This window comes from Chenopodium album, chromosome 11 (genome assembly GCF_948465745.1).
Source record: "Chenopodium album chromosome 11, dcCheAlbu1.1, whole genome shotgun sequence".
Lineage (NCBI taxonomy): Eukaryota > Viridiplantae > Streptophyta > Magnoliopsida > Caryophyllales > Amaranthaceae > Chenopodium > Chenopodium album.
This window is the reverse complement of record NC_137844.1, coordinates 56470407-56592834: the sequence shown is the minus strand read 5'-3', so window position 1 is coordinate 56592834 and position 122428 is coordinate 56470407. Positions and strand designations below refer to the sequence as shown.

Below are 122428 nucleotides of genomic sequence, written 5' to 3'. Positions count from 1 at the left end.
TGTAATTTTCATAAAAAATTTAATACGCAATTAACGATATTTAATGATAAGTAAATGATAATCAAAAGTTCGGATCTAGTCTGATCTGAATCATTTTTATCTGGTCTGATCTGATCTGAATTTATTATGGAATAACCAATATGTATATGAAATAAGTTGAAGAGAACAAGTCCTAACTCAAATTTTCGCCCAATCAAAAAGTCCCAACAATTGTAGATTTGGAATAATTTTCAAGGGGGTTTAGTCAACTAAAATTAACTTACTCCCTCCGTTGACACACTTTGGCTTTTTAAATATTTATCTGCTAACTATTGTTATTAAGTCGTAATATTTTTATTTTGTGCTATTATGTTACCTATTAATAAAAGGGTATAGATTTTGTTACGTACTGTTAATATATACTAGTTAAATCTTTTATTAGGCTTTAACAAAAATTAAAATCCAATTATTATAATATACTGTGTAATTTTTATTTATTAGCACAAAGCATATGTCAATTAAATTTCATATGGGTATTTAAAATACAACATATTTATGTTTTACGAGTACATGTTAATAGTTGTTACTGACTTTCATATGGGTATTTTTTATTTTTTGAAGAGAAAAAACAATAAATGATTTTTTTTTTTTTTTTTTTTTTTTAATGAGAAAATATATTACTTCGTAGATGAACTTTCTTACTAGTTTAAAAGTTCATGTATAGTTTGCACCAAAAAATTTAATAGTTTTACAGATAGTACTCTACCTATGAATTACCCATGACCTAAAGCCTTAAAGCACAACTTTCTACAAGTAAGAAGTAAGCAGAGATCAGAATAAAAAAAAACAACTAAGCAGAGAACTCTTTTTCTGGATCAGCATGACCTAATTACATGATCCATTATGACATCATTAACACCTTTCACCACATCACACCAATTACTGTGTAGTTAAACAATGTTGTTAGTCATACGAAGTATTAATTATTGTTATTGTTAATCATGTTACTTGTTCAAGTTGTGTTTTTCTTTATCTCCTTAAACAGCAAATAAAGATAAAAGGAACATAGACCAAGAGTCCAAGACCATGTGAGGCATCCACAAGACCACAAGCAAATATAATACTCATATAATTCACACATTGTTGTTCACGAGTTGTACTAATCTAAAAAGATGCCACAATTTCTACTCCGTATTTGTATTATTTTTGTATTCATGCTATCCCTTAATGATTATCCGTAGTCTTATAGTCCAATTTACACTTTATTTAAATTCGGCAAAAGTAGTACACACGGAAAGAGAAAGAGATAGCAAATGGGTATGCATACCAACAAAAAAGTACGGGACAAATTCATAGAAACACTTCAAAATGGCATATGTAGCTATCTTTTAGGGTCGGAAGAAGTAATAATTAAGACTTAAAGAATTAGTTTTAAAACAAAAACTCATTAAATTAATTGTAGTCTCTCATAAGTACATAAAATCAGACAAAGTCGAAACAGCAGAAAGGTGGAAGTATCCAAAAAAAAAGTTGTGGGGAAGAAAGAATTTAGGTAATGATTATACAAAGGTTGCGAGTCATGTGTGAACGTGCAGTTTAGTCATATGAAAATGACAAACTTTCACGCTAATACAAACATAGGATTACAGGAATAATTAATATTTTGACAGCATCACTTACACTGAACCCTACAAAAGAAAGTTTGTTGATGTATGCTGGAAAATATTCTTGGCAAGTTGTTAAGGCTCCAAATCAAATATATTACAAAGGCCAAAGTACCGCCAATATGAACACATTCTCGACTAAATTACTCGGGTTCCGAAAAGACCTTGGTGCAGTCAAAGTCTTCCACACGGCTCATAAGATAGCAAAAGACCAAAGTAAGAATCCTAGGAAGCATCTTCTTTGGTAGGAACTTCAGTTTGGAAATGAAAGCAGTCTTCGTGATTGAGCCGGTGGCGCTAATCCAGGAATATCTCGGATGTCTTTGTTGTGTGGGTTTATAATCTGAAAACAATTTATGTATGCAATGTAAGTTCACATGTTTAAACTTTTAAGTTGGAAATATGTATGAAGATGATACAAAGACTTGGCTCTTGCAAGTAACAACTAACAAAGATATCCCTGAACTGAAGGCAATGATGCAGATGGAAAACCAGTAAGATTAAAAAGTACATAACCTTAGAATGGATAATAGGAAGTTTCTTTTTAATAAGGCTATTGAATGTGGGTGCGTGAGGTGGTCATCTATGCCCCGGTTCACATGAAAGCTACTGCCCCGGTTCTGGTATCTGCAACCACAAGATTGCAAACTGCTGCCACCATAATTTTTTCCAAACTACCATTATCCCCTACTAAGTCCCAACATCTCTCTCTCTCTCTCTCTGACTCTAAGCTCGGTAATTTGGGGAAACTATTATTTTTAAAGGGTGAAGTAACCAAAAGTAATTAGTAACAGCCCCCTACGCAACATGATTCATTCTTATGCACAACTACATTAAATAAATCAGAGCTAGTACTATATACAAGTTGATTGCCAATTTAATTCAGTTAAAGGAATCATCAAACCTCAACAATCACATAATAAATTCAAAATGGGGGAGGTAACAACTCTTAACAACAAAGACATTTTTGTCCCCAAACTTAAGCCATAATTAAGCTCAAAGTCAAATTGATGATAGCTAAAAGCAAACTAACAAAAGCAAACAGCAAAGTTTGAAAACGCTAATAAAGATCCAGATAACAGGGAAAGCAATTTAAGGTTTCTTTCATTCAGATCAAAGTCAGAGGGGACATAGCATGTAAAGATTTGTGCTGAGGAAGAGGTAAAGGAGCACGATAACCTACATTGCTTGGGTAGGCCAGCAAGAGACTAGCTACTTTTGTCACTATATAGTACGGAACCATGATAAGGCCAGTGCTAAGTAGGGTTTTCGGCGCATATGAATATCAATTAAAAGTCTATTGGAGTACTAATTAAACTCCTTACAGAACCATACAGAAGTGGGTGGGGTAATTCAATTGATGACGAGACAAAGGCTGTCAGACCGCTTGAGCTTAATTTTCTCATTATTGGTTGACCACATCGGCACATTCTCTGAATTTGAACTGGGGTTCTGGGAAGACTGAAGATTATTATATTCTCTCTTTCAAAAACTGTTACGGCCTATTCCTTGCATTCTCTATTTTGAAATACTTCCGAATATGATAATTTAGAAATTTGACAAGTAAAACCAGAAGCTGTTTCTGGTTTCCATATTCTTGTTTACACTTGAAAAATAACATGGGCAAACATTGAAACATGGGAAAACGATGGAAAGAAAATTTGCAGTTAAGATCCTATGCTACGTAGTTAAAAATCTAAAAATCAGTTGTAATTTAAGTTTTCTTTCTAAAGAACTTCACTCCAAGTAACAACTCCCAGAGTCTAATCATTTTTTTTTGGGAATAAAGACGAAATCACCAACATAATTAACATTATATAGGATAAAAGTAGCCAACCTTCGCAATGATGATGGCTATGACTCCAAGCACTATGAGGAAAAGCAAGGCCATGATACATTTATCAGTAGCAACCTGTAGAAAGTTGGAAGGGTAAGTAGCCATAACGCATCCAACATAATCAGTCAAAGATATAAGATGAGTGTTGAAGAGACCTGTCGACCGATTTCCTTGACTAGCTTCGAAGCTTTCTTGATCGAGAAATTTATGGAGTCCAGTTCATTAACAATCCTACTCATTTGCTCAGTCTGCACACTCCCAGAGGTTATTGCATTATATTTCATGCATGAAATTCCTCATAAAGAATTTCAAAAGAAATGGATAGAAGTTAAAGCTCCATTTCAACCCCAATAGAAACTTCAACTATGTTACATACCTGGGCTTTAAGAGCTTCTGCAGTTTCTGTTCCTACATTAATTGTCTCGTGAACAATCTGCCTCAAACAAATGAAAATATTAATTATTGCATATGATTAATTAGAATAGTTGACAATGTTAGAGTATGGAATCCCGTGTATGATATGTATATTGCACTGACAATGCAGAGTGACAGATGAAAGACATGATGATAGACGAGCATCATTTTCACATTAAACTCCACTATATTAAAGTTATTAACAGGACCTTCTGGATGTACACTATACATGTTAATTTTATAAAGTTTTAGAATCATTTTCAGAACACACAAAGTTTCTCCGATTCCTTTAAAAGCAAACTGTAAGAATTCACATTTTGAGCTGCATTATTATTCAGATCAGGTAGAAGTTTCTCAAATTCCTCATGGATATGCCCATAAGAGTGTGATAAGACAAAACAGTTTGGTTCTAAATATGAGATTAAAATGCAAAAAGTTAATCACCAAACCTTTTTTCCTCTATCAATGGCTTGATCAGTTTCATCCATCATTGTGTTTCCACGATCCATCAGCTGCTCATTTGTCATAGCTGCATAATGTACAACCAAGGTTACAAATGTATAAATGATACATGTACTTACAAAAAATTTATAGAACGAACAATCAAGAGAAAGGTAAACACAAAAAAGAAATTGCCTCGAAAGAGAAGAACTAAAAATTATGGAGTCAAAGGTTTACTTTTGTCCATGATCAGTTATTAAGTGTGAAGATATGCACGTGTTGAATGTTTTTAATCAAAATGATTGACAAATTTCTTACTGACATCAAATAAATGAAAAAATGGAGGATATTGTTTTGCACAAGCTAAATATAAACTCATAGTTATTAGACTCAAAAGTTGATGTATTTCGCATATAAGATATAAATACATGAAAAGGACGTAGTCCAATGCCTGTTGGATTCATTAAGCTCTAACTCATAACTCTTGATAGTAGAACAATGGTGAGAAGTTGAGAATAACAAAGGAAGCCACAGTGGCACAGCCCACCAGAAGCCAAATGCCAATAACAGTAGTTAAAGATTACAGCATTTGCTTACTGGATGCTAACAAAACATTTTCTTCTCCTACCCCTTCGCTAGGCCCATCAAATAGTTCAACTCGTTTATTTTCAAGATTGGAAGCATATCTGTTCACAAATTTAAATCCAAGTCAGTTATTGAAAGGCTGAATGCACAGAGATTTAACAGCATCTGAACAAGTACAAAAGTGCAGGAAACACCATGACATTGTAAGAATCCTAAAATATGAATTCAAAAATAGAATAATAAGAAAAATAGAATTGAAAGCAAGGTGTTTGCCAAGAACAGGTATATGAGATTTCAATAACCCTCACAAAAAGGGAAACAGAAAAGATATGGAATGTTACAGATGCAAATAAATTAAATAGAAATACTTAACATGTTGCTCATTTTATAATAAGCATTTGGTCTTGGCCTAATTAATAAGCATTGCTGCACAAAGCTACACCCAAGAATTTTTTTTATATTTTTTTTTCACTCATGCTTTCCAATACAAGAAAAGCGGAAATTCAAACTCCAAACAAAAACATAAGGATTATGGGCATCATGTCTGTAAATAATTAATCAATTAAATTAACAACCTACACATAAAAATAAAATAAAAAGTTCCCTCCATTATATCAGTCCACGAAGCAATAAATTCTAGCATTACAGAGCATATCTTCAAAAGAAAAGATAACTTATCAGATAATTCCACTTTATTGCTTTGTGCTTCCAGTAATTCCACTTTGATACCCTAAGCCTTTGAAGTTAATTTCACTATGGTGTCCTTTAGTTTGGTAATTCCACTTTGATGCCCTTTGGTTTGGTAATTCCACTTTGATGCTCATTTTTGTAACTTCTTTAGCCTTATTTATTTGTAGGGGAAAAAAATTGCTATTTATCAGTCTCATCATTGAAAAATTCTTGAGATGGTTTATGTTTATTTTGTTTTTGACAAGGATGACTCAGTATTTAGGCAATTTTCCCATGTCTAAAAAAATAGCGGAGGTAATTGTTTATTGAAAAGTAAAAAATGTGATGAGAGAAATAATAATAGTAACACTAAATTTAAAAAGTAGTAGTGAATATATAGGTGTGGAGACCATGAAATGAGAGATATGTAACAATAAAATGTAGAGGTTTTCCAAATAAGGAAATGTAACACTTCAAAAAACAGGAGGAGTAGGAACAAAATTTGATTTTATTAATTTACGGAAAAGGAAAAACAAAAAGGTAATATGTATAGATACCATGAAATAAGAGAGAATGAAAGATATAATAATAAAATGTAGAAGCTTGCCAAAAAAGGAAGTGCAACACTTATAACACTTAAAAAAAAACAGAAGGAGTATGAACATTTATGGAGTATTAACTATAGAGAGAGAGAGAGAGAGAGAGAGAGAGAGAGAGAAGGTGTGCGAAGTTTGTTAAATAGAAGATAATAATTCCTGTTAAAAAATAAAATAAATACTTGTATATTTTTAAGAACATGTTCTTAATGAAGAGGCTAGTAAAAAATATCAATATACAAGAATAACTAACAAGGTTAACCAGATGTACAAAAACATAAATAAATAAAATAACGACAATGTAAGTTTTAAAGCACCAAAGTTAATAATTTATAAATAATAATGATAAAAAGAAGGGCTTTTTTTTCCTTACTTGATACTTTTTTTTTACTTCCTTATAATGAAATAAGACTAAAGAAAATGATTTTTGTTCCAAAAATGAACATTAATATAGTTTCAGGTCATCAAAGTGAAGAAAAGTATAAAAGTGGAATTATCAAACCTCACGGCCTAGTGAAACAAAATTTAAAAGTTCAAAGCACCGAAGTGGAATTAGAGAATCTATAGGGCACCAATGTAGAAATTTTCCTCAATGGACATGATAAGTAGGCAATTCAACAACTTACAAAGGTAGTACTTATACATCACTTGATATGAATTAATTGATACTTATCGGGCTTCAACTTAGAAATGAAATTTCAATAACCATGTTCAAAAAAATTTAGTATCTAAGTAAGAATCAACCATGGCTTTGACGGTAATTTGATCCTACTATTAGAATTTCCCCTTCCTTTAGATTGACATGTTATGTTAATGGATACACTAACACATGGGGATGAGATGTTAACAGCCAATGTACTTTCAGATTTTAACATTCATTTCTATTTATGTTATGATTCTTATAAGATAATTTCGAGAAGAAAAAAATGGTCCAATCACTCTCAGCAATCTGCATTCACACTTCTTCATGTAATAATGTAATTAGTGTCAGGTGGCAATAACTTAGGATGAGAAAGTAGGGGACTGGTTCAAAAATTCAAGATGGCAACACTATTCATATTTTATTAAGGTAACCTATGATCATATTATTAGTCAAATCAGCTCTCTTTTCACATGTTAATGCAACGCTGTTATCAACTAAAACAAGCATATAAAAATGAGTGCGAGAAAGGACACACATTAAGGTATTTTATATTTAAATTTATATTTCTGATAGTTATGTGAAGAACGGTCATAATAACGTAAAATAATTCGACTTACTGCTTTTTCAAAGCAACATATGAATTCAGCTCCTTGATCTGCAAAAAACCATCAAAAACATAATCAGTGCTTAAGGAGTGAAGATCACCAAATAGGGAGGAAAAGTAAAAACAAACCTTAAGCATCGAAACAATGTTTAGGGTTAGTACTTCATCACAACAATGCACATTTATACCCCTTCCCCATTCACAACTTAATAGTGGATTTCCCTAATTAAACACTATTTTTATTCCTTCACCTGTTATCTAACCAAATATAAACATCAATTCTTGAAACTACTTTATTTTAGAACATCTAACTATCTAAGACCAAAACACCTATGCTTTAACATTAAAGAAACATAAGTAAAGATGTCTAACCATAGACTGTTTTCTCTCATTCAATGTCTTGCTGGTGTTTGGATCATTCCTGCTTTCCAAATTCTTCACCTCTCTATCAAACTCTTTAATAAGCCTGAGAAAATAATAAATCAGCTTCAGTTGAGCAAGAAGGACTAAGAGGAGGCAAAGCCCATAAGACTCATTCTTAAGCATTGGCAAATCATTACCATCAGCTAAACTTCCTTTAAGAAAGACAGGCTACAGACTAACACAGAAAGCACATTTATTCTTAATGAATGCAAGATTCAGCCAAGTTCACCATCAGGCTCATTAAGCAGTTATCCTCCTCACAATTCACCCTGAATTATCCACAACACTAATGATCTAGATGCTAGCTGCTGGAGAGTTGTGAAAGCAACTACGGAGTATACGTATTTGTGCTCATCATGCATAACAATCTCATAAAACCAAACTGCTAATGCCATCTGTTGATGATAAAACTGTAAGTTTTTTGTATGAGCCAACAACACCATCAGGTTCGACAAACCAATGGTGAAAAGAAGGTTACATTCTAAGAATAGTTCATGGAATGCATGCTATTCTTACTAGATGAAAGAAATATGGATTGCCCATATGGAAAAGAAACTTCAGACAACTACCTTTTACACTCTCGCATCTTATCCGTGAGCTCTTCCAGTTGCCTGCTCTGTCTACTGGAATCCTTGATCTTCTCCAACTTTTGAAACCCATTTCTGTTTCAAAGATATAATCAAACAAAAAGTTGACACAGCTGTTCATTGCTAACTACATCTATAACTCTATATAATCAACATAATTTCATTGAAACTGAATAGATGAAAGACAACCACAAACATAGGACATGCGTAAATAGATCAGCAAATGAACATGCAGCCAGTTAATTAATTCAATCAATCAATCAATCAATCAATCAATCAAAGCCTTAATCCCAAAAGTGGGGTCGGCTAACATGAACCAAATTTGATTATTCCGTGTAGTCATCAACATAAATCTTTCTCCTCCATCCCTTACGATCCAAAACTTCATCCTCACGTAAATCCATGCACTTCATATCCTTCCTCACTCCTTCCAACCAAGTCATCTTTGGTCTCCCTCTTCCTCGTTTAATCCCTCCATGGTCCCACTCTTCCACTCTTCGCACCGGTGCACCCTCGGGTCTCCGTCTTACATGTCCAAACCAACGCAGACGATTTTCCCTTAATTTATCTACAATGCCAAATTAAGGGAAAATCGTCTGCGTTGGTTTCTAATATTTTAACGCAGTCATACCAAGTTATAGTATAAGCAAGAACATTCCCTAATATGCATTTGAAAAGTTGCTGCGAGTAGAATTCTCAGGAAAGGAAGAACTAAAAGGGTTTCAGTCCAAAAGTTGTATACCAGCCCATATGCAACATATCAGCAGAAACATGTTGATTTGCAGCTTGCAACACTACCATCCCCAAGTTGCAAATGACCAATACACATCAGTTTTTAAAGTCAAGGCGAAAAGAGACACGTGTAGGCTGATAAGTCCAATATGATTAGTACACGAATCATGCCACATTAACCACAACTCTTGATGCAACAATAGAATTAAATATGCTTGAACTGTGCATCATCATTACTGCAATCGATCCAAGATTTTAAATTATTCGTTAATTCCATATTACCTTAATTGATTAATTCCACTTGAATGATTAAAGCACTCGCACGGGTGTCTTACGAGCAGTAAAGAAAACAAACAGACTAGATTTTGTTACTTGGAAAAGCAGTTCACTTCATTTGAAATCACTTTCCTAGTAAAAATTGTCACTACCACTCTCCCCTCTCCCTCTCACCCAATAAAAAGCGAAAGCTGGTAAGGCTCAATTCATCAAGTTTTCAAGAATATTCGCCACTTGGATATCAAAAAGCTTTCATCCTTGAAAAGTCAAGTAATTCATCCTAAACAGTTGGCAACCATGTGCTCCATCAAAACTAATTATAAGGTAGAGTAATTAACTCCAATCGAAAAATGGCGAAAATTCATCCCTATTCAGCATTTTTAGCAATACTTTTTTTCCAGAAACTAACCAACACTACACAAATTTGTCTGCATAAGCTTATTATAGTATGTACAATACACATCAAATCATCAGGCAATTGCAACTCGTAAGCAACAAAAACGAAGCACCAATCAAATCTCCAACACTCATATTAGATGAATCAAAAGACTGCTTAGAACAATTCACAATGCATAAACTTATCAAATTAGATTATTTAAAACAAAACATAATCTAACTTCGAAACATTGAGGAAAAAAATGACATAAATCTTACGATAATGCACGAAATATATCATTGATTTGTCCGTCAATCTCGCCGAGCTCCTCGCTAATCGCCGACAACGACGACATTGTCAAATTCCTCAAAATGTCAACTCGTTTCTCCTCTTTCTCTCTCTTACTCCGTTGTTTGTCGAGTCAAATGACAAACAAATGTTCAATAAAAATGCAGATTATCTCGCCATTGTCGATCAAAACAAAATTGGAGCAACGATGAATGTCAAATTTCAAAAATTTGAAGCGGCAATTGTAAGCTAATTGAATCTGGTTGTGCAGGTAAAATTGAATTTTGGTAGACCAAAAATTGGGGGAAATTTAGGATCAAAACAATGTAGGATTTGGAAGATCGAAATCTAGGGTTTTGAAGATCTAATCGTTGCGTTGTAATAATAATTTAAGGACAGAGAATTTGAAAATGGAGAAGGTGTTTTTCTCTCTCCTGTTTATCTATGTTGTTTTGTGCTGGTCTAATTTCCATTGATTTTTAAGAAGCTATTTTCTGTAATTTGTTTTTGAGCTGGTCCCTGTTGATATCGGATATCAACGTTTTTTGTTGATATAGTGGCAAAGTTGAAAATAAAAGCACTACTTTATGAAAAATACTCATTTAATATATAAACTGATGATGTGGACTCCGTTTTTTGAATTTGTTGTACCAATTCCATTTTGAGGCTACGTTAACAGCAAAATTAACGTCGTTGCTTCCTATGTGTCTGCAACTCTGGGTAAGAGGAGAGAGAAAACAAAACTTAGAGAGGGATCTAGTGGATCTGGAAAGTTTGGTCGTCTATCATCAAAAATTTTGCTCTTTAATCGTCCCTTCTCCAGCTCAAATCTAAGGTGTGTTTTTTTTTAAAGCTCAAATCTAAGTTTCTGATACCCATAATTTTGATGTAAGTTGTCCATGGGTTTAATCGAGTATTTACTGCAATTTTGTTACAAATATGGTACATAATTAAATCTTGCCGTATTTGATAGCACCCAAACGAGGTGTCCGAATTGGGTTCCTTACTCCCCTTCAGTACAATCTATTCGAATAACGCTGCCGGAATTTTGGTAGCACCATTGTTGGAGAAAGTTGTCACTAATAAGAATTGTTTATTCAATCAAAGAATGAAAAATTCAATCAAAGAATGAAAAATTGGAGAGATTAACAAGGGGTTTGGATAAAAAAATTGGAGAAACCTAGAAATTTGAGCAACATTAAATGATGATAAATACTGAAAAGATGACATTGGATTCTTGATCATCATCTGTCTAACGCATCAATGAGAGGGTTGTCGTCTACCATTTTTGATTTTTTTGGGAATCAAACAGATCGATAAAAAGGGGAAGGAGATAATGTGAATGAAGAGAAAAAGATGAAGATCATATAGTGGAAATTCACTCCATTTCAAGAGAGAGAAAAGTCATCTGAGAATAGAGACAGAGTGACGAATGAAAGTGGGATGAATGGTTGAAGATGAACCCAGAATTGGGTTTGAGATGAAGGGTTGAATTGACGCAGTTACACCTTATTGTTAACGTCCAAATCTTTGAAAACGGGGTATGGGCTACGGGAGTTGTTAAGTTACATGTGAGAGTACCAATTTGCCCTTCATTTAACAGAGGAAAAGACCACACCACCCTTATATCAACAAGTTTCGTTGATATTGGATATCAACTTGTATTTTCTCTTTGTTTTTAATTCCGTAAAAAATTTATTTTTTTAATTTATTTTGTTGGAGCGGGAATTGGGCCGATTAATCCGCTGTAGAGTGCTGCAGCAACTGTAGTGAGTAGTGACTATTGTCTAAGCCATTAGTCCATTACTATTAGATCACTCTCCCATTAAGCCATTACCCAACTTAAATATGGAGCGCTAGCTAAGGCCCGTTCTTTACCGGTAAATTGAGCTAAAGTGAACTGAAATGATCTGCATTGAATCATTTATGACTCGTTTAATATATACTACCTTTATTCTTTTATGTTCTACTCACTATTTATTGAGTCAAACTACAAAAAAATTTGTTCGCCTATTGCTACTTATGTATAAATGAAAAATTAACATGTGTGATCATATTAGAATTATTTCACTATGTAATTTCTATATATCTTCTTTTTCATAATTTAACTTAGTATGTAACTAGGTTAAGTCCCGTGCCATGCACAGTCATAATTAAATTTTACAACAAATAAACAATAAATAATGGTGTTAATTTAACGATAATTTATCCAAAAAAATTATTTGTAACAAAATAACTTGAATTTTAATTAGTTTATACCAATACTAAATACGTAAAAGTTATTGAATTGGATTGTATAAATAAATAAATATAGTAATAGAAACTTAGAAGCTATAAGGTTTTATATAAGAAAATTAAAATATTAGCTTAGGTTAGTACCCATATACGAACTCATATACATTTGTCCTTAAATTGTTGACACACTTTGATCGACATAATATGAAAATTTAGTTGAGTTCATTTTACTTTAGGATAATTAGTATTCAATAATCAACTTTTTAAGTATATCTTTAGTGAGCAGTAGGGGTTTTTATTTTTTAAATAATCACATAAATGTTTAGAATAATTAAATAATTTTCCAATATATGTTGTGTACAAAGTATACTATAACAAACTTATTTTGTTCTTATAAATGTTACGTAAAATTTTAAGATTAATACAAAGTATGCTACCAAAATGATTTTTCTTTTTTTAATTAAAATAAATTTTATTATCAAATGATAAAAGTTGGAGAAAAAAAATTGATATTGATAATATTATAACAATTTTGGAAAAGAATATATTCCAATACATTATTTTTAATCAATTTTAGTATTTTTGTAACTAAAAGTTTCCTAGTACATAGAATATATGTAAAAAAATTTAATTAAATATAATTGGATTAAATTAAATATGTTGTCAAAAAACTAAAAAGGAAAGGAAAAAAAAAAAAGGAGGGAAAATTTTTAACCAGGAAATGACAAGTGTCATTCCTGGTTTTGCCTTTAATATAGGTTTATTGATTGATTGATTATTGATTGATCGATTGATGATTTATTGATTAAAGATTAGTTGGTTAAACATACGCATTGGAAACCGCACAAAATGTAATTTTACGTCATTATACTCATTAGGGTTGTAAGTCTTAAACTCTTAACTTCGAGTTATTATTGTGGAGAAAATTAGCAAGAGTGATGATAAAGTTAATACGAGTATGTAAGATTATATATTTTAAGAATTTAAGACAAGTAATTTAATGCTTCTCGCAATATTAATGGTTAAAATAAATTGACGTTGATGATGGAGAAGAGAGGACATAGGTAGTACGGAGTACTAGTTACTTAAACCCTATAGAAGAGGCTCATGTTGCATCTACACTTTAAGTTCAAAGAGTTTTTCATGTGAGAGGACGTGGTAAAGTGTATATTCCCTTCGTCTCATAATACAAAGTAGTTTTCCTTTTTTGGGTAAACCAAAATACAATGTTTGTTTGTATTTAAAGCTAAGGTTATATTTTTTTGATATTATTATCCTCTTTTTTCTTTTTTTTTCCCTTTTTTTTTTTTTTTCCTTTTTAACATAAATTTCCAACACTTTCATTCTCTCTCTAGCTCTTCAATTTTTCTTTCTATTTATCTCTCTCTAACCTCACATGCACATATAGGTACTAGAGCATCGATAATGGAGGGTTCTTAGGTGGTACTTAAGGAGAGAGAAACTATAAGAACTAGTTTTTAGGTAAGAAATGAGAGTTTCTTATTTAGCAATTGTGCTTGGGGGTTCTAAAATAAGCAATGGATCTTAAAAATATGAATCACTGCTGACGACTAGGCTCAAAACGACATTTGCTACTAACGAAATGTGTGCGTTTTGCATGGCTTGTATTTTGTAAGTAAAAGCTAGCTTTGGCAGAGGTTAAGATATAGTATTAAGAACTGTTGCATTTCTTAGGTTACATAGAGGATGAATCTTAATTGGAATTCTTGATGCTGTGGAATAAGAGAGAGAATAAGAACTACATTTTAAGAACTAGTGCATTATTAATGCTCTTATAATCACTAGTTTTAAGGATTCTACAATATTTTTAATTTTCGTAAAAAAAAATCCCAAATATGTTTTGTACTGTGAGACGGAGGGAGTACTTCGGCCTTTTCACATTTACTGAACTGCGCTGAACTGAAGTGAACTGAGCTGAAATGAATATTTTATGAGAGAAGGAAATTAGGAACTGAACTGAACTGAAATTAAGTTGAAGTGAACAGGTCCTTCGTATGAGTAAATTAATTAAGTTTTTTATTGGGTTTGTCTTTTAATTACACAGATTAGGTCACATTTGTTTACAAGCTTTACATGAATGATGTATATATAGAAACGTTAGGCATGTGAATAAGCATATTAAATAAATCTAATCACACTACACGACATGGTTATTAAACTAAAAAAATCAAATGTTTTTTCAGGGGCTAATAAATTCAACTTAATCAACTATGATGTACTTGTACTTCTTAAGAATCTTTTGGCTTTACTTCTACTTCAGGTAAATCACGCTCATATAGTCATATGTACAGATGTACTTGGACCTTGGTAAGTTGTTAGTATTACTCGTTAGATCAAACATGGCATTATAATTTGGCATTATGCAACAAATAAAAATACGAGTACAAGTGTATAACCAAACAAGTGAAATACTCGTAAAGTCATACGGAGTACTCCGTAATAAAAGTATCATGTACAGTTATGTCCTTTCCCATCCTCATCCAAACTTATCTGGGTAATGTTAACGAATAAAATTTCCTAAAAAGAAAAAAATATTAGGCTCCTTATTAAGGAATACTTATTACTACTTTAGTTATGTACTGCGCTATGTTCTTAATTAGTAGTTGTTACTACTTAGGGCCTGTTCATGTTTACTGAATTGAGCTGAACTGAACTGAATTGAGCTGAAATGAATATTTTATGTGAGAGAGAAATTAAGAGCTGAACTGAACTGATTGGAACTGAACTGAACTGAACTGATTGGAACTGAACTGAACTGAACTGAAATTAAGTAAATGTGAATAGGCCCTTAGTTTTGTTAAATTCAAATTAAATCATATCTTTTCAGTTCTGTTTAATTGTTGTCAAATATCTTTAATAATTATTTTGTAAAATTATGAATTTTATATAGGAAAAATTGACAAGAATAATCCCAATTTTGCCTCATTCGCCCAAAATAATCCAAACTTTGGATTATTTTTTAATAATCCAAACTTTGATATTGATTTGCTTTTAATGGTCCTAACATGTTATTCAACTTGTTATAATAAGTTATATGACACGTGTCAGCATATGGTTGGTAAAAAAAAAATTAAAAATTAAAAATTAAAAAAATTCAGATTTTTTTTAAAAATAAATTAATTAATTAACTTAAAAACACCCCTACCAGCGCCCCAATTAGTAAACCACTTTATGACATGCCACCGTCCAGCCAGCCATCCAGGCCGCCACCCAGCCTATGCCACCGTCCAGCGGCCCAGTCCGCCTCCACCCTCGTTGATCTCCTTCCCGCGACCGCCACGCTACCAACTTTCTCGACACCCCCTTTTCTACCTCGAATCCATTTCGCCAAGACGCCAACCATAGAACCCGGCCCATTCGAAACCCTTACTGACTACATCGGCCCTAACTGCGAAGAGTACAAACCCTCACCCTGCCCGCAAGTCGCGTCCCTAAGCTACCCAAAACTCCACCCTTTTTCCGATTTCGTTGTTGCAAAAGGGTTTTGCAACTTGCGAGTGGGGATTAATTGGTTGCAAAATGCGGTTGCGAGGAAATGGAGGGTTGGGGTTGCGGTGGGGAAGGGGACGCAGATAGGAAGAATCTAGGGGAAGGCCAGGTTGGGGCGGACGCTGGCGGTGGTTTTTCTTAAAATTATTTTTTAAATAGTTAGTTAATTGTTAATTTTTTTTAAGGGAGTTAATTGTTAATTTATACTAATGATCTGCCTTAAAAAAATTAGTACTAATAACATATTTTGACCAATCATGTTGTGACATGTGTAAATTACATTTTTTTTAAAAAAAAAAAATTACATTCCTAGCAGGTTACTGGTTACTGGTCACTTAGGACCGTTGAAAGTAAATTCATATCAAAGTTCGGATTATTAAAAAATAATTCAAGTTGGAATTATTTTTAGCGGATGAGACAAAGTTAGGATTATTCTTGTCAATTTTTCTTTTATATATGTGAAAAAAAATACACGTTCAAACAAATTTAATAAGATCATACTCCGTACCTTATAATGTTTTTTTTTTTTAATTATGCAAAAGCGAGGAAAAACCCCAATAACAAATCAAGCAAAAATTGAACAACCAAGCGTGATGTGGTACCCAAGGATGTCCTTCAAAAGAAGATTATTTATTCGATTGGAGATACATCAAAATAAACAACATTCTCTTTTAAGAACGACAGCCCCCAAATTAGCCAAACAATTGACTATCTTATTAGTTATTACCCTCCCTAAAACAATGAACAAAACGAAAATTACAACCAAAACACCACCAATTACTATAACTCCGTAAGAAATATGAAAGCACTATGACCTGATGGTCTTGATTTCATAGCGCTTCAAGGCAAGCCTTGTCCATTTGCAACTCTAGCTTTGTGGCTCTCAACTCCCAAAGCCATTGCTGTCTAATGTACTCTTTCGAAGCTAAAAAGCTCATCTTTATACATTAACGTATAATTAAGATCACAATTTAAGCAAATCAAACAATCTTAGTCTCATATTATAAAAATTTAGACCAAATCATATCATATAAACACTTTAAAAAACTTACTCCCTCCGTATTTTAATAAATATTACACTTCTTTTTTTTGACAAAAAACTATATTAAAATATTATATTTTTATCCTCTCATAGTACCCATCCAAATCCACTACTATTTTTTTTATTACTTCCTCCGTTTTCTTTTACTTGCAACACAGCCTTGTGGCACGTGTTTTGAGGTCGGGTTTATGTAATGTAAACGGACAAATTTTTTATTATAATTTTTACAAATGATACTTAACCCTATTCTAATTTTCGTGTAAAAATTATATTGATAAAATCGCTTGTTTACCATCACTAATCATCTCCTAAAACTCCGTGCTTAAAAGGTGTGTTGCAAGTAAAAGAAAACAGTGGAAGTATATCTTTTCTCTCACATTCATTACTTTTCAATAAATTATTAACTTCACTATCTTTTAATTTTTTTAATAATCCAACTATCCCACTTTCCTCTTATTTTATTTAAATTAATTAAATTGTCTAAAATATTATATATCGGTCAAATTGTAACACATAAAAAAAAAAAAAACCGAGGAAGTATTCCAAAACATGCTCTTTCAAAATGGAACATGAAGCCTTAGTTAAACTACGTATTGCAAGTGAAATTAATCTAAGATGGTATAAGTGGTCAAAGGTCATATCAAAGTAGTAATCATTGAAGACATTGGCTGACATAGGTAGTACAGTAATAGGTTGGCTACGATCTACAGACTACAGCTGTATAATATAGGCGTATAGCACCAGAGTTGCAAAATCAGAGCAAGTAGCATATTTACGAGGTCAATCAGAATCACAATAGTATACGAGTAAATTATTACACAATAAAACAACATTAAAACCTATGGAATTTTAAAGCTACTATCGTGTCACTCTTTAATCTTTATCCTCCATGTCTAAAGGTGTACTCTTTACGCAACGATTTTACACTAATGAACTAGTCAGTATTTATTTGTGTCAAGCTCTTCTAAATTTCTAATCAACCTTTATATTCGTTTAAAATAAAGACATATACAATGATACAAGTACTACTTTATGTATATTAGTTTGTTTATTATAAATTTTTTTTAATAAGTTAAGATGAAAGATCCTAATGAATCGACACGTATTACAGGTTTAACCAGCCCATCTCCACAGGTTGACGCTTGAGAGTAGAAGGGGGAGATGCTTTTTTGTTGTATGGTACGAAATAATGTATATGTATGTATTAGTACCCTATACTATCTTAAAGTACTTAAATTTTCTAAAAGAAAGGAGTATTAATGACATTACTCTCTTGATGATATGATGATCATAAACATTAAAATAAAATCAAAGTACTTAAGGTTGACTTATTCGGTATTTTTTTTAAATTAGTAAAAAACAAATGTGTAAAAAAATAATTGAAACAAATACTATAAAAAGGACAAATGTAACCCGTGAAGGGAGTGTATAAAATAAATCATTAGTAAGTAATACCATAGTCCTTATTTTTGGACTTTTCACATGTGTTCTTATTGAAATTGATTCGAATACATTCAAAATTTAATTTCTCAATTATCATAACAATTATTTTGTAAAAACACAATTGAGTTTTATATTACTCTCACATAAAGAAATGAACACTACGTACTACCTCTATTTCATATTATTTGCAATGATTTGACATAAAGTAGAGAAATAAAATATCTAATAGTTACAAATAATATGAAACGGAGGTAATATATAAATAATACTATATACAAGTATATTTTACTTGGCTATACAAAATTTAATCAAACAATGGTCAATGCTACGAGTCTACGACGACACTTTCTTTAATTCAAAAAATTCGTCACTATATGAAAAAATATGTGCATAGTTGGGACGACAACTGCAAACTCCTTGCAAAGTATGTTCCATTATATTAGTCCATCAGTCTATTACATTGTTCCAAATACAAATCCTACTTGTGTATTCGTACCACTTGCTCATATTACAAAGAGAAAATTGCAAGTGTCTATAGTCCATAGCTCTCTACATGAGTCTTTGATACATGTATAAAACAATACTCCGTATAATTATGAAAATCATTCTTAGCTCATAATCATAAGGTTGACAAACAATCAAAAGTTTAAACCATATTGAAGTCTCCTACTATCTAGTCAGTTCTCTTTTTATGACGGAGTAATCATTAGAAGTTATCCAATAAAAGGATATTCCGTATTAAAAATATAATACTCTATAAAATTTGAGGCAATTTTCTTCATAAAACATTAAAAGCAAACACTTTTCCTAAATACAATACCTAAATAATTATGAATGTCTTTGGTTACAAATGACATGGTCATATAAATAGTTTAATTTTTAAGATTAAATGCAACTAAATTAAATAAGAGTGACCTAACATTTCCAAGTTACAAATGACATGGGCATATAATGATTTAGTGTATTCTTGTATGTAAGCATCCAATTGTATCTCCTCATCATGTGAAAAATTTCCATAATTGTTGAAGCTTTGAATTAATCTCCATATCCAGATGTTCAAAGTTGCCAAAAACCCAAAAAAAGCAATGCAGCATTATTGGTAGTGTGAGTAGAAGGGGAAAAAGCATTAAGTATCGCCAACTACCAAGCAAGGTCACAATCTTCCATGTCTTCGGTGGGAATGACACGAATATCATTTCTTGTAATAACTCTATTTTTTTTAAGCTTTAAATGTTCTCTTATTTAAAAACTTTTAATGGTGATCTATTAATTCACCCATTAAATTTCAAAATCGGGACAATATGATCGAGTAGATCAGAAAAAAGCATCAAACATTGTCAGCTAGGTAGCAAGGTCACAATCTTACATGCCCTTGTGGGAATGACACGAATATCATTCCTTGTTATAACTCCATCTTTTCTACATTAATGTTATCCTATTTAAAAATATTACATAGTCTCCTAATCACCTCTTGAATTTCTAAATTGGGAGGTTACCAATTAATGAAGTATGTAATGTGACCTAATGTCTAAATGATGCTAATAACAACAGTAAATTATAGAGTAAAACATAAAGTAATTAATTTTAAAGCTTTGGTGACTTGAAAATTATGATAGATGTTTGTATGTAGAATTGCATAAACGTAGAGAATTCAGTACAGTAGTTGGAAACTTGGAACATTAAAATTTACAGAAGAATAAGATCAAAGGAAGTATTAAACTACTCTGTATTATTTTTACTTCTATAATATTTTATCATAGTCACATATAATATTTTACTTCGTGTTAGGAGATATAGAGAGTACAATTTATATTCAACCTTATGACAACTAAATTCAATACTCCCTCTGTCCCTTTATTTTTGCTCCATTGTTATTTTTTTTCAGGTCAAAATTTGTAAATTTTGACCGTAAATTACCATTAATCTGTAAAAGATAATATAAAAGTGATCAACTATGACCCGGTCTGCAAGCTCAGCCTGATCTGCCCAAAAAACGGGCGGGTTTAGGCAAGCCAAACTACACAATTTTAGTTAAAAAAAACCCGATCCGGCCTGGAAAAAACCCGCTTTGACCCGATAAGCCCGACACTTTTTAACGGGTTTAGGAAAATTGGGCATGAGTTTTCTTAGTAATGCCTGGCCCGGCCCGAATTTTGATCACCTCTAAGAAATATATTCATTAGTGATCTTGTTAGATTCGACTCGTTGTATATTTTTTTAATATCACGTTTTTATAATTTTTACGTGCATGAAAATAAAGATATATGTGTTCTAAAATATGTGTTAAAGACTGTAAAAAGTTAAACAGGGCAAAGAAAAATAAAGACAGAGGAAGTACTCAATAGTCAATACTAATAGAGTTATAGTACTCGTACTATCTATATCGTGCCATTAAGAACACCATAGTGTCAATACTCTCAACATCTCCAAGTAGCAAAGATCAAAAGAGTTTCCGGAATAAAATCAAGAAGCAGTTCTAAATCAAGAAACAGCGAACACTTTGTCATTACTATGATTAATAATGTCAGCAAAAACGTAAGGCTTCTGACCCCTGCGCTACAGTAAAAAATACAGTAGTTGTAGCCTAGTACATCAGAATTGCAGAGTTTTTACACAAACACAGCAACAAAAATAAAAACACAATAAATAAAAATTGAGTAATATTATATGTAGTTCTAAGGGCTGTATATAACCATTAAATACATTATTGGAAATTGTATAAATTAGGAATTTATGACAAAAACACGCGTAAATCGGTGTAATTAGTGTTTATATTTTTATGATTTCTTAAGTTTTTACGATTTTCAAGTGTAAATTTAATGCTTATATGTAACCCTAAGGACTATGTATAACATTTTCCTTAAATATTTAAAAGCAAAAAACAAAATACTAAGAACACACCAGAAATGAATGTGTCATTGTTGGTTAGGGCTGGCAAACGGATCAGGTCGGGTCGGGTTCGTGTTCGGGTCACTTGTTTTCGGGTCAGCTACCCCCCAACCCGAACCTGATCCATTTAACTTTTCGGGTTGTAAACCCCAACCTGAACCTGATATTTTCAGGTTCGGGTCAACCCGAAATTGACCTTATTTGACCTGATTTTTTATTTGGGTTAAAATCAGGTTTCTTTGACCTGAAATTGACCCGACCCAAACCTGAAATATTCAGGTTCGGGTTAACCCAAAATTGACCTGAATAACTTTTTTTTATTTCAAACACAAGTTGTTCAGAGTTCAGACCTTCAGAGTTAAGCGTTTAATTCAAACCAAAATTATTCAAACCAAAATTAAATAGCGTAGTCTAACAAAGTAACAATCATAATTAACGATTACAAACCATGTTTTTTTTATAACACGAATTACAGTTCTCAAACAATAATAAAAGATGCAATAAGATTTTTATTTAGATTAAGATCGAGCGTTGTTGTGCCTGTCATCCTTGTTCACCACCTCAAGCTTCAAAATTGATCACACAACATTTCCAATTGAACATGGGTGGCTACTTCTTGCTGCCAAACCTATAAACCAAAACAACAACAATATAATTAAAACATGCATAAAATCAGACTAGATCTAATTAGTAAGCTAAGATCTAAATTAAAACATGCATGCTCATGAAAACATAAATAGACAACAAATATTAGCAAGATCCACCATAACATAAACAACATTTAACAATAAAAATTAGCATTACCATTCGAAATTAGCAAAAACAACCGTATAATAACATAAACAACAACATTTAACATCAGAAATTAGTAATAACATTCGAAAATTAGCATATAAAAAACCAAAATAAACGAAAGAAGGTAAATATAAAATTAACAACAGAAAAACTCGAAAACAAACAAAAATAGCATGTAAAAAACGAAGAAAAAACAGAATATAAATTATGAAGCAAGATACCTTGATTGTTGAAGGAGAGGAATTGAAGAACGCGTCTCGTAGAGGAGTGAAGGAGTCAAGCCGTGAAGGAGATGATGAAGTACTCTCAACAATGACGTATGGATTTAGGGGTTTTGAGGAGAGAGAAAATTAAAGAGAGAGAAGCTCAGAAGCAAGGGGAAAACGACAGAAGAAATGAGGGCAAAATACATGATTTTAGGGTTTTGATTTTATATAAAGAACTAAAGAAGCCATAAAGAAGCCTCTTTATGAATTTGGGCTGGGCTGAAAGCTTTATACGATTTTTTTTTTCTGTTTTTTTTTAAAACTTTAAAAAGTTCGGGTTATTTCGGGTTAAGTGGGTCGTTTTCGGGTTGAGATTTTCAACCTTAACCTAACCCATTTAATTTCGGGTTCGGGTTCGTGTCGACCCATTTAAGTTTTCGGGTCGAAAATCTCAACCCTAACCCGCTTTTTTTCAGGTCGGGTTCGGGTCGGGTTTTCGGGTCGGGTCAGTTTTTGCCAGCCCTATTGCTGGTGTGCCTTTTAGTATATAATTATTGAATTATTGATTTTATTATGGAATTAATGGGTTTAATTTTTATGGAAAATGTTATACATATCCCTTAGACCCTTAGGGCTACATATAAGCATTAAATTTACACTTGAAAATCGTAAAAAGTTAAGAAATCATAAAAATATAAACACTAATTACACTGATTTACGCGTATTTTTGTCATGAATTCCTACTTTTATACAATTTCCAAGAGTGTATTTAATGCTTATATATAGCCCTTAGGGTTACATATAACATTACCTAATATTTAATAAGAAAATTTTATTTAAGAAAGTTATTTAAATAAAAAAGTTTCTTTTCGTCAAGAAAATAAACAAGCAATAATATTCACCTTTCTTATGTTATTACGCAATTAGGTAAAGAGTAATAAGAAAATAAATAATCTTTTTATAGAAGATGTAATTTTGATGGAATATAATTTATTCTACAAAGATATTAACTTTTAATTTTGTATGCCATAAATTAATTTTTTTTTAAAAAAAGATATGACGTAATTAAAATAACCGTACATGGTACGGGATCTAACGTAGTAAAATAAAATAAAGAACCCCAAATTTCTATTTCCTTAAATGAACAAATGTTCTTCCTTTTCTTACACGTTCTTTGGCGCCTTTTTTCCGTTTTATTGCAACAAACAAAACACACTTTTATTCTCTCTCCTCCTCCTTCCATGAAGTATCTACCTTTTTTTTAAAAAAAAAATAAAATTAATTCCAATATTTATTTGTGAGTATTTATCTTCAAACGTTACATTTTCCATTATACTTTAGAAGATTTAATTTATCTTCATTTTCTTCCCTAGTTTTGACCTCCCCTGTTGTCAATCATTTGAACTCCAAATTCTTAAACCATGGAGCCTGTTGGACGAAGAACAAGGCTTCAAAGGTCAATAAACATGGAGAAAATAAGAAAAGAGAACAAACAGAGAAGAATAGCTGCTAGAAGAAGATTTGAAGAAGCGAAAGCTAAACAATCTGGTTTAAATTACGAATCTAATGGCAGTGACAATGATAATGAAAGTGGTGGAATTGAAGAAGCCGTAGCAATCGATGAATCCGAGTTCTTGAAAGGAATTCAGCTTCTCGGATGCGGGAACAGAATCTGTTACAACGGTGACACTACAGCAATGAACACGGGGTTAGGTGAAAGGGATAAAGGGATAATTGTAAATTATGAAAATGGTGGAGAAAGTGACGATTCGGTTCAGATAATTGGGGAATATTGGAACCGAATTGGGGTTTATGATGATGAGTCTTCTGATTATGATAATGGTAATTCATTAGTCGAGGCGAATGAGGGAGATGATACAGGTGTTAATGGTAAAGTGGTCCCAAACTCAAACTTTTGCAAAAAAGCAATTACAAATGCAACCAGATAGCCATTTACTTGTTTTGATTTAGTTTTCAATACTTGTCCTGCTTTCTTCTTCAAAACAAAAGCCTGAAAGTCTGCTATTGAATCACATAACCAATCCATCACATAACCAATCCAGTTGTAAGTCTTTATGAAACGTACATCTTCCAAAGACTTGATAATGTTAAAATTTGGGGACTTGTCACCAATTGGAGCCAAAAAGTTAGATATAGCAAACATAACAAAGAGTCTCTTGAATTCATAACCTCCCTCTCTATATTTCTCAAACAATGTTTGATAAGTAAGAAAATTGACATATGTCTTCTTCTTCTTCTTAGTTTGAACTGCTCTTTGAAAACCTTTTTCAGATTCATCACCAGTTTTCCTCTTTTTTTTCTTGTTACTTCCAGAGTAATTTCCTTTTTCCGATTCATCTTCTACATCCAAACACAAAAACTTCCTCCACTCTAACTTCAAATTGTCATCAGGATTAAATCCTTTCTTGTTTTTTGAAATCTCTTTCACTGCTAGATCAGTATAAGGAATACCCAAAACATCAGCAATATCAGAACTATCAATATGAATAGCATGTTCCTTTTTATCAACTATCACATTTCTTGCCTTGGGATTATAATGAGTTACTAAATAACCGTACAACTGATGACTAATATTATCCTTCAAATTCATATGAAGCAATCCACCAAAACCAATGTCTGTTACATCCTTCTTTTGCTTATCACTTAAATCTTCCAAAATTTGACAAAGATGATTGAGACCAGATTTATTACCAAGCTCTAAGTCTGAAATATCATCTTCAGTAAGAGAACTGAAAAATTGAAAAGTAAAAAATGACATTAAAATTGAGAGCTATATAAAACATTCTTATTCATGATAATAATTATGTTATTCCTGAAATTAATAATCTTATTTGTCAGCATAAATATCTTTTTCCTGACAAAAATAAACTCATTTCTGACCAAAATAATCTTATTCCTGATGAAAAAATTATTATTCCTAACTAATGTAATGTGTCACGTATATATCTTATTACTGATAAAAGTAATCTTATTTCGGATTGAATAAATATTATTCCTTACTGATATAATTTAAATACTGATAAAAAGAAGTTAATTTCTGACCAAAAAAACCTAAATCCTGGAAAACATAAACTGTTATCAAAATAAAATAATCAAATTCAAGACAAGCTAATTGGCATATGTATGATTTATCACAGAAGAATAAGCTAATTTCTGATAGAAAAATTACAATTCCTGATAAACTAATTGTAAATCCTGTTATTATCAAATTACAATATAATAATCAGATATGGTATGTTTCCAAAGAAAAAAGATTCTATATAAAACCACAAGTACAAAATTTCACACCTAACAGGTCGACTTCGTTTAAAACCAGGTTTAGGACCACGCTTCTTCAATGGAGGTTCTGAATCGACCCTACAGAACGAAATAATAACTTATAAAAATTGATTTTTAAAAAAATAGTACAACCTAAAAATAACCGAAATATAATAAACCTTTAAGCCATTGCAACTGTCTTCTGCTGTTTTCGTGCTTGTTTACTTCGTTTAACATAAACTTTTAAAGGAGAAGAATCTTTAATCGACGGAATGTCAGCCATTAATAGAGTCGAAAATGACGAAAGTTAGGGTTTATATAAAAGAAGTAAAAATTAAATACATGCAAATAAAATTAAAGATGGATAATGAAGTAGTGATGCGAATAATTCGGAAATGTGAAGTTAAGCTGATAGTTAATTCGGAGTGTAACCGATGAAAATGGAGTGAGAATGCAGAAAACGTGGGTGAGAAGAAGAAGGAGAAAGGCGGGACGTTGGGTTTGGGTTTTTTTTTTTTTTTTAAAAAAACCATAGTTATTTAAAGATCGGGCCGTGCGCGGGCTAAACTTTAAAGAAACGGGCCGAGCGCGGGCCGCGTGAGTCCGTTCTACACAATATTTTTCGTTTTGCATTTTTATACATGCCATACTTTAACTTTTACACAACTCCATATATATTATTTAATTTACTTTGATTACTCCATAGCTTTGATGATATATATTTTTCAAGTATTGTAAGTGAAAAAAATAAAAAAACCAAGAAACTATATTTTTCAATAAGTATAACTCATTTGCTTTAAGAATACAAACAATTTTCTTACCACCAACTTTTATATGTGGCTGTGTGGCCAACCATATTGGAGTTACTTTATTAGTATTATTTCGTGTTACAAGAATTATTTTATCCGTGTTAAAGGATTTCCTAGATCAGTGTTACAATGATTATTTTGTCCATATTATAGAGCTACATGGTCATGCTATAAAAATTTACTCCGTCAATAAAAACACACTATTTATTCTCTCAATTTTGTGAATTGTGTCACTTAAAAGTTAAAAGTCATGTATCAAGTAAAAAATAATTAAAAAAAAAAAATAATACAAGTACGAGTTAAAAAAAAAAGCCTCCTTGAAATATGGCGGACTTTTGCATGCATAATTGGCGCGAATTCTTACTACTTCTGGATCCCATTGCAACATCACATCCTTCTCTCTGAACTCACCTACCTGCATTTATTTATCTCTCTCCTCAATTCCATCACCTTTTTTTTTTTTTTTTTTTATTTATTATTATTTTTTTTTTAAACTCTTACGTAGTACAATTCTTCCTTCTTTGTAAGTATAAAATTTAATTCCTCTGTTTCTAGAAATTTTCCATTTTTCCAAGAAAAAAAATGGAGAATTTACCAGTAGGGAAGAGAACAAGGAGTCAAAGAGCAAAAATGTTAATGGAGCAAAATAAAAGGGCGCGCTTGGCTGCTAAAAGGGAGTGGAAGAAGAAAAAAGATGGAATTTTTGAGGGTATAATTGGAATTAAAGATGAAAATTTGATGGAGGGTAGTGAAGCCATGGTGATTGATGAAGAAGAATTTTTAAAAGGGGTTCATAAATTTAATGAATCAGGGAAGAATTCACAAATTCAGGACTTGGGTTGTGTTAAAAAAGAAGTTTTTGATGATGATGATGATGATCATGGAAAAGGGGTTATGATGATGTATGATGTGAATGATGGTGAAAGTGATGATTCTTTGCAAATTTTGGGAGAAAGATGGAATCCTCTTGGATTGGATCACTTAGATGAAGATGATGATGATGAGGATGTGCATGATGATGGATGTCATCCTTTGGATTTGAAAATTAGCGATGATGTTAATGATGATGGTGAAATGAAGGGAGATGAAGTTGAGGAAGGTGGGAATTGTGAGGAAAAAGATGATGATGTGGTTTATGATTTTGAGGGTTTATCAAGTGAAGAAGATGATGTTGAAATGGACAAAGATTTTGTTGGGAAGGAAGATGAATCTTCTAGTTCTTCTGATGAGTATTCAAGCTCAGAGTGTTCTGTTATAGAAGTTGATGAAAATGATGTTCTTGTTCATTATGATGATGATGATGATGATGATGATGATGATGATGGGGTTGATGAATTGAGTGATGATGATGATGATGACAAAAGAAAAGATAGAAATTGTGATAGTGAGTTTAAAAAGAGTGTGTCAATTGAAAAGGAGGAAGAGGAAGTTGGGAAGATGTTGGGTCAAGTGAGTGGTGAAAAGAGGAAGAGAGGGAGGCCCCGGAAGAACAACAACACGGCCGAGGCCGAGGCTGAGGCTGAATATCCACCAATGAACAAAAAGGGAAAGAACACGGCCGAGGTTGAATATCAACCAATGAACAAGAATGTTAAGAATAGGGGCGAGTTGGAATCTCCATCTATTAAGAATAGAGTTAAGAAGTCTACTAAAGATAATGAGCTTCAGATTAGTATCTTGAATTCGATTTTAGAGGGGAGAGATAAAGGAATAGATGAGAATTTGGCTGATACAAGTGATTTTTATCTTCCATTGAAGTTCAAATTTGGTGTTGAGAAGTTGGTTGTGCATGAAAAATCAGAAGATGAGTTAGAAATTGAAAGTTTGTTCAATGATCTTGATTATTCTGTTCGAGCTTGCAATATTGGTGCTGATAAATCTACAGTGGTAAGGTTTTTTTTTTAATTATTTATGTCTTTAATTTCATATTTAGCCATTTTTAAAGTTTAGAAATGATCATATTCATTAAAACTATACATTTTATGAGATGAATACTTTAAATTCTGGTTGGTTGTGCAACTTGTGCTTGTATTTTTTTTATTGTTAACATGTTTTGATTGCTGTAGAATTTTGAACAGTGATGGCTTTGTTGCTTTGATGAACTAGGATATTTTTTTGTTAAATTTTTAAATGTGATTTTTGATTAGTTGTGGAAATATGATTTAGTGTTGCAAATAAAGGAATTTGTTTGATGGGAATATAGCTTTGTTGCTCAAATGTGGTGTTTTTTGAGCACTTGGTTTTTCTGTGAATTTCAAGAGCTTAGTGCTGTGGTAAAGAGGTTGAGCATTCTATTCTGCTGTATTGCTACATGTTGTATCAGATTCACTCAAAAGTAGTTTGTATTTGGATTGCAGAAGGGAAAGTTTTAGGTGCCTTATCACTGTTTTATACTTGTAGCTGTTGTATGCATAAGGAAGCTAGGCTCTTTCCTTTCGCCTTCCTCATTTTGTATTAGGTAAGCTTACCGTGTTCAAAAGTTTGGACATTATCTCAAGGGATGGAGGTGGACAGGGAAATGAGGCGGTTTTCATGTTGTGAATGAGATTTAAATTTGTCTAAGCTTGAATATTATCAGAACTTTCTGTTGTTCATACGATATTGGTTAAGCTTAAGCATCTCGTGTGTGCTTGACTTTCTTTTTTCGATCACTATCAAGCTTTAGGTCAATTTGGTAATAGCTGCTTCCATTTGCACTGCATATGAGTGTATTTTCACATGTCTTAAACACAAAGTCCACAACCTGTCCTGCAGTACAACAATGATGTTGACAGTGAAGATGTTCCTTCCCATGATGCCATTTCGCAAGAGGAGCTTTGCGCTAAAGGGAAGCATTATCTCATCCACGATGATGAAATTGGAGTGATTTGCAAATTCTGCTCGTATGTACACTTGGAGATAAAACATGTTATGCCAGATTTTGTAAGTTTGGCATATATTCAAGCTCTTATTATTAGATTGCTGTTGATAATGTACAGTTTTCTCTTACATTTCCATTAAAAAATGTTTATGATGTCGAATATTTTGGTTTTGTATGTGAAGAACAAGGATCCATTTGGAAGGGGGAACAGAAGAGACTATGGACGGTTCATGTATGATAATAGCATGGCCTATGATGGGTTTCAGTTTCAGGATTCTAGCTATGATGGTCATGGTGATCATTTTAGCGCCTCTGATGATATTCAAGGCACAGTGTGGGACCTCGTCCCTGGGGTTAAGAGGAATTTGTACCCTCACCAGCGCGATGGGTTTGAGTTCATCTGGAAGAACATTGCTGGAGGGATAAAGATTGATGAACTTGTCGAACCTACTGCTGCATCTGGTTTGGGTGGGTGTATCATATGCCATGCTCCTGGGACTGGAAAGACCCGTCTAGCTGTCGTTTTTGTTCAGTCTTTCATGAAGCAATACCAAACGGCAAACCCTCTTATCATTGCGCCTAGTGTCATGCTCCGAGCTTGGGAAGAAGAGTTTGCAAGATGGAAAGTTGATATCCCCTTTTTCAATTTAAATGAGAACGAGTTGTCTGGGAAAGAGGACCCTGAAATCCTCACATACGCCAGGGATATCAAAAATGACAAGACAATTCGATTTATTAAGCTTTCAACTTGGGCCTTAGGGAAGGGCGTTCTGGGTGTTAGCTACACGCTCTTTGGAAAACTTGCTGGTGTGGAGGGCACTAATAAGGAGGTTAGGGAAATTCTTCTTACAAAACCTGGTATTCTAGTGCTGGATGAAGGGCATATTCCTAGGAATGAGAAAAGTAACATATGGAATGTACTGTCTCAGATATCCACAAAGAGACGGGTGATCTTATCTGGAACCCCATTTCAGAACAACTTTGAGGAACTTCATAACACAATTGCCTTGGTCAGAGAAGAGATTGGAACTCCGATTCTATCAGCATATTATGAACAAGATGATAGAAGAATCGAAGAGTTGAAGAAAAGGATCACACCTTTTGTGCATGTCCACAACGGGGAGATTTTAAGAGAGAGACTTAAGGGGCTATTCCATTCACTGATCATGCTAAAACCCTCTAATCTTCAGAAGAGGTGTTTTCAACACTTGTCTGGGAAGAAATTAAACAGATTTTTATATGATAATTTGGTCTCAATAACTTCCGTTCACCCTTCAATCTTTTGTGATGAGAATGTCAAGACACCTAATTTTGTCAATGATGCACTCATGGATCTTTTAAAGAAGCACAAAACAGACCTAGATGCTGGGGTAAAAACCCGGTTCCTTGTTGAGCTCATCAAGCTGAGCAAGGGAGAGAAAGTGCTTGTGTTTGGCCAGTATATACCTCCCTTGAACTTCATAGCAGATTTGCTAAAAGCTACTTTTGGTTGGAACATGGGGAGTGAGTTGCTTTATATGCATGGGAAGCAAGACATGAAGGAGAGACAATCTATGATACGGCTTTTTAATGATCCTGGAAGTGAAGCTCGGGTTCTTCTGGCTTCAATAAAGGCATGTGGTGAAGGGATACATCTTGTGGGTGCCTCGAGGGTAGTTTTACTTGATGTTGTCTGGAATCCCTCTGTGGAAAGGCAAGCAATAAGCAGAGCTTATAGGCTTGGCCAAGAAAAAGATGTATTTGTTTATCACTTGATCACCTCAGAGACTCGGGAAGAAGATAAGTATCAGCGGCAGGCAACAAAGGAGCGTTTATCAGAGCTAATGTTTTCTTCAGAGGAAAGCATGGAGAAAGTGAATACAAGGTCGAGGATTTCAGAAGACCGTGTGCTGGAAGAAATGATCCTTCATGAAAAGACGAAGTCCATGTTTGCGAAAGTTATATACCAGCCAAAAGCTGATAATCTGATCGAAAGCTTTAGTATGGACTCCTGAACTTGTAGCATGGTTCAGGTGGTAGTTAGTCACTTAGATATCAGTAAGATAATATAGGATTCTGACTTTCCTGACTTCCAGGTACTTTGGTGTTTGATTGTATTTTGTGTTTTTGTCCAATGCCTGGGTTTCCAGAACTGAGCCTGAACAAGTGTAAGTGTGCAAATCAGGACTTTCTAACAGCACTTCTCTGCAAATCCACAAAATTGAAACTGTTACTCCCTTCGTCCTCAAAACTTCGACCATTTTGGCCTAATTTTAGTTTCAAAATGGTTGACCCATTTGCATTAAAATACCACCAATTTACAACAATATTTGTGCAAAATCAGCTACCCCATATGAAATTTTGTTTTTTCATGTATTTTTAATACTTTATCTCTCTAGTTTTTTACAAACTTCATGTAAATTAATCTTTCCAATATGTTTTTATTTCTTTTTATTTAAGTTTCTTAATAACCGCAAAATCAACCTAAAATGGTCAAAGTTCTGGGGACGGAGGGAGTATTAGATACCTGTTACATACATAATTCTACTAAGCAGGCCGTGAATTCTGAAGAGAGGTAATCTTGTTTCTGCTTCACATAGAAGCACCTAAACGAAGATTATCCCTCTCGGGATGACACTTTTTATCCATCATTTAACCACATTTACGGGATAAAAAGGATGTGTTGGGGTAACACTATCAGCATAAGGCTATTGTTCAGGATTTACCCCATATCTGAATATTTTGGGTTAAATATGCATAACAGTGGTTTATACTGATATTTTTCATTAACCTTATGTGGGACTGTTGGGTACTCTATGTGTAATTAATTTAACCCTACAGCACTTGCCGAATACAAGGAGTCGATTGCTTCATATGATTGGGAGAGGAGCCGTCAACAAGAAGGCAATCCATGATGAGGCCTTTTCTTTTATCATCCTTAAAAGAGGCTCAGGTCACTAAAAGGCATATTGTAAAGGATCTCTCCTCAAGATTAGTCTGGCTTAATGATAATACATTATTTACCAGCTAAAAGTTGATAATTTGATTGAAAGCCTTGATTTTTCCTGTAATAAACTAGAGAATGAATATACAAGTAAAGCTTATATGCTACTCCGCACGAAGTATATTTTTAATGCTGAATCAGACATAAACAAGACTTGATGCTGGAATAGATTGAATAGACAGGCAAATTTTTTACATGTTGAAGCAGGCTATATGGATAAATGATATATAGCTGCTGTTCCCGTACAATGATCATACACCAACTATCTAGTAAAAGCTACAACTACTACAAAAATGATGGCCTAGCCTTCAGCACCTTCGGTACCATTTCCAGAACATCACTAATATTCAGCTATGTACATTTTGGTTTACGAACTACAAAGATTGAGATTTGACCTTTTTGATCATCTACATCTGCTTTACTGATTGTAGTACAAAGCAGTTCTCATTCTCCTTTCTAGTAGGGAGGCAAAGTATGAAAATCAAACAGCATTTGATAAGCAATGATATCAATTCGGGAATTGAATTCTGATCCTCCAGAAATTTTTAAGTGCTGGTCTGTTGTTTTTTAATGAGGATTTAATCAGACACATTGAAGCGATGTTTTACTGTCTTTTTCTTTATGCATCCTTGTTTGAACAGCTTTAACAGCAGCCACTCGAGCTGCATTAGCTGCTCTATTAGCAGCTGCTACAACTTTGTTCACCCTGCTATCTACTGATTTCACCTTATATGCTCTCTCAGATGCTTGCCTTGCTTTCTGCATACAGAATAATTGCAGAAAATTCAGATACTGATGGTTACATTTTCCTAAGCTCATCTCCTCATATTAAGACTATGGCCCAATATTACTAAAAACCTTACATTATAGTTATTTTTTGTAGTTCTTAATTAATCAATCTTTATTAGTGGGAAAGTCGAATCACATACCATTCATTAATCTCGGACATACTAATAATCAAAAAAAGCAACTACTATACCCAGACGAAGGGAGTATAATTAGACTGCAGTAGCACTTGTCTGTGCTCAACCATGCATTGACACCAAGACTAAAAATTCAACAATATTTTCATATACTGGAGAAGTAGAGCGTTCTTTACCTGGATAGCAGTAGAAACTTTGCAAGGGTAAGCTGAAAAGGGGGAATCAGGCAGTTGAGTTTGACAGCTAGCCTTGACAAGAAGCCCATTTTGCCAGTAACCAGATTGAGCTTCCCAATTTCTGAAAGTGTAAACACCTAGCCCATGCCTTCTGCCCTCATGCCAGGACCCCTCATATTGGTGTCCATTGCCAAATTTGTAAACTCCAAAACCATGCATCTTATCAGCAAAGTATTCACCAGCGTATAAATCTCCATTTCTGCAAAATGAGTATGAATATCATGAGCTTAGCCTTTTGCTGGGATTAGAAAGCAACACTAAATCATTGAAGTTCACAACCTCTGAGGTTTGTACAATGATATCTTTTCTGACAGATAACAATCTAGCAAATTCCAAATTCCATGCTACACAAACTATTTAATTTTAGAACAATACTGAATAGTGTATCATTTGATCCATTGAGTCTAATTTACAAACAGGTAGTACACGTAGAAGTCATTCAGTGAGTTGAATGTAGCATAACATATAAGTTTCAATGTCTTAATTGTCTACTACAACATCTTTTGGTAACCACACCAAAACACGATGAAAACAACCCATGATATGTTTCTACTGTCAACTCCATATATACAGCCAAACCAAGGAAATTCTCCCTTACTTGCTAGTTAGCTAAAGACCAATAAAGAAAGTAGTTATAGGATTACTAAAGAAGAAACACTTTTCTTAGAAGGCTCATACAACAACTAGCTTGTCTTAAAAATTATAGATTATGAATAGAGTAGCTTATTCAGAAAATAAGCAACAGAGAAGTTGCTAACAACTACCCTTAGATTCTAAAAATCTGCTTCACCAACCAAATCATCCAGACAACGAAAGTAGTTAAAACATAAATTAGACAAACTTGTCTTATATTGATTCTTCATTTCAACCTAAAATACTCAGCCCCAATGTTACAACACCTGACACAATGCACATTAACATCAAACACTTCCTTTTCAAAAAAGAAAAAAAAAAAAGTGCATAAACCTCATCAATACACTCAAGCCTGAAGCCTCAATACGACAACACCTCAAAGAGGCTTCTACCACTACCCATGGCAAGGTAGGATGCATTGGATACTCGGCTATGCGTGACCTTACTTGTATAATAACCGATAAACTTCCTACATTGACCCACACAATGCATGTATGCTACTTTACAATAAGCAAGAATATGATAAGCTAATTGATTTACTCTATTATAGTCCAATCCAAAACCAAATAATAGTACACCAATAATGGACATAAACACCAACAAACAACAATGTAACACATGAAACTTCAAACAATACAAAAAATAACACAAAACATTAAGCAACATAATAACTCTAAAACCAAACATAATACAAGTAATAAAGCTAAATTCAACCAAAAAATTACCTATATTGGTAAAAACCAAATCCATGCTTAACACCCCACTTGAATTCACCAACATACTTACTACCATCTTGAGAAGAATAAATCCCACAACCATGAGATTGACCATTAGACCATTCACCTTGATAAACATCCCCTGTAAAAAACCTATAAATCCCAATTCCATGCCTTAATCCATTCCTATATTGACCCCTATATCTACTCCCTTTTGCCCATGTTTCAACTCCATAACCATCATACTTCCCATCTACCCAATCACCCTCAAATTTCCCACACAAATAATAGTGGTAGACCCCACTTCCTGAACACTTACCCTTATGAAATTCACCCTCATAAACATCTCCATTGCTAAAACCCTTAACACTAAATCCTGAATTTAGGGTTTTTTCCCATTTGGAGTTTGACCCAATTGTCCAAACAACTGGATTTGAGGAATTTAGGGTTTGATTTTTTACAGAAAGTTGGAATTGGGGGGTAAAAATTCTGGGTTGTGGGATGTGGGGTAGAGCTAAGGCTAGAACAAGAACAGCAAAAAAAGCAAATACCCAGATGAAATCGATTGAGTTAGAGATGAGAATGTAGAGAGAAGAGAGAGAAAGTAGGATAATAAGAAGATACAAAATTAGGGTTCTTTGGATATTGTTGGTTGTATGGCTTAATCTTTGATAAAGATGAAAGGCCAAATCTTTTGGGAATGTTATTGAATCCATTAAAGAGCTCTTTAGTGTTCTTTGATTGGTTGATTGTAAAGTAGTGGAAGTTTTGCTCATCATCTAAGTCACAAATTTGGGATTTTTCTGCTCATTTTTTGGGAATTTGATTTGTTGGATTTGAAGGAAATGAAAAATGGTGGTATTATTATTAATTTATTTTGGGAAATTGTTGGATTTTAGGTTAGTTGATGGATTTAGTTATCTGTTGGTGGTTTTGCAAAGCAAAGTCAAGTTGCTCAACTCTCTTATATGAAAAGGTGATGGGATGGGATGGTTGAGCTTATGGGTATGCAAGTGGGTCCATAATTTGAGGGAGACATCATATCTATATTTTAATCCCAAAATTAGAATTTTAATCTTAATTTATTTTATCTTGGTTATAATCATAATCTTATTCCATATTTTAATACAATAATATTTTGTTTTAGAATTGATAAATTATAAAAGGGTCAATGTCTTAATGAGTTTGTATGTGTTGGCAAATAGAAATGATGTGATTTGGATATGTTCAATTATTGTTAATTAAAGTATGATGTGTATTATATGTTTTGAAGAATCTCAAATAGAGTGTTGATAGTATATTACAGGTGCAATTATTGACATAAATATTATACTAAGAATCGTAAGAAGTGTTGAAATTTGAAAACTACTATAATATATTGTACTTCTTATATTTTATCCTATAATTAAGGCCAAACATATTTTATAATTGATATCTTTATTTCTCTTATAAGCCAGTATTATGCATAAAGAAACTTGAAGAAGAATGATTCATTAAACATATCTCTCCAACCCAAACAACATAGATGGATTGAACTTTGGTTCACATTGATCTGGTACAACTGATTTAGTCAATATAGTACCAAGGTGATAACCACAATTAGTTGACAAAGTTACATCAACTTTATTCAAATTGTCATATGACTAATGGGGATGCAAATTTTGATACGGTGAATTGAAAATGCCAAGTTGGTGGCCGATTATTAAACTCATTTCGTCCCATTTTTATTGTTTCATTATACTCCTTACTCCATAGTAAAATTCACTTAATTTTATGCATTTTTTATTTTAGAAAAGACCAATATTTGTATATAGGATTGTAGACCAAAGGGTCATTCGCGATCATGTCCCTTCATAAATTATTTTAACTAATTAGTTATTATTTAACTTAAATATCCTTATTTTGCTTATAAAAAATATTGGGATATAATAATTAGATTTGAGAGACAGGTTAAATGCTTAATTTCAACACTTTTGATGTTTTAAGCCAAGATCATCCACTGATTGCTGATTAATGGGAGTACGCCGTATGTCCTTGCCATTTGCCCTACATTAAAAAAAAATAAAAAAAATATAAAATTAGTCAATTCAAAAGAACATTGAAAGCTAAAAGGCAAAGCCTCCATATTTCATAATATCCACGTCAAGAAAAAGGGTAGTGGATAGGATAGGATGAAGCGAATTCTAATGTTTTCATTTTTGCTCTTATCTTTTGCCTTGTTGGCCCCTACGCCATGCTTCGCATGTTTTATATATCTCCGTATGCATGAATGTATGATTTGAGCCATACGTTTGAGATTTTGAATAGCAAGTTCTTATTTGAAAATTTCCAAGGACTATTTTAGTCAATTCATTGTGACGTGAGGCAAGTAAATGATTGTGTTGGTCCTTATAGATAGATCACTTTCGCCAAAGGTATATCAGTCATACTTCGTATTAAGTAGAGTATTTAACTGATTATGCATGTTAAGGTTGGAAATAAAAATTAAATAAAAGAAATATATGTATTATTACACATGATTTAATATAATATGTTTTTTTTTTTTGGTTGAAATAAAATCTATATAATTATTAAAACTCAAGGGATTAACATGTTAACGACATGTGTCATACTTTGTCATCATAAAATTTATGACATAGCGCCACATGGATGATAAAATGACAACGCATTAATATTTGGATTAGACTTGAACCATTCCATCTTTTGAAATTCCCAACTTTTCATTACCATTATTATTCCACAATTAATGTCACTTTATTGCTAAATTAACATTCATATATGAATTGTAACTTTTCATTAAGGATAGATTCTAAAATTTTTTAAACATTATATACAATTCCCTACTTAATTGTAAAACAAATACTACTGCATTTCTCTTTTTATCCCCAATTAATTTACTATTTTTATTTTATTATTTAAACTTAAGGTATTTGTTACAAAATATTATTTAAACTCAAGGTAATTTTTTCATTTTGTATTTAAATATAACCCGGGGCATTGTCCGAGTCCCAAACTAGTTATTTTACTAAAATGTAATTATTTTTGCTGACATGTAATTATTTTTGTTGATTCTCTAATTTATTTTTTCCTTAAAGTTATTGTTTTTTATTGAAATGAAATTATTTTTAATGAGCTAAACTAATATTTACTAAACTGAAAACTAAAATTATTTTACTGAATATTATATTTTTTTAAGGTGAAGTGAACAAGACCTAATTCTACTTTGGGAAAAGAATTGATGATAGTTTGATAGTATCATAGGTAGTGTAGTTGACTATTGATCACTACTTTGGGCTTTTCCTACTAAGAGTCTGTTCACATTTACTGAGCTGAACTGAACTAAACTAAACTGAATAAAGCTAAAATGAATATTTTACGAGAGAAGGAAATTAGGAGATAAACTGAACTGATTAGCTGAACTAAAATTAAGCTAAAGTGAACAAGCCCTAATAACCCTCATTTCCTCAAACCTCTAAATTAGCTCTACTTTGTGAATAACTCTATTCTCAATGATGGATGTAAAACTGGTGTCAAAATAAAAATAAAAATGATGAAGCAAAACTAACAAAAAAAAATGTTGAAATTTTAAAGTTATAAAACTACCAATACTATCATTGAAAATTTAAGCGACATTGTTGGAATAAAAGGATTAGTTAAGTAAGCACGTCATGTCTCATGTGGAACACATTCATAAAACTCACTTTGCCATTCTGGAATTAGCAAGGGAAGCTTTATGAATTGCAGGAACTAAGTTGTGGGCTCGTGGCAATAGTTTCTGCAATACTTCGTAGTTCCTATTTTAAAAAAGAAGCGATCCTCAATTCTTGTCAAGTTCGATATCCTCCATCGTTGTCTACGAGTAGCAATTTTACCATGCATGGTTTAGCAAGAAACTATATCAACAAGCAGAGGCTTCTCGGTGCATCAATCATAAAAAAAGCCACCCCAGAGACGACGTATCTTGTATAGAAGTACACTGAAAAATCATATGTTTGAACGGTTAATCTGCGGTATACTCTGGTTAAAAATTCTTGTATTTCAGCTAAACATTATGCATTCTTTTACTCTGAAAAAACAAGAATAATGATGAACCAAGAGTACAGATTATAAAATACACAAAAAATTTTACTATCAAGGGAAACTCAGAGGGAGCCAGAATTTCATACTGCGAAAATCAAGGGGGAAAAAAAAAAAACACTACATATTAATTGGAAGACTTCAGGAGAACAGTACAAAGCTTACAAACGCTCTTCAATAGGAAGCTAAAATTGTAAATAGTAATGACAGGTTAAGTGCAGTATTTAAACTGCTATTTTTTGGGGGATGGTACATTTACGGCAAATATAGCATTTAACCCAGAAGTAACAATTTCCTAGTAGCTTCAGAGATTTTTGATCTTGCATCTCCTTGAAATTCAACATCCAGCAGCGTATCCTCCCGTGGTATACAGAGGTCATGAGCTGCAAATTTGCCTTAGCCTGGAGAAACTTCCTACTGTCATGGCTTGTGAAGCTTGAAACCGAACACCCTTTGAGTATAGCTCTGACTAGGTTTTTGAGGCTTAAGATGTGGGTATGTCATCAAAAAGAGGTGAGGAAAGGTCGTTCCAAAATATGCTCCATCAACATCTACAACCCGTTAATGAAAACGTATAGAAGGATGAACTCATGTGCAAATAATTTGTAGATTACTCAAACCACTACAGAGGCACATTTGAATCGCGCAACAATTTGAAAAAAAAAAACCTTCAGAGAAGTTGAAGCAATGAGCTAGAATGATCACAATTTTCCATGGCAAAGGAGAAAAATGATGCAACAATCAATTCAATCTCATTTTCATATACAATCACATCAACACCTAAAACATATTTATCCTTATAGCTAATTAAATTCTACATGCAAAAAGGGCCAAAAACAGCATTAATAGATGCACATCCACACCCAACAACGGTAAAGCCAAAAAGCAGGCAGGCAAAGCACATAAGAGTTAAATACTACTAAATGAAAGCAAACAAGCAAGAGCAAAGAATGCCCAATAAAGTAAAGGATACTGCCTTGATACTTGGATCGAGGGTAGTAAATATCTTCACATTTAGGACAGTAGATTTTTACGGTGCTTGATCGAGCAAGATCTGATTGTCCAACTGGAAGGCAAGGTTGTCCACAGCAATAAACCCTTGGACATCTCCCGAAGTCATAATTTTTGTATTTCTCAAGCTGTATGCCCACAGAACACCCTGTTAGTATTATAGCATCCTAGGTATGACATGATGTAACTGGGAAACAATTCTCACCATTGCAGTAATCCCTTTGCTTGTCAATATGTATCGAGCATGGATTAAACCATATAGCATTTCTGCTGCAGATTCAACCAATTCATTCTGTTCTTCAGTAAACATATCACCTGTATAACAAAAACATACATTCCTTGTAAGAACAAACATTAAACTCGGACAGCACCATTACTATATCTGCAACCTGTACACAACGCACAAAAATTATGGCAGTAATTCAGTAAATTTATATTCACCACCAACAGATCCCAGTTACAAGTTGTTCAATGACAGAAATAAGTGCTTGCTGATAGCTAGTAAGTAGTTATGTACTCCCTCTGTCCCTACTTGTTTGTCCCGTTTTCTTATATAGTAACAAGTGCCTACCATTTACCCAATTGGCACACTCAAAAAAGTGTAAAAGACAAAGATACCCATCAACTTGCAAAATTTTGGTTCAAGCCCTTATATAGTAACAAGTGCCTACCATTTACCCAATTGGCATACTCAAAAAAAGTGTAAAGACAAAGATACCCATCTACTTGCAAAATTTTGGTTCAAGCCCTAATAAAGCACATTTTGCCAATGGAGCAAACAAATAGAGACAGAGAGAGTGAAGTGTAAGATTCCCTTACAACACCATTCACAATGAATGCTTGCACCCATAGAATTTGTCAATAAAAAAAAGACACAAGTGCTTGCTCGTTCCGTCGAATATGTACAGAGTAATGTTCCAGTACAGTACCAAATACCATGAATGCTTGCACATAAAAAGCTTGTTCATTAGTCAAGAGAGAAAAACTCAATTGAGCAAGAGAAAACATTCTTCACTTGACCCAAAAGATATCAGGAAATGGGGCAAACAAAGGGAAGAGGCTTCTTATGTTGAACTATATGGATCACCAAACACTCACTCAAATTAATAAAGAGCACTAGTATAATTCACAGGTCTGAAGTTACATATACAAGCAATACTAATTTATTGTTGGCTAAGCATGTAGACTCAGCATAAGCCCTATAGTCCTTAAAATAACTCGGTGGTCAGTATTACTAAGACAAATATTTATTATCTCTAAACAAGTAATTAATGCACAGTGTAAAACTTAGAGCTCACCATGTGAAGATTCCACATCAAGTATCAGATCTAGAGCATAGTCATAGTATGGAACTTGACTGCTTAACCCACACAAGTTAAAATCATCTTGGATGTAATCATCATCAACTTCACAAAAAAACTCATTTCCTCGCAAGTTGCAAAACCATGAGATCCAAGAAGTGTCGTCGCCATCAGACCCACTAACATCAGACTCTTCACTATCTGTTTCAGATTCGTCTGCAAGTCAAGAGGTAAAAACATCAAGAGGGCAAACCCAAAAATAAAAGGGGAAAGTCAGAAAACAAAGACAAGGTAAAAAACAGCCAAAAAAAAATGTTAATTGTGCATTTAGCGTTTCTACCATAGTCAAATTAACACTTCATATTTGTGTCAGTGAGATGTTGAAAATGGAGAAAAAATAGAGTTTGAGAAGCCTGATTCAAAATCAAACTAACGCAAATATAAAGACCTTCCAATATTGTTAAAATTCTTCCTTCCGTAAGGAAATAGTAGTCACGTAGTTTCTACCCTTCAAAATTAGTATGACATTCTTTTACAGTGTCTTATGTAATTGTTGAATTTATACTATCATCACCCCACACAAATTTAAGCAAACCTTTACTATATTAAAAAAGGTGAAAGATTGTTTCTGAACATCTTAACCACTATTTCCTAAAATATTATGTGAATATTAATTTTTGAAATAAGGGAGTATTCCTAAAAGTGAAAAGGAAAAACCACTAACACCACTTTATCATTATGAGCAATTAGTTTTGCAACTACAAATGACAAAACAATCCACCTGTAAAATACTTGCACATAAACTGAAGCTAAATGAATCAGCTAACCAGACCCACATCATCGATAAATATTACAGTGTTTGTCAGAAAAGTTTTACCAGATACAAGATAACTCAAATTACTGCATTGAAGTGCTCATTCCTTCCACCTCAAACATTAGTCCAAACTCTCATGTATCCAAATTCCATGGCCAATCAAAGGACCTACCTAATACTCTGATTAGCCTGATAAAATATGAAACTAATTCAATGTTAGATCAAGAACATATAAATATAGCCTGTCTTAACCCCAAATCCACACCTCTACAAGTCCATATAATGGAGGGGAAACAGTCTAGTAAAGCTCAGATAGTGATTAAACCCCAACATAGGTTTATCTGGAATATGTACCTACAAATCAGTCATTTAGTCCAATACACACATGTTATTACGCTAAATAGTCTAGGAAAGCTATACAAGACCATATCTCTCAAGTCCCTACTTTGGAGGTGAAATAGTCTAGGAAAAAAGTCAAAAGACTAAAATCAATATCAAAGACAGCCCAAAATTTTATGAATACAATATAAGGAATTTCTTGTTCAAAGGCGAGTCGCATCCTCATCCTCACGAAACACTATTTCCTTTGCCTCATGCAGCTTCTTAGTGCTTATCACATAACAACCTTTCCTTTTTCCTGTGGCTCCAAAACTCGCAAAGAAGCCAGGAATGCTGTTTTATACTTATCATCCAAACTATTTCCAAAGACCCTAATAATTTTTGTGTCCTCTCCTTTCATTTCATTGAGTACTATGGAGGAGTTCCTTTAGCACCTCCTTGTACCAAATTTGAAGCACCCTCTATTTAATACCTCATATAAACCATTTTATTCAAACCCCTTTGACAAGGCACACAATAGTCAACTTTATCCCTTCGATTAAATATCTGCAATTCGATAAAAAAAAAAAAAAAAAAAAAAAAACACTTTCCCTCATTTCATGTAAAATAAATAAATTCATGAGCTTAATACATGATGCAGGACAATCTAATATAGAAACATGTCACTCAAAATAATCTTAATGAATCCTTTCCAAACAAAAAAGTGACCCAACCCGAAATACTCGACCGCAAATCAGATCAAAGTAGATTCATTCAACTCAAAATACACCACCATATACCCAAAAACACTAAACACCATTAATCAAAATTCTCAAAACACATCAAAATGCAGCATTTCTTCCTATAAAAACCACACTAAAACAACAAAATCAGCTGAAAACAATCACAAAAACACAACATTCCAAAAATAGAAAAAACCAGAAATCCAGGAGAGAGAAAGCTGAACATACCATCGGAGCAACGATTCTTAGAGAGAGGAACAGCGCGAGAATCTCTCTGATCAGACGGCTGTTTACCACCACCACCAGTAGCACTGATAATCGACTGTGCCGACAATCTATCCTTATCTTTACCATTCAATCCTTTCGAAGTTGAAGGCGACGATCTCTCCAAATGTTTATCCAACGCATCATTGATCCTTTTCCGATCCACCGCACCCATCTCCGCCTTCGATCCTCGATCCTTATACATCTCTTTCTCTCTCCTCCCAAAACTTCTTCACACAAACTTCAATCAATCAATCACTCACTTACTCAATCAATCACAGTTTATTTGAAGAATCGGGTATCTACAAGCAGCAGTTCTTCAAGCTGAACCCTAAATAAACGAAAAATTTAAAAAAGCTAGTGATACACACAGAAAATGGTGGAATGAACATAGAAATTGGAACCCTAGAATAGAGAAATTGGGGGATTTGAAAATAGGGTTGTTGGTGAAATGCGAAACGAATCGAAAGAGAGTGAATCGGCGAGAAGAAGAGGAGAGAGAAAGGGGGGAGAAATTAGGGTTTAGGAGAGAGAAAGGAGAATGGGGAGCTTAGCCATCTCTCTCTCCTCTGTTTCGCTTCTCTCGTGTTCAATTTTTTTTTTTTTTTTTTCGTTTTTTTGGGGGGGGGAAGATATTTTATTTTCGTTCTTCTACTTTGATTTGCCTGTTTCGTTTGGGCGTTTGTTAGATGGTTTCTTTTTGGGTGGATTCAAATATGAAAGGGGGGATGCTAGAAAGTAGAAACTCCTCAGTCCTCATAGTGGCTTGAAATCGTGGTTCTAAACGTTTGTTTTGCGCAATGAGCACATATTTGAAAAGTATGGACCCACAACCTCGTTTTATAGGTCGGAAATACCGTTAATATTGATTTGGCTAACATAAAATTTACGATAGATATATAAGATAGTGAAGTATCGTTAGTGCTTATTTGACTAACATAAAATTTACGCTAGGTATATAGAACGGTGAAATAGAAATACTAAGTATTGAGAAAAGAAATATCAGAGAGTTATTTTGCCGATATGGATACAGCAAGTTTAACACAATATGTGTGTAAGTGTGTAACTAACCAAGTAGTGTTGACTTAGTTTTTAGGGAAAAATCTTCAAAATAGGAATAGTTTAATAGGAGTACCATATAGTAAGATTTCCTTGCCTTTTTTCTCCTACTTTTAAAGTGTCTAGCTTGCTTTCTCAATCCAAGTCAACCATTAATAGGTTTAGAATCGACTACGCAATTCTACTTACTAGGAAAAAATAACCGCATAAAATGTAAATTGCCATAATTTATTGATGACGATTAACGAATCTAATTTGAGTTCATTAAACAAACAAGGCAAATTCAGACAACATACAAGCTGAAATAGTCAAATAGTAACTTGTTTATTATTCCCAATAAATATGTAAATAAAAAATTAAGTACCGAGTAATATACAGCTGATGTGATTAACTTTTATTTACTTGATGTGCTAAGGTAGTTTGTCATAATGTTATCCAGATAGTGACAATACGAGAGTTTCCAAGCTCAACGAAAGGCAAAACAATTGGCCAGAAGACAAACTATACGACTAGTATTTGAACTAACCAAGTTAGGGGGGACAAAACTGTAAACATAAAACCACAAAGCTTAAACACTTTCCTACAATGTACAAACAGTCCCATGCGACTGAGCTGTCGACAGACCAGGCATCTCTGCGCCTTGGGCGGCCTAGGCAAGCTTTACTCTTCTATAAGAAGAGCTCTCATAGTAATATAACATTCAATACAGGCCAACTTCGACAACAGTAGGAATTACTCTGATCAATCTTCTTCGAAGTACTTCTCCTCAGCATCGTAATTGGCTTCTTTTGACCAGTGATCATCCAAGGTCTCATCTTCATCTATCTTGGAATAATTAACATGTTCATGATCTTGACCAGATAGGAATTTCTGCTGCATAATGTAAGTAAATTGATCCAACTGCTCCTGCATTTCTGCAGGAGATAACACTGGTCTCTCAACATTCATGGAACTGGCGCTGGCAGTACCATCGGTTATTCCATTTTGATCATGCACAGGCTGCACTTGCATATGTTTTAAGGGAAAAACAACAATTAAGTGTCAGGAAAAGGCCATGATTTGTTCTATGCATGTCAATATCAAAAGCTTCTCGAAGCCCACAAGATATATAATGACTTTGATGCCACACATAAAAAGTAAGCATCTATCATGCCAGAGATAAAATCTTCTCTGGGAAATAACTGTGTAGAAGCCAAGGAGGACATAGAAATATGACCACCATTTCAGTGAATACTTCCTCAACTTAAACAATTTAAAATTCAAACAATTTTAGGGTTCAACAGAAGCAAAGAACAGGAGAGAGGATCAAAAAATGGCATTTTCAGGAGGAATATCAGCAAAATATCAACAGATTTCTCTTCTACCCTACCAGCAATCTTCACTCTGGTAATAACATACTGCCACACCGTACCGTCACTGACCTAATACTGGATCATCATTTAATTAAGTAGCTACCTAGCAACCATCATGAATATAATCGCTTCTCCACGACAACAATCGTGTAATGAACCGACTTAGGAAAAGGGGTATTATGGGTAGTTTAGTATTAAGTAGTCATCAAATGTAGTACATAGGGGAAATTATGCAAGGAGCCAAGGGATGCTAGTCATGCCACATGAGCACAAAAAAAAGACAAACCATCTAGAATCATCTTAGAAGATGTAAATAAATAGGGAGAGGGAAGGAAGAGAGAAGTAGTCAAAATTTTGGAGTGAATCCTTTGAGAGAGTTATGGCCTAAAGCCATTCTTAGAGAGTTGTGAGCTAAACTCACTATTGGAGAGTAATAGTCTTAGGTCCTGTTTGGCAATAGTAGCGGTAGCGGGTAGCTTTTAGCGAATGATTAGCGGGTAGTTGTTAAGGTAGCGAGTAGCGGTCAATTAGTAGTGGGTAGAGGTTAGCTGTCAAAGTAACGGTTGATAGTATGAGTGTTTGGTGAAAATAGCGATTGCAATACTAAAATATATCAAAATTCATATAAATATTGTTTAAAAAGTAATAAAAATTTGTTAAACGCTACCCGCTTCTTCTAAACGCTACTATTTTTAACGTTTGAGAAAAGCTACCTAAACACTACCTCTATCGCTAATTGCTACTTGAATCGCTACCTTGCCAAACACTCTCAAATTTTTTCTAGTAGAGTTTTGACTAGTCAAAACGCTAACCGCTACCTCAAACGCTACTACCAAGCAGGGCCTTAAGCTATTAAACCTATCTTTTGTAATCTTTTCTCCATTATCAATCAAAATATAAAGCTTTCGCCTTTATAAATCCCTAGTAATTTTATAATATTTACAATCAGAAAATCAGTTCATAAAAATCGACCCTGGTTGACTAGTGAGTTTCATGCTACCTATTACCGTTCCATGACCTCCACCTAAGATCTTTACTCTATAAGCATGTGGGGGATTTTTTTTTTTGGCAGTAGCAAGAATCAAATTCTTGATGTCCACAATTTGTTTTTGTAATATGAATGATGAACATCCATTTTTTTGTTTGTCCCAAGTGCCTTTGTCAGCTTTATCCCTCCAAGCTATTTAAATTGTATAATATGAGCGAGAATGATTGAAACAAAGTACTATGTTAGCAAGTCATTGAATCCAACAATAACTAATTGTGCAACAAGTTTCGCTGCACTAGGTCTGTAGGTATTCAGCTTGGCATATGAAGATGTCGATACTGATTATTTATTACTTTCCAACAAGGTGTTTTTACAAGGAAACCCCAATATACACATACATCATCATCAAAAGGAAACCCCAAAATACACATACATCATCATAAAAATGATGTATCCCATGCTCTCATTCTTAAAAAAACTCATAAATAATGTTCATTTTGTAGCTTTAGTAAACAAATTTGGTGTTCCCTGACCACACATACCTATCAACCTAAACGTATGGACAACCACGGCTTGTTACTATCTCCTGCCTTGACAATCTTAATATCTAGTGTTACCTACAACTTACTTGGTATACTCAGATACATGAAAGAGTAAGGAATGTAATTGGCTAAAACCCACTTGTATGTTTCAACATATAAGGCACCCATGCTTTTCAATATTAAGCTTTGACAATTAGTTTCTTTCTATTTATACGGATAACATACACCACAAAAATTATGTTTAAAACTACTATCATAGTTTTACCTATTACAAGAATACACTCAGAGAAAATTCAAAGATCAAATGCGATCTCCTTATCTCTGAACACATGAATGCCTTAATAAGAAATTATATATATCTATATATATATATATATATATATATATTTTGCAAAAAAGACAACTGTGATATTGCACCATACAAAACTCCACATTAAGATAAACATCATTACTGTGGATACTTAAGAGTTCTACTTACTAGAAAAAACTCAAGGGAAATATGCTTCAGTCAAGTAAAGACAGAAATACCGTTAATCTCACGCCTATGTTATTCTATCTATATATATCCAAATTAGAAATAATTAGAAACAATAACATGTAAGTGATGATTTGATTGTGCTAAAGATAAGAGGACAGGCAAGTAGCTGTTGAAAGTTTGGAATTACAGAAAGTCAAATCTTTAATCAAAGAAGACATGGCTCCAGAATACCAGAGAACATAAATACTTTACTCCTGAGGTTATTCTACCATACACTGATGTTTTTAATAAACCTATGCCGTTTTTTTTTTCTATTTCAGACCAGAGGCAATAAAATTGAACTTAAAATTTGCTAATACAATGGTAATATAAGTGTTGTAGGCAAAAACCTTTAATTAATCTGTAAAGTACAGGAATATATATAGCCTTACCACTACAAGAGATTATTATATAAAGGCAATAGAAGTGTTCAAGAATATCATCACATAGCTCAAACATAAATAGCCTTACTATTACAAGAGATCAGCAACATGCCAAATACCCATATGACACCTTAACCTGACTACTCAAGACCAAAGTCTAAACCTAATTCCCAATAAAGTGCTTATGTCTAGTCATATAGAAGTAACAAGGGTTCAAACCATACAATGTGAGTACTGACTTGTTAGAAGCTTACAAGTATGGTGTAGCAGCAGATTTTTAAAAGAACAGAGACACAGACCAGCAGTAAATTATAATCATTTTATAATTTTTCATTGTTGATTATTTGTTACTGTCAGTTGACTCTTACAAATTTTATCATTATAGTTCCATTTTCTAATACCCTTTATATCCATCTCCCCTTTCATTATTTCATTAGAGCTACTGCTAACTCTTACGAGTGTTATCCTTAAAGTTCCTGTTTCTATTACCCTTTAAATCCACCTTTCCTTCCATTATTTCATAAGAGCAACTGTAAACTCATACTGAATTCATCTAAGGTTTAAAAACAACAGAATAAGCGGTTCAAGGAGTGAATTACCTCTGAAGGAGTAGGTGCACCATTTGCATGAACATTATTTTTCTCATCCTTATCTTCATCTTCCTCTTCCTCCTCCTCCTCCTCCTCTTCATCTTCATCTTCCTCCTCCTCCTCTTCTTCCTCCTCCTCCATTCTGTTTGCTCCATCATTACCAACCCATTCACTCTCATGAACACCTAACCTCTGCTGCTCACCTCTGATTTTTGTTAGCAAAATAGCTTCCTCTGCTCGTCTCATTAAAGTTTCTGACCACCGCTCCCCAGGCCTGGGCATGCTTCTCCCGTAAGGATCTTGAAACTTACCCACATACTCATGGTGCAAATATGGTTCCCTCTCTCTCATGGCATCCTCGGAAAAGTAATTACCTTCACTCATGAGCTTATCCATGTATGCACTTCTTCTGTTCTTTTTAGTTAATAACTGAACACGTCGTTGCTCTGAAGTTGGGCTGATCTTGCTTCTTAGATGCTTTAAGTGCCAATTAATTTCATAGTCATCTTTTAGGACATCAAACTCTTGAAGTTCTTCAAATGTCAATTGTGGTCCATACCGTTCTACAAAAAAAATGTGACAAAGGTTTAGTGCGGCATTACAACCCTGCAATTCTTTTACAGAAAAGTAGGATTATAAGCTAGTTGCAAGACAAATAATCACTACATAAAGTCTAATCAGCATGAATATCCACATCAAATATCCTCCTTTCAAAAAACACTGGTTCTAAGTTCACAAAATCATACTGTAATCAGCTTGGCAACTTGACAACAATATGGTAAACAAAAAGTTTGTAACAATTGCACAAGTCAAACCATTTTTATCTAGCTCGATTACACCATCCCCAACAAACAACTCGAAACGTACAAATTGGTACAGTGGATCACTTTTAGACTAGTTTAACAAATCTAGGTAATGAATTGCGTTCATGGACTCGTCCCATGTCAACTACCAGAGTACCAGGCATACCAAAAAGCTAGCTAGTAGTACGTGAAACTAATGCACCAATATACAAGTAGTTATAAATCCTCTCAAAGTAGAAAAATTTCCAATTTTTCCACTATGTTCTCTTCAATCTATGAAACTTTTTCGACCAACATTTATTAAATTAACCTAAAACAATACATTGAATTACACACAAACTCACAAATCCTATATTAATCTCAACAAATACAAAATGTAGTGATTAAATCAACAACTTGAATGCGGCACAATATATTACTGATTTCCAATCACCCATTTCAGTAATTAAGAAGAAATACACCTAAAACTCTCAATCAATTGGAATTCCACTAAGAACAAATTCAACCCCACACCCCAGAATTTTTTTTAATTATTTTCTAATTCAAGATCAAATAACAACAGCATAACATTCCAAATTAAAATTCAAGCATACAACAATTTGAAGAAATCAGAGTAATAAAAATTAGAGAGAAAATACCTAAGAAAACGGGGACATCGCGGTGAAGGAGGTCGAGAAGGAGGGGTTTACGGAGTGAAGGAGTTGCAGCTTTAGAAAGAAGAGATTGCGGAAAATAGAGATTTTCGAAAGCAGATAATCTGTCAGTTATTTTCTCCATTGCTTCTTTCTTCACCTCTCTTCTTCCTTTCTCTTCTTCCATCTTTTTCTCTCCTCTGCTTTCTCTACCTTCTGCAATTGCCGTTGAGTTTATTTTGTGTAAGTTTTTTTTTTTTGGGAAAATTCAAGTACGAGTATTCGTTCTTCTCGGCTATTCCATCATTCCATGTCGGTTTGTACAACTTTACCCGCGTTACGGGTAAGTAGAGGTTTCAATTCGGATGATCGAGTCCAATATGATGAGGTTGGGTCGAGCTGGGTCTATTTTTAAAGTTGAATTATGTCAAATTATTATATTCACAGAGTCTAAATTTGAGTTGAACATTTTTAGGATTGGTTTCGGATCAGATCGGATCGTGTAGGGTCGAGTGTTGTTTTGACACCTCTAAGGATAAGCGGGTAATTATAACTTATTAACTTATAAGTGTCATTGGGCCGTATGCAAATCATGATCAGACAATAAATTTAAGTTGCGCAATTAGTATAATATTGTATTGCGTCATGGAGTAGCTAATTGATAATTTCAGAAAGGAATCTGATTGTAACATGTATGGATCCAATGTGGCAATGTGTGATATATCCAATGAGAGCTAGGTTTTTTACATTATATAGACTCAACTTCAAAGTGCGTGTCATAAGATTGTGTTGTAAGCATTTAATAATGGAAGAAGTAGAAATTTAGAAATGCTGGAGTAGAAGACAAAAAATAAAACTTTTGTTACTTAAATGTCAATTTTTCTTCGAAGGTTCTCAGTAAATCGTTAATAATGTAATTTTTTGTTACATAACAAGCACGACCAACTTTACATTAGCCAAAATTGGCAGGCTGATGAACTGGTAACTGTGGTAAGCCAAAATTGTCATCAGCTTAGTTACAACTGACATAAACTGCATTGCTGATATACCATTTGGATGTACGCATCAAGATGAAAAAAGAAGAGGAAAAAACCAATCTAAGATGGGCATTTACCTAAGAAAACTATCTAACTTCAGTCTAAAAATGTGTCATATAATCAAATTAGACTTCACGAAGTAGCCGTATGTCCTGTATATTTTTGGAGTTTTGAAACTCCATTCTCCTTGTCATTGCATATCAGACTGCATTTGCTGATACAGCTCTAGATGGTGAGTAATCTCGTCTGGACAGGAGTTTGCAAGTAGGAGCTCCAAACGGGTGAAGGGTGGAGCAAACTGCAATATGTAGTCTTCACCTGTAATGGCAGAGATACACAAGCATAATGTCAGGGTCACAACTATTATCCAAAGACAAGAAAACTAATAATACCCCCCCCCCCCCCCCCCCTCCCCTCCCCCAAGGAAAAAAAAAAAGAAAAATTAATATCACAATATTTAGATTTTCACATCCCCACCATACCAATGTAAGCAATGTTGTTTTCATGAAAAACAATTTAAAAGAATGAAGTTAAAAAATACATTTCTTTTTTAAAAGCATTAGAAATAAAACTTTCAAGATTTATAAAGTAATACTATTTGTTGCATATATCCTTTCTATTTGAGACAGAGTAAATCCCGTATTGAATTCGTGCTTTGAAGAGAGAAGGAAGAAAGCCTAATTTTAAAATTTGAGCTCATTTACAACTTCCTCACAAGTCACCCCAAGATAAAAGTCTCGTAAAATCTAAAGACATAATTCTTCGTAGTCGACATACTGGCATGAAATAAAACATACCCTCTTTTACAGTTCCATACAGCCAGCACAATACCTCATCAGCAAATGCTAAGCAAACCCCACCCTGTTAAACAACAAAAGACATGAATAGCAATGAAATCAAAACACATACTAGATATAAATTTCCAGGAAAATGCAGTGCAGTTAACAACTTCGAAGGTCAAATGGGACAAAACAAAGCTAATATCAATACAGGCTATCGGCACAAAATGTTATTTTAACCTGCCAATAATTCTTCATCTTCACTCTCTGATTTATTTCTTTGGTCCTCATTCTCTCTGTGCGAACAAGTCGGCCGGAGTCATCCCTGCACAAGGAGCATTGAAGTGAATACACTGTGTAGTTCAGAATCCAAAGTTTTCTGAATCCATAGTCAGATCACCAATTTTACAGAAAAAACTCTGTTAGTTCATAACAATATTTTCACTTGTCTACAAAATCTCTGCAATTTATGTATTAAACCCTTTCGGAGAATAGATATGCTTGTTCTCATATTTACATCAGTAAGGAGTTACACCATGAAGTGAAATCTTCTAATTTGTAGGTAAACCAAAGGTAATTTGTCAGTTATTACAGCTAGCCAGCTACAAGAAAAAAAATGTATGAAACAGGTTAAGTAATACAAGTGTACTCTGAAATTCTGAATTGGTCAGTGCAAGGCCTCCGAGCCTTAAAGGAGGCAAAGAACCTTTAAAGACACATAAGACAAATTTGTATAGCAGACTTCACAATAGATATAGGAAGCTTAGTTTTGGCGAGTTATTGTTGTCAATCACTACAAGATCAGGAGTGAATATTCTTAAAGTTTTATCTATACATTTGAAAGATCATGTTCAATCAAAATGTAAATAAGAATTGCCAAGCATAACAAAAAACCCCTAGTCTCTTTACTGCAAAAAGTAGCTGAAAATTTCCAAGGAAATCAGAGCAACCAATTCAACTCACCAAAAGGCACAAAAGAGATGGTTGCAAGAGCCATTTACCTGAAGCCAACAACGATATAGGGAACACCAGCTAGAAATGACTGGATCTGCAATCAGAAGGCAAATTAATATCACACAATGTACTACAAGTAGAAAGGATATACGCAACAAATAGCTAAAGCTAAGATGAAAGGCTCCACAAACCCAGAATTTAAGTAATTTCTCTCTTTCATATCTTTCCTCTGTTCGATAATCCAACTGCAATCAATGGTCAAGTGATTTCTACATAAGAATATATAAACATAGAGAAAGGCTTTGTGAAAATAAACTACATTCACATCTATAATATCAAATATAAAAACAGCAAACCTCTCGAGATGTCTTCAACTCAACATAAAACTTCCTCCCATCATCAGGGGAGTCATAGCAATCCATTTCAGCACCCATTAATATTCGATGAGCACCAAGTTTTGTTTTGATGACAGCACAATACTCAACGTTGGCATCAATATGATGTATACCCTCTCCATCATCCCTTGTAGGATCTTCAGTTGCAAGGGTCTCAAAGCAATAACCCCAATAGCACCTAAACCAAAAGGAACAACCGAAACATAACATAAAACTCAAGAGTAAACAGAAACTTTTTTTTTTCCCCTGTTATTTTGGTTGACCTATACGAAGCACAATATAGTTTTCTTTCTCTTGATTGACAGATGAGAAGAAACGAAATTCACAATAAACAAGAATCAGAATTATCACAAAGTCATCAAAATTGTCGTCGTTATGCATGAAACAATATCATAATTAGCCTATTTAATACAAGGAACGGCAAGAGCATGCTCATGAGATGTAGAAGGAACCACTTTAAAATATGTACAATTAATAGAAATGCTTATACACATTCTTTTTTTGACTTTCTAAAAAATAAGAGAAAACATCTTTTTCCTCATCATCATTCATGTCATTAATGTCTAAGACTAAAGACAGTAACAAGAAATTCTCATTGTCCTTATAGCACTGAAGCATCATTAATGTCCAAGACTAAAGACTCCCACACTCCCAGTAACAAGAAATCTAAGGCCTTGAATATCAACAAGGTAGCTTTAACATTGCTGTCACACTAACATTCCATCACAATTAAATAATTAAAATTGCTCTTATTTCTATAGCAGTCACATGTTCACAACTTCACCTCATTTGAATCGCTTCCCGCAACTTCTGGGCATCAATGGGTATCAAAACCCTAAAACATCTTATTTACCAGCAAGTTCTTATAGATCAACAACTTGGCAAGAGATGTTATCATGTCACTAACTTCATACCAACTATCACAGCCGACAAATTAAAATATACTTCATCTGTTTTATTTTACTTGCAACATACCCTTAAAATGCATGCCACAACATGTTGCATATAAATAAACATACTTCCTCTGTTTTTTAAATTGGACAATTTGCATTTTCGTGATGTTGCATGTTAATTGCACCATTTCTAAAATTGACAAGCCTTCATTCACTTTTTGCATGTGTTCAACCCAATACCAATTCTATCCTAGTAAACATTTGATAATAACCATTGTTATCCCACCTTTTCTCTCTCCCTTTTGTTTGTATCACACTATCACATGGGTAATTTTGGTTCTCTACCTTATATTCTTTTTATTATATTTGAGTCCACACCCAATGGTGCAATTTAAAAAACGGAGAAAGTATTAAAAAACCAGAGGAAGTAATAGATTAACCACAAGAGCAGCAAGAACTCGTACTCTCTCTCTCTCTTTCATAGCTCGAATCCACTCACGCGTCACGATCACCACTATATATCAGAATCCAAGATTTCCAGTTAAATATCAATAGAGAATTGAAATTTATCTTAAATACTTAGCATATCATTTCAACCCCCTTCATGGTTTGTACATCTATGAACAGCATCAAAAGAAAGCACTTATTTTATAAAATACAATTCAAATAAAACTTAAAAGAAGAAAAACAGCAAGAGGGCAAGGTAAGAGGGAAAAAACATTATTTTACATTCTGCGATCCAATTCTGTCTTTGGCCTTTCTGGTAGTTTATGGACATCAAGATAAATAACCCCCTTCCTTTTATGTACTCCCATTTCCCAAGGCTCATTCCTAATATAAGCAGTTGCCAGAATCTGCAAAATTGGTGAAAGAAGAGAAACGTTAAGCTTCAAAATGAAACCAAGAATTAATCCAGCTAGACTCTAAGATGAAACATGTGTAAATTATATCCAGTGATCTCCCAAGTCCCAGCTAAAGTTACCTTAGAACAACTTATGCAAAGCACAGTACCTTTACCAACTTTCTCAAGGAATATAAGAAATCACGAACTAAATCATAGTGTTAAATAAAGCAGCACATTATCTTACAAATATTGGAGAAATCACATTTTACCTTATTTAGATTGTTCCGATACGTCTGCACAAGACAAACAAAAGAATTTCAACAGAATCAGAAAGGCAAATGGTTTATGGAAAATTTTCACTGCCATGGAATCCTTCAGAGCAAGATAGTTGTACTTACCACAAAATGCATATTCTCTAGAGGAATTCTTTTATGTCTTATGCAAGCAAGAAGATCACCAAAACCCTGAGAGCCCAAATCTGGTTTAAGAACAGTTGGTTAATTTCAGAGCATGATAAGCATAAACCAGTATTGACTATTGAGACACAATACCCCAATGGCCAACGAAAGCATTTTTCTCCCACATTGCCACTGCTATTCTCATCCCTCACCTGCCTCCACCCCCCCCCCCCCCTCTCTCCCAACCCCCCCCACACCTCCCAGTCTTTCTCTTAATTATCTATAAACAAATTAAGCATTCTAAAATTTTCTTCAATGCATATCTAGGATACCTTTTTTCTCGATGAATGTATCAAAGCCTTCATTCAGATCTGCTCCAACATCTTCACTGATAAGTCGCTTAAAAAGCCTCTAATAACATACATGCAAACAATAGGACAAGAGTTCACGACCTATGGTGCTAAAAAGGCATAGTAGTTGGAACATAATCACATAATTAATCTAGATGGCTTACCAGGCTGCGATCATCAAAGAAGACCTCACCAGTTTCCAGACGACTATAGCAGGCAAATTCAGAAGGCTATTTAATCAAATTGCCACTAAGGTGTATTAGCAAACAGTAATTAAAGGCAAATGATCATTCACATGACAATCATCAAGCAATCACCAAAGCCAGAAACTGATAGATAATTAGAATTTATTAGCTATATATCCACTAAATTGCACCACACCCCCAATGAAGAAATAAATACTTGGTTTCCAGATAATAACATACCGAAGACAGCACAATCTTCCCAAAGTCTAAAACTCAAGCTGAAACCTAATGACTAGCAATCTAGATATGGTGTACCAGCCAACAACATAATCTAAATTCACCAAGCCAAAACACTACAAAACTCATAATTATACAGAAATTCATGCATCTTAAAACAAGCATCAATTTACCTCTTGGAACTGTACAGCTTTTCTTGAAAGTGTTTCCTCACTACTTGTAAACAGGAGCTCAGAAACAAAGCGTTCATCTCGTATAACAGGAGGAAATCTGGGGTTGAACCCATAGTTCTGTCTGGGAGGATATCCAGGCCGAGGTAGGATACCAGCACCTCTATCATTTTGCCATCGTCCACGGCCACGACCACGACCACCTCCACCTCCATCTTGGTGATGGTTATTTCGAATTGGAGGCAAAACTGCAGAATACAAAGCCTTCAACAAACCAGGAAGTAAAGTACAGAAATGAAGAGAGAAATGAAAAAGATAATTATCAAACTCCTAACATCAAGCAGTTACAGGAAACTAGACTCAAAGCTGTGCAGCAACTTTGAAACTATATAACCAACACATATAACATGGCAGCAAAGAGGCTTACTTATTATTCACCTCATACTACACGACATGCTCAGACAAAGTAAACACTCATAAAGAATATATATAATACACCTTCATTTCCCTGAATTGATATTATTTAATAACAATTCTACTACATTAATTCTAATCAATAGTGTCGCAGCATGAACAATGGGTACAAAGTAAGCTGGAACGAATCACATTCTGCGATACAAGCCCCATTGCAGCTCGATTGCAGATGTCCATAAAAAACAGCCACTATATGACCTCAATTGCAAATGTTAAATAAAAACAGACACAAATGATGTATATACCCACATCTAAACATTCATAAAACAACAGTGGGCAAGCATCAAAACCTAGAATTGAACAAACATCAGCAACACCCACCTAAAAAAAAACACTATATTTCCTCAATTTGAAACTACATACGCAGTTACACAACAAAAGGGAGATTACCCATATATTTACACTGTGTTTGGATAAAAAATGAGGAAGGAAAAGAAGGGGAGGGAGGAGAAGAGGAGGGGAGAGAAAGGGAGGGGAGGGAAGAATGTTGAATTTTCCTTCCAAATCTCTCCATTGTTGGAGGGATCAATTTCCAACAATTTAATCCCTCCATTTCTCTCCCCTCCAATTCCCTTCCTTCCTCATTTGTTATCCAAATGAAAGATATTCCATCTCTCCATTTCCCTTCCCTTCCTTTCCCTCCATTTCCTTCAATCCAAACACACCGTTAAGCTCACTAAACTATAAACTGCAAGCATTAAAACCTCAAATTTAAACAATAAACACAACACTCACCAGCAAAAAAAAACAACAATTTTCTCCAAATTGAAACCACAAACAAACAAAAGAGAGATTACCCACATTAAAAAAAAAACCTCACTAACTATAACGGGCAAGCATTAAAACCTAAATTTGAACCAAAATTAGCAACTCCCACCAACAAAACACCCTTAAATTAATGCAAAATTAGGGAAAAACTCAAAATACCAGGAACAGGGTGAGGGCTTTTAGCTAAAGTTTTGCAATAATCTTCATTATCAGGCCCGAAAAGATCTCGTTCATCATCTACTTCATCATCATCATCATCAGGTTCATCCCCAAATATATCCCGAGCAATAATCCTACTATTGGACACTACTTCTTCCCCACCACCATTTTCTCTCTCCTCACTCGCTACGCTACTACTCCCACTGCCGCTTCCACTACCACTGGAAGAAGATCTTGATCTCGAAGACGATGAAGAAGATGAATTTGACGGCGAAGATGAGCGAGACGAGTCGGAAGATGATGAAGGACGAACACCCCCACCACTGCCATCGCCGCCATATTCCTGTTGCTTTGGTTGTTCTTCTTCATTGTCTTGGGCGTAATCTTCTTCATCATCATCATCCCCAAATAAGTCTAAGTCTGGTGGAAATTCCATTGAAAGGTGAATTTGAAGGTTTGCAAATCTGGGTTTCTTTTTCTGAGTTTTTGTGTGAGAGATTTTTGGGTTTGAAAAAAAGGGATTTTGTTTGAAATTGTCTAATGGGATTGCAAAAGGGCAGATATTATTTGAGCCCTAAATTTCTAAAGTGAAGAAACAACATTCCTAATTTGTTAAAGAATAAGGGCAGATTATATTTGAGCCCTAGATTTCTTAATTGAAGAACAACATTCCTAATTTGATAAAGAATAACTCAACACCTAAAAAAATTATACGAAGTACAATTACATATATAGCACACAATCACACGTGTTTATCTCAACTTTTTGTTAATAAAATTGTTATTGTATATAATCAATTACGGTAGAATTTGTTATATATATCCGGGTGTACCATACATCCAACTAATCCTGAGTTAGCTTTGCTCTTGATTTAATGATTAAATAAAAAACAATCATCAAATTGAGTACAAAATACCTATACGGTACACCCAGATGTATATAACGATCTCTCCAATTACGGAGTAATCCATTATAAGTAGGTTAATTTACATTTCGATGCTACTTTAAAACCTCTTGTTTTTTAAAAAACGCGTTGAATTTAATATTTGGTTAGATTTTTATAGATCAAACTAATTGAATTGAGATAGTTAATTCTTTTCGAGCTAATACACAATAGAATTTTGGTAGTAATTGTTACACCCGCTGCACCCGCAAAAGGTAATTGAGAACTTGTTTAATCTAATGGTATGCTAAGCAATCATTCTCACAACAGATTACTAAAAGGATGAGCTAAATAAATTTTATGAGTAAAAGATAATCTTAAATATGCACCAAAAGATGCTCATAAAATTTTTTAGCTCAAAAGTTGTGCTCATTAATATCCTGGAGTTCTCACTAGTGCTAAGCTCTCCACTTAGCTATACTACTCCTACTGTCCCTATTTGATAGTCATTTATTCTATTTTTGGTGCCCCAAAATGTTAGTCACATTTGCTTTTTTCAAGTACCATTAATATTAATTTTTTACCAAAATTCTCTCCAATTTGCAAAAATATTTGTGCAAATTTAACTTTTTCATGTAAATTTTGCTTTCCCATATACTTTAATTACTTTTTCTTTCTACTTTTTTGCATACCCAATGTAAATTTACTTTTTCAATGTACTTTTGCTACTTCTTATTCATGTTTATTTATTCTCGTGAAAATTGCCCAAAAATGACTATCAAATAGGGACGGAGGGAGTAGTAGTTTAGTACAACGATCTTAATTGCATTATAAAAATCTTTTAGTAAAGAAAAGATAGCAACATTAAGTTACTCCTAACAACCATCTAAAAACATCATCCAAAATATTAAAAGAAAATAGTACATAAATTATTACCAGAAGAGAACTGACAAAACAACACATCAAGCTACTCTTATCGGCCATCTAAAAATATCTCCTTGCATAAATCCCCTCAAATTTTCTTCATGCTTAGTAGTAACCAACTATCCAATCATCGACGGGATGAGGCTCATCAGACTCAATGTTAAACTTGAAACCAGAAGTTGCGAGCTCTCTTAGATGACGGTTGTAAGATACAAAACACTTTTGGACTAACCATATATATGATGGATCGGTTTCGCTTGTTGACAACAACCTCCCTACATCTTCTCTTCCGAATTTATGGGGTGGAGGAGCACCATTACATGATATCCCTAAGACTATTATTGCAAAATGTTGCAACTCTTTATATCGTTCCCCATACCGCTTCCACCAATCAACTGCAACAATTTAAGCCACATCATGTAATGCATATCATCGCAATGTAACAACTTTTAATATATAATAAATCAAAGTTCAATAATGAACCTTTTAAATATATATAATACCTTCAATCGATATTAATTATGTCATGTTAAGAGTGAAATTTGAACACTTAATGTGATTCGACAAAGAATATACTACTTCCGGATGTTATTCCTTGTAACAAAGGAGTATTATTTATGAGACATAAAATATTCTTTTATTGCAAGTAATAAGAACCGGAGGTAGTATATACAGGAAGTAGTGCATACCCGGAGAGACATTGTGTCTTTCACGCAAACCAATTTTGAAATCTCCACGGGCAAATTCATATAGATGCAGCTGCTTCATAATAGTTTTTTGGGCTTGTGCATCACCCACAATTTTGTGTAAAGTGTCCCTAATCCCACCCTCTACTTCTTCATCATCAACAACAAAATTATTACTGTAATAAAGCTTTGGATTTAGAAAGTGACCTGCTGCATGAAGTGGGGAGTGCAACATACCGTTCCAAATCTCGTCTATTATATCCCAAAAAGGCATATATATGTTAGATTTCTTATAACCAATGTCACCCCTAATTTTTTCCTTCATTTCATCCATTCTTTCATAGATATTACCCATTTGAGGGTTATCAATATCAATGTTTCCATCATTGATTAAGCAAAGCAGGTTAACTATGGGCTTGCTTCCTTTGACAGCAAGACCGACTCGAGTCCAGAATGTTCTGTCTCTTAGCACTAGCTCCTCGACTCTCATACCTCCCAATGATGATCCAAAGCATGAGTTTTTCCATTCTTGTGATATTAGCATGTTCTCAAGATGTTTTCTCCAAACCAGCATATTCTCAAGTGTCAGAAAGGGTGTAGCTTCCTTAATTTTACCTGACTTCACAAGGTTCGAGTTCTGATCAAGTTCTCCATTACTAGCCTGCCTTAAGAGGTCCAATATACAAGGATCACTGTAAATAAGCCTTGTAACCATCTTGGCTTGCGCGATGGTTTGCCTCACCCAGGTTATCGCCGAGGCCACTCTCTCTAGCATCAGATTCAGGCAATATGTGGCGCTGATAGACCAGAACATCCAAGGGTATTTCTCCTGAAGTCTTTCTCCAACCGCGTCTAACCATGGTGACGCAGAGTAGGATATAACTTGGAGCACATACTCCGGCCTCAAACCAAGTTCTGATTCATAAAAAAGACTCTCAATAACTGACAGCATCGCCTCAGCATCATTAACAGCAAAACTCACATCAATTGATTTCAGATAAACCACCCCTAGTGGGCAATCGATTATCACATTTAGATATGTTCGCCCTGTCATCTCCTCAGTCCACACATCTAGGACTAAACTACATCTTACAATATCCCAGTAGTAACTTGTACTTTGCACCCATTCTCGTAACGAGAAGTACTCTTCACACAGGATTTCAACCTCGTCTCTGACAGTAGCTACATCAGACTGATGCAGAGGTCCTCTGCCAACAGCATTAACCAACTCTTGAAAACTTTCTATTACAATGTTAGGATTAAGGTTGTCTTCGAAGAGTTGTAGCGTGCATTGACGTTCAAGCGGTGCCATACTGCAGGAGCTGATACAAGAATTAACAGCAGGAAATGGTCTTTCAGTCTGCTGCTGCTGCAGCATAGATGATAAGAAAGATATGATCAAAGGTTCTGAATTATCCTGGCACAGAACACCACTTACAGCAGGATTTTGCTGCTGTTTTGCCTGTTTGTAGTTGTCGTCCTTGGTATCCAGCATTTTCCCTTTGCCTTTTTCACTAGGTGAATAGGCTCTCTTCCGAGAAGGCTCATCCGACGACTGTTTGGCTTTGCCATGATCATCCCTACAGTCCATATTTAGTTGTTTTGGTACCTAAGGCAAATACATAACAATTAGTTAAAGAGTGTGTATACTGAAAGTTTATAGAAGAAAGCAGCAACTTATAAGAGCCAACTTATAGTATGCAAGTAAAGAGCTCAACTTATGTCAAAAATACAACATACAGATTGTCAGATTGTAAATAGGATATAAAAGCAGCTTTTAGAACCTTTTTAGAATAATGAATGTTAGAAATTTATATGCATATTTTATAAAAACGGGAAATATTAACACAGGGTAATAATGATATTAACCTTTTATGATATTATGATGTGTAATAATGATATTTATGATACAATACTTGTTTTCAAGTAGTGTAAGAAAATAGAAATATTTTGTACTACAAACATGTTTTACTTGTTATTACTTGCTTGTAAGTATAATATACAGACTTTTTTGTTAGAAAAGAATGCTAGGCATAACAAATCCAACCACCAACCTTCCATTAAAAAATGTTTGTACTCAATGGTGGATCTTAAACTATAAGGTATAGAGAGCCAATTTTTTAACTTTAATAACTTGTAATAGATATCTAACTATTAACAAATAACATAATCGGAACGAAGTTAAGTTTAAAGCAATGAAATCAACCAAACCCACTTAACTCTTGTAAAAGCTTGTTGCATACAATTAAAATATGATAGTTAAATAATTAAGCAAAACAATATGCGAGTTTGATCTATAAATTAAATTTACACAAACTTATATGAGCCAATATATGCAAACAACATATTAGGATACATGTACAATATATGTACAAAAATAATATAATTAAAAAATACGTAGCATTTTGAATTAGTAGTTGATAAATTGTGATTTATAAAAAAAAATTGTAATGTATAATTCGTGCATAAAAATTTAAGGCCTCGATTAAAATAAATTTAGATATTAACTTTATTTAATTATGTAGTAAAAGTATCTATGTTAGATTAAATTTTAATTTTAATTCATTTGAACCTACTTGAAAAAGTTATTGGATCTATCATTTGACATAATACGCGTCTAATAGCTCTTACAAAACTTATAGTGGTCGGACCCCTATGAGCCCCAATGAAGATCATCTCCCGGTCGTACTCCTACCACCAGTAGCTTCAACATGTTAATACACGTTAAAATTCAACGATCTAAAAGTTACGAAATCCGATCAGATAATTTCGGATACTAAATCCGCAACTAAATATTAGGTTTTTCACATTAAAAAAATATAACATAAACAAATTCATATGAAATTTGACAGATCTACTTGTCCGTCGAAAGCTATCCATAAAAAAATTAGCATTTTTTTTTTTATTTTTTTTAATAGTGTAGCTGAATATGGTTTGGTCCGACTCTTTTTTGGGTTTAAACAAGATCGGAAATCAATAAAAAAAAAATTAAATGAAAACCAAACAGGCGGTCTTTGGTTTTACTGATCTGGTTAGATCCAAAACTTTATCCGGGACTTATCTTTACACAATCCTTACTCAAACCAACCTCATCAAAAATTTCATATATTTGAAAAATTTTCTTATGTGTTCACTTCAATGAAAGCCAAATCATAAAAAAAAAAAAAAAAAAAAAAATACTTTGACATGAGAAAATCAATTAATAAGAAGAAAAAAAAAATTCATTAACCTGAATGTGCAGTGTCTTAAAATTTCATTGGGTTTTAGGTAGGGCTGGGAATCCCTGATTCGACGTGATAACACAACCTGAATCCGGCCCGAAGTTACTGAAAGAAACATGAACTCGACCCGAACCGAACCCGAAAAACCCAAATTTCGACTCGATTTGATCCAAATTTCATATTTCGTAATAATATTAAGTTTCAAAATATTTCTGATTCTCATCATAACCCGAAATTGACCCGAATCCGACCTGCTGACCCGAATTGTCACCCCTAGTTTTAGTGCTTGCATTGTTTTAACATTTTTTCAAAAAAAATTTGGAAAAAATATTAAAATCGAATATTTCAAAACAAAAGTTCTCAAATCCAATACGATACATCTATTTATAATAATAATAATTAAAAAAATACGAATTGGATATCCTAAAATCCACATCGAATCCACCTAATCACGAATAAGATCGGATTTCTTTGAAAATTAAATAAGCCAAACAAAAGAAAATGAGAAATAGTTTGCATGACTCCTTGGTAAGTGAGAAATTAGATCCAATTGACCTCTAAGGGGTACAAAAGATTCTATCGAATACACAAATCAAACAAAAATTACGGTAACATTTTAAATACTAAATTTATCACATTTCAAATTAAAGATAATAAATTAAAGCACATATATAGATAGAGGAGAACAGAAAAAATTAAAGAGGCAAAGCATATGAATTAAAGTATTTTTTTTTACCTTTACTTCAACAACAAAGTTGTATGGAGAACTTGTCTTGAAAGAGAGCAAAAACCCTAAAATAGTTAATAGAGAAAATAAGGACTTAAGAGCAATGACAGCAGAAAAAAAAAAAATTAAGATGTGACTTACAGGAAAAAGAAGAAATAATGTGCTTTTAATGTGATAAGAATAATAGAAATATGGTCAAAAGAGAAATTTTTCTCAAATAATGTAACAGACAGCAATAATTGTACAGCGAATTTTTCTTTTATGCTAAATATCTTATCGACAATGGTAATAAAATATCTTTGAATGGAGGCAAATCATCAACAAAATCAAGCAATTATAGTAGAGTAAGCAAATATTTATCTGCGTATTTTTTTACTTACCACCCTTTAGTTCTATCCATATCCAAAATTATAAAGCGGAGTCACACTTGTTTGGTTTTGCCCTAATCTAATTAGACCATGGAAACAAACCCTAAGCCTCTGATCCACGTATAGTTCAAAGGATTATTCAAAGTATAATTAATGTACAGGCACCTTTGAACTGTGCTTGTTAGCTTAGTACGATTATTGGATCCAATAATCGCATGTGTAATCTCATTATCAGATCAATTAAAAGTCCACCCGCATGATAAAATCTGCCCAGAGTGTGATAGCTTAGTACATTGGACAATTTTCTCAAACTAAAATTTAGGGTTTAGATTTATGTTCTTGCTTTAATGAAGGATTGAATATTAATTTTAAATGTTGTGTGTCAATTTAATTCACAAGGGTTGTTTTATAATAAATCACACCTACATTTAAACCTAGTAGTACTAGAAAAGTTGTCCATGTAGAACAACTTACCTCACGCATGTAAACCCAGGGATCCATGTAGGGCCCATGGTCCCAATAACCTGTGAGGTTGGCAAGCCATGCGCTTTGCAGCCCCATGCGCTCACACTTGTTGTTGGGCCTAGTGCCACATGTAGGCACGGTTGCTACCCATCGTAGCCTTACGGGTGATTGCGGCAGCCAAGCAGGTCTAAGGCTTGCATTGCCTTGTTGTACCTTGGCTAAGCCGGCTTCTAAGGCCTTGCATTAGCGCAACATCGCATGCAATGCGAGGCCTTAGGCCCTCGCTTGTAGCGCATGCTATCCTCACCCCGTCCTATGGTCTTTCATCAACTAGCATTGACGATGCGTGTGGGACTTCGCGTGGCTAATCTCAGCGCCCAACATTATGATCTAACTAAACTTTACGTTATGATCTAACAAAACTCCACTTAATTGACGTCTTTGGGCCTTTTGCCCAATTTGTTTATTGATTTGATTTCGCGCTTTGGGTTTGACTTGATAGGCACATTCAAGAATAAGTTACGACTATTATGAACTAATTAAATATTACTCTCTTTTTTAAAAAAATATTAATCTTATGGATTGGAAGCAATCTTCATTTAGGCATTCTGATCACTTGATGTTACTAAATAATTAACTTCATAATTATCGAAACTAGGGATAGCAGTGGATCGGATCCTGAATTCGACTCGAAATCGTGGATCCAAATATGTTTTCATAAATATAGGTCTTCAAATTTTGGCCCCGACGGATTCAGGTCGAAAAAAGGGAAAACAAATTTGGGTACCCAAATCCTTTTACTCGTTTTTTTATTTTTTATTTTTTTATCCTCCTTTTTTTAAGTTTACACCATTTGACTTTTACACTAACTGTGATAATGGGATCCTGTTTGAATTGAATTGTCTCAATGTATATTTTATTAATATCCACTTTTTATAATTTTACAATGTCGAAAATTAGAGATATTAATCGTTGAAATAGTATGCTGACAAGCGTGACAAAAAAAATGAGTCAACTAAATAAAAACGGAGGTGTATATTGTACACAATTCTAAAATATCCCATGACATTTAGGTAAATAAATCATAGATATTAGCCAAAACATTCCTAAATCCTTTTATTTAATCGAAAACTATTGGGTGCAGGCACCCGCACCCAAGTGTTTGTGCGTCCGTTCTTCGAAGACGACGATGACGACAATGACGATGATGGCAATGGTGGATGAAGACTATGACAATGAAGACGACAATGATGATGACGACGATTGAAACCCTAGATTTGATTCGGAGGTGCAATTTGGTGGAGGTTGCAAGTTTCCGGCTGGTGGGTTCGGCGATGATGGGTTCGGTTGGTGGTGCTGTGGTTGGTGGGTGCGGTGGAGGAGGAAATTAGGGGGAAGTGAGGAACGAATTAAAGGAGAAGGAGTGAGGGGATTTGTGGTGTTTGTTCCCATTTTCACGTAAAAGAGAAAGAGGGGAAAGAGAAGAGAGAATGAATAAAAATAATGTATGGGCTTATTTTGGGTTGTTGGCTTATACATTTTTGGTTGTTGGCTAATACAAATTGGGTTATTGGCTGATACAATATTCATATTAGCCATTCAAATGAACATATCAGCCAATTGATGTCTGATATCAGTCAACATTAAAAATATATCAGACAATAATAAAAAAACGTATTAGCCAAAAAAAAAAGAGAATATTTCAGCCAACAAGAAGAATATTATAACCAACAAAGTGTACTTATCATCCAACAGAAAAAACATATCAGCCGACAAATGAAGCATATCAGCCAATAAAAGGTTGAAATCAGCAAACAAAGGCAACATGTAAGCCAACAAAATAAATATATAAGCAAACAAAATACATATAAGCAAACAAAATACATATAAGCCAACAATTAAAATATACATATCAGCCAACTAAAGAACATATAAGCCAAATGATGTCTCATCAGCCAACAAAAGAAAAAAAATATATATATCAGCCAACAAAAAGGAATATATTAGCCAACACAAAAACCACATCAGCCAACACATAAAACATATAAACCAACAAGTAAAACATATAAGTCAAGCCAGCCGCACGAAAATTTGCGTGCGGACGTCCGCACACAATAGTTTCTCTTATTTAATTTGATAAAGAATAACAGAAGAAGCATAAGTTTTTGTTAAAAATGGGTATAACCATCATGAGTAGGCAAATTTGTGTTACGATTCTATCTTAAAAATTTACCAACCCGCTAAAAAAAATACCAAACTTGTAAAATTGAGACAATTAGATATTTTTTGAGCCTTAAATACCTCAATATATACATATATACTTCATATTTAAAAATGTTCATACAAAGCCAAAAGGTTTGAACTTGAGACCAACAAGTTATTATATTTTATATATATTTATATTATATAAGTCTTACGGTCTTACCACCTTATTAACTATCTACGTAGTATTTGATGTGCTTTGTTACCCAACAAAGATATAGTTAACTTGGATAAGATGAGTGCTTGATTACACTTATTTTTTCCCCATAATGTAACAATCATAACTCATAAGATATAAATCTGAAAAATATACTAGTATATGATTACAGGCTTAGGCCCTATTCACTTCACCTTAAAAAAAAAATATTCAGTAAAAATAATTTCAATTAAGTAAAAATAATTTCAGTTCAGCAAAAATCAGTAAACCCAAAGAAGAAATATAATAGAAAATCAGTAAAAATAATTTCAGTTCAGTAAAAATAATTTCAGTTCAGCAAAAATAAAGTGAAGTAAACGGGTCATTAATGGTAAGCACTGAAATAGAAAACAACGGATACAAGATTATCTTTTGAATTCCATTCTTTTTGGCAATAATTTTGTCACGTAAACAGGTTCTGACTAGTTCAGCAGCTGCACATGCAGCAAGCTCCACAACCTGAAGCCTCTAATCAAAATACAAATATAGTACTAAACTACTAATTGCTTAAGTTTGAAAAGGAAAAAGAAAAAGGTTCGTACAAGTATTATACAGGTAAATAAAACTATACAATCTTTGATTATCTCAGAGTTCCTAATATAGTCTGTCTACAGTCCTATAACTACAAACAGCAATTTCTGATAGCAAATCAGAACAGTACACTAAAGAAACTAATTTTCTACAACAGCAGCTTTTCACTAATTAGTCTTCTGATTCTATTTTAAAAAGGGCGGAGAATAAAACTTAGAGAGACAATGGACATACATTATATGCCAAAACTCATCTTCTAACTTAAGAGCCAGAACCATTTTGTACATCAGTATGTGTGTGTACAATAGTGTACAAGAGCACATTTCACCAATACAAAGGCTCCCTCTTGTTTTTGATCTTTTGAGGCTTCATAAATTAGACTTCAGACGTTGGTTCTGCCTTTGGCGGAACACCAGAAGAGCCTCCTTCCTTGAGAGTATTTATCAGGCTTGTGCTGCCAGAACCTGTGTTGCGGATTGTATGAAACGTTCTCTCAGAGTCATCTCCCTCAGCCTGATATGATTCATCTACAATCCAGTCCTCTGACGGGTCAACTACTACATCACTAACAATGTCAAATTTTGCCCTCATCTTGAATTGCTTTAACTTGAGATTGTAATGAAGGTATGCCAGGTTATGCAGTCGGTTGTATTCCAAGATCTCTCGTTTGCTTGATAGCAGTTTCTCAGCTATATCTCTTCTTAGACCATAAACTTCAGCCCCATTGCAGGTCTGGCTAAGGATTCTGACAGCAAGCTTTTGCAGATCAGGACAGTGGCCCCCAAAACGCATCCACCAAGTTGCTGCAGCCAGTTCAAAATTTGTTATGGGTATCACCGTACAAGCTAAAAATTACTTGAATTAGAATAGAATAGCAGAATGAATAACATGTGACCAAAATGGTATCTTTGCAGTTCAACTTCTATAGGTAGTAAATTCAGGAATATAAAACTTATGGGAAGTATGAGCTATAACTATACAATGTTTCTAACATTCTGACCCTCTGCCTGAGACATGGTAAGGGTTTCGATGTCTGCAGCCTAAGCCATACAATAGCTAAGACTCTATGAGGCAATTTTCATTAATCCCTTGGTGAAAGTCACTTCATTAGGCTGTGATTCCCAGCCAATAGAAAGTAAGTAAGAAAGAAGACATATAGCATAGCGCGACATTTGACTCAGTCCATTGTACTTATTAATTTAAACAGACATAACTAACTGACAATATATAGTTCATTGCTATCTATTTTGTCCATAAACTAACTTCCAATGTATATGTAGCGCAAAAAGTCAATGTTACCAAAGTCACACCCCACATTTCCATCAGTCCACCCCCACCATAAGCTTGGTAATAGAAAATAGCGAACTTAAAGTTCAGTGAAAATGAGGAGTCATTAGTCAACTAAAGACTCTTTCATCCATGGAGCTTGAAGATATCTAACTAAATTAAGTCAAAACAAGCAAAGCCTTAATTACAAACCTGGAGAGAATCTCTCTTTACTGTTATTATCAGTTCCGACTTTGAAATCACCTTTACAGTCTGCATACTCATGAAGCTGCCGAGATATCAAATCCTGGGTAGACTGATTAGCAGCCATTCGAACGATGGTGATAAGAAGGCCACCTGCAACTTCGGTATCAGAGAAAAAGTCTTCAGTATAATGGAGCCTTGGGTTAAGGAAGTATCCAGCAGCATGAAGGGGACTATGCAGAATTGTGTTCCATATTTCATCAATTATTTTCCATATTGGGGTATACTTAGATATCTTATTTCCAAACTCCTCACAGATTGTCTCTTTAACTTGATCCATCGTTTCATATATGAATCCCATATTGGGTGTACCATCCTCATTAATCAAGGATATAGCTCTCACTAATGGAATGGATGCTTTCACAGCTAAGTTAACCCCAGCCCAGAAGGAGCTATCATTGATCAAAGTAGTAACCAATTGACCTTCAACACTTGACGCCCAAAACGAGCGCAGCCACTCAGAGGAAGTGAACATGAGCTCCAAATTACTCTTTTCAGACAAAATATTCTCTAACGTCAAGAAAGGCGTAGCAGATTTAATGCTAGAGGGTCTAACTAGATCATGACTACTAACATATTTCCTCAACAGCATCAGTACTGCAGCACGACTATAAATGAATTTAGTAATGGTTTTTGCATTATCCAGTGTCAGCTTTATTGAATCAATCATCGCAATCTTGTCTAAGATAAGTGACAAGCAATGTGTTGCACTAACTGTCCAAAAAAGCGACCTATGCTTTTCTATCAGCTGCTTACTAATTTCCTCTAAACAGTCCGAGGAAGTGTGAGCAACAATCTGAACAACATTTTGAATGCCCACTTCCTCCAGAACAGCTTCAAGCAACACTTGCAATGCATTAGCACCCTTTGTTGAGGGTGAAACATCCTCTGATCGAAGGTAAATAGGCCCCTCTGGACAATCAACTACAACATTGATCAGGCTCCTACCCAAATGATCAGTCCACCCATCAAGCAGAATGCTACACCCAGTAAGAGGCCAAGTAAGCCGGACCTTCTTTACATAATTTTCTATCTCGCGTAATTCATCATCAAATATCCAACCCCGGAGCTCAGCAATGCTAGGTATAAACTGCTTACTCTCACCACCTTTTAGAAAATTGCCCATCATGCTACTAAAACTAGGAGATGAGACAGCACAGAAGTCAATCCCATTCTCTAGGAAAAACCTACCAATGCTTCGTTTACCCATAATAGAGTCCGAATCTAGCCCATTTTTGCCAGCTTTACCATTTGGAGAAGTCAACCTTCTTCGGTAGTAACAAGTTGGTTTACTCAAACTACTTCTAGCAATGGTGGTACCATTCTGAGGGCTTACAGCCTGTTGTGACTTCACCCAATTCGCTTTCACATTCGAGGTACAAGTCCTCTTCAGAGGAGGACTAGGGTGGTCTAACTCACCAATCTCCTTCACTAAGTGATCTACTTTCACAGACACCAAGCTATGCCTAAAAAAGTCCTTCACCTCAACCGGAGCATCCGGACACTCGGTTATGTTCCCTCTTATCCCTCCCAAGTGATGCTGAAGGCGGTTAAACCCCGGAACAATTTTGCCACAGTAGCAACATTGGACTCTCTTATTATCAACATCAAGTGCCATCCCATGATTGTATGCTTCTTTGGATGGTTCAGTGGTGGGATCAATTGAGGCCATTTATGATTCTGGCCAATAACATCAACATTCACAAATGACCCAAAAAAAGATCAATTTCATTTTATCAAACAATTACAATCCCAAATTTATAGCATAAACAATCAATTAATACATAGTAAACTAGCTCTTAACTCTAATCACATCAACATTACCAGTAATTCCAAGCAATACATACTACGTAGTAGCAATTAAGTGAGAACAAAAGAACCTTAAATGGGTTTATTGCAACAAAAATTAGACTAAAAACTTACAGTTTAATTTAAGCTAAGGACCAATAAAAGCGATAATTTAAAATAATGGGTTTTTGAAAATTAATGAAATCCAATAAAAATTAAAATTAAGGAGACAGAAATGTACCTGAAATTAAAAAGGAAATCAGCTCTAAACCTTGGAATTGTGGTGATTTCTTGGTCATTTTCGAATTAAAAGTATCATCATCATCAACATGAATTACCCAATTAATTTACATATCTCCTTCTCTATGATTTTCTTTCTCTCAGTATATCTGTGTTGAATTTAATTGGGTCGAGGAAAACGAGGTTTTGAAAATGGTTGGAGAATTGTTATAAAACAGCGGCTAATCCAGTAATCACTCAAAAGCCACTACTGTTTTCCAGTCTTTTTCTGTTTGTGTATGTTTCATTGTTTTGGGTTGATGTTCTGTGTAACATAAATTAATTTTTGGCGTTTCTTCTCTTGTTTCAATTTTTAGGTCTACACTGGCCATTGGTCGAAATTTGCACAATTTCTTCGGAAATTCGGCAATTTTATTAAATACTTTATTTGAAAAATATAAAAAATGGTTAGGTCTCTTATACAACAACCATAGTTTTAGTTTCAAAAAAATTCTATTTGATTCAATTTGATATGCCATTGTCAGATTAAAATTTTCATTATAAACGTTGTAGGACTTGATTTATTATAGTTAATTTTAGTAAAAATAAGGTTTGTGAATAGTATTAACATAGTAGAGTATCATTTTTTAAGAGTCTTAATAATCACATGGTTAGAGCTTAGAGGTGTAAGTCCTTCAAACTAAGTTCAATATGAAACATTATTTTAAGAATCAATTATTTGAACTCTTATTTACTTTCAGGTTAAGTTGGATTAGTTAGTTTTAAAAAGCAATGTAAAATTGGATTGCCTAATTTTATTTTATTTTAGTATGGTTATTAAACTATGGGCTTGTTTAGTTGAATGTAGGACTCGCAAATTCTTTATTAATTTATATTCCCGTGTAATTGAAATTCCTAGAAAATGCGACTAAATAATGTTTCATAAATAATGGAAGTGAGAATTCCCATGTCAGGTTCCACTTACGTACCTAGGTCTCTCTATGTAATTAAGTTTCTCCATTTTGTAAGAAATGAAATTTCTACTTCCAATGAATTTGTCAACCAAACAACACAAAAGAATTTCAATTCTTAGGAATTTCAACTTTCTAGGTTTTTTTTGCCAACCAAATTACACATATATGCATCTAGATTAAGTAAATTCGCCATGTGCATGTGTACTAAAAATGTTCTGATATACATATACTCCCACAATCTTAAAACGCTTACCAACATCTTTTGGACACACAATTTTCGCAGAATATATATAGGTGAAATTTTGTTAAAAATTACGTAAAATGGAAGTGAACTATTCTAAATAAAGAATTGGGAAAGGTAATTGGGACAAACCAAATAAAATAAATGGGTTAGATATTGTATGATACAAAAGTAAAAAATTCTTAGGCCATCAAAATTTCTAATACAATAGCAAATATTTCGTATATTTTAAGGCAAGGTGAAAAAATAAATAAATGAAATGACACTATTATAGCCTATTTATATTGTTATAAATGGCTTAAAGTCACAAGTTGTGGACGTGCCGGAGTGGTTATCGGGCATGACTAGAAATCATGTGGGCTTTGCCCGCGCAGGTTCGAATCCTGCCGTCCACGTTTTTTTTTTTTTTTTTTTTTTTTTTTTTTTTTTTTTTTTTTTTTTAATGTATTAAACTACTAATATTAAATCTTTTCATTTTTTTTACAGTAAAAAGGTTAATATCTTAAAATTAATTTCATTCATTTAACTTTAATTTATTATATATGAACAAAAAAAAGTGTACATTGTACATGATTAAATTAAAACAATGTATTAATGCAAGCTAGGCTGGCATATATATTATCTAAATTATTCATAAAGATTTTATTGATTTTGTTTCCATTTTTCATTAATTGCAAATGATATATGCATGATATTGTTGGTATTTTTCCTTTTTTTGTATGATTTAGTTGAAATTATATATTTTGGTAACTTAAATAATTTTAGCCAAATTCAATGTAAGATGATGGATAAGATATCGGATAGCTCTCATTAATTATGGGCTATCCAATATATCCAAAAAGATTTTTATTGATTATGTTTTCATTATCAGTGATTGTAAATGATATATGTATGATAATTGGTGATATTCTTCTATTTTGATAGGATTCAACTGTAAGAATTTTGGTAATTTAAATTATTCTAGCCAAGTTCAATGTAGATGAGGGATGAGCTAGAATTTGACTTAGGGCCTGTTCACTTCAGCTTAATTTCAGTTTAGTTCAGCTCCAATCAGTTCAGTTCAGTATAACTCCTAATTTCCTTCTCTCATAAAATATTCATTTCAGTTCAGTTTAGTTCAATTCAGCTCCAATCAGTTCAGTTTAGCTCAGTCCAGTAAATATGAACATACCCTTAATAATGCTAAATCTTGTACTTCAACTATCGGTTTAATTTTTTTGGTTGAATTAATCCTTTAGCAATTAACATGGTATTAGCCAATGTGACACAATAGTTACGGGTTTGAATTTCATCCACACTCGTGATAGAGTATATAAATTAATCCTAGGCCTCAATCAATAGACATTACCTGTGACAGTTCAATTAAAGAGTACCTACTCCGTACAAAATAAGGTTATTGATATGTGGGATTATGAACATATTCACATGTACATACTGTTATTTGTTCATTAAAATGATCTGAATGCAGAGGATATATAATATAATGATACAAGTACATTACACTGTTCTTTAAAAGTGTAACAATTGTACATATTACAACTGAAATGCACAAGCACAGCTAAATGAGCTAATAACATCCTCATTTATGTTGGGGTAGACCAAAAAAGAGAGCGAGGATTAAAATAAAAAAGACGAGAATATTAGGAATATAGGAAAATATATCAATAACACATACAGAGTACTTCGTATATAATATTATTGTTACTCTTAATAATAGGAGTAACAATAGTTTAAGATGAAAAGGTTTTGAAAATGTTGTTAGAAGGGTCACTTAAGAATTCAGCAACATTGCTAAGAGGGCCTTTTCCAGTGGCAGCAGCTTGGATGGCAAAGCCAAGGAAGGCAACCATAGCGAGGCGAGAGTGCTTGATCTCTGCTAGCTGAAGTCTCTCCTTCTTCTCAGGGTCCGCGGCTAAGCCAAGGGGGTCAAAGTACTGGCCGCCGGGGTATAGGCGCTTCTCTGGGTCAAGCTCTGCATTCCTCTGGAACTCAATGTATCCAACTAGTAGCACTTCTATCCAGATCAATGTTGTTAGGGAGAATGGCAGTTTTTGGCCTAGGTAGGATGCTCCTTCAATCAACTCTACCTGCACAAAGTTGTTTATTTTCATTATTAGTATAAGTTTAGTTTATTATTTCATTATAGTTTTCATCTTTTTTTGGGGCGGGTTGATGAGAATCGATTTCAGAATTTCTTAGAATCGGAAGGGACAGTCTAACCACTTGAGCTATCCCTCACTCTCTTCATTATAGTTTTCATGCTGTTATAGAATCTAACACTTCATATTGTACAAGTGTACAACGTCATTATGCACCTGTCAAGTTTTTTGCAAGATAAGTTATGTTATGTACTTATCAACTTCACGGAGGACTATTATTTGTGGACGGAGGGATTATACAATAGTACGACTCATGACATATGGAAACAATACTTGGGATTACTCGAATTTCCAATAGATCCAGTTCAAATGTAGACTCTATAATCAAATTGACACAGGAATTTTATAATGGACTATCTGAATTCTGACAATCTTACTTAAAACAGCACAAACAGATGAATTTGAACTGTGTTAACCTTGCTATATTATCAATAATCTCAAACCATATATTATCAATCCTAGGTAGACTGTTATAATTAAACTATATATTATCAATAATCTCAAACCATATATTATCAATCCGAGGTAGAATGTTATAATTAAACTATATAGTATCAATAATCTCAAACCATATATTCATGTACTAGTATAATATAATGTTGTAGTGAATAACGATGTTACCTTTCCTGCATCTTGCCAAGAAACACCAGTGAGAGCCTCAACAGAAAGAGCACCAAGAGTGGCTAACATGGCCCACCTACCATGAATGACCTCACACTCCCTAAATCTTTGGATCCCAAACACTTCAGTGTAAGGCTGAAATGGCGTGGGCTGAATGTCAGCATTTTCAATCCGAGTTCCTATAATATCACCAGCTAAATTCTTAGCAAGGTTCTGATCCAGCCCATCATAGTCAAATTGCAAGTATTCAGCGGGCTTGCCGAGCCCAAATGGATCGAATCCACGGTCCCCAACCATTGTTCCGTCTAGCCATTCGGGTGGTTCAGCACCCGGGAACCACACAGGTCGGTCCTCTTCTATTATTGGTTTCTTTGGGGCCGCTTTCTTTTGTGGGGCGGCCTTTTTGCCAAGCCCAAACAAGGCTTGGAACCTTCCTTTGCCCGGGTTTGGGCTGGTAATGCGGGTTCCGAAGATGTAAGAGGCGGTGGCGGGGGCGGCGGTAGCCATGATGGTACTAGACTAGTGGATGCTATGGGAGTAAAGATGTGTGTGTGATAATGAGGCTAATGTTTGTGTAGGAAAAAAGGAAGTAACAAGGATATTTAGTAAAGTGAAGGGTAGTATGTGATGAAGTGTGGCAATTTTGTGGACAATTGAATAGTTGGTTTTGGTTCATTTTGGAGGGTTGTGGATGTGATATTGCTAGACTCTTATCTATCCTTTGTGAGAATGATTGGACATCCTACACTTCTTCATCCAAGTGGGGCCCTTGCCCTTTATTTTTGCACCTGAAAATTTATGTGTTGCACATATATTTGCATTTTAGTTTTTTGGGTGTATAATTTATAGTTTTATTTATGCTAAATGGGGTTCTTAGCATGATTATTTTAGTGCAGAAGAGTTTTATTTTTTATTTTTTATTTTATTTTTTTATTAATATGTACAACACATGACAAGGAGATGACTTGTAAACTTTTATTCTTTGTCAATCATGATTGTTCAAATCAGTATAATCCTAGTATTTGAGTTTTTGTAAAATGATTATATTATTGGCATCCTAGGAAGAAAAGTACTGCATTTATCTACTCTTTACTCATTTGCTCAAGCAACAAAAAGAATAACATATATAAGTGCAAAAGTGCGTAGTCTAGAAGAAGGTAGTTTGGAATGTACTTGTATTTGATTAACACTCCTCACAACTCTTTTTAGATGAATAGACTAGTGTAATATAACATAATCCGTATATCATACCATTAGCCTCCCCAACAAAATTGTAAAATTCTACTAGTAGAATGGTGGTAATGGTAGTTTTCTCAAGAGTTTGTTAAGAATGAGCAAAGTCACATTTGAACTTCAAAATTGATTTTGAAAGCTTGACCAACTGTCTCATACTCATTCTCATTTTATAACTCACATATGTTATTTGTTCAACTTCACACATTACGCTAATTGTACTTAATAATACTGTTAAAGTACGAAGTATTAACTAGTCTTGGAAAACACTACTCATTTCTACAAAATGTAAAATTCCAAGGTAAACATTTAGAAAAAATATTAAAAAAAATAATAATAAAATAAAATAAACAAACAAACAAACTCGAGTGAGGTTGGTTTATACTCTAATCCACTAGGCCACTACCCTCAGGCCTCAGCCCCAAACTGAAAAACCCAAATAAAGCAAGGTTTGACCCAAAAAGTCCAAAACCTTCTAACTTTGTAAACGACGTCGTATTAACCTCATTGCTCTGTCTTCGCCATTCTCTCTTTCTTTCTTCTCCTTGGTTATTACAGCTGAGCTTCAACGGAAATCGGCGGCGCAAAACCGATGCAGAAATCATTGAGCTGAGCTAACAATGGCGTCTCAACCATTTTAGAAGAAACTCAAACAACTTTTGAAGAAAAGATTTGATTATTGTTTAGAAATAAGTAAAAAATGTCGAGGTTTCGATCACTGATACAAGCTTCTTTGAATGCTACCAAGAAAGGTATATTACACCCATTTCCAATTAATCTTTATTTTTTATTAATTTGATGTTCTCGCTTTTAAGTTTCAATCCCATTTTTCTTTTTATTGTTTTTCCTCGAATGTGGTCTTTGTTTTTATGGGTGTGTCTTAAATTCTGTTATGTGGGAATTTCCTGGAAGATTATGAAATGAGTTGATTTATAGGTTGGTGCAATTTATTGTTGTTGTTTTTGGGTTATTTATGAGATAAATTATAGTGGTTTTGATGAGTTAATTTGCTGAAAAATCTATATTAGTTAGAAGCTGTAGAGAATTGAATATTGCTGATGGAGATAGATTGAGAAAACTCGAGCCGTGTTTTCGCCTGCTACATTTTATGGAACTTCAAACAATGTAGTGATTGAAATCATGGATTGATTGAAATCATGGATATAATGAATAAGAGTGGAAGACAATGTTGTTTAAGGATTTGGGAAGGTTGGTGCAAGGGTGCTTGGGGAAAGAGGTTATCCCAAGGTTACTCATTCCCACTGCTAGTAAAATTCCCTAGATATGTAATTCCACTTTTTTGTCTCACCTAGTGATGCAAAGATTTGGCTCCTCGATGTTGGCCATCATTTGGGAAGAATTACCACCTTACAGAACTCAGTACACCATGATATTTTGTGAAAGCATCAATGAAAACTCTAATCAACTGGCATGCTTGTGTAATTAATTCTTGATTGGCATTAATCAATCGTCAAAATGGAGCAACATTATGAAACTCGTAGTGCCAATTGTTTTCAGTAGTGCCTGCTCCCCCTCAAATGCTTAGAACTTCTCTGAAGAGATTGATGCTGCTACAGCCTCTGGTATCTTGTGCATGATGATATAATTAGATTGCCATTACACTTGTAATAGAATGCAGTTGCCATATTGCGCATCAACATTGTATTGTTGTATCTGTGGTCACGCTTGCTTCTGTTCTTTGTTCCTATTAGTCTGGCTGTCTTTTGAGTGCTTATTAGGGGTTTAAGTCTTAATATTGCACATTAATAAATATTTTCCCTTTTTTTTGGAGCTAAACCTTTACTAGTCTTTGGCTTTTGTATTTTAATGAAATAAAATATAGCAACTCCCTTTGTGCTTCTTTAACATTGTGAAGCTGTACAGTGTAGACAATTTCTCTGTCTTGGTCCTCTCGGATCAATGGCCAATGACTTAATTGAAGTATCCTTTCTAAAATGTCAGGGGTGAGGCTGTGTATATCCAACCCCCTTACCCTACCAAGGTGAGAGCTCTTGTAGGAGCATTAGGGAAGCTTTGGTGTTGGTTATGTATACCAAGTTATCTGGCAGGGTGGTATGCTGCATAATATTTCAGGGTTGATTTTCTCATTGTCTATATTGTATGATTCACTTTACACCGTTGTCATCTTTTGCTGGTCATGTTGCAGCTCTCACATGGAATGTTGATGATTTGATGCCCCCTAGTGAAAAGTATATTTTCAGTTTCAATTGTAAAGAAGAGATCAAGAAATGGCATCTTTATTCAGATTCAGAATATGGAGGTACGTGCATATTCAGGTAACTGTCACTTTGATCATTTCATATTCTCTGCAGTGTGGTCTATATACTTGGTACAAAATACTTCAATCTGAAAGGCAATATTTTTGGTGTTTGCTTTCTTCCAGAGATTGAGAAAAGGGATTGATTTTTAGACATAATACTCAAATACGATCCTTCTATTTTTTCATTGGTCTATGCCGAATGCTTGAGGCAACTGTCCTCTGCATTACCATCATCAGTTGTGTACTTGTGTTAAGTAAATATTGATGAAGTCTTGTGGTGGTTACAAAAAGTTGATGCACTCATTTTTCATGAGTGTTGAACTAACTGCATCCATATAAACCATATTCATGATAAGAATTTAAGGACAAACTGGCAAACCAAACTTGTGAAAACAGAACTTGGATTTAACTGAATAATTTATTTTTGTAGCAGAATTGCCTTAATCATTCTGTAGATTAAGGCATTAAGCTCATATGGCTTGTGACTTGTAATATCAGGCTGTGCTGGTGCTTTTCAAGCATTTAACTGCTTTTGTAAGCTGTATGAGTGTATGACATTTTTATTGTTTATTTTCTCCAGGTTTGTCTTCAGCGTCATTGGAAGTCACTGATGAAGGAGATGGTTTCAAAGGTATTTTTAAATAAAACTTTAATATTATTGTGCACCCTGCCTCTCTTGAAATGGTAATGCTGGCTTAGGAGATAATTTTCGCGAAAACTGTCTCCTTTAATTATTATTTTGTATGTCATTGTATAATCCTGTATATTAGATAAAATACAAGAAAAGAAAAGGCAGAACAGAAAAATTATATATTCTTTTGCTGATTTTTGTTACTGACATTTTTTTATAGGATTATTCTCTGGTACACTCTCTTTGGATGTAATGGAGGGATCTAAATGGAACATAAGTAGAAGTGGCTTTTGTGGGATGCGTTCCAAGAAGGTAATCATTGCTACAAAATTTGTAAATTATTTGTGTACTGTTGCAAATGACTGTAAAGAAGTTAGATCCTTGTCAATAATTATTTTTATTAAAAAATGTTATGGCTGATGGCATTCAAAACATGAACAAACTTCTTGTCTACTATGTTCTGTTTTGTCAAATGCATTTCAAGAAGGCGATCATTGCTTTGAATTCTCTAGCTTTTCAGTTGTCTACATATATGTCAGTATAATAATATAATATTACAGTGTTATCCCACTTCCCCTTTTCCCTCTTTTCACCTATGGTCTTGGATATTCTTAATCTTCAAGTCAGCATTGATGTTCTGAAGTATTTTGATTTTATTTGGACACTTTGGTGAAGCTTAGGTAATCTGACAACTGCACGAATAAACATTTATAACATATTTTCTCCAATCTCAGAGATGCTTGAGAACTGGAATTCGTAATTATTGAAATATTGAATGTATTATTTGTATATCTGTTTTTGTACTCTGTTAATATTTGTGTCCCGGGGGTGGTTGGGGGGGGGGGGGGGGGGGAGGCTTGAACAGTTTTGAGTCCTTTTGACCTTCTCTGGGCAACTTAGCCACCCTCTTAGCTGTTGACCTTGATCCTGCATTAAAAAAATTAAATGCATAGCTCAAACCCTTTAGAAATCTATTCAAGCATACAAATGTTTATTGAAGCTCTTGTCATGTCCTGTACAAACTGGTTCCCTTAGTAAAGAAAAAGAAATGATGGGATTAACATGCTAAATGCTAAAGAAACAAATAAACTGAGTTACATATTTGCGGAAGGGAATGACATTATTTTATCATTGATATTTGGAAGAAATTCCAATGGCACCACATATCTCACACCTGTACTTTGTTTTCCTTTCAGTTTAATGGTTTCATTGATTTGGATTCATATGACACAATAACCTTAAAACTCAAAGGAGATGGACGATGCTACATATCTACGGTGAGTTTTCCTGTGCTCATGCTAGAAAAAGGAGTTAATCTATAAGGTCCCACTGAAATTCCTGAAAATTTCTTGCCAGATCTATACAGAAAATTGGGTAAATTCCCCTGGACAGCAGGAAGACAATTCTTGGCAGGCTTTTGTTTACGTTCCTGCTGGCAATTGGTACATTGCTAAGGCAAGTTTTGAATACTCTGGAACTCATGTCATTGATACATTTCATTAGAATATTAAAAATTTGTCTCGAATATGTTACATCAACTTTGTTCTCTACGCTAGCATATTATTGGCATTCAGTATTCTTCGGATATGTTTTCATACACATTAAAACTTTACTGCCGCTTATTTCTATCTAGTTCATGCGTCGATAAGAAGCTTATGGAAGGATCTATATTGAGTGGTGATGGACTGATTCTAATTGTTGCATGCATTAAAAAGAAATAGCATTTTAGAACTTTAGAGTAGCTGAGCTTAGTAGAGAGTTCATGAACACTTTGATCCACAGAATTTATGCTTTTGAATGATGTCGAATGAATAAGGCATTAGCCAACATAGTAACATGTTGTTTAACACTATAAACAACCAAAAGGTGATTTTGTTCTCTCCTGTGATCTCATAACAATCTTCTTTTAACAGAGTTTAAGTACAATATTGTCTATATTCTAGGAGCTAGACACCAAACATGTTTCTTGTTTAAAGTTTCTATTATATCTCCAGGTGGAGGTCACTTGCATGATTCAATGTTTTATCTGTTCATTTAACATAAAGGACGTAGCCTTCACAGATTTTAAATGGAATTTTTGTCATTCTCAGATTCCTCTAGCTCGATATCTACCAACCTGGAGGGGCAATGTTATTGACGCAAGTATGGAAATGAATCCAGCTCGTGTTCTCGGCATGTCACTATCAGTAAATGCTGAAGGTGGTGTACCCGGTGCTAGGTCTGGGCCAGGTGACTTCAGAGTGGAAATTGATTGGATTAAAGCTGTTAGGAATGAGTAAGTTGTTAGAAGATCGCAAAAATTTAATAAAGGCAGTCGTCTATGAAACTTTGTATCCAATTTTGTGTACGTTTCTTATCCACATACAAAAGCAAGCCTGTACATGGTTTTGGTGTACGCAAAAAAGCTTATTTCCAGTGCAACAACAATCCTCTTTGTTTGAAAATTGAGTGAGATAAATAACATAGCAATTACAGATTTACAGGATGTAGTCAGGAATCTGTGGCCAAATGTCTGCAAGTGAATGATGTAGTAGTGATTTTAATTTTTTATATTATTATTCTCATACTGTTCCTTGGATTCTATAAGGCTAGGAAATTCGTTAGGAAGACTTATGGAGAGACAATGAATCATCAAAGTACACATTAAATTTGCTCTGAGTGAGAAAAAAACACCATTATTGTTACATCTCATTAGTATTCCATGATTTCCATCTACCAGTAGACGACTAGAGGGGGCAAAAAGGACTTGTACATGATTTCCCAAATCCAAAATACCCGATTCACACCAAAAAAAAATCCAAAATTTTATGTGATTAACATTGATAACATGATGTGATTTAAAGTTACCCAAACAAACAACCCTTTTCCCATCATCACTACCAGCACTTGAAACTTTCAAGTGCGTAACTACGTGACAGCAGAAAATGTTTTAAGAACAAGTGAGCAACTACCATAGGTGAAACAGAAATGAGATATCCATTGATAGGTTCTGATTTTTGAAACAGAAATGAGATATCCATTGATAGGTTCTGATTTTGGCGCTAAAGCTTACCCTATTATATACATGGGGGAATGATACATCATTACATCCCTAAACACCACGGCTAATACTTCTTTCCCTGAGGTTATATTAGAGAGATGAAGCATCCAATACAAGGCAGTACAGATATTAAGTTCCTGGAATAGATAATATAATATGCACAGGATTTTCAGCCCCTCAAAGTCATGCGAACAGTTACAAGAAGGCTGTGACCTGTGAGCTAACAGGAATCTCGCACCAGCAAAATAAGAGTACTAGATTCGCTATACACATAATTTTAGGCATATTCTAACCAAGAAAAAGGTCCCAAGCCAAGTAGGGTTTGAATACCCAAGGTTTGACAGAACTCAGCCATAACACCTAATAGGGTCATTGCATCCTTTCTCAGTGGATTGCTTAAATCCAAATCGTCCTCCCTTGGCAAGGTATTGCTGGTGGTACTCCTCAGCTCTGTAGAACTTTTTCGCTGGCAATATCTCAGTCACGATCTTCCTGTTCAGAATCTTTTGCTGACGGTCCCTTGATTCAATTGCAGCTTGCTCTTGCTCAGGTGTATAGAAGTATATTCCTGATCTGTACTGAGTCCCTACATCATTCCCCTGAAACCAACAAAAAGGTCAAGAACTCAGCACCAACTCATTTGTAATTCCTCCCAACGCCAATTGTATGAAAAAGATGACCTCGAATTCATGCAATCCCTTTGTAGCAAAAAGAAAAAAGATTGGACATCTTAATACCCCATATTCACCTCCTCAACCCCGGAGGAAATACAAAGAATAACTAGTTTTTGGCCCGGGCAATGCCCCAGGTCATTATATGTATATTATAAATGAGGTTTATAACAAAAATTATGCGATAAAATACAAATATAGATTAAATTAGTTACATTTGTTGTAAATAAAGTAGTCTAGTATAAATAGTATAAAAATATTTAAGTAAGATCAAAAAGATAATTTCACAAAAAATGGAACAATATCGGTGTCTCGAGATACAATTCATTGACTTGAAAACGAATTTCCGGCGCCACCAAGGTGCTCAATTGTATTTGTCGACACATTTCCTAAGTTTAACACACCACTTCCACACAATATCACTTTTGGGTGGAAGGTTTGAGTCAAGTAGCTTATGCCCAATAGAGAATGTGTATAGACTACCGTGTGGATGTATTTTTGAAATGTAAAAATCAGAAAAAAGCTTCTTCTATTTATAGAGAAACATGAAAGAATGTAGGAGAAGAATCCCAAACACAAGTTTAACTTTTAAAATTTTCAAACTGATGTTAAACTCTTTTAAAGGCAGACAAAGACAAGGAAATCAGTCCAAATCACAGAATACGACATCAGAAAAGGCATGAAAAAAAATTAAAAGGCCAGACTGAAATCCGAAGATTCTGGTTCATGGAGGTGACACATATTACAAGTGATCTGCATGCCTTAAGCACACAGTATCTCAAGAATGTGAAAGTGAAAAACTTCTGAAAATGGAATACATAATGAGAAAATGCAAGCACCACTGCACCAATATCCCAGGGTGTCAAGCCCGTCAATTATCCATGCTAAGACCACATCTCAACAAGCAGAGCTTAAGAACTGGCACACCTCCACCAATATATGCTCCAAAGTCCAAACAAATAGGAATACATAGATGACATGACTTAAAACACCTATGCACTTTCCAACAACCAGATGAGCTAGCTGGTTAGTATCTACAGGAAATTCAAATGTCTCTCATTGATAATAACCATATTCTTATAAAAATTTGGTCATCATGAAGCATCGACGTCAACTTGCTCAATTTGTGATCATGCAAATACTTGTACATTATTACTTTTTTGCTACTTTGAAGAACTAGAAGCCACAGGGTTTTGGAATGATATTAGCCAACAAGTCAAAATGCCATTTGGTTCTCATGGGTTCTCAAACATACGTCCTTCTGACAAAAACCTCCAAATACCCCAACCCAATTTCTTCGATACACCTACATCTACCATCACATATGACATTAACCTCTCTTAACATAATACTTTGCCTACAATTTCTCAGTCCACATATGAAACATTCTTAGCATCTTCAACTACAACCTGATAAAGTCACATAGCAAAAGACAAGTCTTGGAAACGCATACACTTACATTATCAAAAAATTTCAACAAGATAATGCTATACTCCCAAAAGATACTATAATTCAAACAAAATCCACTAGTTAGTAGTATGAAGGGCCTACACATAAAAGTAGCTCCAGCAGACAAATTATACATATATAAAAAAAATGCCAGCACCCAAAGACATTCTTCCCACAAACTCCCAAAATTTCCCCTTTCAAGTAAACTGTTCCTCTTATCCAAATTTTTGTACGCATCTTTTCTCAAAGAAAAAGCATCCTCATGCTAATGTTGCAATAATAAAGATCAAAAGTAGTGTATGGCATTTCTGTATCACTCTGTTTCTGTGCCATATGCTTCATTTAGCACACTTTTACACTTTAATATATATCTTCAGCAAACTAAATAACTAATGACTTCCAAAAAAAATTAAACCTTTAGAAATACACTGTGAGCTTCATTACACAAAGGCCTCAAAGTTGCAACCTCAAGCATGACACTTCTTTAACGAAAACAATATCCCAATCACCACCGCAAATTTTCCGGACATCCAAAGATAGTACATGACTATTAATTTCGTTAATTTTAGCTAATTACATCCAACTCAAACCCCAATTTTGAACTGTAAACACAAGAATCACTAATTAACAATAATCTCAAAACCCCATGAACAACGGATGAACAGACTATACATCAATCAAACACATAAACCCCTGAAAATAAACTATACAATAAATACAAAAGATTCAATCTATCAAAATTCAAGTACTCTTAAAATTAAAAATAATGGAACTTACTTGACGATTAAGGGTAGTAGGATCATGTCTAGCCCAAAAAACATCAAGAAGATTATCAAAAGCACACAATTTAGGATCATACTGAACCCTAACAACTTCCGAATGGTTAGTCATCCCAGTACAAATATCTTCATAAGTAGGATTATCAGTAAACCCTTGACTATAACCCACTTCAGTTCGGGTCACACCAGGTACCCTTTGAAATGCCAATTCTACCCCCCAAAAACAACCTGCCCCAAATTGAGCAAATTGCTGACCAGGAGCAGGCAAATCATCATCTGGGCCTTGCGCAATTGAAGAAGAATCCATAGTTTCAGGGGTTCTAGAAGCAAAACCCAGTTTTCCAAGGAGATTATTCATGGGGTTTTTGAAGGAATTGAGGAGAGAGAGTGAACGAGGTGATGGTGAAAGTGGGTTTGAATTTGGATGTTTCGAGAAAGGAAGAGAAAGACACCCAGAAAAGGTAGATGAAGAAGAAGATGAAGATGATGAAGATTTGTTGAATTTGAAGAGAAGTGGAAGTGAAGGAGATGAAGATGTTATGGTTTTCAGCATTGTATTTGAATTGATTTTTTTTTTTTCTGGGTTAATTTAAATTTATAATTTCTGGATTTTCGTGTAAGTTTTCTCTGGAATTGAGTGGAATGGGTCAATGAATTGAATCGAAATTGATTGAAGTGTTCTTGAAGAACGTTTCAAAAGTGGGTAATCCGTAATTATTTGTTTGAGTTCTAGAATTTGTTGATGAGAAATTTGGGAGAAAAGTGGGGTTTAAAATGTTTAAACCTTATCGAGTGAGGGAATGTGTAGGGCATTTGGCAAATTGTTTTATTGTTTGTGTTGTGTGTGGTTGGATTGAGTGACGTGGTGCTCGACGCTTCATATATCACTCTTTATTTGGAATATGCTAAAATAATACTCGTAATAATCTAATTACGTCGTGTGTATTTGATTTTTATAGGGTAGGTTAAGGATTTTATAATACAATGGTGGGTTTATATGAAGAGACAAATTATCAAATTGTACTATGTAGTTTCTATTCAATTGCATGAGTGCATGACTAATTGACTATGCTCTCCATAAGTAGATATTAAGGTTTCTAATGAATTACTCATTCAAACTATTAAAATATTGGGTCTAGCTCAAGTACTCCTTGATTCATAAACAAGTTAGATTATTTCATTATTATCAGTTCTAAAGCAAAGAGGGAGAATTTATTGGACTCAAAAGGTGATATTTTACCCAACATTTTGGTTTGCAGAAATAGATTAATGAATAATGATCATATTAGAATAAAAGGGCATGCTACTTCCAAAAGTGACTCCTTTCTTGTTACAAACTCTTACAGTACATGGTAGGTGAAAAAGAGCTGCAAATATTTGAAATGCAACTTATGACTTCTGTAAAAAGAAAAATTTACTTTTCTCAACTCAACTGCCTATTGAGATAATCTAACTACTCAAAATCATACACATTTCTTCATGTGCTTAGTTTTGCTCGTAGCTTAATCGCTCACGTAAGTTGTTGGACTTCCTTGTAGATTAAATGGATGAAAACACAAGCTACGTTGGCTAATGCACCTCTGGTAAAATTCCAAAGTCAAACTAGCAGATTTTGATGCCATTTTGATCTCAACTTAGAGTTTGATTTGAATATTGACTCATTCAAGTTCACCAACCAAATCATGTCGAGCTCAACCTAGACGTCTTCAGTTTATCCATTACGTTGTCCTTCGTATAATTTAAGCCAAATATCCAAGAGTGAGCTTGTACTGAATCAAACAGGTTCTGTGGTACTGTTCATGATTCTGAGTGTGCTTGCATGTATTTCCACTTATTCAACAAGCTGAAACGCACAAGCAACAACAATATACATCAGCATTTTGAAATGAGATCAACTCAGGTCATCTATCTAAACATTGAATATGGACTTAATTTGTCCATTTCAGTGGTGAGATGTCCTAAATAAATCATGTATGACCAACTATCTATTCCACAAAAGATTGACCTTGAAACCAATATTAAGATAATGCTACCAGCCTACCAAATCCTATCTACTATTTTCAAGAAAACAATTTGTAAGTGGAAAAAAAGATGATGGCAACTTCCATATAAAGACAGGATAGATTTTTTCAAACAACCAATATAATGTAGTGTAGCACCTCTTTCAGATTTCAATATTCTTCTTCAAAATAACCAACTTTCAAATGAGGGAATAGACTACCTCCGCCTCAAGATGATTGGAAGTACCTGACTTTTTGTGGTCAAACCTAATCAACTTCACTTTGGTCAAAAATATCAAAATTTATAAAAATTAAATAAAAATTGTGTATACTTGACAATATTATAATTCATAATTCCTTAGGTTTGAACACAAAATAAAAATGGTTATGGTTCACATGTTATCATCATGGACATAAAGTTGAAAAGAATATTCAACTTAATAGTAGATATTTTTATCCTGTAATGCAAAGTATGCAATTTTAAAGAACAAATCCATAAGAGAAAAGGACAAGACAAGGTATTGTTTTACTTGTACACAAGTAATAGTTAAATTCTACTTTTCTTAATATGTTTACTTGGCTGTTTTCCTATCTCTGATCATGTTACTTGTACACAACATTTTGATATGCTAATAATGTCCTAGAAATATACAACTACCATCAATCAACATGTAACTAATGCCTTGTATACAAAGTTAGACAGAGGCTATCACCAACCTCTATATAGATCCTGCTGATATTTCTTTGCCATTTGCCCGACGTTTTCTTGCAGCATTTAGTGCAACGGCCAAAGTGGCTAGCTTCAGTTCTGCACAAATAGACAAATTTACTAGATATAAATATTTCAAATTATTCATAAAAATTGCACTCGTGAAAACCATAGGAAACAATAATCAAATGTTAAAGCTTTAAGCTTAAAGGGATTAGAAACAGTCTTGGCCGATATCATGAAAATTTGCTTATATGAGGCTATCAGGCCGATTTAACTTGACACAAACTTTAAACCAATAAGGATTTTTTTTTAAAAATACAACCAAGTTTGAATTGGTTAGCCACTGCTGAAAACACAAAAAACTACTATTGCTTTTCATAAATTGCAATTAGAAAAAGAAATGGGTCAAAAAATTTACTCACCATTCCGCGAAGTCTCTGGCTTCACTGTGAATCTCTATCTACCTGTTGGCTTGATTAATTACACACCAAGAGTTAGGGTGCCTTCCATTCTATCAACCAAATCAGATAGCCCCAACACTGGTTCAATTATTGCGAACCCACTTCCTGAAGTCCTTAACATGCTCAAGCCTCAATCTCTGTGCTTCGGTTCTAACCTCCGTGGCCTTCAATCTTCTATAAAGGTTCTTATGAAGCCTTATGAACTCCTTATTAAACATCCATCTATCAGCATACATACCGTGCTCCTTCATATGGTGAAGAACTTCCAGTACTCTCTCAAAGTAGCCTCCTCGAAGAAAAATTATCAGCAATAACTCATACAAATCCCTGTTTGCAAGTGCACATCCATAATCCATAAACCTTTTGATGTCACCCCACAAGATGGTGATTTCCCGATACCTTTCCAAAGATAAGTAGCCTTGTACCAAGTGAGCAAAAGTTTGCACTGTGGGCTGTATCTTTAACTCCTGCATTTTTCTGTATATTGTCTGAGCATCCTCCATCATTTTGGCCTTGCAAAAGAAATACATAGAAGAATTAAGCTCATAAACTTTAGATGGAGATTTATTATAATCCCAGTTCATTTCTAGAACCAAAGATTCAGCTAATTCTGATTGCCTACTGGTATTTGGTTCAACCACACTTCCATGTGCTACTCCTGAAAGACACTTAGACACCGTTGTTTCATCAGATGCATTAGTGAGCAAACCAGTCATTTTAATTTGTTTCACAAGGGCTTCAGCTTCCTTGGACATATTTTCTTTGCGATAGGCATTCAAAAGTAACATATATGTTGAGGAGGGAACAGCCATATTGGCCATTTCCATATCATCCAACATATCATGAGCAGTCTCAAGGCAACCAGAATCAATGCATGCATGAATTACATCACAGCAAAGATTTTCTTCTTGAGCTGTACCCATCTTCTTTTGAATTGCAACTAAAAGTTTAGAAAGTTCAGTAATCCTACCTCTTCTCTTGTATTTTATAATAAGTCGTGCCAAGCCTTTACTAGTAATAATAAGTTTTCCGTTCTTAAATGTTACATACTCCTCTTGGCCTTTCACATGAATGACAAAATTCTTCTGCAGTAACTCAAACATAACTTGAACTTTTAAACCTTCTTTCAAATATGGGGAACCAATAGGCAGTTTACAAGGCTTCATCAGTTCCTCATTTAGTTGCAGAGGACGTGACCCCCATAGAAGATAAATATCAGTTACCAGGCTGGCAGCAGCATCAATATCATCAAAATCATAATGCAAGCTCAAAAGCTTGTCATAGAATTGAACATAATGTCGAGCAAGTGGCAATGAAACTCGATCTACATACTCTTTGAACTTCTTCAACTCGTCCCTCAGACCATTCATTTCATAAATGCAAGTGAATAGAAGAACCGAGTGTACATCAGCTACTGCTCTTATTCGTGCCATTGCCTCAATTATCTGTTGCCCTTTCAGCGATGATCCAGACCTCACACAAGCCTCCAGAATAAGGTTGAAGATTGTAGTACTAGGTTTCATAGACATGGCATATTCAGATCTCTTTGCAGTAAGATGATGGAAATGGTCACAAATTTCAAGAAGGATATTAGATGCCAGACATGTGCCAGCCTCAGTCTTCACCATATGCATAAACACAGAACACAGCACATCCACAGGGGGAACATTATTTCTCTGCAGCATGAGTCTGAGTACTTTTGATGCAAGGACAGGCATCTGAGCTCTTACAAGCAAAAGGCAAAGCCTAGACAAGCAATCATGCTCAAGTGATTCAGAATTTTCTTTTGCAACCTTAAATATTAAGTTGCACGCTTTAGGAAGTGAGCTGTGATCAGATGAGTAGGATAGTCCAGAGATCAACTTACTCAAAATAGCAGGTGGAGGAAAACCATACAAACTCTTAAACTTGCTAAAGACTGGCCATGCCTCATAATCTTTGCAATCCAACAATGCACTTTCAAGCTTTTTCAACATAATATCATGGTTAGGACCTTCCCAACACAGCTCATCTTGCTCAGTTCTAGTACAAAAACGCCTGACATACGCAACATTAAATTGTCTACCGCACACATTAGTTTCCCAATAAGTTCCATAGAAAGATTTACAGATATGTACATTGTGGACTACTGCTGCAGACTTCGTAATGTTTGAAGCAGCAAGTAAAATTAACCGATGATACACACTCCAAATCATACGTACCAACTATAATGCCTTGTAAACGTGTATATAAAGTATCCATACAGAACATTCGCAATCACCTACCAAACATAGTGACTACGCATGCCTTCCAGAATCTTGGACAAATGTGATGAAATCAGCATCATATAGCTCATTCCATATTATAATTTAACAAATGCCTGTTTCATACATTCCACAACAATGTTATTATAGCAATCATGCATAAAATTAATGGTATTGAGGCCGGTTTTCATAGTTCCATCCTAACATTAACGGGTTATAAACGAAAGGCTGAGAAACGTGGGTGAATGGTTAATGGTATTGAAACCTTGTTAAGGGCATCAACTTCTTAAGAGGGTTCATTAGGGGTGCTAAAGCCCGAATAGGAGTAGGACGAGCCTCCACTAAAAGGCTCTGATTATGGACTCGATTAAGCTCGAAAAATGCAACATCTTAGCAATCACATCTGACTCAATTATAAAATTCACATTCAAGTAATATTTTCCCATCTGAAATATTTTAGCAACAAAATCACTGGACATAAATAATCTTCCATAAAAAAAAACCCTAAAGGGATTCAATAATCCACCTTCAGAAGAACCCTAAATTGACTAATACTGAGTGTGAAATTGATATTCGGTGACTAAATAAATGAAAAAAAAGCATCTTACCTCAGAGCTCAGAAGCTGCTTCAATGGAGGAGAGAGAGCTCAGAAGCCGCTACAATGAGAGCAAAGATTACTGCTTCAGTGAAGGAAACGTATTGCTAGCAAACAAATGAGGAGCTCCAAAGGGAAATTAAAATGATTAGGGGGTGTTTGGTATAGGCTTTTTATAGGGCTGGAAACGGAATCGGGTTATTGTTTTCGTTAGTACATGTTTGGTTGATGAGTTAACTAATAGAAACCGTTTCCTTCCTCTAACCCATTCCATTACTTTGTTTCCAGTGTAAAATTTAGGGAAACAAATCCCGTTTCTTTCCTCTATCTCTTCTTTCTCCTCCCATACGACAGTTCTCCCCCAAGAAACCCTCAACTTTGATCGATCGAAACCACAAATTGTTCGACGATTCTACAAGGAAAGCTGCAATTCTCCAGATCTTGCTCCTAAATTTTCAATTTTCTACTGCAAATCTTTAGAAATTATCACAGGTTTGCTATTTCATTTCTCTTGTTCAATTTCTAGGGTTCATATAGTATCAATTTTTGCGTTTTTGGTTTTAATTTTTTACTTGCGTGTTCAATTGCAATATTTTATTTAGGTTTTTGATGTTTGTTGGAGTTGATTTTTGATTGTATTATTGTAATTACTTCAAGTTTCAGTTTCGTATGTTATTGTTTTAGGCTATGAATTATCATCATTGTGGTTTAATGGTGTATGTAAGCTGCGATTTCTATTGATTTTGTAAGAATTTGTTGATTCTCGAAATCCTTGCTCTAAATTTGTTGATTTTTTTTGTCAATTAATTAGTTGCTGCATGTTAGTATTGTATCTCTTCTGCAAGTTTTTGCTATAAAATTGGCAAAAATTAATATGTGATTAAGGGTGTTGTATCCTGAATTGTTAGTTCCTTTTTTATTGATGGGAAGAGTTTATAGTAATGGGAAAAGTAAGTAGGTAATTTTTGGGTATAATATTGTGAATTATTGCTGCTACTATTTTGCTTAATTTTGATTGAGTAAAACATGTCTTTGTTGCTGCTACTATTTTGCTTAATTTTGCTTGTTTCTCTACTAGTTTACTCTTCATGATCTGGTTGACAATATTTGTTCAACTAACTAGAGATTGATATAACTATTGTTTTGCCGTTTATCAGGTTCAATTGCCATTTATTTTCAGTGTTTCTTGTACAATGGCTCAACTTGTGCGTTTTATAAGGAAGAAAAAACTAAAACAAATACAATTAGTAATTGCAATGGTTATTATTATGTTGATGATGTATTTAATGTGGTATATAATTTGCGTTGTTACAATAAAGGGGGTTCAAATAAAAGAAAGGAAAAGAAACAAAAAATTGTTACGAATGTTAGTATTGAGAGGGCTTTATAGGGAGAGTGATGTGAAATGCAAGAGTGAGCTTCGCGTTAATAGAAGAACTTTCAATATTATTTGTGAGATGCTTAGAGACATTGGGGGTTTGAGTGGAACAAAAAACATGTCGCTTCAAGAGATAGTAGTCATATTTTTATACACGTTGGCTCATCATAAGAAGAATAGGTCTATTGGACTATACTTCTTTAGAAGTGGAGAAACCGTGAGCCGACAATTTCACCTTTGTCTAAGGGCTTTTCTCAAGTTGCGTAAAGTACTACTTTACAATCCCACACCAATATTGGATGATTGTGAAGATGAAAGGTGGAAATCCTTCAAGGTATTGGTATTTTCAAAGCCCCTAAATTTTGCTAGGATTTTCTTATTTTTGCTTGTTTGTAAGTAATATTTTTTCCTATTTTTGTAGAATTGTTTAGGGGCATTAGATGAGACTTACATTAATGTAAATGTGCCTTCACAAGAACGACCAAAGTATAGAACAAGAAAAGGAACGATTGCTATGAATGTATTGGGTGTTTGTGCACCTAATATGCAATTTATTTATGTTCTTCCTGGTTGGGAAGGTTCGGCCCATGATATGCGTGTACTTTAAAACACTCTTTCTAGACCAAACGGTTTTAGGGTACCTCGAGGTAAGTGAAGGTCTTTTTTTGTGAGTATATATGTTTTGTTAGTTTTTGTGAGGTAAGTGAAGGTTTTTTTTTTGAAGGTAATTATTATTTGGCTGATGCGGGGTATACGAATTGTGAGGGTTTTCTTGCTCCATATAGAGGTCAAAGATACCATTTAAAAGAATGGACGGACCGACAACCCCAAAAGTGCTGAGGAATTCTATAACATGAAACATGCTAGGGCGCGAAATGTGATTGAGAGATGTTTTGTCCTACTTAAAGGAAGATGGAGTATACTTAGAAGTCCTTCATTTTTCCCTATTCGAACTCATGGATGTATCGTGATGGCTTGTTGCTTATTGCATAATCTAATTAGAAAATTCATGCCTACGGATGATATAAAAGAAGATGAATTGAGTGAATTCGATGATGATTCCGAGAGTGATGCTGATGATGAGATGGAATTTATTACAAGTGTTGCTACTTCAGATCATTGGACCAATTTTAGAAACACATTAGCCCAAGATATGTTTAACAATTGGAGGGCGAGAGGTAGACATGGTCAATAACACAAAAAGTATGATATGCCTTATAATATGTCATGTTCAGTTTTGTCTAATATGCCTTATAATCTGTTATGTATGATATGTTCTATTATAATCAGCCTTGTAATTTGTTCTGTTCAGTTCTAATATGTCTTTTAATCGGCAATTTTTCAGATGAAGGCTAGTCAAGCTAAGGGTGAGGCAAGCAATCGAGGCAGAGGTAAAAATAAAAGGTATTGGACGTATGAAGAAGATGCAGTTCTAATAAGATATTTGCATGAGTTGAGTTGCGATCCGAAGGGGAAGTGTGAGAATGGGTTTAAGAATGGTTACATGAATAAGTTGGAAGAGATGATCAATGGCGTACTTCCTAATTGCGGCTTGAGAGCGGTTCCCCACATTGAGTCGAGGATCAATCATTGGTCGGAGAAATATAGTGCATTGGCGGAAATGTTATCCACCTCAGGATTTGGATGGGATGCTGAGAACAAGATTCTACAAGTAGATAAGTTGGTGTTCGACGGATGGATAAAGGTATGAACTGCTCTTTTTTGTTTTGTCCTCTGCTTCTGTATTATCTGCTGCTGCCCCTCCCCCCTTCTGCTATTCCCCTGCTGTTGCCCCTCCCCCCTTCTGCTATTCCCCTGCTGCTGCCCCTCCCCCTTCCCTTTCTGTTGCTTCCCTTCTGCTACCCCCACTCCCTTCTACTGCCCCTCTCCGTTTGAAAATATGTGGTAACTTTGCTACTTGAGTCAAATTACATATAATGGCAGTAGCATTGTTCATTATATGTTGCATTTATTGTTCTGTATAATATATGCTCATATGTAAGTATGCAATAAGTGAAATGTATCATCTGAATCTGTCCTCTGCTAGCATTTTTCAGATTGTTCTGACAATCATTTTTCTGTTCTGATGCATTTTTCTGTTATACTTTTATTTATGCTAGCAGTTATACTACATATACAAATGACTGTATATACATATACAAGTACTATTGTCAAATTTAGAATTGTAACCATACATGTATATTAGCAAAAGTTAAAGCATATAGTGGAATATAGTGATTCAGATTGCATGTAGTGGAATATAATTTAGAAGTTAATGATTCAGAACAAAAAATTTCAGATAATTGAAGCTGGGTAAATTAGCAGAACAACATATCCTGTTATATAAAATAAGCATCACAATATTCCTGAAGTATTAGACAATGATTTGGGGATAATCATTCTGCACAAGGTTCTCATGTATACTTGATTTTGGCACATTCTTGGTGGTTGAACACAGTTTTTTGTTTTTGTAAATTAGCTCCCTTGACCACAAACTTATTCCATACAGGTATGAGATATAGAATTTGCTGTGAGCTGATGGTTGCTAAATTGGGGTCTTCTTACTTTGTTATCGGCCAGAACTACTGTCTTTTATGGACTGCCGTCTTTTTTAGTACAATTCTGCCTTGTGAATTAATCTTGTTGTATTCTCTCTTACATGGCAGACTCATAAGAAAGCTAAGGGGTTGTTTGGAGTTCCATTCATTCATTATGACACTCTAGCAGAAATTTATGCAAAAGACAAAGCTACCGGAGATGCAAGTGAGTCGTTTGTTGATGTTATAGAAGATATGGATCAAGAGATTGATAAGCAACCATTGAATGTCGAGAGTGAAGAAGAAGATGATGTGAATTCTACTTATTCGGACACTTATTCTTCTACAAGTCAATCCGGAAAACGTCCCATGAAGATAGAGGATGATCATTCAACTCCTTCAAAAATGGCAAAAGTGAAGGCTTTTACGATTCATTCTTCCGCAAGTGATTCCACTACTCAATCCGGAAAATGTTCTACAAAGGCAAAGGAGGCTAAGGTAAAGGGAAAGAACAAGGTAGATTTGAAGAGTTTGTGTAGGAATGATGATGATGATTTGTTAGCCTCCCTCCATGATGTTTCTAATAATTTTGGGAAGATATTTGAAAATATCAATGTTAATCTTGGGACTATGGCTAGTGCATGGTCTAAAGCGGAAGAAAGAGAGCAAAGGATGGATGAAAAAGTGAACAAGGTTTTGGATGAGGTGATGAAGTTAGATGGAATTTCTCCATCCGAAGCTTTAGTGGTTGCTACAATTCTCATGGCTGAAGAACATAAGCTTCGCATCTTCTATCAAGCGCCAAGTAATATGAAGAAACAATATGCAATTGATCTTCTTAAGAAGAAGTAGAAAGTTTTGTCCTAAGTTGTTATTGGAGTTAATGTTTCAATGGTTTTTAAATGCTTTTTTTTTTATTTTTACTTGAGAATACTAGAATTTCAATGCTTTTGTAATCAACAATTTATGTGACTTTTCCTATATCTAGCATATGATATATTATGGTAATCGGTTCAATATATATATATATATATATATATATATATATATATATATATATATATATATATATATATATATATATATATATATATATATATATATATATATATTATGGTAATTAGTGTTGCTCTACATTGTATAATGTATAGCAAAAGTTAGCCAAGACAACAAAAAATAGAAGGAAAGTTATTTGTTTCCAAGTTATCTATGCCAAACAAGAGAAAAGGGATTGGTTATAATTGTTTACGTTTCCTTAGTAATACCAAACAATTAGCTAGTAAGGGTAACACTATATATTACCCTTTCCCCTCCTAATTTGTTCCCGTTCCCTTACATTTACTAATTTGATACCAAACGCCCCCTAAGTGAGGCGTTTGGTTCACTCGGGGGAAACAGAATGAAATTAACAAAGGGATTCAAGGAGAAAAGGTAAAGGAGTTTAGATCACCTTATTTTTGCATATTGTAGCACATGTGAGATGTTCCGGCCCGGTAGAACCCTTTTCCTAACCAAAAAAAAAAAAAAAACTAATTTTGAATTTATTTTTCTGATCTTATTTTACTTATTACTTTTTTAACATGTACTTTTATCAACATGATGTGAAATTTTGTTAACACTATATTGATGATTTTTTTAAAAAATATAAGTCTATACGTCTCAATAAGTCCTCTATATGTCATTGACATTGTACTTGAGATGTTTTTCATGAGATAGCTTATAGAAATTAAGAAATTTACGGAGTATAGTGAGTGGATTTTATTAAATTGTTTATATTAATGTGAAGTTGCGGGCTGGGATAATATTTTAATGATGCAAAAAATTGATATTCCTTACTAATTTACTATACATAGAGAGCACCTATTTCCTTTGTTTTTTCTAGGTGTCTCTTGATTGGCACATATGCCGACGTGAAAATTTGACTTTATATTATAAGGAGTATAAAGTGTATATTTGAAGTTCGGAATCTATATCTTAACTAATAAAAAGTATTAAAAAAAAAAATTGAATTTCAAAAACTATACATTGACAAATACCTAAATGACTATGTTTAATATGGTAGTGCAATAATTATTGATGTCAATTTCAAAAATTATATACATGAATAATGCAATAGTCAAATTGATACACCTTAAGGGGGATAAAATAGAGTATTTAAGTGAAAACAAAAGTTATACTCTCTCGTCAAAAAAAAAAGTTATAATATCTCCGTTTTTAAATACTTGCTCCACTTTCTTTTTTCGACCGTTTTTAAATACTTGTTCTATTTCCTTATTTGAAAATCTTTTACTATATTTAATTTATTTCTCTCACCTAGTGGACCCAATATCAATCATATTTTATTAATTTTATATTATCTCTCCTCCAATTATTTCAACTACTTTTACTTTTTACAATTTTTTTATTCTTATCCATACTCCACTATCTCCATATTTTATTTACTTTCTCCAATTTTTCCTAAAAATCCGCACACGGAGAAATGAGCGAGTATTTAAAAACGGAGGGAGTACTTTGTATGAGAATGTATGATGACCGCTTAAATAGTTTAGTATGTGATGCAATCAATAACAGTTTCAGAGGTCGCTTGCCAATTTGGGATTTATATATGATGATATTAGCAATTAGAATGTTATCTTAGTTTTTTTTAATGCCTTTATTTCTTCTCCTATTTGAAGTATGAGTAATACGATAGCTCACCTTGTGGTAAGATGGGATACTCGTGGTTGTTTGAAATTTGTCTGTGTGGATCTGTTCTCGAATAGTTTTAGGCCCTGTTTTTTCGAGTTGCTCTGTTCTGTTCTGTCATGTTCTGCCCTGCCGAAATCTGCCATGTTCTGCCTTACTCTGCTATGCAGTGTGTGGAATCCTAACCCTACTCTACTCTGCACAGCTCTGATATATTGAAATATGTTCTGCTCTCCTACCGTGCCACAAGCTCAAAAGAATAGGGCCATAGTACTTTTAGGCTTTTAGGGGATTCTAATTTATAAACCTCCTACCTAGGGCGTGTTCGGCAAAATATAGCTGTAGAGGTAGCTGTTAGCTGTGCTGGTGGCTGTTAGCTGTATATGAAGCTGTTAGCTGTCAACTAGCTGTTAGCTGTGAAAATAAATAATTTAGTATGAGTGTTTGGTAAACTAGCTGTGAACTGTAAAATTCTAAAAAAAATAGAAGAAAATTCAACAGCTACCTAGCTTTTCACAAAAGTTAATAATGTTAACTTTTCACAAAAGCTACTTCAACCACTAAACTCTACCCCCACCACTACATTCCCAAACACTCATAATTTTTTCTATGTAGTAGTTTGAATAAGTCAAACCACTAAAAGCTACCTAAAAGCTACCCAAAAGCTAGTGCCGAACACGCCCCTAATGTTTTCCAAAAAATAAAAAAAATAAAAACAAAATGAATGTACTATGACCGTTGATTATTAGATCCGGCGGTTAAGATTATAGGGTCATTAATTTTCTTCCTATGTTTTAATTTCTTATTTCTAGTTTTTCACTTTTGCACTGCATCCCCTCTCTTTCCTCCATTGAAGCGTACTCTGACTTCCCATTGAAGTGGATTTTGAGCTTTCTCTCTCCTCCATTGAAGCAACTTTTGAGTTCTGAGGTAAGCTGTTTTTTCCTTTTCTAACATCGTTTATCAACTTCACAATTTAGGGCTTAATTTCACTGTCTTTTATTTAATTGCTAGCATAGTCAATTTAGGGTTTTTCTAAGGTGGATTATTGAATATTGGGGATAATCCCTGAATTTATGAACCATTATAATGAGCAATTTTGTTTTATGCAATTTACGCTGATATTCTTAAGCCACCAGAATTTTATGTGTTTTTCTGAGCTTCAATTGATGATTGAGTCAAATTTGTTTGCTAATGTGTTGCATTATTCGAGCCTATTTGAGGCTATTGGAGCCTTAGCCAACCTTGGGTTTGAACCTGCCTTATTCCTATTGAGCCTAACACTATTCCGGCTTGGCAGTGTTTAGCACCCCTAGTGAACCCCTTTAAGAAGCTTGATGATTAACAGGGCCGCAATACCATTGAAACACTTCAACCATACTGCCTAAATTCACAGGCTTTTGTTTATAACTTTTCATGTTGGGATGGAAAGCCATGATATTGGGCCTGGGTCCAGGGCGACCGCCCCCTGCCGGGTATGGCCTGCTCGAGAGTTATATTGTGCATTTGTGCTTAATTTAGTTATGTTCAACTTATTGTAGTGAATAACTTTGCACAGATAATTGCTTATTTTCTCTTTATACATTATAAAGTACGATTTGTGGGGTTTTGAAAGTTCTACTATGGGATCTGTTAAATGGGGTTAGGTTAAAGCCTTAAAGGTAATGTCTGCATAATTTCCATCCATCTTCCTTTACAAAATCATCATCCACACAAAAAGCCATTTGATAGAATAGATAGAAATCTTTCTTTTTGTTTCCAAGGAATGTAATTGAAGCAAAATATTATGACTTGGTTAGTTAGAAATGACGTGACAACTAATTAAGGAAATTCTCTCTTAGATTTCATTCAATAGGCTTGATTTTTACAAAGGCAATAACTCCCTTTTGTGAGCTTACAGAGCATAGCTTTTACGGCCCTAATGATATCATGGCTTACATCCACTCTAACAATCTTGCTTAGAAATGATTAAATATCATAACACTATAACAGATATTATAGTGGGAAATAAACAAAATTGCACAAAGGAAATAACACTAACACTTTGTTTGGTTAGCATTTCATTTCCCAATCAACCCTATCTTATCTGGAGGGTTTTGGTTTAATAGGGAAGGAGTATAAATCTCTCCAATTCTTTTCCTCTTCCATCCCTTACGCTTTGTTTGGATAGCAAAGAAGGAAGGAAAGGAAGGGGAGGGGAAAAGGAGGAAGGGAAGGGAAAAGAAAGGGAGGGGGAGGTAAGCTCCATTTTCCCTCCAAATCTCTCCAATTTTGGAGAGATTATGCTTTTCAAAAAGAGAGGAAAAATGGATCCTTTCTCTCCTTCCCCTTCCTTCCCCCAATCCTTTACCCAAACAAAAGAATTTGTCCCCCTCCCTATCTCTTCTCTTCTCTTCTTTTCCTTCCATTTCTTTCTATCCAAACAAAGTGTTAATGTTGTATCCAAACACAAGAAAAAGATATCCTCTCCTCTCCTTCCCATTCCGTCCATATCTTCCCATCCAAACATAGTGTAACGTTGGCCAAAGAGGCCTTTATTCCCCAATACTTTCCCTCAAACTTTGATGGAGGTGAGTGACTGAACATGCTCCCAGATTGAAAAGTATCTTGGGTTTCTTTGCTTGTTGCTGAGTACTAGTAGAGAGCACCTTAGTAAGACTCTTTGCAGGCCTGTAAGTGCACGATTGAAGGCTTGTGCATGAAGGACATGAAAAATATAGGTTATGTTAGGCAGGTTTAGTAGACCAATTGAGGGGTGGGGGTGGATTTATGGTGAGTTAGTCTTATTTTATGGATAGGCCTCTGGTTCTTGATGAAGCCATGATAACACTTCTGTTGCCCTCGTGATGTGGTTGCATGGTCTATGTTTTCAAATTTCAACAGAATATGTATCCCATCCGTCAAAAAAAAAAAATAAAATAAAAAATCAGAGCATGTAGTTACTTTCCCCTGATAAAAGCAAAGGTGTAATATGTTTGGATGATAAATAATGCTTTACTTATGAAGTGAACTGAAGTTAAAAGATGTCATTTTGCTTTTAATTCCTGGAGTTTAATAAGAAGGGTAGGTTTTCTAGTAAGAAATTGATGAAATAGTGTTGACCTTGGCTCATGTTTAATAGTCATTATACAACAAACTGTTTTCTAGACCTCTACATCTACTGATATTGCTATTTGCAAGCTAGCAAACATAATTTTGAAAGCCATGGTTTCATTTGCTCATAGTTGTCGTTTCTTGTTCTCATTATTATTTCTCTTGATGAGTGATCTGCATATATTTTGTTTTAGAGTTTTCAACTGGACCATTTCCTGTGTAGCCGCCTTCTTCTGTCATGTTCTTTCTGAAAAGCAGGTGAATGATATCATGGGTTCTCTGTCTGCTTTCCTTTTAACTCTTTTTTGGGTGTTACTTTAAGCAGACCTATTGAAGCTTCAAGTTTGCACCAGCCAGTCATCCTGGGTAAGAAGGCAAGAAGCATGTTGGAGAACAAGGGAAACCCAACTTTTAATAAGTCAACAGGTTTGCCTCGGAAGCGATTTTACCGAGCCCGAGCCCATAGTAATCCGTTAAGTGATTCTCACTTCCCTGTTCCACTTTCACCTCAACATGTTGACTATTCACTTCATTTTCCTCAAATTTTTCCTTCCCCTGACCGATCTGGAGATGCAAGGAGGATTGAATTTGCTGATGTAGGTTGTGGTTTTGGAGGGCTTTGTATTAGCCTTTCAACTCTATTCCCTGAAAAGCTAATGATTGGAATGGAAATTAGGGATAAGGTGACAGAGTATGTTAAGGAACGGATTTTGGGCTTGAGGACAACAAATCCTGGTCAATACCAGAATGTCTCTGTGGTAAGGACCAACTCCATGAAATACATTCCAAACTATTTTGAGAAGGGTCAACTATCAAAAATGTTTTTCTTGTTTCCCGATCCACACTTTAAAGAGAAGAATCACCGTCGTAGAGTAATCAGCCCATTCTTGTTGGATGAATATGCTTATGTACTCCGGGAAGGAGGGATCATCTACACTATCACAGATGTTGAGGAGCTGGGAGTCTGGATGAGAACATGCCTTGAGAATCATCCCATGTTTGAGGGTATTACAGATGAAGAACTTGAAGCCGATCCTGTTGTTAAGCTCCTGGTATCTGCTACCGAGGAAGGGCAGAAGGTCGCCAGAAATGGGGGACAAACTTTTCAAGCAGTTTTCAGACGTGTTGCTTTGTCTGGTTAGTCTGTACACTGTAACATTGGACTGGCTTTTAAACTCTTGGTGCTAAGAAGTAAAGCAGGTCACCAGGAATTCAAGACAGATTTTTCGAGCCTCAGACAGATTGCTTTGTCTGGTTAGTCAGTATTCTGTATTATTAGAATTGACTTTTTAGTTTTTTCGTCGAACAAATCTATTATACATCTCTTAGGAGTAGTTCAATTTCAATTTTGAGATGCGGAATCTGCACTGTGCTAATATGCAAGATATTGAGTTGTTTTGACTGTATTATCATTCATATATTATGCTTACAGGTTAACTACAAGATGAATTTCAATTTATGCTCACAATTAACTTCACTCAATATATTTTTGGTAAATTTTTTGCACACTAGATTTACAATCAATAATATTAGTAGATCAAATAATATACGGGAACTTTTAACCAGTTTGGGTTATAAGTAATTAATTCATGAAATAAGTGTTTTTTTTATTTTTTTTTTATTTTTTATTTTTTAAATAAATAAAAAAATCATGAAATAAGTTCATAAGGATAATATGATTACTTTCTTACACATAGATTTTAATTTTAGTATAGGAAAGACAACAATTTTGTCAATGACCTGGTAGATTTACTTGGCCATCAAGTATAGGGATAATTCTTTTTTTTTTTTTTGGTAAAGGGATAATCCAGTACTTGCCCTTTAAGTATATATAAATAATCCGCTGCTTAATGTATTTCACCAAATAGAAGTTAGTATCTCCTCCACGATCAATTCTCTTCCCTTATCCAAATCCCTGACCAACCAGAAACATGTTGAGTCATGAGAGCAGCAGGAGCAGACGTAGAAGAGGACGCTGGCAATTCAAGGACAATTCTGACTATGATATGTCAGAATCCTTTGGAGAGGCTGGCTACAGCAGGAAAAGAAAGAGGAATATTTCGGAGGAAGAGGTTAAGGAGTACCTTGCGAAGAAGGCACAGAGAAAGGCTGTGAGTGTGGCGAAGAAATTCAAGAATCAGATAACCAATGAGCCGTTTGTGTGGAAGAAGAAGATCGAGAGAGATGTGATGGTGCAAGGTTTTAAGGCGACAATGGATGATCTCACCGTTATGGCTGAGAAGAAGAGGCAGAAGGAACTGATGGCTGAGGTTAAGATGCAGAAGAGGAGAGAAGAGAGAGCGCTAGAGAAGGCGCAGAGAGACGAGGATCTCGTGATGTTGCAGAGAGAAAGAGACAGGGCTGAATCTTGTAACTTGGAGATGAAAGAAAGAGAGTTTGTTTTAGAGCAGTATAAAATAAGGTCTAGGGTCCGGCTGCATGAAGGGAGACCGAAGCCAATTGATATTTTTATTGTGTATCTTGATGAATCTGATAAATTCGATGTCAAGGAGTTGGATGAGCCGCCTTACATGGTTTTCAAGGGCTTAAGTACTGTTAAAGAATTTCAGGAGCTAATTGATGATATTAAACTGCACCTTGATCTTGACAGGGCGCCCACATCGTCAACTCATGTGGAGTATTGGGAGGCATTGATGGTGGTTTGCGAGTGGGAGTTGGCTGAAATTACGAGAAAAGAGGCAATTGATCATCGAGTTGGACTCAGTGGTATGCATACGAGTGTTGAAAAAGATGTCATAAACTACCTGGAAGGCAAATGTTACAAAGATTTGGTAGCATTATTAGCACAAATCGAGTCATTGATGCTTACTGGAAGAGCGAAGGTGGTTGAGTATTGGGAAGCTGTCCTTAAACAGCTTCACTTTTACAAGGCTAAGGCTTGTCTTGATGAAATTCATATGAGTAGAATTTTGCACCGCATTGAAGTAAAGCAGGCTCTCCAAGAAGAAAACATTAAATCTGTGGAGGGAATCGAGGAAGCAATTGATCCTGATGAGGATAGGGTAGTTTTGGAGAAGCGCTTGGGTGTTTTGGTTGAACAGAAAAGGTGGTTGAAAGAAGCAGGAATGGCTTTAGAACCTCGTTTAAAGCCAGAGGAGGGTGACTTTGAGGTCATGGCAAAGAAAGAAAGTATGGGAGCCATGGAGGAAGGTGACGTGGTTTTGGGTTCCGATGCTGTAGTGAACCTGGATTCACAGGTGTATGATTGGCATGACAGGTATCGCCCAAGAAAGCCCAAGTATTTCAATTATGTTCATACAAGTTATGAATGGAACAAGTATAACCGGACACATTACAGCCGTGATAACCCTCCTCCCAAGTTTGTTCAAGGGTACAAATTCAATGTATTCTACCCACACCTTATTGACAGTTCTAAGGTTCCCAAGCCACTTGTTGAGAAAGACGGGGATTCTACCGAGATATGTATTATTAGATTTCAAGCCGGGCCTCCTTATGAAGACCTAGCGTTCCGAGTTGTGCTTAAAGAGTGGGAGCTTTCATGTAAAAAGGGTTTCAGGTGTACCTTTGAACAAGGCATATTACGTTTGTATTTTAACTTTAAGCGGTATGGTTATCGACGATAAAAATGTATATGCTCCCCTATCACTCTGCACATTCAAGTTTTCAGACTCATCTCAGCATCTGCTTGAGTGTTTTCAGACTGTTATAACTGCAATTGCCTTAAGAATTGTATCTACAAATTTAGTACAGTACTTCGTCATATGTTTTCAAAATCGTATAAAACATAATACAGTTTGTTTTTATCTTGAATCCAAATTATGAATTTGATGATATTTAAGCTGCAGTATATATCTACTTCGCAAATGCTGTGCTTTATATACAACTTTTATTACTATACCCTGCCTTGTGCCTTCGATACACTAAATTTGTGCACTGTGGACTGTGGTTGTCTATGTCTATGCAATTAGCTGCCAGACAGAAGTTCGTTCTATTGTCATACTCGGACAAGTCACTATTGCAAGAGGCAATTGTTGTATAATTTGTTCAATGCATGGTTCTTGCAGGCGGATGCACGATCCGCATGGTGCATCCCTACCAAAAAAAAAGCGGAAATAACATTGTATAGAAATGTAAAAAACATTTAGTTAAAGTGAAAAGAACATGTTATATAATTGTAAAGAACATTGTATAGAAATGTAAAGAACATTCAGTTAAAGTGAAAAGAACATGTTATAAAATGTTATATAATGTTCTTTTATCTTCATGTTCTTTGAAATGTTCATTACATTAAATTATCATTATAGGTGATCAAAAATTCGGCTCGGGCCGGGCCTTAACATAATATCTCGTGCCTAAACCCGGAAAATATAGCAGGTTTTTCGGGCTTTTTTCGGGTCGGGTTTGGATTTTTAACTAAAAATGCATTTTTAGGCTTGTCCAAACCCGCCTTATTTTCAAGCCGGGCTGAAGTTGACCACCACTAATTATCATGTTTTTTATTAATATTACAGATGTTCTTTAGATATATATAAAGAACATAAAGTTTGATGTTTTTTTTTACAAAATAGCTATATTTTCATTACAAAACAACTATATGTTCATTATAATACAACTATATGTGATGTTCTTTATAAAATAGTTAGATGTTCTTTATAAAATAACTGTATGTTCTTTACAGAACAACTAAATGTTCATTCCGCCTTTTTGAAAAGAAAACGGATGCACGGAGCATTGTGCATCCGCCTCCATGGAAAAAATTACTTGTTACCTTTTCCGGAGTATACTCAAACTCCCTCAATTTTTTTTATAAGCTAGAGTTGAAATTTTACATTATTTATATGTCATTATTGACTTAATTTTCTTACCAATACATAATAGAATAAATAAATATAATCATACTTCCTCCGTCCCTTAATTAGATTCCTACTTCTATATTGTTCGATTTGTCATAATGTCTACTTTTATAAATTAATTTTTACATAATTTTTACTAGTCTTATAATTAAAGATATTAATGGTCAAAAGTGTGTCTCGGCAAATGTGCAAATCTAACTCTAGCTTATAAAAAAACAGAGGGAATACCATTTTTTAAAATAAAAATTTGCATGTTTTAATCTGGTATTGATTTTGGGATGACAATTAGATGAAATCTAATCAAACAATATTGTCTACTCATTTTGTATTTTATGATACAAATCTAATTATGTAAAAACTAACTACTTAATACTCAACTTACTACCTTAGGTTAAATAAAACTTGGGTTTCAAAAAAAAAAAAATGTTAAATAAAACTTTCCTTAAAAAAGGTTTTATGTTAAACATTCCTAAAAAAAAAGTTTAATTAAACTTTCCTATAAAACAAAGGCTAATTAAACAAGATTGGGGTGCAAGAAAAAATCAATTTACAATCCGGGAACTTGACCCTCAAGCATATAAAGATTACACCGCCTAATAATCATCAAATGAACCGACTTAATTTCATTCATCAATTATAAATATCCCTCAACATTTAGTACTAATATGCAAATCAAAGTCCTATTACAAAAAAAATCTAAGGAAGTCTTCTAAAAGGGTTAGTTTAATTTTAAAGTTTAGCCATGGAAGTCCGTAAAGTATGTGAGATTATAAGTAAGGTGTTTAAGGAGTTCGATGACATCTCGAACGAGGAAATACACGAGTACAAGCGCCTAAACCCGAGGGCGGCTTCGAATTATGTTCGAGATAGTGAGCAGTACGAAATTCCCTTGGGTGGTGTTCAAGGGTATGAATTTGGGTGTCCTCTTGATTGTGTTGATACATGTTCTGTTATTGATGAGTCATTCTTGGAGCGAACGGAAGCCGTGAAGTTCTTTGACAGGGTGTTCGATGAACAATGGAAGGGGGGTAGGGGTAAGAAGCGGCCTAGGATGATTACAATCGACGATGTGATCAAGCAGTTTGATGAGTGTAATACATTGGAGAGTTTGATTGAGTTGGGACCGGTGAAGCTTAAAGAGGGCTTGGATGTCTTGGGACTCAATTCTGAGGGTACTGTCTTACAGAAAGCGGCGAGGCTGTTACTAGTCAAGAACACCCCTGAAGACAGGCTGAATCGAAAGTACTTAAAGACAGGAAGAGAAGATGTACACCAGTATGATTATAAAGTGACAGGACTCGTCGAGGCCAATGTCAAGAAGTTGTGTGGGATTCTAGAAGAGACTATTGAGCAAACTCGACAAGATGTTGAGAACAGGCTAATGATGACTGCTAATGAAATAATTTATGACTGCGAGGCTGATCATGAGAAGGGTGATAACTTGCTGTTGGATTGGGATGGACTTGACCAAGAATTCGAGTGTCAGATATGTGGGAATTACACCTACAAGGGGCAGATTGCTTTTGAGAAGCACTTCAGTGAAGAGCGTCATGAGCACGGTATGCATTGCCTTGGCATTCCGAACTCTCAGATCTTTTATGAGATTACTGAGATTGGTGAGGCAGAGAAGTTGTGGGAGGATATTCGACCGAAACAGGAAATGTTCCAGTGGTGTCCTGTATCAGATTAGAATTATGAAGATGCAGGCAGTAACATCCATCTACACTAAGAAGACCAACACTACTTTATTAGGCAGGGCTTAATCTGATTATTATGATTTTACCTTTCATTGATTTGTAGTCTATTGTTGAATTGAGTAGCTTGTGTCTAAATCAGACTTTTGTAACAGATTCTTAATTTGTTTTGAGAACAACAGATATTTCTAATTCCATTTGAAGTTCACGTTTAGTTAACTGATATTCGTATGAGTAGCTAATTACAGTACTCTACTACACCTCCAGAACAGAAACAATCAGACACGATAATATATACTTGTATTACACAGGGTGGCATCGAATATTGATTCTGTCACTTACTACTAAGCAATCAAAACTCAGACAAAAAATCACCTGTTTTTCGATTAAAATCTAGAACCTGTAAAATACATTTTGTGGAGATTTATATTTAAGCAAAACAACTTCAGGATGACAAGTCTGAAAGCTTTCCCAACAGACAATTTGACTCCTATATTATATGCAGAACTCCAAATTTGACTCCTATTTTTTATACAGAATTGAAAGATCTAGGCGTAAAAGCATACTCAACAAATAGTAAACATGTAATTTGTCTCTTTAAAGAAAGTAGATTAATGCAACAATAAAAAATTCAGTGTATCAATTTTACACTTTTGAAGCACAAATGAAACTCAGGTCGCTCCATATCTGAGAACCTGCAGACCATTATATTTGCTTAGATGTTCGGTCTTTAGTGAAACTTAGACTAATTTCAAGCTTCTCAACAAGCAGTCCTGAGGCGCATGTGGTATAACCTGTCTTTCGTAAAGCAAAACAATACGTAGTGAAACTTGGAGTTCAGAAACAGGAGTTACTTCGTACATGCCAAAATCATACATGCCTCGCAGATTATGGACTGTCAGCAGGTGTCTCACCAAACAGAGGATCCTCAACATTTATGGTTATTTTGGTATTCCTTGGAACCAATAACAATGTTCTAGACAACTTATACTCCCTCCATACTTGACCTCTTTCACCATCATCATCGCCATAACCATCATAAATGGAGGACATATAAAGCCGGTCCAAAACAGTTGCATTACTTAGAATGTACTCGAGCAACTTCACATCATTGGCATTACCTTGAGTATTCAATAATTTTATCTTCTTAAGCCGACTTAACAAGCATATTGATATTGGATTTTGATCACCCCAATCCTTTTCATTCTTAGACAAATCTAAGGTAAGATGGACAAGATTATGAAAGATTGACCCAACATTAAAATCCAAGCTATCAAGTGCATTGAACACAGCAAGACCATTTAACAGGTTAAGAGATTCAACACTAGAAATCCCCTGAACAAGTTTTGGTATATATCTTATAAAATCAGTCCTACTATAGCTAAAGTTCGAAAAGTCAAGATCTGCTCTGACTAATCTTCTTGGATACTCGTCAAACCTATACACACCAAGAAAACCGCGAATCTCAATGTGTTCGAGCAATGGTGCATTAATCATAAACACAAAATGCCTCGATTTTCCCCTGATAATCAAGGACTTCAGATTCTGAGCTGATATTGTCAGATATTCTGAGTTAGCAGATTCTTCATCTATTTCCAAAGACAACATTTCTAACACAGGGCAAGACTTAATCAATATTTCAAACACTGATTTATTGATGGTTGGCAGGTCAATCAACACAACTATCTTCAAATTCGGAAGACTAACAATTCCAGTTTCTGGCAATTTACAGCATAAATTTCCTCCCAATTCAAGTTCTACTAGTGATTCAGTTTGAAATACACAAGACGGAAAACAAACATGAGGTCCAAGATAGTAAGGAAAGTCGCAACTTACCTTGATCTTAGCCACTTTAAGGGCACAAACACGACGAATCCAGGATTTTAAAGAAGCAGAACACACTTCAAATTCATCATTCTCCACAGTTTGTGGGTAAGGAATATGTAAATGGAAGCTATTGATAAGTGGGGAGGTGATCTGGTTGAGGATATTGTCAACTGTGATGATGAATTTGAAGAATACTTCAGAGTTATCAGATTCAGTGGCACGTGGCCATGACTCGTCTAAGAAGAAGTGAGGGAGTTGTGTCCAAAGGTAGCACCAACGGCGAGATAAGACAGAGGTGGCAACTGCGGATTTGAATGGGATGAGTGAAAGAATATCGACCAAAACAGTGTCTGGAAGTGAGCTTAATCTGTCTTCTTCATAATTTGAGAGAGTTTCACCCATTTTTGTTTGGATTTTTGAGTGTGATTTTTGTGTAGATTGACTTAGATTTTTTCCTCTCTCAAATAAGAAAGAAGTTGAATTGGTTGGTGGATACAAAAAAGTCTACCTAACCTTTGAATTCTTTTTTGGAGGGATTAGAATAGAAAACTAAGATAGAGTTTACTATGAATATAAAAAGACTCCAAACTAAGATAGAATTATGCTTTACTTACAGATTATGTAGCCATTACCCATTAATTAGGTCCCTTTATAAACTTGCATTCTTCATAAAGGTCTGTGCACCTAACTATGTTGTGAGTGTTTATAAAAAATTCATTGTGAAATTGCTATGGGGTATTGGGGTTTAATTGGAGGAGATGATAGACTTTTTTTTTTTTTTTTAAACAAATCAATTCATTAATAAAAAGTCATTAGTCATCTACAAATGAAATCTAAATTAACAAATACATAAAATTGAATTAAAGTAGGGTTTCCTTCATCAAAGCTACGATCGTTGAAAAGATCTTATAATGTGGCACATCTCTCGCACACATCGCTGGAATATGCAGCCTTTTCGGAGAGACAGTCTAACGATTTGTTGTAGCCGTAAGGATGATTCTCATCTGATTCGCTTGAACGCATTTGAAAACTTGACAGCTGTTGCGATCCCGAACAAATTTTTACCAAAGAATTGACAATAGGGCAAAAGATGATTACCTTTTTGATAAACCCTAACACACAAACAAACCTTAAACATAAACAAACAACTAAATTAACAAAAACTAACGACTCCACCATAGGGAGACGGACGAAAATCTACACTACTTGTGTAGATTTATTGAAACCTAAATTGCAAAACTCAATAATATTAAGGGAAAAGGGTTGAAAATAGTTTAATTTCCGAAGAAATTAGACTATTTCCGGCCTAAACGACCAAGATTTCGGAGAAACCTTAGAAGAAACCCTAGAAGAGAGGAGGAGAGAAGATATATCTCAATTACGAGGGAGACAAATATTTGTAGTTTTGATGGAGGTTTGCATCATGATCTAATTCAAACTATATTTGTATTTCTTCTATAACTATCATGTAACAATTTATTCTTGAAATGATTTTACTTTTAAAAAATAATTTGTATATCACCTAAAGATTTTGCTCCAAATGGCAACATATAGTATCAAACCTTCCTGTTATCAACTTAAATGTACTCTTATTTCAAAATACTTAAATGTTATAAAACAATTTCAAAATAAAAAGATAGACTAAACTAGATGGGCAAGTCAATTCCGAATCTCTTGAAAGCGGGAGGGTAGTTCTAATTATAACCAACTAAACTATTAGTCACCCTCAACATTATAGTGTTATATATCAATCTATATTATGGAAGGGTATATAAGGGGCTATGCTTTAACCGTTACATAAATAATAAAATCACCTTTAAGAAATACGAAATGTGCACTGCTATATTGTGTGAGAAATTAAATGTTATATCATCAATACTCAAAAAAATTATAAATAAATGACCGTTTTTAGTAGTTTAATGCCCACATTATCAATTTTACCAACTTGAATTGACATATTTGGCAATCAATATAATATCAAGCTAAAATGGATTTGATGCTTGAAGTCCCTCGAAGAAACTACGGTATGTAACATACTGTACTTGTTTTTATTTGTAATTAAACTATAACAATATACACCCGAGGTCACATAGAGGAGAGTGTTTATAAAAAATTGAAAAATTTGACAATAATAAGCAAATCTTTGCTCAATCTTCCCAAAATAAGCAAACCTTTTGATTAACCCAGAGTAAGTTGACCTTTATGGGGTATTTTCTCAAAATAAGTCATGACTGATTTCTTTTAAGTGTAACCGGTTCTTTGGGTTGCTTATGCCACATGTCATTGTGTCGTTGGCCAATTTTTTAAAATTTAATTAAAATGTATTATTTTAATTAATTTTTAAAATTTTGTAAAATTTTTTTTAAAAAAAAAAACACTTTTTCAAGATAAATAAAAAATAAAAATAAAAAAAACCCTTAATTTTTCAGATACCCTCGGGGATGTGGTTTGTGCGGTGGTTGGCGGGGATGGGGGTGGAGCGATGGTATGCGGTGGTGTTTTTTTTTTTTTTAACACAATTTAATTAATCATCAAATATAAAATAAGAAAAAAATTAATTAGAATTAGGAAAAAAATGTCCTATTTGGTAGGTTGCAGGTCATTTGACTTATTTAAAGAAAATACCCAATAAAGGTCAAATTACTCTGCGTTAATCAAAAGGTTTGCTTATTTTGGGAAGACCGAGCAAAGATTTGCTTATTTTTGACAAATTTTCCTAAAAAATTTCATTGTGAGATTAATTGGAGGAGATGGTAGACTTAATGTTATATTATCCTGTTTATCCTAATCCTACATTTATCCGGCCTAGAAATTAGGCAAGTAGTTGTTTCCTCTGCCATAGCTAGTCTAATCCAATATAGCTTAAAACTTGGTAAAAGGCAATTAAAACTGGTCAACCAAAATAATTCAAAAAGATAGCATCAACTTGTGACAAATTCAGTAGTTATAGTTGTGTTTCTGGCTAAACAGAACGTATAAATAAAGTTAACCACGACAAAGAGACCAGCTAATTTATTTGAGTTGCAACATACAAAGCATGAGATAATTAATAAAGCCTCATATTGTTCTTAATGAGTCTAAAGAAATACTAATGCTTACATAATTTAAATGGAAAATTCGTCGTCATCAGCAAAGCACTTGTGGGATCTAACGGTCTAAATATAAACAAAGAGTACCTACACTTTGAGATCCATTACTTGATGCACAAATATAAAATCCATTAAACTCAATCTCGCAAGTTAAAGAACTCCTTGGAAGGCAGAACAATTTACCGCAGAATTCGTATTCCTCACATAATTGATTTTTTCTGTAATCGCGAATGTTACAATTCTTCGCAACGCAAGAAATGTAAAGCTTCTCCCAAACATGTGCATTACTTAGAATGTGTTTAACCAAATTGGCATCATTTGTACCTCCTTTGATTTTCAACAAGTCTATCTTCTTGAGTTTCGATAACAAACATGATGGTATTTTGGCTCCCCAAGTGATAATTTCCTTGGATAAAGCCAATTGAAGATGGGTTAGATTACGAAAGAGTGACCAAACATTTGCATCCACGCAAATTTCACGGAGTCTCGACGAAGCAATAACATGCAATACAATCCTGAATCTCAATCTCCTCTAACAACGGTGCATTTATCACAAATTTGTATATAAGACAACGAGGTAGGCTTACCACAAATCATCAGATATTTCAAATTTGGAGCTGGTATATCTATTATGTATTCGTCCTCCCGCGAATTTAATGTCAAGATTAAAGTGCGCAACAAAGAGCAAGACTTAAGAATTGTCTTCAATACTTGATGGTTGAACCCCCGATCACAACCTAATTTAAGCTTCTTCAAATTAGGAAGATTAACAATACCATTTTCAAGAGATTCACAATAATACCATCCATCTAATTCGAAGCTTACGAGTGATTGGATTTCGAAAACACAACTTGGTATATGTAAGGTATTCTTGAAAGAAAAGCTTATATCTAAACTTACAAGATTTAAGGCGAAAATTGGAGAAAGACATGAACACACAAACGCTGATAGTTTTACGAATTGATCAGCGTTTAAAAAGGGGTTTCTATCGAAATGTTTCAAATGTAGTTTTAAGGTTTGGATATTTGGGTAGGTGAGTTGCTTGACAATGTCATCGGAAGAGACTATAAATTTTCGAAACGTTTTTTCACCGCTATTCATGTCGATGATGAGGTTACGAAGCTCGGTCCAAAGGGGTCGCCAACGACGGGACAAGATTGAAGTAGCAACGGCAGAATTGAGAGGGAGGAGGAATAAAATTTCGATCAATAGAGCGTCTGGGAGAGAGCTTAATCTGTCTATTTTACCACCATTGTTGTGTTGATGAGGAAATTTACTTCATCTATATTATGATTCATGTGAGTTTATTAGGATTTTCAGAAGTTTCAATAGGGTTTAATCAAGGTTTGGGAGGATGGCAGTGAGCCAGTGAATGAAAGTATGATATGGAAAGGAAAGTTAATTATTTATATATAATTCCTAACAAACCTTATTGGGCTCACTTTTTTCCATCTCTTTTATCATTATTTTTTCCCATATTGATCCATTTAAGGAAGAGTCACATCGATCCTGGCCTAACCCGTCCAATAACCAAGTCAAATTATTATTTTAATCAGCAAAAATCAATCTTAATAAAAAATAAAAAATAAAAAACCACTTTAAACATTAAAAATCAGTTTTAATCATAAAACTGATTCAATCTTATCAACATTTGAAAAAGTATATTTATAACTTTGTTATCAACTCCTTTTGCATGCCCCCGGTTTACAGTAATTTTATTGTACATCGAACATTTTTACGAAAAAGTGACCCTTTTTCTTTATAAAAGTGACCCTTTTTCTTTACAAAAGTGACCCTTTTTATTATAAAAGTGATTCATATTTTCACAAAAGTTACCCCTTTTTTACAAAAATGACCCTTTTTTTCCACAAAAGTGACCCTTTTTCTTCACAAAAGTGACCCTTTTTTTCACAAAAACAGAGTATTAAAATAAAAAAAATAAACACAAAATACAAAGGTTACCCCAATGGCTCTACTTTCATCCCGTATCTTTATCTCTCCTCAAAACTAAACATTTCCACCATTAACAAACCTTCAAATTCTCTCTCCTCCATCAAAACCTCAACCCCCTTCTCCCTCTCCGTTACCAACTGCAAGCCCTCATATTTTTCCCTTCATAGTTGTCGTCATCGTCACCTCTGCCGCCATAGTCATCACCACCTCCGCCGCTGCCATGTTTGCCACCATCAAAGTAGATGAGGCGAAATGATAAAAACCCACAATAAGGTATATATGCAATTGGGGTCGAGGTATTCGGAGTTGTTGTAATTCCGGACTTCAAACTCGACAAATCGGGGGATGGGGGGAGGTCAGAAGCGCAGGAATCAGGGGATTGGGATGGTTAGCAAGGTCGAAATCGGAGGGGGACGCCGGATTCTTAGGAGAAGCTAAGGGAGTGGCGACAGGAGTGGTGGTTTGGCAGTTGTTGGTTGTCCCAACTTCCGCCATTCACTAATTTACTGAACACCGGCTTTTTTTAAAAATTTGTGCTTTGTTATTATCTCCTTTCAAATTACGAATTTAATTAATTAGTCAAACAATGCTCAACAATAAAAATCATTTCAATTAGCAAGTTATAACAGAAACAGGCAAATACTAATGATTGTTGAATTGATATCTCCTAAAAACAAGCTAATTTCCATCAATGAGAATTTTAAGATGACTATGAAATCAACTTAAAATAACAGAAAATACGCATAATCATACATTCATACAATTAGACTTACGTTCATCGGGTCATATGATACTTCTATTAGGAAGCATTACCTCTAATTGCCGCGGCTGTTGGTAGACACCTTGATATATAGCCCCGAAAATTCAATTTGGCACCGCGGTGAGCTTCTTCTACACTTGGATAGTTTTTCCCAAAACGATAACTCCGTGCTTCGATCATACATTGCCCTTCTCACATTTTTAGTAAACACACAAACGAGCCGCTCCAAATATTGTGCGCAACTCAGAAAATACTTAATTGCATCCAATAAATTCTCTTCATTGTAACCAGGCAAGTTCACCTCTACCTCGATTCTCTTAAATCGTGTCAATAAACACAAAGGTGCCTCGAAATCATATGATGAAGAGATCAAGCCAACATTACGTGAGCTCGTACTACTCAAGACAAGTACTTCCAAATTTGGACATAATTGAAACAATGGCAAAAGCATCTTAAATTCATTGTTAGCAAAATGTATATTCAATCTAAGATAACTCAAATTCGGGTATAATCGAGTCGATAACCTGAAAGCGACTAAATCAAGTGTGAGGGAGCTCACATTAGAAATTGATCCAAGAAATTTATGGATGTTCCTTATCTTTATACCAGGCTCATCAATTGGCTTGTTCATACGGCACAACATTGAGTCACATGTACTCAAGTGTTTCAAATTAGGTGCATCAATTGTAACTTTGGCTAAAAGTTGGCCTCCAATTAACTTTACATTGAACCGCTCCAAATTTTTCGCGGATATATTAATATCTGCGAAAATTTGTCTAGGCTGACGAATGTGACGAACAACCATGGACAAGTCTTCGAGTGACGGACAAGACTTAATTAGTCTACCCCAAAAGTTACACTGAGACGGCAACACGCTCACACTCAACTTCTTTAGTTTCGGAAGGTTGAAATCGGTTGTAGTAGTATCATCTTTAATAGCATGATCAGGCACAAAGCAAGACAACTCAGAGTTGAGTTCGAGTACAACCAACGTAGGAGTTTGGAAAATAATTGAAGGCGTTACAATGTTCATGAACTTAAAATCACGCTCTATAACTTTCATGCAGATTTGTTGTACTTTACGATCACAAATTTGATAAAGCCATGAATTCACGTATTTAGACCAATCGCTTAACCATTCACTCCCTTGAGACCGGCCACACACGCGGAGATTAAAAGAATGGATTGAGGGAGACGCTAACCTTTGGAAGACTTCGTCGATTTCTGCAAACTTATCGATGCTGGTATTGAATTTGCAGCAATTGATGTTTATAGAAGTGATGTATGTCCATAGATAATGCCATCGAGGGGATAAAATAGCAGTGGTAGCCACGGTGTTGGTGGGGAGACGGCTGAGAATATCGATGAGGATGGGATCGGGAAGAGAACTCAGTCTGTCCTCTCCGCCATTGTTGTTCATCATCCTCAATCTAGCCATTATTGACGTTTTTTTTTTTTTTTTTTTTTTTGTGGGTGTGAGAGAGAAGGATTAGACACGGGTTTATATATGAAGTGATAATTGCTAAATGTAATTGAAGGTTCGGAAAAAAAAGAATGTAAGTGAAGGTGAGTTGGGTTTCACCTAAACATTGGGCTTGGGCCGCGCATTTGCTTGCGATTAACCCCCCCCCCCCCCCAAAAAAAAAAAAAAAAATTGAGTACCCATTATAGAGGTTTTCGAGTGTTCTAGAATAAATTCAATAATCTTCTACCCTTTTTTTTTAATGGAATCTTCTACTGTGTATTATATTACTAAAATTATCAATCTATAAATAAACTAAAGGAACAACCGCTAATATCATTACTTTGCACATGTCAACCTCTTATAAAAAAATTTCCCACCAAAACTAATAATGACATCATTATTTTTTTTAACATAAATAAAAATTTAAAAATGATAAATTAATTATACATTTCTCTAACAGATTTTATATTTAAATTGACTAATTATGCAATTTCGATTGGAAAAATTAAAAGAAAGTCAAACTATTTCATTTTCTTATAAATATTTTCTTTTTCTCCTACTCCGTATATTTTATACAGATTATATGAATTGGGGCTTCCACTCTTTATTAATTTCTCAATTTATTAGATATTGATTAAATTATTTTTACTACGTACGTACATATTACACACAAATAAGCTAAATAATATTGTTAAAATCGTAAAATAATATTTAAATCGTGTATCGCACTAGCCTAATCTAGTTTATAATTAGAGTAATCCCAAAAGTATACTTGTCGAAATCGTGGCAAACTTTTTTTTTCCTTTTTTATTTTCTTACAAAATATTATAATAAAAAAAATATTACGGAGTAGTGAATAGAAACTTAAAATAATTTTTTTTTCTTGTGAATACACATCCAACGTGTTTGGGCAAGGAACTAGTAACTAGCTAAATTAAACACTAAGGAAAAAAAAAAAAGAAGAAGAAGAAGAATGAATTGGTCAATTGCAATCGTTTCAAAAATCACATTAATCTTACATCATATGCCTTAGAAGGATTATTGGTACGACTTACAAAGATTGCGTAAATACTTATATATAATTAAGCTAATTACAGCCATTAATTACTGAACAACCATGTTTTTGCAACAATAGAGACATGAAGCATGCGTCCATTAGTTCTTTACTTTATGGATTGCCATGCTTAATTATTGACGACTTAATGCGTAACCCTGAAAATACGATTTGGCACCGGCGAGGTGAACCTATTTCGCTCTCGGATAATTTTTTCCAAAACAATAACTCCCTTCTTAAATCACTTCTTTCGGAGGATTCAAATTTTTTGGTGAAGATACATATGAGATGCTCCAAAACTAAGCCTTTAAGTAGAAAATACTCTAATACCTTCAATAAATTCTCTTCTTCGTCGTAAAAAAATCATAGCTACCTTTATCTCAATCCTCTTGATATGATCCAATAAACACGATGGAGAAACCTTTGGGGGAATCAAAAAATCGCCGTGAGAGACTTCACTGCTCATGCTAATATAAAGATTCTCCAATTTCGTACATGACTTGAGCAATGGCCACAATACCTTAAACTCGTGCCCATAACAACCCATGAATTGTAAGTGAGTCAAATTAGGAAACAACAACGATGTCTCTAAGGAGTATGAACGAACATCAAATGTGAGGGACTTAACATTAGAGATAAGTCCAAGAAACTTCGTGATCACATCCTTCTCATTGGGTGCAATTCTCGGTTTCCTAGCAACACTTACCACTGCTTCACACAATGCATTCGGATTCTTGGCAAAGCGAAATTCTAATAGAGATTCAATATCGAGCATCAAGTATTCCAATCGAGGGGCATCGATTACAACTTTTGCCCTATGGTCATGAAGTACAATTATATTCAACCACAACAAATTTTGACCTAATATTGATATTGATGTTATGTCGGGAAATATAACACTAGCATTAATAATATTAGGCGATGAAGTAACCATAAAACTCAAATCTTCGAGTGATGGGCAAGACTCGATTAGTTTTCCCCAAAATTCACACTCAAAAGGCAACACTTGAATACTCAATTTCTTCAAATTAGGAAGATTGAATTTTGGTTTAGTATCACCATTGAAAACATGACTAGGAAAAATGCAAATAATACCAATGTTTAGTTCAAGTGTTACCAATGACGGAGTTTGAAACATAAATGACGATACTTTGAAGATCATTGGTGCAACTTCATCAGTAACAAGTCTAAAACAGATGTCTTCGACTCTTCGATGATGGATTTGTTGAAACCATAAATCAAGGGGAAAATAAACTAAATACGGGTCATCAAGATGGAGAGTAAAACTACGAATAATCGGAGAGGTGAGCTTCTTGAAGACTTTGTTAATAGCATCAAAACATTCAAAAGTATTGTACACACCTTTGAAAAGAATGCTACTGAGTTTGAGAGAAGTGATTTGAGGCCATAGATAAGGCCATCGAGACGATAAAACAGCGGTGGCAGCCGCGGAGTTGATAGGAAGACGAGATAGGATATCGATGAGAATGCAATCAGGAAGAGAGCTTAATCTATCAACTCCACCACTACGGGACATCTTCTTTGATCTCGTTTTCTTGGTAATCATTGTTCAAATTGTTTAGGGTTTATGAGTTTTATGTTAGTGCCTTTTTTTTTTTTTTTTGATTTTTGGAAGATGGAATAACCGAATAATTATAGTTAATCGATTATTTGATCTTAGTGCTACTTCTTAATTTCTTATAAGATATATATAGAGATAGACTTTGCTAACTAATTTTGGGGTGTTTTTATTTTATTTTATTTTTTTGAAACAGGGAATTTTTAAAATTATAAATACAAAAAAGAAAAAGAAAAAAAAAAACCTTCCATCAATTTCTTTTTAAGTTAACAGTACACGATTACTTAAGAGTAGCATATCTATAATATTATTAAAACTCATGGGGACAACATGCTAACGATATGTGTCACTCATATACCACATATGCACTACATGTCATCCTATGTGTTATCCCTCTTCTCTCATCACATTGAATTGTATTAATGTTTAGTCTCTTTAACAAAAAAATTTCATTGGTCTAACTTTAATGCCATATAATACAATATGTTTAATTTAATTGAAAAACTTTTCATATTGACCTCTTATTACATTTTCATTTAGTTATTAATATTGTTCAACATTAACTCTTCTAAATTAATTTAATCAAACTTATAATTTATGATGATGCGGGGCATCGCCTGGGTCAATAACTAGTTTTCATAAAAACTCAATTTTGTGCTGGACAATTAAAGAGATGATACGACCCTTGGCACCCTAATTTATATTATAAATAGTTTAATTTGGCAACAAAAAAAGCTCTAGTATAATGATTATTAAATTACGCCTGTGTTTTACCAGGTAAAACTCGTATTTTAATTTTAATAAACAAACTTACCCATAAGTTAAAGTCGGATTTTTTTAGTTGCAGGGAAACGTCAGAAATTTTAAAATCTCTCGAACATTCTAAAAATTTAGGTGACCAAGGGAGATTAGAAGTATAGGTTATTATTTATTGATTATTAATGAGAGGAGAGCAAACCCCAAAATCCCCCTCTCATAGTGCGACAATTAAAGAAGAAAATATCTTCAATTAATATCAATTAATCAACAATATATCTTCAAAGGATGACAATAGAGAAAATAAAGCAAATTTCAATATTATTGGCACAAATGTAATCAATCAAATCAAAAGAGTCAATAACAAACAAAAGTTGTTCCTTAACTACATCAACATCAATAGAAATTTTTTATTAACCAGCTGCAAGATGAAGCTTATGCTTCACTTACAGATTATGTAACCATTAGGTCCCTTTATGAGCTTGCATTCTTCACCAGATTGTTTAATTCTGAGATATCTCCCTGAAAATTCAACTTGATAGCGCGTTGATAAAAATCTTACCCAATCAAATATCTCCTTACAAGCTTCAACTTCCTGGTTTTTTTCTTCTTCTAAAATCTCACCACTTGGATCAGTACTAATCTTGATAATAAACCGGTCCAATACGTGTGCATGAGTTAGCAAGTACTTTATTAGATTCAAAGCATCATTGTTGAGCATTAATGAAGACATAAAGTTCATCTCTATCTTCTTGGCATGAATTAATATGTTTGGAGCGTCAATATAACAAAGGAGCCACAAGTATTCCCATGTACCGGAACTAGTGAAGTTAATGGTAAGAGTCTCTAGTAGTGGACATTTTTCGAGTAATCCTAAGAGCGCCTTTGTGTCCTCCCCGGAACAAGGCATGGTACATACAAGCCGAGTCAAATTAACAAACATTCTTGTCATTGCATCTATCATCATAGGTCTCCATACACCAAGAGATCTTACTTTAGAAATCGCGTCAAAAAATTTTGTTGTCACCTCTCCTTTACTAAGATTACCACTTTATTAGCTTCAACTAACACAGTAGGAGCATTGACAAAGCTAAAATTTGGCAAACAATTATTAGAAGCAGCCAACTTTAAGTGTTCCAAATTAGGAGCATCAATTACAATAGTTTTCATAAGATATTGGCCTGAGAATGATATATTCAATTTCTTCAAATTTGGACCTAATAATGAAATTTTATTAGGAACCAAATATCCTGTCCTGCATATTATAGAACAAAAATATAAACACAAGTCTTCGAGTAATGGACAAGACTTCATTAATGACTCGAAAAACATGCATTGTTTTGTTTGAGTAAAATTGATTTGTATAGCAAGCTTCTTCAAATTCGGGATCTTAAACACGTTAAGAGGCAAATTCAAAGATAAATCACCATATAATTCAAGCACTAACAATGAGTGTATTTGGAATATCACGGGAAAAGAGATTAGACCGTCGTAACCCTTTGTTGTTACCTTGATCTCCTCAATCTTCCATCGATCTGAAACACAATTAAACCACAAATCGATTTGTTCCAACCCATACTTGTTAACACTGCACTCTATGTCTAGACAAAATCTTCGGATGAGCGGCGAAGTGAGCTTTGGCAGTAATTTTTTGGGGAAGGAAGTCCAATACTTAAAGGGTCCTTTGGATTGCTTGACAAGAATATAAATAGTTGTGACTTCAGCCCATAGATGCAGCCATCTTCGCGATACAAAGCTCGTGTTGACAGCATCATTCAGGGTGATTAAAGAGAGTATATCAACGAGGATAGGATCAGGAAGAGAGCTTATTCTGTCGTATTTTTCAGCATTCATGTTGAATATTCACTTGTTGGTAATTAACAACCAACTCAATTATTTTGCTACAAAAACGTGAGTTTCGCTGAAATTGTTGTAACAATGATATAGTGTACAGATCTCATATGTGCATATTTATTGTATATATGCTAATTGTCATATAATCTTAATTAGTTAAATAAAATTATCATTAAACGGGAAATAACAATAAACCAAAAGATATTGCTACAAGTCTATTGGTCATTATATGTTTTGTGCGTGTCAAGTAATTATGTATTGCCTTATT

At 34.3% G+C, this 122428-nt stretch overlaps 18 protein-coding genes, 1 long non-coding RNA gene, 1 other non-coding gene and 2 pseudogenes across 21 annotated transcripts; 7 read left to right on the top strand and 15 right to left on the bottom strand.

Moving 5' to 3' along the window:
- Positions 1-1464: 1464 nt before the first annotated feature.
- LOC145569351 (putative plant SNARE 11) lies at positions 1465-10616 on the bottom strand. Its single transcript, XM_081628700.1, has 10 exons — positions 10105-10616; positions 8425-8517; positions 7805-7898; positions 7446-7483; positions 4933-5021; positions 4344-4423; positions 3857-3913; positions 3636-3728; positions 3481-3555; positions 1465-1986 (listed from the first exon to the last, which is right to left on the bottom strand). Exons 1-10 carry the CDS (start codon positions 10179-10181, stop codon positions 1897-1899), a joined length of 786 nt encoding a protein of 261 aa, XP_081484826.1. The 5' UTR covers positions 10182-10616; the 3' UTR covers positions 1465-1896.
- Positions 10617-21645: 11029 nt separating this feature from the next.
- On the bottom strand, positions 21646-22546 carry LOC145569350 (uncharacterized). Its single transcript, XR_014096099.1, has 2 exons — positions 22250-22546; positions 21646-21861 (listed from the first exon to the last, which is right to left on the bottom strand). It is a non-coding gene; the product is annotated as an uncharacterized LOC145569350 (long non-coding RNA).
- Positions 22547-26494: 3948 nt separating this feature from the next.
- LOC145566950 (SNF2 domain-containing protein CLASSY 4-like) lies at positions 26495-31183 on the top strand. The gene is made up of 4 exons (XM_081626204.1): positions 26495-27834; positions 27931-28214; positions 29058-29244; positions 29365-31183. Exons 1-4 carry the CDS (start codon positions 26905-26907, stop codon positions 31174-31176), a joined length of 3213 nt encoding a protein of 1070 aa, XP_081482330.1. The 5' UTR covers positions 26495-26904; the 3' UTR covers positions 31177-31183.
- Positions 31184-32309: 1126 nt separating this feature from the next.
- LOC145567863 (uncharacterized) lies at positions 32310-35613 on the bottom strand. Its single transcript, XM_081627273.1, has 3 exons — positions 34683-35613; positions 33265-33523; positions 32310-32924 (listed from the first exon to the last, which is right to left on the bottom strand). The coding sequence occupies exons 1-3, from the start codon at positions 35450-35452 to the stop codon at positions 32748-32750; spliced, it is 1206 nt and encodes a 401-aa protein (XP_081483399.1). The 5' UTR covers positions 35453-35613; the 3' UTR covers positions 32310-32747.
- Positions 35614-38854: 3241 nt separating this feature from the next.
- Positions 38855-43837, bottom strand: LOC145567861 (casein kinase II subunit beta-1-like). Its single transcript, XM_081627272.1, has 5 exons — positions 43166-43837; positions 41060-41278; positions 39967-40076; positions 39724-39889; positions 38855-39301 (listed from the first exon to the last, which is right to left on the bottom strand). Exons 1-5 carry the CDS (start codon positions 43404-43406, stop codon positions 39171-39173), a joined length of 867 nt encoding a protein of 288 aa, XP_081483398.1. The 5' UTR covers positions 43407-43837; the 3' UTR covers positions 38855-39170.
- Positions 43838-44652: 815 nt separating this feature from the next.
- Positions 44653-50329, bottom strand: LOC145569349 (uncharacterized). The gene is made up of 3 exons (XM_081628699.1): positions 50074-50329; positions 48642-49195; positions 44653-45259 (listed from the first exon to the last, which is right to left on the bottom strand). Exons 1-3 carry the CDS (start codon positions 50252-50254, stop codon positions 45002-45004), a joined length of 993 nt encoding a protein of 330 aa, XP_081484825.1. The 5' UTR covers positions 50255-50329; the 3' UTR covers positions 44653-45001.
- Positions 50330-50904: 575 nt separating this feature from the next.
- On the bottom strand, positions 50905-58410 carry LOC145567860 (NAD-capped RNA hydrolase DXO1-like). Its single transcript, XM_081627271.1, has 13 exons — positions 57711-58410; positions 56313-56557; positions 55882-55947; positions 55700-55778; positions 55368-55447; positions 55239-55262; positions 54855-54979; positions 53194-53410; positions 53029-53082; positions 52885-52931; positions 52124-52208; positions 51902-51965; positions 50905-51422 (listed from the first exon to the last, which is right to left on the bottom strand). The coding sequence occupies exons 1-13, from the start codon at positions 58144-58146 to the stop codon at positions 51295-51297; spliced, it is 1650 nt and encodes a 549-aa protein (XP_081483397.1). The 5' UTR covers positions 58147-58410; the 3' UTR covers positions 50905-51294.
- A 1212-nt stretch (positions 58411-59622) lies between these two features.
- LOC145566949 (uncharacterized) lies at positions 59623-65080 on the bottom strand. Its single transcript, XM_081626203.1, has 3 exons — positions 64994-65080; positions 60207-61812; positions 59623-59912 (listed from the first exon to the last, which is right to left on the bottom strand). Exons 1-3 carry the CDS (start codon positions 65078-65080, stop codon positions 59623-59625), a joined length of 1983 nt encoding a protein of 660 aa, XP_081482329.1.
- Positions 65081-67963: 2883 nt separating this feature from the next.
- LOC145569348 (uncharacterized) lies at positions 67964-71842 on the bottom strand. The gene is made up of 3 exons (XM_081628698.1): positions 71533-71842; positions 69453-71183; positions 67964-68776 (listed from the first exon to the last, which is right to left on the bottom strand). The coding sequence occupies exons 2-3, from the start codon at positions 71173-71175 to the stop codon at positions 68349-68351; spliced, it is 2151 nt and encodes a 716-aa protein (XP_081484824.1). The 5' UTR covers positions 71176-71183; positions 71533-71842; the 3' UTR covers positions 67964-68348.
- Positions 71843-73038: 1196 nt separating this feature from the next.
- On the top strand, positions 73039-73120 carry TRNAS-AGA (transfer RNA serine (anticodon AGA)). The gene has a single exon. It is a non-coding gene; the product is annotated as a tRNA-Ser (tRNA).
- Positions 73121-74179: 1059 nt separating this feature from the next.
- On the bottom strand, positions 74180-76153 carry LOC145567859 (chlorophyll a-b binding protein CP29.3, chloroplastic-like). The gene is made up of 2 exons (XM_081627270.1): positions 75506-76153; positions 74180-74812 (listed from the first exon to the last, which is right to left on the bottom strand). The coding sequence occupies exons 1-2, from the start codon at positions 76010-76012 to the stop codon at positions 74456-74458; spliced, it is 864 nt and encodes a 287-aa protein (XP_081483396.1). The 5' UTR covers positions 76013-76153; the 3' UTR covers positions 74180-74455.
- A 1048-nt stretch (positions 76154-77201) lies between these two features.
- Positions 77202-82230, top strand: LOC145569347 (putative complex I intermediate-associated protein 30). The gene is made up of 7 exons (XM_081628697.1): positions 77202-77490; positions 78906-79019; positions 79600-79650; positions 79871-79962; positions 80847-80927; positions 81007-81105; positions 81741-82230. Exons 1-7 carry the CDS (start codon positions 77439-77441, stop codon positions 81927-81929), a joined length of 678 nt encoding a protein of 225 aa, XP_081484823.1. The 5' UTR covers positions 77202-77438; the 3' UTR covers positions 81930-82230.
- Positions 82231-82607: 377 nt separating this feature from the next.
- Positions 82608-86434, bottom strand: LOC145567858 (peptide methionine sulfoxide reductase A1-like). The gene is made up of 2 exons (XM_081627269.1): positions 85588-86434; positions 82608-83289 (listed from the first exon to the last, which is right to left on the bottom strand). The coding sequence occupies exons 1-2, from the start codon at positions 86140-86142 to the stop codon at positions 83038-83040; spliced, it is 807 nt and encodes a 268-aa protein (XP_081483395.1). The 5' UTR covers positions 86143-86434; the 3' UTR covers positions 82608-83037.
- A 413-nt stretch (positions 86435-86847) lies between these two features.
- On the bottom strand, positions 86848-91733 carry LOC145569346 (pentatricopeptide repeat-containing protein At4g17616 pseudogene; annotated as a pseudogene). Its single transcript, XR_014096098.1, has 4 exons — positions 91614-91733; positions 88724-91121; positions 88307-88397; positions 86848-87432 (listed from the first exon to the last, which is right to left on the bottom strand). The product of XR_014096098.1 is annotated as a pentatricopeptide repeat-containing protein At4g17616 pseudogene (transcript).
- Positions 91734-91887: 154 nt separating this feature from the next.
- Positions 91888-96489, top strand: LOC145569345 (uncharacterized). Its single transcript, XM_081628696.1, has 3 exons — positions 91888-92093; positions 94325-94684; positions 95646-96489. Exons 2-3 carry the CDS (start codon positions 94325-94327, stop codon positions 96366-96368), a joined length of 1083 nt encoding a protein of 360 aa, XP_081484822.1. The 5' UTR covers positions 91888-92093; the 3' UTR covers positions 96369-96489.
- A 2494-nt stretch (positions 96490-98983) lies between these two features.
- LOC145569344 (tRNA (guanine-N(7)-)-methyltransferase-like) lies at positions 98984-102737 on the top strand. The gene is made up of 2 exons (XM_081628694.1): positions 98984-99131; positions 101620-102737. The coding sequence occupies exon 2, from the start codon at positions 101678-101680 to the stop codon at positions 102434-102436; it is 759 nt and encodes a 252-aa protein (XP_081484820.1). The 5' UTR covers positions 98984-99131; positions 101620-101677; the 3' UTR covers positions 102437-102737.
- Positions 102738-103225: 488 nt separating this feature from the next.
- On the top strand, positions 103226-105054 carry LOC145566947 (splicing factor Cactin pseudogene; annotated as a pseudogene).
- A 1817-nt stretch (positions 105055-106871) lies between these two features.
- Positions 106872-107819, top strand: LOC145566946 (splicing factor SF3a60 homolog). Its single transcript, XM_081626202.1, has one exon. The coding sequence runs from the start codon at positions 106872-106874 to the stop codon at positions 107817-107819; it is 948 nt and encodes a 315-aa protein (XP_081482328.1).
- An 892-nt stretch (positions 107820-108711) lies between these two features.
- LOC145566945 (FBD-associated F-box protein At5g60610-like) lies at positions 108712-110052 on the bottom strand. The gene has a single exon (XM_081626201.1). It carries the CDS (start codon positions 110050-110052, stop codon positions 108712-108714), a length of 1341 nt encoding a protein of 446 aa, XP_081482327.1.
- A 5455-nt stretch (positions 110053-115507) lies between these two features.
- Positions 115508-116890, bottom strand: LOC145566944 (putative FBD-associated F-box protein At5g53635). Its single transcript, XM_081626200.1, has one exon. The coding sequence runs from the start codon at positions 116888-116890 to the stop codon at positions 115508-115510; it is 1383 nt and encodes a 460-aa protein (XP_081482326.1).
- Positions 116891-118278: 1388 nt separating this feature from the next.
- On the bottom strand, positions 118279-119538 carry LOC145566943 (F-box protein At4g09920-like). Its single transcript, XM_081626199.1, has one exon. The coding sequence runs from the start codon at positions 119536-119538 to the stop codon at positions 118279-118281; it is 1260 nt and encodes a 419-aa protein (XP_081482325.1).
- Positions 119539-121329: 1791 nt separating this feature from the next.
- LOC145566942 (FBD-associated F-box protein At4g10400-like) lies at positions 121330-122160 on the bottom strand. The gene has a single exon (XM_081626198.1). The coding sequence runs from the start codon at positions 122158-122160 to the stop codon at positions 121330-121332; it is 831 nt and encodes a 276-aa protein (XP_081482324.1).
- Positions 122161-122428: the final 268 nt, after the last annotated feature.

What these genes read in the sequence shown, in the direction of transcription:
- LOC145569348 (XM_081628698.1), bottom strand. Translation starts at nt 71,175, where the DNA reads ATGGCCTCAATTGATCCCACCACTGAACCATCCAAAGAAGCATACAAT. An exon ending in TAAAGAGAGATTCTCTCCAG is followed by an intron (nt 68,777 to 69,452) that starts GTTTGTAATTAA and finishes AACTGGCTGCAG; the next exon opens with CAACTTGGTGGATGCGTTTT.
- LOC145566943 (XM_081626199.1), bottom strand. Translation starts at nt 119,538, where the DNA reads ATGATTACCAAGAAAACGAGATCAAAGAAGATGTCCCGTAGTGGTGGA.
- LOC145567860 (XM_081627271.1), bottom strand. Translation starts at nt 58,146, where the DNA reads ATGGAATTTCCACCAGACTTAGACTTATTTGGGGATGATGATGATGAA. An exon ending in TATATCGTTGTTGGCTTCAG is followed by an intron (nt 52,209 to 52,884) that starts GTAAATGGCTCT and finishes CTCCTTGTGCAG; the next exon opens with GGATGACTCCGGCCGACTTG. An exon ending in GTATGGAACTGTAAAAGAGG is followed by an intron (nt 51,423 to 51,901) that starts GTATGTTTTATT and finishes CTGCCATTACAG; the next exon opens with GTGAAGACTACATATTGCAG.
- LOC145567859 (XM_081627270.1), bottom strand. Translation starts at nt 76,012, where the DNA reads ATGGCTACCGCCGCCCCCGCCACCGCCTCTTACATCTTCGGAACCCGC. An exon ending in CTTGGCAAGATGCAGGAAAG is followed by an intron (nt 74,813 to 75,505) that starts GTAACATCGTTA and finishes AACTTTGTGCAG; the next exon opens with GTAGAGTTGATTGAAGGAGC.
- LOC145566946 (XM_081626202.1), top strand. Translation starts at nt 106,872, where the DNA reads ATGGAAGTCCGTAAAGTATGTGAGATTATAAGTAAGGTGTTTAAGGAG.
- LOC145566949 (XM_081626203.1), bottom strand. Translation starts at nt 65,080, where the DNA reads ATGGGGCTGCAAAGCGCATGGCTTGCCAACCTCACAGGTTATTGGGAC. An exon ending in CCTGGGTTTACATGCGTGAG is followed by an intron (nt 61,813 to 64,993) that starts GTAAGTTGTTCT and finishes TATTTGCCTTAG; the next exon opens with GTACCAAAACAACTAAATAT. An exon ending in AAGACACAATGTCTCTCCGG is followed by an intron (nt 59,913 to 60,206) that starts GTATGCACTACT and finishes AAATTGTTGCAG; the next exon opens with TTGATTGGTGGAAGCGGTAT.
- LOC145566950 (XM_081626204.1), top strand. Translation starts at nt 26,905, where the DNA reads ATGGAGAATTTACCAGTAGGGAAGAGAACAAGGAGTCAAAGAGCAAAA. An exon ending in GATAAATCTACAGTGGTAAG is followed by an intron (nt 28,215 to 29,057) that starts GTTTTTTTTTTA and finishes TTAAACACAAAG; the next exon opens with TCCACAACCTGTCCTGCAGT. An exon ending in AACATGTTATGCCAGATTTT is followed by an intron (nt 29,245 to 29,364) that starts GTAAGTTTGGCA and finishes TTGTATGTGAAG; the next exon opens with AACAAGGATCCATTTGGAAG.
- LOC145566945 (XM_081626201.1), bottom strand. Translation starts at nt 110,052, where the DNA reads ATGGGTGAAACTCTCTCAAATTATGAAGAAGACAGATTAAGCTCACTT.
- LOC145567863 (XM_081627273.1), bottom strand. Translation starts at nt 35,452, where the DNA reads ATGATGAGCAAAACTTCCACTACTTTACAATCAACCAATCAAAGAACA. An exon ending in TTTGGTTTTTACCAATATAG is followed by an intron (nt 33,524 to 34,682) that starts GTAATTTTTTGG and finishes CTCATTTTGCAG; the next exon opens with AAATGGAGATTTATACGCTG. An exon ending in AAGTTTCTACTGCTATCCAG is followed by an intron (nt 32,925 to 33,264) that starts GTAAAGAACGCT and finishes TTCTGTATGCAG; the next exon opens with AAAGCAAGGCAAGCATCTGA.
- LOC145567858 (XM_081627269.1), bottom strand. Translation starts at nt 86,142, where the DNA reads ATGCTGAAAACCATAACATCTTCATCTCCTTCACTTCCACTTCTCTTC. An exon ending in CTACTACCCTTAATCGTCAA is followed by an intron (nt 83,290 to 85,587) that starts GTAAGTTCCATT and finishes TGTTGGTTTCAG; the next exon opens with GGGAATGATGTAGGGACTCA.
- LOC145569345 (XM_081628696.1), top strand. Translation starts at nt 94,325, where the DNA reads ATGAAGGCTAGTCAAGCTAAGGGTGAGGCAAGCAATCGAGGCAGAGGT. An exon ending in TGTTCGACGGATGGATAAAG is followed by an intron (nt 94,685 to 95,645) that starts GTATGAACTGCT and finishes CTTACATGGCAG; the next exon opens with ACTCATAAGAAAGCTAAGGG.
- LOC145569351 (XM_081628700.1), bottom strand. Translation starts at nt 10,181, where the DNA reads ATGTCGTCGTTGTCGGCGATTAGCGAGGAGCTCGGCGAGATTGACGGA. An exon ending in CCATTGATAGAGGAAAAAAG is followed by an intron (nt 3,914 to 4,343) that starts GTTTGGTGATTA and finishes TGTTTGAGGCAG; the next exon opens with ATTGTTCACGAGACAATTAA. An exon ending in TAGCCATCATCATTGCGAAG is followed by an intron (nt 1,987 to 3,480) that starts GTTGGCTACTTT and finishes AATTGTTTTCAG; the next exon opens with ATTATAAACCCACACAACAA.
- LOC145567861 (XM_081627272.1), bottom strand. Translation starts at nt 43,406, where the DNA reads ATGTATAAGGATCGAGGATCGAAGGCGGAGATGGGTGCGGTGGATCGG. An exon ending in TGATGTGGAATCTTCACATG is followed by an intron (nt 40,077 to 41,059) that starts GTGAGCTCTAAG and finishes TTTGTTATACAG; the next exon opens with GTGATATGTTTACTGAAGAA. An exon ending in GCAAAGGGATTACTGCAATG is followed by an intron (nt 39,890 to 39,966) that starts GTGAGAATTGTT and finishes GTGGGCATACAG; the next exon opens with CTTGAGAAATACAAAAATTA.
- LOC145566942 (XM_081626198.1), bottom strand. Translation starts at nt 122,160, where the DNA reads ATGAATGCTGAAAAATACGACAGAATAAGCTCTCTTCCTGATCCTATC.
- LOC145566944 (XM_081626200.1), bottom strand. Translation starts at nt 116,890, where the DNA reads ATGGCTAGATTGAGGATGATGAACAACAATGGCGGAGAGGACAGACTG.
- LOC145569347 (XM_081628697.1), top strand. Translation starts at nt 77,439, where the DNA reads ATGTCGAGGTTTCGATCACTGATACAAGCTTCTTTGAATGCTACCAAG. An exon ending in GTGGGATGCGTTCCAAGAAG is followed by an intron (nt 79,963 to 80,846) that starts GTAATCATTGCT and finishes TTTTCCTTTCAG; the next exon opens with TTTAATGGTTTCATTGATTT. An exon ending in GACGATGCTACATATCTACG is followed by an intron (nt 80,928 to 81,006) that starts GTGAGTTTTCCT and finishes ATTTCTTGCCAG; the next exon opens with ATCTATACAGAAAATTGGGT.
- LOC145569349 (XM_081628699.1), bottom strand. Translation starts at nt 50,254, where the DNA reads ATGGAAGAAGAGAAAGGAAGAAGAGAGGTGAAGAAAGAAGCAATGGAG. An exon ending in CGATGTCCCCGTTTTCTTAG is followed by an intron (nt 49,196 to 50,073) that starts GTATTTTCTCTC and finishes TTTTTTTTGTAG; the next exon opens with AACGGTATGGACCACAATTG. An exon ending in GTGCACCTACTCCTTCAGAG is followed by an intron (nt 45,260 to 48,641) that starts GTAATTCACTCC and finishes ATGCAAGTGCAG; the next exon opens with CCTGTGCATGATCAAAATGG.
- LOC145569344 (XM_081628694.1), top strand. Translation starts at nt 101,678, where the DNA reads ATGTTGGAGAACAAGGGAAACCCAACTTTTAATAAGTCAACAGGTTTG.